The sequence below is a fragment of the Lissotriton helveticus genome, chromosome 10 (genome assembly GCF_964261635.1).
Source record: "Lissotriton helveticus chromosome 10, aLisHel1.1, whole genome shotgun sequence".
NCBI lineage: Eukaryota > Metazoa > Chordata > Amphibia > Caudata > Salamandridae > Lissotriton > Lissotriton helveticus.
Window position 1 is genome coordinate 948,990,884 of NC_136071.1, and position 144,179 is coordinate 949,135,062.

A 144,179-nucleotide genomic window follows, 5' to 3' on the forward strand; every position below is an offset into this window, starting at 1 on the left:
CTGTGCAATTGCATAGTAACGCACACATGGACACTGGAGACAAAGATGGCGCTCGAGTTGCGGCACAAACTCAGGAAAACAATCATCAACACAAAAAAATTTGTGAGCTTCCCACTATGATGGACAGCTCACTCAAGGGACCCCTGCGCACATTTGTGCAGTTGCATAGTAACACACCCATGGTCAATGGAGACAAAGATGGCGCTAGAGTTGCAGCACAAATTCAGGTAACAATCAACAGCCCAAAAACATTTGTGAGCTTCCCACTATGATGGACAGCTCACTCAAGGGACCCCTTCGCACATGGCATAGTAACACACACATGGTCACTGGAGACAAAGCATGTGTTTGAAAAGCAGCACACAAAAAAAAACATTCATCAGGCCAAAAACACTAGTGAGCTTTGCCTAGGCAGCACAGGTGTGTTTTTTAGCCACTTCAGAAACACACATCAGTATAAGTAATGAAGGACAGAGGCACTTGCATCCTTCATTACAATGAGCACTATTATTTTACTTTATAAATGACCCCCATCAGCATTTTTGTAGAAAAAACGGCCTTTCAACAACATTGCAGCCAAGAGAAGACTTCATAGATAATGTTCCCCCAACAAGGGGAGCGACCCTTCCCCAAGGGGCCGCTCCCCGAACTACGAAATTGATCATCAATCAAAAAAAAACCAAAATCCCTAACATTCCTGCTGCACGATCGCACGATCGTGCAGCAGGAAACCTCTAAAATGCCACCGAGGGAAAGGAAAAGCCTTTCCTTTCCCTCCTTAGAAGTAATACTGCAATCTCCCCCGCCCCAGCCGCAAAACTAACCTGTTTGCAATCCGACGCGCAGGAAGCAAATGGCTTCCCTGCGCGTCGGTAAACAAATGGAGCCTCCGGTGACGTCACCGCGCCTCGCGCGCTGACGTCATTGATGACGCGGGCGGGGAGGGCGGGGGGAGGCAGGGGAAGGTCTTCCCCTGCCATCCCCGCAGAAACTAAAAAAATCGGGCTGACTCAGGGGGAGCGCTGGCGCTTCCCCCGAGGGTGGGGCTCATGACGAGCTGGGCTCGTCATGAGCGTGCGAGGAGGCTACGCCATGACGAGCCCAGCTCGTCATCAGCCCCGAAGGGGTTAACATGGGAGGTGGATTCATGTAATACGACCACAGGGTCGTATTATCAAGCATATCACCATTTTACATGGAACATTGCTGAAAAACCAGCAATGTTCCATGGAAAAGGGGCCTATCGCTGAAATATTCTTCGCCATGGCGCTAAACGTTGTTAATACAACGCTAGCCTGGTGAAATATTCCAGCGATAGAAAATAATGAGGTATGCAAGGTCAGCGAGAATTATCGCTGCCTGTTGCAAATATGCCCCATAGCTCTTTAAACACTCGTAGCTGTAATGTTTGTTTAAATGCACAAATGTGAAACACAGTTCTTAGAAGAAAACATATCATGGCTGCATTTTAGAAAAGGTTAAAGTTAAAGAAATCAAATTTTAACTGGGAATATTTTGAACTTTAAAGAAATTGAACAAGATGTTTTTATTGTTTTGAACTGAGTACTGATTCTTGTTACTTAAATACCCTCAAAGGAAGCATGTTGTAAATAATTTCAGATATTGTGTCAGGAATTATCCAGGAGAGAAAGATTAAACAAAAGGTAATGTGTGACAGAAAGGAGACATTCACACTTGTAGGTTGTTTTTAGCTCATTTTACAAGTTATTTATTTGTTTTTATGCAGCAGGAAAATGAGTGTACTTATGGCACAACATGTGCATAGAATCTAAGAAAACTGGTATTTTAGGAAAAGCCTAAAGAAATAAAACATCATAATAACAGGTTATTAAAAAAGAAAAAAAAATTGTTTAGGATTCTAATACAAGGTAGAAAACAAGACAATCTAAAAGGCACTTGTTTGTTTCTATTTAAACAGAAAGAAGTAGACAATTCAGCAAAAACCATCCTGGCAGGTTCTTGATGGCGGAATCAGACAGGATCTCTTCTCTGTGTTTCTTTCTCGTCCCATAACCCCTTCCCTCCTTGTATATTTGCCAGGTTTGCTGTAACACTAATCAGTGAGATCTGAGAAATATACAGCGAGGGTAGAGGTAATTTCATTGCCCCTGTTAACTACCTGGATTTCAGGTGAGTGGTAAGATCAAACCGACATTGGAAAGAGTATTGTTATCTCAGAAGAGATCATCCCAAACAACCTGTACTTTAACTTCTGGCCAAAGTGCAAAAGGATCCTCTCAGACCTCCTGGACGACCTATTGTTTCCTCCAGGGGCAGTGTGGAAGAACATGTGTCCAAATATGTTGATCATTTCTTGAGGGAACATGTCCAGAACCTACCCAGTTATGTTAGGGACACAAAAGACTTCCTTGGTAAGATACATGATGTTGGATGGGATGATGACCTCTTGTTCATCATTTTGGACGTACATTCTTTGTACACCATCATTAACCACCAGCAGGGATTAGATCCCTGTGAACATTTTCTGAAGAGAAGACGTGAGATTCTGGGAGCATAGCCAAATGATCCTAGAGATGACAGAGTATTGTCTCAAGAATAACATATTTCTGTTTGATGGTGACCTATACTTACAGACCACCGGTACAACGATGGGATCGTGCTTCGCTCCCAGTTTTGCCAATCTCTTGATGGATCTCTGGGAGGAAGAGATACCAAAAGATCCAAACATTTCACATGATTTTAAACAGGTCCAGATGTGGCTTCAGTACATCAACGCCCTGTTCATTATCTGAAGGGGGTTCAGAATCGGAAGCCAGTGAGTTTGTAAAAAAACTCAATGTCAATAAACGCAACATTTTGCTCACAGGGACGATCAGCAGGACCAAAGCTGAATATCTTGATGTCAAACTTGACATCAAACAGAAACATATCCACACCACATTGTTCCGGAAAGCAACTGCATCAAACAGTGTCCTGCATGCCCTCAGCAGTCATCCAGAGACTCTGAAGTGGAGTATTCCTTTTGGAGAACTGGTGAGGGCAAAAAGGAACTGCAGTAGCGAAGAAGTGTTTGCCAAAGAAAGCATATGTATGCTTAACAGATTCAGGGAAAGGGGCGTTCCCAATTTGGTCCTTATGAGAGCTAAAGACCAATTTAATGGTGTCTGTTGAGCGGACACACTTACAGATAAAGATATAACTGAGGCTGAATCTGAAGAAATTAACACCAGAATTATTTTATCATACTATTCTGATGTAGACAAAGTCAGACATATTTTGGTCAAGAATTGGGATATCCTCAAAAGTGACAGCATGATTAGGAGATCTCACAAAGACAGACCTAAGATTACCTACAGAAGAGGAAGGAATATCAGAGACATGTTACTTTATAGTGATATTACCAGACACACAACAACAATGAATATGGTCTACAGGGATTTTTTCCCTTTGGACATTGCAAGGTGTGCAGGAACAGTGTATTTCCGAATTAACTCACGCATATAACTCATAGGAAAGTCATCAAACAATTTCTCACATGTAGCACATTTGTGATATATGTCATTGAATGTCTGTGTAAACTCAGATACATTGGCAGCACCACCCTCATGGTCAAAAAAAGAATACTTGAACACATGAGAGCGATCACGAATAGGGATCCTAAATACCCATTTGCACAACACTACCAAGAGAAGCATTTCTCAGATTCCAGTCTTCTCAGTTATCTTACGTTAGATCATATCTCCAGAGACTCAAGACATAGAGATAGGGTTCCTAAATTAAGGAAAAGGGAATCCAAAGGTATCATTGTTTTCCAAACCAAGACTCCGGGTAGTTTGAACCAAGACGAGGAATTAGAAATACATCTGAGGGAAGAATAACCAGGTTCCGTATGTAGTTTACCCCCTCATGAAACCCCCCCCCCCCTTGTGTCTTTACATTTCATCTGTTTGCATATGGCCATGTCTGAACTGGGGTGGCAGAGTGGGCTAAAAAAGAGTGATGGATTAATCCCAGATCTGTTGACTGGGTGTGAGTGTTTGATTGGTTCAGATGCTCCGTCCATCACCACCCCCTTTGGTACCGCTTTGGTCGCCATAATTTGGTAGGGTATGCTCAGACGTGAGTCCCTTGCTCACTTTGCCACTGGATTCAAACAAGCCTGGCTGAAGACGGCTGTAATGCCAGAAACCCCTCCTAGGAAGCTTGAATCCGTTCCAGGGAAGGCATGGCTTGGCAGTTCAGGCTGGACTGTTCTCATGAGGCACAGGGTCAGACTGATTTGCATATGGCCATGTCTGAAGTGGGGTGGCAGAGTGGGGTAAAGAACGGTGATGGATTAAACCCAGATCTGTTGACTGGGTGTGAGTGTTTGATTGGTTCAGATGCTCCGTCCATCACCACCCCCTTTTGTACCGCTTTGGCCGCCATAAGTTGGCAGGGTATGTTGAGACGTGAGTCCCTTGCTCACTTTGCCACTGGATTCAAGCAAGCCTGGCTGAAGCCGGCTGTAATGCCAGAAACTGGTCCTAGAAAGTTTGAATCCGGTCCAGGGAAGGCATAGCTTGGCAGTTCGGGCTGGACTGTTCCAATGAGGCACAGGGTCAGACTGATTTGCATATGGCCATGTCTGAACTGGGGTGGCAGAGTGGGCTAAAGAACGGTGATGGATTAAACCCAGATCTGTTGACTGGGTGTGAGTGTTTGATTGGTTCAGATGCTCCGTCCATCACCACCCCCTTTTGTACCGCTTTGGCCGCCATAAGTTGGCAGGGTATGCTCAGACGTGAGTCCCTTGCTCACTTTGCCACTGGATTCAAGCAAGCCTGGCTGAAGACGGCTGTAATGCCAGAAACCGGTCCTAGGAAGCTTGAATCCGGTCCAGGGAAGGCATGGCTTGGCAGTTTGGGCTGGACTGTTCCCATGAGGCACAGGGTCAGACTGATTTGCATATGGCCATGTCTGAACTGGGGTGGCAGAGTGGGCTAAAGAACGGTGATGGATTAAACCCAGATCTGTTGACTGGGTGTGAGTGATTGATTGGTTTAGATGCTCCATCCATCACCACCCCCTTTTGTACCACTTTGGCCGCCATAAGTGGGCAGGGTATACTCAGACATGAGTCCCTTGCTCACTTTGCCACTGGATTCACGCAAGACTGGCTGAAGACGGCTGTAATGCCAGAAACTGGTCCTAGGAAGCTTGAATCCGGTCAAGGGAAAGCATGGCAGGGTCTTGGAACAGCAGAACAGTGCCTGTGTTCCCCCGTCAGATCCGGGTTGCTCCTGGCAAACACCACAAGCTGGGTTGATTTCCCGAGGCGGTCCAAGGTAAACAGCCCTTCAGCCAACAACATCTTCGCCAGAAATTCCTCGGACTCTTGAGAGTGGGTCCTTTCGCACGCTTACTGGCTTGCGTGTAAAGACATGAAAAAAAACGGCAACTCCTTTACAAGACATCGAAAGGACACAGTGGGGATTCAGTGGAAGATCTTGTTTAATGTAAGTATTTTGGCATGATGCATTTCGACTCTCTGTCTTCTTCAGATGCCATCAACAGTCGGATTTGGGTTTCGACCTTTCTTTAACCTCATTAGCTTCTCCCACTTGACAGAGTACAGCTGGCTCACATTTGACACCTATAATGTCTTTCATTTTGTAGTCCGATGTAAGGGACTACCATTCCCAAAAGTCCACATGTTCATTACCGACTTCGGCGGGCCCTTGTTTCATAGTAATACTGTTCTTGCCTATTTGGGGTTTGTGTTGATAGCCCACCTTTTCCGATACGATGTTGAACAGGTCTCCCCCGGGCCCCCTAACACTTTGCCTCTTCACTGCTCCTAGCAGGGTCTTGGAACAGCAGAACAGTGCCCGTGTTCCCCTGTCAGATCCGGGTTGCTCCTGGCAAACACCACAAGCTGGGTTGGTTTCCTGAGGCGGTCCGAGGTAAACAGCCCTTCAGCAAAAAACAACTTCGCCAGAAATTCCTCGGACTCTTGAGAGTGGGTCCTTTCGCACGCTTACTGGCTTGCATGCAAACCCATGAAAAAAACGGCAACTCCTTTACAAGACACCGAAAGGACATATATATATGTATGCATGATCACCACGGCGGAATGGTTGAGCCAGAATTCCTTGCAATTTAACAGCTCTAAAACCGAGGTGCTGCACTGCTCTATGGATCGTACTCCTAGGCCTCTTCCAGAAGATTTTTGGCCTCCGGATTGTCAGGGTACCAGCTTGCCTGTTGAATCCGTTCGAAACCTGGGGGTGATGTTCAGTTCCAAAAAACTGAAAAAAGTTTGGAGAGGTCCTCTATTTAATCTAATCCGGGACTAGGGGTAGATAAGTCAGAAAAATACACTGTCCCAAAACCATCCACAGTTAAGAAGCAAATAGAACCAATGATAATATATACAACAAACATAATACCACTGCCATACTAAAATGATACACCACTGTGAGCAAGACTATATTATATAGAGAAATAAAGATATGCGTTCCTTACGTCAAAGTACATTTGTTCCTTTTATTCAAAACACAATACGTAAACAATCAATATTGACTTCACAATTAATTTTAAAAAACATGGTTAAAAACAAATGTTGAAATACATCACAAAAGATAAAAATAATTTTTTATGATACAGGTGAAGTTGTGTGAGAAAAAAGTTGTTGACGCAGCGTTTCGGTGTATATACAAATTCTTACACCTTCATCCGGACAATTTCTAAATAACAGAGAACAAATAATTACTTGACAAATCCAATGACAGTTTATAACAATTAACAGATAAAACATATTGTCACTAGTGGTCAGTAGGCAGTATTTACAACAATAAAGAACATCTTTTTAACATAAATAGCAGTTTACCTCTTCTATTAACATTAGAACATTCTAATATGCATTGTCTGTAATTAGTCATTCTAGCGTTATCAGTTCCACTTAGTAAGAACTAAATATAAGAGAACACTCTTGTCGGGCACGTTTTCACTTATGGTCCCTACGATAAAGAATGTGTATTCTCTGTATGAAAGGCATTTATAGCAATCAACTCTATATGGAGTTTATTAGGTTGTTACAAATATCAAACATATACGTTTAAGCACATACCTCAGCTATAGGTTTTAAGTAAGATGAATTTGTTCAATATAACACAAAGGTTTTTTTACACCATGAACCCTTGGTTTCGGATGTGCCAGCTCAATCCTGCTGCTCGCATCAGAGAGAGTTCTTTCCTTAAAGGAACAAAAGGGAATGCCTATTATAATCTCACTCCAAGCTTGGGGAGATCCTTTCGATACACTACAACTCTCAGGTATTATATTACCTTAAGATCCGAATATATTTCCACTTCACGTCTTACAGAGAGGCCACCGATTTCTGTAGTCAGTTTCAAGTTACAATCTAAGAAACAATTTTTTTTTCGAGTATCGTATAATTAGAAACATACTCTCGGCTCCATAGGGAATTTATTTGCCAAAAGTCTTGTCAAGCACTTACCAAAAAAACTGAGGAGTAAACGCGTGTGTCAATTAAAAATTCTGCCGCTGCAGCTTTATTTGCTGATATGCTTATTTTCACGGCAAAGTTTCCTTACATTGGAGTGTGGAGTCGGGATTGGTTAAATTCAATCTGTTGGTGAAAGGATAAGTAAGTATAGAGTATAGTTGAAGTGCCCGTATTCAGATTTTAGGGTATTTTCCAAAAAGCCGGATTAGCTGTATCAGTTTAAACTCCATATGGCAACTGCTGTTATGAGCTATACTCCTGTTATTCAGCGGTATAACGCTATTGTGTTCGAGAGTGAACCAAGCATTATAAAGGCGGGTTTGTTTTTGTAAACGCCGTTAAACTTTTCACAACAGGATGTTTAAGTAATAAAATGTCTCTGCGGACCGATCTTTAATATGTCTGGTCCGTAGGTCTAGGGTTAAACTAAGTCCTAAGTACAACTCACGTTATGGATGAAACTTATCGCAGCAGGATGTTTAAATGATAAAATGTCTCTGCGGGCCTTTCTGTGACCTACAATGTGTCTGGTCTGTAGGTCTAGGTTAAAACTAAATCCTAAATACAATTCACGTTATGCAAAAAAACTACCATGAACATTATAGTCCTGCATTGGGCACGCTCAGCTTAATGATTGCACGGTTATGCCTTAATTAGCGTCTAAAACGGGTCCGCTCAGATAATAAATACTCAGTGATTTAAAACTACAGGCTAAACGCTCCAGCGGGTCGGTTTCACATTGTAACAAATCCTTACCTTGGGTAGAACAAGCGGCCTCCCTGCACCCTCTTGCATCTATATCGGCATTACTATTAACGTTAAACTCTGGCTGTTTAAATAGACCCAAGTCTACCATTGGCTTGTGCCTAACCACCTGATGGGCTGTAAAACGATCTCCTATTCGTTACTGCGACGTATTACGTCACGATGTTATGTTCTTAGTTTTATGAACACTAACTTTATTAACATCCAAACAATGCGTGAGCAGTATGTAATTATTGTTTAATCTGTGTTCGAACAAAACGTTCAAAGGGAATTTTAGTACTCCTACAAAAAATAAAGGTCAATTATATCTTCGAAGTGGTACACATTATAAATCCAAAGAGGGCTATTTGTTAATTTGATTACAGAACCCCACATCTCTACGAAACATTGGGATCACAAGGTTGTCTATTAGTATAATGGATGTTGGCAGCAAATCCATCAAATTATACTACAAACGGATGGTGTGTCTGTAAAACAAACAGGACTAGATTTAATAATTTTGTATGATAGGGAGCCAAAATACCTCATACAATTCGCTCCCAGTCCTCTTTACTATTGAGTCCATGTCTAACGGTGTTTAAGCGGGACATATAGTATTGTTCTCTTTTCTTCCTTTTGCTATTAATGTCACCTCCTCGGCTGTTCATTTCAATTACTTCAAGGCCACACCAAGACAAATTGTCATTTTTATGTCCTGCCTCTTTCCAATGATCTACAAGGGGGGCACCTCTCTTGTGATTTCTGATTGCTGCCGATGTTCATTTAGTCTCACGCGTACCTCCCTAGAGGTCTCTCCTATATATGCCAGATTACACTGACACTTTATCAGATAGATAATGTTCTTTGTGCGATAGTTAATGAAACTCTTGATTTCAGAAGATGTTCCATTGTGTTCAATATTATTGCCTTTCAGAATGCTACTACAATTGAGGCAATTATTACATGCAAATGTACCCATGGGCAGTGGTGCGTGGTCAATGCAGGGTTGGTGATTAAACTTCTCTTCCCTATAGGTATGGACCAAACTATTTTTTATTGTTCGATTTCTCCTATACGACATCATGGGTTTAGGTAATTGTTCTTGACTTGACTTAGGTTCTTTGGGTGTAAAGAACGAGTCTCTGTTAAAATATTTTGCTCTTTTATAGGCATGACGGATCAGTCAAGTAAGCAACCTCTCATCTTTGTGACTAACTTTACCCCCATGAGTAATAAAATAAAAAATATAATAAATAAAAATTGGCACTTATTGATGAATAACAAAAAAGAACACTGACTTTAGAGACTTCACTATAGCGGGACAACAGGCCCCAACAACTCACAGCCCTCTGTGGTTTCCTTGCCTGGGATACCATAGGCATTTCCACGTCGGGGGACATGATGCACAGCGGGGCGTTGTAGTCCTTTCAAAACCTACAGGTAGAATATGACATGAATTGAACACAGTTTTTCTGATACCTCCAGCACCACCACACACTCCTACCAAACATACAGTCAGAAGAGGCCATCCCTGAATACTCTCCAAAGAAAACATAAACTTTTCTTACAAACATTAAAGATCATAAATTGTCTCAGATTTGTAAATGTTATGCAATTTGCCGGACCCAATGGCAGGACTGAGGAGGGCATGGGAAAGGGAGTTGTGACTGATGGATGATGAGTATTGGAGGGAAGCAGTAGTGGCCCCTAGACAGGTGGTAATAGTATCCCAATTGAGACTGATACAGCTTAAGCTACTCCACCGAGTTTACCGCACCAGAACATGGCTGCATTGCATCAGCCTATTAGCCATGGGGCAGTGTCTGAGATGCGGCGATCCACAAGGAAATATACCCCACACTTCTGAAACCGAATTCTGGGACAATTGGAGAGTGTATTGGGCTGGATCGTTCTTTGAAATCCAAACTTATCCTTTTGCACATCACAGATTACTTAGAGGGCAATCAATATCAAAGGGTACGGCTCTGTGTGGGCATGATCATTGCTAACAGGGATATTGCATGAGCCTGAAAGACACGGTGGCTCCCACATACAGACATGTGCTAAGGGTATGGACTACTGTATGGGATTGAATTGCCTGATTTACTTGGGGAGGGGGGTGCCCCCCAGAAACACTAAAAATTGTAGCTGGATTGGGATGGATACGGGGGCATACAGTTGGAACCTTGGACAGCCAGACCTAGGTCCATTTCAGAGATACACACTTACTGCTCTGAAATACAATGTTCTTACACTAGATGAGAGGCTTAGAAGTCGTTATGTAGCCCAGAGCTATTATTCCATACTTTTCTACACTGTTGCTTTGTTGTTCAGTTGTCATGCCATAATTATGATGTGCCTTGTGCCTGTACCACACACTATGTACCACTACTGGGTAATTTTTCTTAAAACCAATAAAAATGTTTGAATAAAAAAGTGGGCACCCGGGCCCAGAGCTTGCTTTGCCTAGGCCTTAAAATGTCTCAGGCCAGGAGAACTCCTATGATGACGCATGTCGTCAATATGTGGGTGAGTTGATTATGTCTTTTAAAAGAAGACTCAATTGTGAGATAGAACCAATGTCACCAAGTAGAGTTAGAGAAGCAGAAAAATAGGTATAGAAAATTTAACAGTAGTGAGCAGGCAAGGTACCTTATGTGATAATGATTTGTTTAGAGAAACTGTACATTCTGCTTTCATACTCCCACTTTCTCTTAGTTACTGGGCAGACCTTTGTCAACTGGATTCTAGTTTGTCCTAATGATTGGGAATCGTAAGTGGTATGAATCTATCATTTATTAGGTCAATTGTACAGATAGAAACAGCTTTCTCCTGCGTTTACTCGAAAGTTGAATTACCATATTTCTGTACACATATCAAGTGCTTCTCCCTAGGGTCAAAAGCACTCACAAGTTCCTGTCAGAAATAATGACGGCAGTTATTGTGCCATTGTTCAAAGCAATTTTCAGTATGTTCTTGCAGGGTAACATGGCAGCTGACATTTTAGATACTGTTCTCAATGACAATGCACATGGTTTCTGTTTATTGCTGCATATTTACGATGAGCGTTTTGATTCGAATGTCAATGAATGATAATGGAAGTAATCTGAGGACACTCAGAGTGACTTAGTTAGAGCTTGCTGGGTGCCACTTTTAGGAAGGTATAATGTGAATGAAGAGTATCTTTAAGGGAAGAGCGATCTCACTGGTGGGAATCGTAAAAAAATAATCCCAATATCCCATAGCATGGTACGTATGTTCTTGGAAATGGTTGAAATGGAGAACCAATAATAAAGGTGGTGGAGCCAGGATTCTTGAATCTTGAACTACAGGTATAATCATCAAATAAACCCCACCACTGGTCATATTGATCTTTATTGATCGACGTGAAGAGGAACTTAGGAGCCAGCATTTATATACATTTGATTAAACAGTGAAACCATTAGGCTCCACATGAAATGACCAGGAGAAATGTAATAAGCTCAAATAATTTATTGATAATTCTTGAGTTAAGCAATAACATTAATCCATTAAGATTTTTCATTCATGTCATCATTAGTTCCAAATTTAAACTGTCTAAGGGTCCATATTTCGGAATACAGAAAAAAAGAAAATGAGTGAGAATTACAAAAAGAATACAACATATGCAGAAAGTCTATTCCATAAAGGAAATCCCTGATATAAATTAGCTAGTATAGTTTGGGAAAAACATAAATGGCAATTTAGTTTAAGCAAATTAGGAAAGGTGTCAGCTTCAGAAAACCAAATAAGAGCTCTGATGGACAGAATAAGAAAGTTTAGGGATATCCTTTGCATTCAGATTGTGGATATCAGCTGAGGTGAATAGAAGTCAGCAAGCGTCTCTCCTCAATAGTCTCAGGAACACACAATAATATTATTCAACAAAAGCATTAATTGCCACACTTCAGCTTGTTCCAACTCTCAGGAACCAATCAGTTCTCTCCAGAATCTAGGGGAAGGTATGCTCCCCATTTTCCCATGCCTAAACAATGATCCATGCATGGCTATGTCCTTGAATTGTTACCCTGGGCCGTATGTCGGCTTCAGTCAGCTCTTCCCACAAGTTGCTCTCCCACACTGACATTTTCTTCTTCTATCATAAGAACATCACTCTCAGCCATCTAATACATACAAATAACTATTCAAGTCAAGTCAAGTCTAAACCACTTTAATTGATTAATTAAAATCATAAAAGGTACACAGTCAAATTACATAACACAATTCATAGTACAATTGAAATATTACAAATATTAAAAGAGCAAACTATTGAAGTCCATAAAATACAATTTTAAAAAAGACGGGGATCATACAATCATATTTAGGCGACTTAATTTTTTCAACTTACCAGCTGCTACAAAATAACTTGCAATAATAAAAATATTCCAGGGGTTGTCCAGCAATTGTAAATACAGTAAAGCAGGTTTAGCCTGTAGAAACCCCTTCCCCTTTAATAGCGGTATAATAAATTTGGCTCTGAATTCACAGTAGTAATCACAAAAAAGTGTAAAGTGCATTGTGTCTTGTATTGAACTACTGTCACAGTTACAGGGTACAGTCAGCTCTTCCCACAAGTTGCTCTCCCACACTAACATTTTCTTCTTCTATCATAAGAACATCACTCTCAGCCATCTAATACATAACAAATAACTATTCACTTACCAGTAAAAGGCATCTGGAAAAACATAACATCTGCAATGGAAAACATATAACGTGCAAAACAAACAAATATAACATGCGCAGGCCTTCCAGCCTTTCATGTCTAAAGTCAACATTCAAAATGGCAATAGAAAAGATTGGATAATATTAACTATTTGTCATATTAACTTGAGTGCAGCTCATAATGGCTAAATAGTCATCTTCTGCAAATTATATGACTAGTATGTACAGGTTAATTTAGAATGTAAATCACATTTTATTTATAAATGCATAAATTATGCAAATGAATTTTGTTCACTCTCCCATGGAAAAAGTTTTTTTTTTAAATATTTTTTATTGAAGTCCTTAATAACAATACAACATTATGAATAATATACAGTCCATCGACATTTCCAAAACTCATTTAGCATAGAAAAACATTTACATAAGTCTGATAGATAAAATATATACCATAGGCCAAGTATTGTAGCAGAGTAATTAGAGTCACAATATGAGCATATAATATGCTGTAGAGCTTATAAAAACTGCTACCTCCCATAAAAACAATAATTCCTCTCGAATTTAATCCAAAAATGTCCCCCAGATCTTATCAAATTTTGTAATACTCCCCACTCGTAACGAGAAGGTCCGCTCACTAGTTTTAACCCGTTTCATCTTATGTAACCGTTCATAAATAGATGGGATCTGCTCTGTACGCCATTGTTGTAACAAAAGAGATCTAGCAACTGCCATAGCGATATATAGCAATTTAGCCATCTTGTCAGGAAAAGAAAGAGCAGGGTCAAAACCGTACAAAATTAATTTCTCATTCACTACGATTTTGATCTGAAAATAGCTGACAATCTCTTCCTAAAATTTTGAAATCTTAGCACAATGAAACATGACATGTGACCAGTTAGCTGGAGAATGATGAATACATCTAAAACAATGTGGAGAATGATTAGGATTCATTTTGGAAATAGCAAAAGCTGTTCGATAACGTAACCACTTACTAAAAAATAACATTCTCCGCCAATTCGCCCCTCGTAATGTGCTAAAATTAAATCTATTGATGACTGACCAAACATTCAAAGGCTTTGCATGATTTTCCTGATCCAGCCATTTTTTAATCGCCTTCTGACTGAGATCCAGCTTCCTGCTTTGGGCAAGATGGCGCTTCCATACCTCCTGGTTTTCTATCGGGCAGGTCAACTAATCATTCATTTATTAATTGACTTTGTTGATCTAAATGAATAATATCCAATTGAGCAAGGAATGTATACACAATGTTGTATGACCCTAATAAAATGAAGTTTCTAGTAATTAATTGAGGCATTTCCACCTGGGTAATCCATTTCCCATTTCTCAGAAAGTCTGAAACTTTCGAAAACCCTGCCGCCGCCCAAATAATTGCGAGATCTAAACATTGTGTAACACCAGTCAGTGGGAGAATGCAGGATAATAAGGTTGTTGAGTTAAGAACGGGGATAGGATATCTTTTAAACAATGCCTGACGTTTTTAAAAAAACCACTCTAGGGACTTATAGCAAACTAATTTGGGAGATTTAAACACCTGCAGAGGAGCATGTATCTGATTTTCTTTGCACATTAGATTAATAAAAGTATTTATGAATAGTTTATTTGTATGAATTTGAAATTTAAATCTGGATAAATACTGTGCAAAATATGCATTATAATAATCCCTGAGATTTGGCCGGGCAATACCTCCCTGATCCAGATCCTCATATAAGGTGCTCAGTGCAATACAAGGTGTTTTCTTTGCCCAAATAAAGGCTGTAAACATAGATTCTACTCCAGTAAAGAAAGAGCCTGGTAAAAAACATGAAATAGTTGAAACCAAAAAATTAAACAAGGGAAGAATGGACATTTTGATCAAAGCCACCCGGTCTAAAATAGATAATGGTAGAGAGGTCCAATGTGAAAACAATGTCTGAACTCTTCGAAGAAGGGGATCAAAATTCAGATCAGATAAATCCCTGACCGATGCCGAAAAAAACTCCCAGATATCTCTTGGGTCTAGTGTTGGTACAAGAAAGAATGTCAGAATGTAACTCCAAAGCTTCACCCCCTCAATGTAGTATTTTCGTTTTCTTTTTATTCATACAATATCCCCCTAAGACTTCAAAGTCCTCAAAAAGCTGAAATACTTTAGCTTGAACTTTTCCGTGGAAAAAGGTTTTGATTTCGATCTAATGAGTTTGATATGCTGAATTTCATAAGAGTTATGCTTAAGAATATTGTTTCTAGCTCACTGGGTGCCATCATGGGGAAGTGAGGTCTGGTTTAAGTTACAAGTTGTATTTTAAGTTATAAAATGGTGTTTAATCTGTGAGCATCATTGTAGGTCCGATTATTGGGTTTCTCTCTGTGTCTCACCTTCCCAATATCAACCATATGGCAGCACTTGAAAGATTTTAATAGATGGAAAAGTGTATCTCCTAATTAGGTGAATCTGCAGTTCTTCCTTTAAGTACAAAAGAGAGGTCTGAAAAATATTTGTTCCAAAATATCACATTAGAAAAAAACAGTTAAAATCCCACTTATAATTTAGTCCCTTGGGGTGAAAAGTGCCTAACCAGGTAAATCAGAATATTTCTCTTTCAGAAAGATAGGTGCTGCTCTGTCCCTGCCCAAATTCATTTTGAAAATTGATTCAAGTACCTGATATTACTGAGCGCAAATGGCTGCTGGCTGCTGCTGTTTGTGTCCTGTTGCATTTAGAGCTATTTTCTCAGAACAAAATGCATCCTACCGATCCATTTTGGATGCATGGGTGCATTTTGCGCTAAGAAAATAGAATTGAATTCTGGGTTACTCTGTTTGCATAATTCCACAACATCTTGTGTTAGTTTGCTGACAGTTTACATAATTACTATTCACAAAACAATAGCACCTTTGATACATGAACACTACAATGTTGTCAATTACGACTTAAATGAATTTATATTTGCTGGTTAGGTGTTCATTACTGCAATTTTTTTGAATTATGTATATGCAGTATTGACTGTTTAAATTATAGTCAATTTCTCTTTTTCACTACTGTGCAATTTCTTTTCTATTTCACTTGCTCACCCCCTTGAATCACACTTTTCCTTTGCACTCTCCTATCTTGGGGCAACCCGTTTGTTTTTATTGACAAAAATGTGCCAAAATTTGAATATATAAAAATTAAATAAGAATATATTTTTTCAAAACCGTGTTGTTAGGTTCTTCTCCCAAAGATTTAGTCTTTATTGTGCAGTTAGCAGACTTATCAAAGGTGCTATTGTTTTGTGAATAATAATTCATTTTCTGATCAGATCCGTGTACCTCAATCTATAGGTCTCGGACCATTGTTTGTTTATATCTCTAGTTACCCAGGTCCATACCTTAAGGGTTACCCCATTCCTGTAATAGTTTACATAATTACGGCACATCAAATTACGCAAGGTGCACCCATTCGTTATTTTCTATTATTTTGCTGCTTATTCTGGACTTAGACTAAATATTTATCAACTTTTTCCTCTTCCTGCATCTAATATAAATGCTGATAGTGCTAATGGAGCTGTATGCTTATCACTGAAATAATGCATGCATCTTGATTGTATTTGAAATTTGTTTTCCATCTGTATTACACTTACAAATTTTAATAAACCTTCATGGTTTCTGAATGACTGCTATGAAGGCTTTTTAAGTAAGTATTGACCTATTTTACTCATTGCTAATGAAATGCTGTTTTGAATCTTATCTTTAGGGACACAAGAACCTTCTTTATCGTTCAATAGTGGAGTCAAGGGACCGGCATGCGTGTTAAATGTCCAACATCTTCTGCATTGTACATTCCTACATTCTGCATCACCTTTCAAGGCACATCTTTAGTTGTTATCAAATTTAATGTACTCATTTCAATGTTGGAAGCTGCAGACCATGGATCTAATTTTCATTATGTGTCCAAAATCACGATTGTGGGGAAATCGTTGCATCTCCATCTACATCAAATTGTAAATTTGTGTCTCATCAAAAGATGAGTAATCTAAAAACTAGCTTAGAATTGTATTTTGATTACTTTTACCGTTTGCTTCTGATTCTGTAATTTAATGCGGTGGGATATGCCCTGGGATTTGCCCTGCAGTATTAGTAAGGCATGGGGTAATTAAATTCACCAATCAGGAGGGCCAAACTACCCTTTTCAACCTCCCCGGGATGAAGACGAGGCACCAACCAGGTGCATTGGGATCCAGAAGAAAATGTGGGCGACAACACCAGGAGCAAGGCTCAACGGGCAGGCCCCAGCAACATGAAAGCTTAGTAACCAATTTGTCATCAGTTACTTTATCACCTGACGAGCAACCAGTACTTGAGAAGGGCCTCGGTTGTATCCCCACGGACCGTCTGGATCGCTTTAAACTACACTGCGAACTTGCCATTTTTTTCCGCAAATTGAAGCTAAAGAGCTTTTTCGAGAAACAGGAAACCTCATTGACACCAGACAAACCAGGCTTTGGTTAAAATCTACGTTTACCCCTCCGCCACATACCATTCCTCCCGAAATTCCCGCTTTTGAACAGGCGGTTTTCATTGACATCAAATCCTTTGAAGAGACAATGACGTTCAAGAACATGAAGGCATGTGAGTTTCAGGCTTTGGAGTCCCCGAGAAATAATCAGGACATTGTTATAAAGCCTGCCAAAAAGGGCGGCGGGATTGTTATACAAGATGCGGAGGCATACGATATGGAGTGCAGACGCCTCCTATCAGACGGAGCCAGCTACACCCGCCTTTGCTTGGACCCTACGCCTTTGCTTCGAGAAACCATCACGACCCTAGTGAATGAGGCTGAATGCCAGGGCCACATCTCAAAACCAGCAAGGGCACTATACCCTATTTCTACACCTTGCCTAAAGGTTGCCACCTCCGGGGAGACCCATTGTATCTGGCTTGGGCTCGCTTTTGGAACCTTTATCGCAGTTTTGCAACTTCTTTCTGAAACCTCTAATCCAGTCAAAAAGCACATATCTTCAAGATACCAAAAGTTTGCTGGCACTCCTTCAAAACATCGAGCTTTCTGATGGCCCTACCTTTTTGGTCACTCTAGATATAGAGAGTCTTTATGCTTGCATCCCGCAGGACTCTACCATCAGAGTGATTGAAGAGACCCTGGCAAGCAGCGAGTGGGACTACATTACCCCCCAGAAATTTGTGGTGGACTGTGCCACCCTGGCACTAAAAGAAAACTATTTTGAATACCAAGGAGTCCTGTATCTTCAATTGTCAGGAACTTCGATGGGCTGTACATTCGCCCCGAGTGAGGCCGGGATGTACGTCCATGATTTTGAATGTCGACATATCTTGTCAGATCTCAATCTGTTTCATTCCTATGTATCCTTCTGGAGTAGGTACATAGATTATGTGCTGATCATCTGGGAAGGCCCTGAAAACATCCTCCTGAATTTTGTCAACTGGATCAACACCTGTGATGCCCACTTGAATTTGACCCATACTTATCATGAGAATGAAATAGTTTTCCTTGACGTAGTGATCAGCAAATCTGGCAACAAACTACAGACCAGGGCCCATCATAAACCTACGGCTAAGAATAACCTGTTACACTTTAACAGTTACCACCCGCGCCCCTCAAGGGAGAATCTCCCCTTTGGCCAATATTTGCGGCTTAGAAGGAATTGCAGTGAAGTTGCAGTCAGTAAACATCAGGCTAATGAACTTACCTTGAAATTCAAAATCGCGGCTACCCTGCAGGAATTCTGAACAAGAGCTGCAAGAGAGCTCGTACTCAAAATCGCGAGTCTCTTTTGGCAACAAACACCCCCCCAACTTCGGACTCACCACTCACCTGTGTCACGACCTTAAACACAGCATTGAACGCAGTGAGCAAGTCCATTCGCAAAAACTGGCGAATCTTAGAGAGCAATAACCACCATTGGGATAAGCCTCTGTTCTCGTACAAACGAGCTCGCAGCTTAAAAGACTCTCTAGTTCACACGCACCCTAAGCCAGATATACCGGCTCATCAACCTACAGTCCTGAATGCGTGGGGTCTCCCCCCGGTGTTGGGACATTTTCCCTGTGGCTCATGCAGCGTGTGTCATCTGACAACTGCTTCCAAACAGCTTGACCTCGAACATGGAAAAGTGTGGTTACAAAAATCGCATACCAACTGCAACTCTACCCACGTGGTTTACCTAACTCGCAATCGGTCTCTGGTCCCCCTCAGCTCTGCCTGGTGGTTTCCAGGCCGTCCCGCTGCGCGGTGATATTTGCTTTTCCCATGGTCGGCACTGACCCTCTGTACTGCTGCGTGCTGAGTATTGTAGCGTCGGTCAGCTATTCCAGCGTCTGTGCTCGCACACCCTCCTCAGGCTCATTGGCAGTTGGGCCAAGTAGACAGGGCAGTCCCAAAAGCTCCAGCACCTCAACCCCATCTGTTGCGGTCTGCTCTATTTGCTTCTGCCGCATTCAAAGAGGCCCTATGACGACGCCCGATCCCGCCCATGGGAGGGGCTATCTGCGGCAGCTTGTCCTCTGCTCCGCACCGCAGCCCGACCCTCTTCCTCCACCACCGTCCGGGTTTCTGGACCTCTCGCTGGCAGCACAAACCCCGGATCTGGACCCCGGCGTCAACACCTCGTAGCTGCGTTTCTATGTCATACCACCCTCGCCACCATCTTAGGTCCCCACAGCTGCTGGATGGACTCTTCGTTAAGCCCGTAGTGTGTGACGGTCCCAGGTCCTCAGGACTCCGCAGTGGCACCAGATCTGGGTTCCAGCGGATGGCGTCCTCTCCCTCAAGCAGTCCTCACTAATCCCTCCAGGACAGTCCGTGTACACTGCCAGCGGCGTCGCGAAGCCCGTATGCCGCCATCTTAGGTTTTAAGCCAGGCTCTGAGTCTAGGCGGCGATTTCCCTGGTCGCATTACTCTGGGTCTCTCCTTCCCGACGGCCGGTGCGTCCAGGCTCCAGCCGCCGCTACCCCAGGGGTTTGGGGGCTTCCTACAGTGTCCCTGCACAGGATAACAGCTGGGGTCAGCGCGGACCTCTGTGCTCACACGTCTTCCCTCATCCACCTCGTGGCCACGCTTCCCTAAACGGACCATCTGATATAATCTAAACAACTTGTTCAGTAGGGGCACTTTCAGTTTTCTTCAAACTTCATTGTGAACAAATCATATACCAGTGATTTTGCCACAGCCATATGCGGGTAGCTGTTGAGTTTCTGTTTCTAATACATTATATTTAATAAAATATCTTCCTTCGGTACAGTAGTTCTTCTCATTCCTAGGACCTTCTCTCTGGAACTCAATGCCACATACATTGCGGTCTGAGTCGAATTACATCAAATTCAGAAAAGCCCTAAAAACATGGCTCTTTAACATCTAGTTTTCTGTAACCGCATTGCTATTGGGATCTGCCGCGCCGGGAAACCCTTTGTTGGGTAGCTGTGCGCATTACAAATGTAAACAAATAAAATAAATAAATAGTTGAATTCAATTTGTTGGTTTCTGCTGTTGCTCTTTGGGGATTTATCAAATACCTCAAATAAATCAAATCTCAGAGTAAATTGATGTAGTCAGTTACTTTTAATGACAAACCATGCCTGGAATAGGGGAGCAACTCAAATGGCGTCACAATTATACAGTCATTGGAATGTTAGTTTTACAGCATCAAAAACTCGATGAGAACATCTTAACTAAAAGTGCAATGCTGACGAATTCGTCTACTGTCTTTCTAAATCTTTGAGATTGTTTTTCAAAGGAAGATGCTGATGGAAGTGCTTTTGTAATGACTCCTCCATCAGCCAGAAGCAATGAAGGACCGCATACTTTCCTAAATCAAAAAGGCCTTTAATACAAGTCTGGAAAGATATAATAGACAAGGACTAAACATTACTCAGTGAGAAGAGTTCGTTAATCTTGTTGTATCAGCCAATGCATTTTTCAACATCCACTCCGTCTAAATTTGAAGAACGGGGTGCAAAAGACAACTCGAGATCTTGTCTGATTTACATCATTAAGGCTAGATTCTCGTTTGCTCTTTTCAGGTTACAAGAATGCTTATGGTTGAGTACACATTCAAAGCCTTATCAATGCATAGAGCACTGCACCTTACACCTTGCACCTTATACTATTGCACAAAGAAAATGTGCTGACTCCATCTGTTACTGATTGACTGACATCTGTTGTGCAAAGAAATTATTTGGTTTTAATATTTTCATTTTTCATCATACAGTTTAACTGTTTTGGTTCATCTCAAGCTTTTGTTAATTCTACATTTGATTATTTGGTACGCTTCAACCTCTGCATTGCTTTATATGCCCATAGTTAAAAGTATACAAACTCTGACATCATTACAGCATTTTCGTGAGCTATTTTCTCAAAATGTGTGCCCTGGCAATTTAATAAAATAAAAAAGCATACAAGCACTTACCTCAAGTTAATTTCCCATTAAAAAGTCCTAAAACTTTAAATATAACATGCACGGCAATTCGGCCTCAGCAACTGACAGTGGCTATTAATTTTTCACATGATGACTGTATAGTGTAATAACGGTCGCTGACAGGAATGGTATTCTGCAGCCCAGCCTTAGCTTCTAATTGAGGCTGGTTATTGCTATACCATGGCAAGTGAACAGCTGGTTTTCTCCACAATCTTTCTGCGAGCCTTCTCTTATTCATTGGCTTTTTGAAACACAAACTAGCTTCAGAAACAGCAAGGTCTCCAGAAAAATTACAATAAGGTATTACTTAAAAGTGTTCACTGCACCTGTCCTCAAATAGACTTCACCGATTCTACAAACTAGAGGTCAACAGGTATATCAACAACATTGAGCAGTTTGGACTGCATGCTGAGAATTAACTAGTTTAGACTTATTTGATTACTAAGCTTGTATGTGAAATATTTATTTGTGATGTTCTTTTATGATACTGACGATCGAAAATAAAGTTTATGATGATTACTAAGCATCACAGCCAAAACCATTTGTGTTGTGTATTTCTGTATTATATCTTGTTTCCCCTGGTGCACGTCCATGAAAAATGAACCTTGCGCAGTCACCCCAAAAAGTCACTGTAGCACCTTCACTCGCTATAATTGATATTACGATCTTGTAAAAGGAATCAATTTATATCTACACACATTATCTATGTTTAAAAAAACAACAACATTGTTATATGATCTTGTACTGTGGATACTATTGCTATAAAAATATTAATTTGGCATCTAACCCCAAGGTGAAACAGCCTTAACCACGCACGCAGCATGAGCTACGTCGGGCTGAACGACCTAAGCGAAGCAAGCACGATTAAACCACAAATATGCCTTAACCACACATGTTCGTGGTTAAGGCAAATGTGCGGTACAGTTGCGGCTGCTGCTGGGCAGAAGAGCAGGAAGAGGTGGGATCTGGGAGAGGAGGAGAGGTTAGACGTACTTTGAGGGGGCGGGGTTATTTTGTAGGGGTTGTGGGGTCGTTAGCAAGGCTGGGAGGGGGTCAGGGTAGTTTTCAGGGCTGGGGGTGAGAGTGGGAGTTTTAGGGCTCAGAGGAGGTGACAGGAAAGGGGCAGTTTTCAGTTGGAGGGGGCAGTTGGGAGTTTTTGGGCTCAGGGCAGGGGACGGGGTGGGGGTAGATTATTTGGGTTAGGGTAGTTTTGGGGGTTGGGGCATCATGTTAGTTTTCAGGACAAGGGTGGGGAGTTTTAGGGCTTAGGGCAGGGGCCTGGAAACGGGCAGTTTTTAGGCTGAGGGGGCTGTTGGGTTGGGGTGGGGGTAGGTGGGGTTAGGTGTTAAATGATGAAGGCTTGTTAGGGCTCAGGGAGGGGGTTGGGGTTGTAGAAGTTTTACCCCTTCGATGCAGGGGATATTCCCCCGCTGTGCTGGGGAGGAGGGGGGCGCGCACAGCGCTCACATGCTCATGACGAGCTCAGCTCGTCATGAGGCACGGCGCTCCTTTGCTCATGACGAGCTCAGCTCGTCACGATCACACCCGTTCCAGTGGAACGCTCAGCACAGCAGGGGAATTATCCCCGCATGCGAGCGTTCCACGGCTCATGACGAGCTGAGCTCGTCATGAGCACAGGAGCGCCGTGGCTCATGACGAGCTCAGCTCGTCATGAGCATTCAAGGGGTTAAGGGGGCTGAGTTGCAGGGCTCATGGTAGGGGACATGAATGGGGCAGTTTTAAGGCTGAGGGGGCAGTTGGGTGGGGTGGGTGTAGGTGGGGTTAGGTTTTAGGGCTTGGGGCTTGTTTTAGGGCTCAGGGTGGGGGCTGGGGTCGGAGTAGTTTTAAGGGGGCTGAGTTGTAGGGCTCAGTGTAGGGGACAGGATAGGGGCAGTTTTCTGGTTGCGGGGGCAGTTGGGCTTCGGTAGGTGGGAAGCAGGGGTTTTAAGTTTAGGGTGTCTTTAGGGTTTTGGGCAGAGGGGCAGGAATGTGATCTTTACCACACATGCCCATTTACCAAACATTTACCAAGAAATGGTGTGGTAAAGGCATGCATAGTAAAGGCATGCATGCTAAAGACTAGGGGCCCTATTAGGAAGGCGGACGGACCTGCATCAGTCCACCACCCCTGAGGAAGAGGGACCGTCCGCATGGGCAGCGGCGGTCTCTCCATGGAAATTAGGATGTGACCGCCACCCTGGCGGTCACATCCCCTACTTTTAACATTGCGGCGGATGCTGCTTCAAGCAGCACCCGCCGCAAGGTTAAAAAGTGCATGTTGACCTTTGCATGCATGAAGCGGCAGGCACCGCGTGGTGCCTGCCGCTTCGTGCACGCAAAGGCAGGGGGGTACCATAGGCAGCCCCCATGTGTAACCCCCCCCTTCACCCCTGGGGGCCCGTAACGGCCCTTCAAAGAAAAGATAGTATGCCTTTCCCTGGCGGAAAAGCCGCTGTGGAAAGGCATAGGACCGCCGCCATCCTAATATGCCTGGCGGTGTCTGATAGATACCGCCAGCCATGTTAGAGCTTTTCCGTCGCGCTCGGAAGGCGACCGCGGCGGAAAAGCTGCGGGCGGAAAAAATATCCCCCAGCCATCCTAATCTGACGGGGGTATTTTTTCAGTTTGCAGCGGTTAATCCGCATCCTCCGGGCCGGCGGTGGCTTCCACCGGCCCGGAGGATGCGGATTAACCGCAATCATAATCGGCCCCTAGGTTGGGGTTTAGACCGAGTGGTTAAGGTATGCTTTGTTAAGGCAAGCATTTTTCCATCACACAACCATCTCCAAGTGCCCACTGTCAATTTCAACTTTAATCATGCTGAATGAACACACTTGCTATTGTATCATCTTGACCAGTTTCCTAAGGATTGTGAACCGCTGCTGACTGTGACTATATGCTGTAGGAAATCTGGGGGGGTACAAAAGGGGGTAGGAAATCTGGGAGCAGATATGGGGTGATAGGAAGTATGCAACTCTTAGTACATGCATGGTAGTGGCAAATGAGATTCTTCACTGGCGCTCAGAGGGCTAAGAGCAGCTCTAAGTGTAGTGGGGAAAATAAATCACTACAGCCTGCTATCCTGCCTTGGAACTTCAGGAAAATAAATCACTACAGCCTGCTACCCTGCCTTGGAATTTCAGGATGCCGATATATGAGTGGGGGATATTGTACTACAAGCCGTTGTCTTGGGTGTGGGGTAATTGCTGCTCCTTTAGGAAGAGGCGAGCTTTGCAACTTGACAGACACAAGTCGGACTGAAAAATCTTTAATTTTCGACTTGACCAACAGGTTGAGTAACCTAACCGTGTTACTATAACCCCCCAAGTTCTCTAGTTCATTCAATCATGTTTTTCAAAGGGGATGTAAAATATACTTTCTAGAAATCATTTCTTCAATCGGCAACTGCATAGATTTGTGTTTGACCCCGTGTTTAGCGGTTTAATTCCCAGCTGCTACTGAAGTTTTCAGCCTTCTTAAGACGATACAATGTGTAGCATAGAGATGGGCAACAAAAACATCAGTTTTCCTCGTCAATACCAAAATAATACTGCTTATGTGATCTGCAATGCACCCGTAAGCTGCTGTTTATTTAAATTGCATCATGTGATGCATTGTCCAGGGGTATAGTCAGTATGGTTTGTGGGTGCATGGGCTGTCCTGTCACATGAATAAATCTTCCCAGCTCTAACCCCCTTTTTTGCACATAACCGAAATATGACTAAAGACTGATTGCTGGCCTTACAAAGGCAATCCTGAATTGAGACTGACTGTGTCCACACAATGTCGAGCTCTATTATTGTCAGACAAGTACTGCCTAACTAAACACAGCATTATTAAAAGTATAAACAAATTATATTTTAAGGATTTCATTTACATGCTTAGGTGCATGGAGTTATTTAATTCCTATTCAACCTTTGAAAAACAAACACTCTAGGTCACTGACAAGTGGCTATTAAAGGTTCAAGGTCTCCCGAATTTTTATACTTTCTAAGACAATCTTTGACTGTAAATAAACTCACCACTTGGGCCCAGCAAAGGAGAAAAATATAAAGTCAAACCACTTGACCTCAGCAAATCGTTGTCATATTTTCAAGCAGGTGAGCAGTTCTCTGCCTTGGCTGTGTGAGGGTGTTAATGTATGAGTGAGGGTAAGGTGTGAGACAAGTAACTACGAAATAATAGGAGCCAGTGATGAAGGGTGACAAAGATGAGCATTAACACTTAACCAGTAGCGGTTTCAATGTATTTTACACATTTCTTTCTGCAGTGGATATTACTAACCAGATCATATATTATTATTTACGTAGTTTGATTTAACAAATATTCATTAGTCATTATTTAACGTTTTTAAAAGGTTTTATAGCATGCCAGCCAGTGATGGTCTTGTGTGAAGGTGATAAGGCATGTGCATCCCAACTTTTTATTTGTATTTTCAGATTCGCACCTGATTCACAGAGTTGTGCAGGTAGCAAGGTTTAAAGATGACAGCACAGAAAGCAAACATTTCACTGACGCCTGATGTCCTGCATGAGACGTTAGGCAGCAGGGTATGTTAAGGTGTATGACTAATGTGTTTGTTCAACATATACCTCATTAAAAAACAAAAACATGCACTGTTACAACGAGAAGAAACGTATGAATTCATTCGTTTTGATTTTTATATGGCACTTTGTAGCGTTCATGAGATACTGAAGTGCACGAGCAGACATGAGTCACACATGGAAAAGCACTTTCAAAGTTGGAACTATATTGCAGGGGCGGCATTCAACAATAATTTTGGCGTAATGTATGAATGACCAGAGTGATGCTTCTAGTCTATATGCATGCAACTAAGCAGGTAATAAGGTAAGAGGCATGAAGGATAGAAGTTGCATGTGATTTTAATTTTAATTACACTAAAGGAGTGTAGCCTATGTGGGAAGTATTTTGGTGTTAGGCGTGATGAGTGATTGTATGTATTATTTTATGTTGTTTTGCATTCTAGCAGAGCCTAAGCGTGATAGAGTTAGCTAGTTCAATGAGTTGGATGGGGGACTAGGAACCGGATCAAGTTGCAATAGGTTGATTGTTCTATATCACAACATTGTGCAGTATATTCAAGGGTTGGCACAATTGACTGTAAAACTATGTAACCCTAAGAAACTGTGCATATAAAAGTCTTGGCCAATAGGTATGTCTCCGGAAAATATAACAGCACCGAGATAAAGTAATTCACATTTTTACCATTACATTTCTGACTTATTCTGATACATTAGACATTACCCTAACTCCTTTCAATGCCCCGTGATCCTAACCCTGCCATTTCTGCCTATGCCCCATGTGCCCCATGTGTTTTTTCTGCCATTTTATAATTCAGAGATAGGAACATGCCTATACCGTCCACAGTTAAACCCATCTGCTGCCCAGTCTTCTCACACAGTCACTTTCACCATCACAAACACTGTGTATTACTTTTACCCTCATCCCCCATAAACCTTACCTAACCTTTCTTAGCTCCATGACTGGCATAATCATAGATTAACTGCTCACCCTGTGCTAACCCTTACTCCAACCCTAACTATATACCTTCTTGAACCCAAGCATCTCTTACTCTAATTCAACCAGTCCCTACAGTAAACCTTCATAACTCTAACTCTGGAACAATGCTAACCATTACAAAAAGTAGCCACTAAATTAGGTCTGAAGAAAACATTAATATTTGGTATCTGGTTTTGGGATGATTAAGGATAGGGTACTTCTGATCCTCCCAGATAGTATGGCTTTACAAAATATGTACTTACTTTGATACGCAATTCTATGCCTTCTTTTCTATCCATGGATACAGGAGACACCGGCAGCAAGTACGACGACAGGCCATAGAGAGGTGATTGTTAAATGACCACTTAGAGGCCATTACCCTAGGGCTATCACTGGCGTGTGGAAGAAAAAGGGAGGTAGTGGAGCAAACTTCGACCAGTGTCTCACTCTAGCCAACATAACAGCTGAAATCTCGGCGTCCGCAGAACCCAAAGATTTTCCTCCTGGGAATTAAATGATTGGATCACCCCCATAGCCCCATCCTTCCAGAGATAAAGACTACCATTGCACACACTCACTGCTGGTTGTTACAATTCTAACCAGATTATCCAGGTCTGCAGACAATCATCTCCCACAGACCTACTTGAGATAAAAGCGCATTCCATCTGTTTATTTCTCAGTCCGGACATTTGTGAATGGCAGGATCATGGTTTACTTCATTGCCTCCAACTTGGAGGAGGTTAAACAGTTTGACTCACAAGCAAGGGCAATATTTTATGGTGTGTTACATGAAGAAGTCTCCCAGATGCCTGGAGGCTATGAGCAAAGGCAAGGATCCCTGGACACAGAAGGTTTAAAGCCTGAGGATCTGGCTTTTTTCTTCACAACTGAGCTAATTTCCCCATTGTGCTATAATTTAATTATTTGTAAGGGTGTGAAGAAATGCTTTTGTTAATGAATGTGCGTTTTTTATGTATACTAGGCTACAACTCTTTGATTACATTTGGGGGTGGATCAGTTGTGGCTGCCGTCTATCTAGGGTGGTAGGGTGGGCAGAGGGGAGGAGGAGGGTGAGTGTTGGGTAATAATATAAAATAAAAAAGACTTAACTGTTGCTCCACTCCGGCTGATGCTCCCGGCTGCCTCATTGCTTCTCTAGTCATACCTGCATGTGGATGAACCTCAGGGCACAGACTCCCCCATCCAGTCCAGATGCTGCTTTCATAACTTGAGAGCAGCACCAGTATTGGTCTGAGCAGCCTTGGAACCTGTGGCTTTTCTCCAACCCGGCTGTGCAACACAGCTGGGTTGGAAAAACATAGGAATGCATGTCTGTTTGGCTGACCGAAAATGGCCGGCTAAACAGCCATGCGCACTTATTAGTGCACAATACTCCTTCTTGCTGCCACGCCCTTCCTGGCCCTATACCAGTTGCAAAGCTTAGACAGCAAAAAATACAATGATAATAACATTTTGTTATTATCATTTTATTAATGATCTGTTGGCTCTTGGCAGAGATACTCCTCCACCATTACTGAAGAGCCCCCCACTGGGTTGGATACTTATTTGGAGGTTGACAGGCAGACCTGGAGCTGGGCTGCACTGATAAAATGGAGTTTGAGAAGCTAACATCCAAAGCCATACTGTCCACGTTACAGACTTTACCATCCAAAGGCCTGTTTTTTTTCCTGCCGCCCTGGTTAACCAAATTGTGTGATCCTGGTAAAGTAAAATAGTCTCCTCATACCTTAAATCCCATGTCCTATTATCAGTGCCTTGGGGCAATTCAATGTGCCACTTGAAAGAATATGCCCTAAGAATGAAGGCATTACAAGGTAGCAGAAAGCATGTGACAGTAACACAGGAAAATGTCCTAAAAGAAAGCTGTCAGCACATATTGAATTATTTTCATAGATTAGGCTTTGCTGTTTTGTCGCTTATCTATTTTGCTTTCCTAGAGGTTCATAATAGTGGAAGGAGTTGTTTATGTGTCTCCTAAATATTGATATTTACCTAAAATGCACATTTGGTTTTGCACATTTGTCAATTCTGCTACAGATTTGTTCGCTGATATTTACATATATTCACCCACACCCATTGGTATTGATTTCTCCACTGTCCCATATGTTACAGGCAGATGTCATACGTAATACCTTGAGAAATGTGTGGCACTTTAGGCTACAAGACTTTGCATTCTGGGATTTTCTCATTAGGTGTATAGGCCACAATGACCTGTCACACTAAGTGCTGTTGAAAAATCTAGGACCCTTTAAAGGTACTTCATAGAAACACATCTATTGCTAAAGTGTGGCACTTTAGATAACTTTTTCCATGTGTGCTTAAGACACCATTCATATACAAAGGCATGGTTCCATGACGTCATTATAGAGGGTTCATAAATTGTTTAAATATTTAATGTTTGTTAATTTTATCTTTACAAATTCAAACTGTTTAAGTTAATTTGGGACTTGATCTCAGGTTACCAAAATGTACCCTTATAAAAAAAATTCTGGAGTCTAGCTTGACCCTAATTGAACCACACAATATCATGAATATTAATGATTATTCTTGTCCCTTATGGCTTAAAACAGTTATACAAATCTGCCATTGCTGGCTGAGGTAAGTCTAATAGTGTCCCAGATTTTGTGACATTTGTTAATGAGTTCGTTCTTATTCCGTACACTGCTATAACGAAACTTCTTGGAATATTATATCTAGGACTGTGCACATGATGATTTTCTGCAGGTAATTTTTATAGCTGCCAAGTTGTCTCCTTCCAAATGTGACTTCTTCTGCCAGTCTTCACTTTTAGCCAAGGGCACTTTGCATGCTTAGTATTTTGAGTCATATCAAAGTGGAAAGATAAACTGAATGCCCCAGAACAATTGGCTACTTCAAATGAGTAGACTAACATGTTATTATCCTGCAATTCCGAGTGGTCTAGGCTACCTCAAACATGTTCACTTGCACGCTATTGGGAAACATATTTTAATGCGTGTGAGGTAATGAGGCTCTTACTTGTAAGTTCTCTTGTGCACTACAGTGGCACAGCCAAAAGCTAATCCTTATTTGGAATAAGCATGCAATGGAATGCTATGCCTGAAGTCTTTGTAAAAGTAGTACAGCTACTTGTTCTGAAATTTATAGAATTGTCCTGCAGTTCAGATGTCGATCCAGCTACACCTACAGGCTGTATTGAGGTATGAAATGTCAGGATCAGTACTGTGGATGCAATGTAAAGAGTATAACATTCAAATGAGTTTAACCAAGTATCATGATGAGGCAAAGAAATCAATTTCTGAATAAAACCTTGTGATAAAGCCTCAGATAGCACAACTGTGCAGTCAGTATATAGCAGATGCCCTGGCTGAGAGTGGTACTTGCACTAGCACTGACAAAGCCACTTAGCTGAGATCTATTGTCATTGACAATCAATGGGTCTAGCTGCAGTTTAACTGTACCTTCCAGAAGAAAGGGCACGAAACCTATACTTACATTTATTGATGAGGTAAAAAATGTATTCAGTAAAAAATAAGAGTTGCTGTCAAAATGGGAAAACTATTAGCCGAAACATCTAGAGACAATGTTGCACACCAAGTCTTTGTCGAAAAAGGCTTTGTAAATTTTAGAAAGGCTAAGGAGAGGTTTAGTAGCAATCAGAAGTAAACTCAGCATTGAGCAGATATTAAAACAACAGCGGTTTTAAAAGGTGGCACTAACATTGTTGCCCTATTATCAGCAGGTCACATGAAGCAGATGAAGAATGCTAGAGGTGCACTTCCGAGGGTATTAACAGTTGTATCGTTTTTGGCTAGGAAAGGACTTGATGTTCGGGGACATGCAGATGAACTTTCAAATCTAATGGAATTGCTGTCATTTTGTGCAGAAGAGTATTTACCACAGCTGCAAGCATTGCTTAATTGAACAGGATTTAGATGGGTTTCTCATGATGTCCTCAGTTAAATATTGTCAATTATGTCACATGCACTGCTTCAGAGGTGGATGAAAGAGATTCATGCAACAGCAATATTTGCCATTATTTTAGACAAAACTACTGAAATGTCAGTAATATAGCAGATATCTATATGTTTCTGCATAGCTCTTGACAATCTAAATTTAAAGTATTTTTTTTTAATTTTTTCTACATGGGTTAGCACTACAGATTTAGCACTATTTCAAATAATAAAATATATTCTTTTATGATTTTTCATTGATATTAAAAGTCCTAGGATCACTGTAATGGTAGTGGTTCTAATGTGTCTGGGCATGAAGTGATTTGGATGTATGACGTTACAACGCATACTTTTACAACGCCTACCTTTACAACGCGGTTTTTACCACACATACCATTACAACGCATAGCGCTTTGGGGTGCTGGATAGTGAATAGTTTAATTTACTATTCCAACTCCAGTCCCCGTGGATAGTAGGGAAGGTTATTGGATAGTAAATTAACCTATTCCCTATCCTAGAGCGCCCCCAGAGCAATGCGTTGTAATAGTTTGCGTGGTAAAAGTTGCATTGTAATGGTAGGTCGTTGTAAAAGTTTTGTTGTAAAGGTTGTATACCAAGTGATTTGCAAGCTTTAGTGCAAGAGTAACAACCCAGGGCTATCTATGTTAACTGCCTTGCACATAATTTGAATTTAGTAGGTCAAGATACAGCTCATGGTGATCTCATGGCGATGAATTTGTAATATAGCAATAAAGATTAATTGTGTTAATTCAAAATTTCTCCCAAATGTCTAGAATGGCTTCAAAGATTGCAAAAAGATAGTTGAGTCTGACTAAGTCCACAGATCATGCTGCATATTTAAAATCTATGGACACCTACTAAGAACAGAAAATGGAATTTATAGAGGCAGTTGCGGCTCGCATAGGGCATGCTGAGGGGGGAGTGGGGCAGAGCGGGGGAGGGGCAATTTACTTTCCTCTGATCCGTCGTGTGTCCGAGTTTTCTTCCCCCACACCCTGCACTTCCACGCCCAGCCTCACCGCCCGCATCATGCCCTGTGTGAGCCCCCACTGTCTAGAGGATGTTTCCACTAATAGTGTAGAGGCAGGAGCTAGAGCCAGAGTGCTCATACTCCAAAAGCAGATATTTCAAATCTTTCATAATCCTTTACTTTTTAATGCTGTTTTCTCATATATAAAGTCAACATAGGAATATACAAAGTAAAGGTAAAATTGCATTAGCATCTATTATGATTCAAAATCCAAAGGAAACAATTGTTCCGCTCCTCGAGAATTTACAAACTTCTATCAGAAAACTCTAGGGGTTGCTTCAGAGTAAAACTTGGAAATAGAAGAACCCAAACGGCAAAGAACACTTCTCTGCCGGTTGGATGACGTGCAGCTCCTCGTGCATTTCAGTCTCAGGAAGGCAGATAAAGACAAAGTTACTATGAACTAATTGCACAGTGGTAGCCTTATCAGAATGGTCAATACATTGAGAAGTTTGTTATGGGAAAAACAAACTCCAAATATGTTGTGGATTTGTGGTATATAAATAAATAATACCGGGACTATTTTTGCATTACATTAACAATAACAGATAGCTCAATAAATAAGAGGCAGGATCCGATGTGTCCGAGTCAGAAGGATTTATTCAGGCAAAAGGGAAGGGACTGGAACGGGACAGCCTGAAATAAAATAGGAAGGAAGGAAGGCAGCTGCACCATTTCATCAACAGTGCAGCATATATATAGTACAACATTACATTATATTACATACAGTAGGCGTAACTTGTGACAAGCGTAAGATAAGAACACATGGGCGGAAGAAGAAGGCATGCACAGGGCGTGCACTGAGACATGTGATATGAAACGTCATAGAAGTGTCATGAATGGGCGGAAACATGGAGGGGGCTACCTGAGAGCAGCTGGGACCTTTAACCTAGTGGTGCGCGCAAACGGGCAATGACGTGTTACTAGGGAGAACTGGGGGCTATGACTTCTGCACTAGAAGAGGAGACTAAAGTCTACGGGGTCAGGACGACATGTACCTATAGCATATCTGGTATCTGGTGTTTGGAGTACATGTTGATAGAATCTAAAAGTTATCAGGGCAAAGGCTACTTGACACTAAGACTGGTGCATGCATTTATTCTACATGTATTGCGTGTGCTATGAATAATATTAATACAGTATTTCTCTTGCATGGAGACAGAAAGACTAGACCATAGCTGAAACTGTTGATGCGGTTCAGTAGCTTAGGAATGTGAAGACGAGAGGCTGGACTGATAACTAGAAGCATAACATACTCTTGGCAGACAGGCAGGCAGAGCCAGGCTGGGCACCGCGCTGCGGGGCAGGAAGTAAGTGAAGGGTCAGGGATGCAGGTGGGGGCTGCATCGCTCCTCGGAGTGGGTTCAGGAAACTGTAGCTTGAATCTGGTGTCCGGGCCCTTTTGAGGCCTAGAAACGGGGACAATGCGGTGAATTAACGTGCACACTGTAAAACGTGGCAACATAGGCCTAATACTCGTTGCTTTCACGAGAACTGGATACTGGCATACTAGAGTTGGACACAACTATAATTGCGTCTTTAATCGATCATAGGGGGATACATGCATATCGATCACGCACATATAACATAGGATGGGGAACACGTAGGCACATATGGCAAGGCAAAATTTACTTTTCCACAGATTTCTATAAGACAGATTCTGGTGAAAGCAATTGGGAGTTCCACTGCGAAGTGTTTCAAAGCATTTCAAAACAAGAAAGAACTAATGTTGTCCATTTTCAACAGGTGTTAAAGCACTGTAGTGTGATCAAGGTCACAGATGTGCTCTCTTCTTTCTGAGATGGCACATATTGTCAGAATGGCAGTGACTGTCCTAGTTTCCTCATGCGCATCCGAGATTTCATTTTCTTCTTGTCTTTGCCATGTAAAGACCGATCTGAGGTCAACCATGGGTCAAACTAGGATTTGCCAGCATAACTGGGCGTGAAAAATAGGGATCTTTAAATTGGATCTTGGGGCAAATGGAGATGAGTTTATTCAACGATCGACAGTTTGTCGGAATTCATTCAACAGCGCATCTATTAGAGAAAATGTGTTTAACATTGAGAAGTGTGATGGAGAAAATGCCAGCTACAATTATGTTGTGGATTTCGGACAGAAATAGATGGAAGCTGCTTCAAGCTTCACCATGATATTTCTGAACTATGACAGAGAAGTATTGTTGTCTAATCATTTCAATGAGTAGCAGGTGCACTTCAAAGTGAACATGGCCAACAGTTGTGTTCTCATCTTCCTAAGTTACTAGACTGAATGATATTGCCACTTACATGAAATAAAAAATGAGGCCTTTAAAGTGATAGCTAAAGCAATTGGAGTTATATTTTTTCAGAAGTTTTAGGTTCTAATACATTTTGTATTTGAATAAAAACAAATAAGCACTACATCTATGTTTTAGCAAATTTCCGACTTAGAAATCTGATGTATGAAATACTATTTATATATATAAATCTTTATTCGGCTTATTCACAATGGAAAAACCATAAAAGAACACAGAATAACATGCATTCATAAAAATACACAAATTACAGACAATTCAGTTAAAAATTCATTTCATATTAAAAGAGAGAAAATTATTCAAAGTGTGCAAGGTGCCGGTTGCGATAGATATGACATGGTTTTTTTTCTTTTTTCTAGAGGTTTTTTCTATGTTTCACGATACACTTTAGGAAGCTGCTGACAAAATAACAGACATTCACTGTTTCTAACATTTGTAGTCTTAAAAGAGCAGGTCGACACTGTCTCAGTCCCCAAGATTTGAGTATCGGTAAAAGCCAGATCTTTCTATGGGCTTGATGGTATTTACAAAGCAGGATCACATGCAAGTTCGACTGCGCTGATATGCCGTCACAGGAACAAGGCGGTAATATAGCGTCCCAACAGTTTTGTGTCGGAAAGGTGACCATTCTAAAAAAGATGTTCAGCCTGAATCTCGTAATTAACATTCTCTCGTAAGTTGTTAACTGTAGTTCAAGATACGGGTGAATGACAAAGGATACTTGGATCATGTTTGCATGGATCACTGCCGTTTTCGAAGAATTGGATGCAAGTCTTAACAGTTCGAGGTGACTTAGTGCTTTCTGTTTCAAATCTTTTTTTGAGATGTCCGTGATGGAAGCCGGATCAAGATAATAATTCTCAAGGCCTAAATCATTGAAAAAATTCCTGACATATAAGAGCCACTTTATTTTCAGAGAGTTATCCAGACTCATTGAGTCTGCGATGATAGCTTGTGACAAGGCATTTTTATTTGACAACCAGATGCGGCGCCACAGCATCAGGGGTTCTATTTTGATTAGATCCTCCAGGTAAGGAATGGCTAATTCTAGGTGCATTGCGTAGATTGAGGTGCCTTTGGGGGTAGCTAACAAAAATCTTAGGAAGGTGTTTTCCACCTTCTGGATAGAGCTGGTGTCTGTATACCCCCAGACTCCTGCACCATATGTTGCAATTGCCTGGCATTTGGCCTTGTATATCTTGAGGAGTTCTCCTGTTGGTCTTTTGCCTAATCTCTGGGAGAAAGATATTAATGCGGCAATTGATCTCCTAAATAAGAGTGCCCTAGTGTTAATTGCTTGCTTCCAACTAAGTTGGTCATCTATCATGACCCCCAAGTAGGGATAGTGGGGGGTTGGTTCTAGCTTTTGGTTGTTCAGCAGGATAGGGTGTGTTCGTTTTCGACCTCTGCCAGCTGTCATGACGAATGTTTTTTTCACGTTCACCTTTAAATCTAAGTTGCCCATAAAGGACGTGTATCTGCTCACTGCTTTCTGGAGTTCTCTGGGGGTTCGTGCTAAAATAACCGCGTCGTCCGCGTAGAGCAGGGCGGGGACCAGGCGGTGATTTATGCGTGGGAGGTCCTGGGCCCCCCTCAACATCTCCCCCTCTAGTCCATTAGTGTAGAGAGAGAAGAGGAAGGGGGCCAGGACACACCCCTGCCTGACCCCACGCTCTACACTAAACGGGGACGTCAGCTCACCATTAACGCCAAAGCGGACTCTGGCTGTGGCCCCGGTGTAGAGCTCTCTGAGGAAATCTAACAGGGGGGGATCTACCCCTAATTGGGCTAAGACCTTCCACAGCTTTGTGTGTGAGACACAGTCGAAAGCTGCGGAAAGGTCTACAAAGGCCATATATATTTTGGTAGGAATGGCCTGTGTGTATTTCCCCATTATTAGGGTGAGGTTGAGGACCTGTTCCAGAGTCCCAAAGCCTTCTCGGAAGCCAAATTGGATATCCGAAATTATGCCCCTGTCCTCAGTCCACTGCTGGAGACGCTCGAGTATCACTCTCCCCACTACCTTTCCGAGCGAGTCCAGCAGTGAAATGGGCCGGTAGCATTTTACATCTTGCCGGTCCCCCTTTTTAAAAATGGGGACCATTATTGACTTTGTCCAGGAGGTTAGAATTCCCTCACTCGCTGCTGCTATACATACTCTAGTTAAAATGGGAGCCCATAGATCTTGGTTGCTTTTGAAAAGGTCCACCGGGACCCCATCGGGACCTGGTGCCTTACCTGCTTTGCTGCTCTGCAAAGCATCTATGAGGTCTGGAATGTCAAAGGGAACCAGAATGGGATAGTTCACATTAGGGGATAGGGATTCTGTTGGAAGGGTATTTTTAAAAATTTCCCCAAAGTGAGAGACCCATGTATTTTCATCGATTGCGACCTCTATTTTCGGGGTATCCTTTTCTGTAAGGTACGGGGATCTGACTGTACGCCAGAACAGGTCGCTGTTTTTTGAAACTGCGCCTTGATGGAGATCGTCCCATAATTTTTGTTTAAGTTGGGCCATTCTCGTCTTTCTTTCCCCTATATATTGGCGCCTCAGGAGCTGGATCTGGACCACATCACGTGGGTTATTTTTAAGCGCAGATTTTAGCTTAGATAGGGCCACTGTGCAATTATGATTGAACCACTTTGGTTTGTTATCACAATTTGACTTAGGTTTTGAAGTAAGTAAGTCCTTTATGACATCTAATATTAAGTTAAAATTTCTAAGGACTTCCTTATGGCTAATTGTAAGATCCAGGCATTTCACTATATTAGGATAGGACCGAGTTATTAATTTTTTCATTATATCTACTGGGTTGATTTTGGCCCATTTAATGGTCAGTCCATTATGTTTACCAACCTGGATCCTATTCTGCTTAAGGGTGATCGCCATCTCCAATTTATGGGAGGCATTAGCCGGCACGGATAGTGTTATTATTATGGCTGCATGGTCGCTGAGGGGGGTAACTGTGACCTCAAATTCCTTCAGCTTCATCATTAGGTTTTGGGAAAGAAATATAAAATCTACTGTGGTCTTGTGTCCTCTACCCACATAAGTCGGAAGAAATTCGTTCGGGTCTGCTTTTGAGTGATTGGCAATCTGAAGATCCAAATCTGATAGGGCGATATTGATTATGTTTCCTAGTTTGGTGTGAACGAAGTGGGATAGTGGAACGTTAAGTTCGTCCACTATCCCACAACACACCAGATTAGGAACTGTGCAGGGGTGGAGATTAAAATCACCTCCCCAAATTATATTGGTTGCCTTATTTGCAGGGCTCCGGTAATGAATTTGTTTCAATTTGTCAGTTAGAGTGGTAAGAAGAATTATAAAATTTTCATCGGACAAATTGTTATATATATTAACCAGAATGATTGTGTCCTTATTGGGAAGGGTTAGTGCTAAGATTTGATGATTGGGGTCCTGGGAGAGTGTGGCCACCTTGTTAAAAGGTAGGGAATTTGAAATGTAGGTGACGAGACCACCTTTTGGTCTACCCATAGTACTGGTTGATGCTGGGACGTTATAGGTTTTGTAGCCTTGTAGATGTAATTCTTCTACAGACCATGTCTCCTGGAGACAAATTATTTGATTTAGGGTTAGAAATTCCTGCGCTGAGCCATCGTTGATTTTATTTCGTAGGCCCGCAATGTTCCAATAGGATACCCTGATATGTAGGGAATCATCGCCAGAATCTGCTTCTAGGGTTATGGAATCTTTATTACCAACAGCTTGTGAAGTGATAGCAGGCTGTGGCGAGGAAGATAGTTGGGTATTAGTAGAAGAAATTTCTGATAATGGTCAATCGACCAATTCTAGGCCACTATACCTATTGTTTAGCGGGATGTTAATCCATGGGTCCCATCGTGATTGTTCTCTATGTGGGGGCCATTGCGTATAGGGTCTTCTGTCATCCCACCTTCCTCCCTGATGGCGATGTCTCACTGTGTGCCAAGAATAATCTGGCTCATAAAGATTGGGAGGACCGTGATATCGGATGTTTGATTGGTCGTTCTGCCTAGGGAAAGGGACGGACCAAGGAGGTTCCTGCTCCTGTATATATCCGTCCACTTGCCTAAAGGGATAAAAGAAGGAGAGTGATTTGATCTTGATTCCTCCATTTGGGGTAATGTCTTCCCAGGCACAGACATAGTCCGCTATTCGAGGATCCTCGAAAGTGACTGTTATGCAGTCCCCAGGAATTGTTTTTCTAGTATTACCCACCCACGGTACCCTGGCTACAGATCTAATTCGTCCGCGCCAAGAAGATGGAATTGGGCGGTTGGTCTGGAGCCAATGCTGGGCCTTATTTTTTAAGGACCAGACCGGTTCTGAGGAAAGATCTGTTAATTCAGGAACTCCAGCCATGACCACCACGTAGGGTGAGGCCTCAGGAGGGAACTCTGCTGGGAGTCTTGGAGGACCAGGATTCCTCGCAGTATTCCTTTTGGACCTATCCACAGGTGTTTTTGGCGGTACGGGTGGAGGGGGTAGGGGTTCCGTTGCTGTTTTATTGGAGTTTGTCACTGGGGTTTTATTGGCTATACTGGTAGGTGCCTTCTGAGTCAAATCGGTGGTCGCGGCCACAGCTGGGGCGGTCGAGGTATTTGTTTGTTGTAGGCTACTAGTGGAACTTTGGGCTGGCGCTGGTTTTGTAATTTTGGTCAAATTAGTGGTGTTTTTATTTATGGGCAGGTTTGGGGTGGTTATTCGGAGGGTCTTTTGTTGTGGATTGAGCATAGATGGATTGACATTAGGTACATTAGTGTTGGTTGGTTTTTCACTATTATTACCAGCCAGTTTTTGAGGACATGACGGAAGGGACTGCTGTTGATTTTTTAATAGTTTGGAAATTTGCAATTCTATGGCTGCTAACCGGTGTTCTAAGGGTAGTAAGGCGTGTTTAACTACATTAGCTATGCTAGGAAGAGTTAATTCCTGGGTCTCAACCAAGTTCAAATCTGCTTCGATTTGATTAGTAGGTTGAGGGTCCAGGATTGTCGGACAAGATGGTTCCTTCTCTACCTGATGGACTAATGCTACAATCTCAATATGTGGCACCCTATCGTTTTGGATTATTGGAATGATTGGTGACATTCTCGGGTTTACTGTTGTATTTGGATTTCCGGGTGCCCTATTTTTGCTAATTGCTCCCTCCCTCCTGCCCCTTTCTATTCTTTTTTCTAGTGAGGAAATTTGCACAGATGTTGTTGGAAACAGTTCTGGGGTTTTCTCTAGGTCATAGCTAAGTTGAGAATCCGCTATTTGAGAGACTGACAGATCTACGGTATTTGGTAGGCTGCGTCTCTCCCTAATCGGCACCAACTCAGCATTTGAGGCTACTAATATTGGAGATCTGGCTTCCGCCAAGGTGCCTAGTGAGGATCTTTTTGCGAATGCTAGATCTAGGGAGACCCTTTCTTCAATTATTGATATGCTTTCGTCGATAAGTGTGTTGGCCTTCGCTAGAAAATCGTCCATGGGGCCGAGCATTTTGCCCGCTGCAGTGAGGGCTTTGGTTTTATTCCCTCTCGTGAGAACCATTACTCTTACTGTTGAGTTATGGATCACAGGGGATGCGTAAAATAGTACAATGGGAAAGGGTCAAATTAAAACATAAATATCAGGGGGGTGGCCCAGTCCAGTCTCTACCAGCCTCTAACGGCCTAAAACGGCCCGGTCTTTGCCCGGGTCTTCGCCCCGGGCTGCGACCCGCGGCGCGACCCGCTGCGCGTTAGAGGCTGCGTAAAAATATAGGGAAGAGGGGGGGCGTGGCCGCCGGGGGAAGAGGCGCCGGCTGCAAGGAGCGGTGGTTTCTGGGCCTCGCAGTCCCCCGGTAGGCTTTTCCAGGGCACAAGCAACGCACTGCAACCTGGGCGGGTCGCGCTGAGAGCGAGGTGAAGAACTGCCGATTGCAGTCGCGCTCCCACCAGCCGACCTCCGCCTCAGGGAATGCGGGTTGGGAGATGGATAAAAAAGCAGTTCCTCAGTTGGACACAGAAAGCAGGTCAGTGAGCGGCACCCGCGCAGCGGGTGGCGCGAAAGGTTTTTAAACAGCGCTCAGTTCAGTGGGCGTGGCCGCCGGGGGAAGAGGCGCCGGCTGCAAGGAGCGGTGGTTTCTGGGCCTCGCAGTCCCCCGGTAGGCTTTTCCAGGGCACAAGCAACGCACTGCAACCTGGGCGGGTCGCGCTGAGAGCGAGGTGAAGAACTGCCGATTGCAGTCGCGCTCCCACCAGCCGACCTCCACCTCAGGGAATGCGGGTTGGGAGATGGATAAAAAAGCAGTTCCTCAGTTGGACACAGAAAGCAGGTCAGTGAGCGGCACCCGCGCAGCGGGTGGCGCGAAAGGTTTTTAAACAGCGCTCAGTTCAGTGGGCGTGGCCGCCGGGGGAAGAGGCGCCGGCTGCAAGGAGCGGTGGTTTCTGGGCCTCGCAGTCCCCCGGTAGGCTTTTCCAAGGCACAAGCAACGCACTGCAACCTGGGCGGGTCGCGCTGAGAGCGAGATGAAGAACTGCCGATTGCAGTCGCGCTCCCACCAGCCGACCTCCGCCTCAGGGAATGCGGGTTGGGAGATGGATAAAAAAGCAGTTCCTCAGTTGGACACAGAAAGCAGGTCAGTGAGCGGCACCCGCGCAGCGGGTGGCGCGAAAGGTTTTTAAACAGCGCTCAGTTCAGTGGGCGTGGCCGCCGGGGGAAGAGGCGCCGGCTGCAAGGAGCGGTGGTTTCTGGGCCTCGCAGTCCCCCGGTAGGCTTTTCCAGGGCACAAGCAACGCACTGCAACCTGGGCGGGTCGCGCTGAGAGCGAGGTGAAGAACTGCCGATTGCAGTCGCGCTCCCACCAGCCGACCTCCGCCTCAGGGAATGCGGGTTGGGAGATGGATAAAAAAGCAGTTCCTCAGTTGGACACAGAAAGCAGGTCAGTGAGCGGCATACTATTTGAAAATATGTTGTGGACTTTCAAGAGACTAGTTAATGGTGAAAGATTAAAGGTTCTGTGACATTTTTCTGAAAAGTGTGGGATGAACTTTCGGTTTTTTGCCCTAAGGATGTTAAACTGATTTTACTATCTGTCCAGTGGCTTCATCCGTGCCATATACTTCCAGTGATGTCACAGAGGTTGTAGTGTAGTTTCTATATTCCTAATAGGCTCTGCGCATTGGAATAATATATCCTATAGATTAGACTCGGACTGAGGTCGACTAGGTCTCTAGCGAATATACTAAACTTAATTGTTAGTGCCAGCTAGCTCAGAGGTCACTAGAAACGTTCTCAAATTCACAAGAAGGGATTCATTTCTGACAACCGCATAAACATGACAACTTTGTTTCCCAAGAATAAGAAATATATCTCTAGAGTCGCAGGAACAATAGATAAGTATTTCACTCAGTCAATCATGAATGCTTCGTTTCAACAGAGTTTGCAGAGAAATAGAGAGACGGGCGTTTCCAATGAAAAGGTTTATTGAACAGCCTTCTTTCTCATGCAAGAGAAGTGAACTGCTACAATTGTTAAGCAGACTGCAAAGTATAATGCGTACAGCGAGAATAGTATTATAAAATATTACTGTAAAAGCATTGTATGGTTTCTAAGCCATATACAAATACATACATAAATAACATTGACTAAATTACTCAACTGGTGCTTCTAAATACGCCTACCCCAATGTACCTAACCTAAGTCTAGTACGCGGGAAGAAGTAAGTATTGTGAAGCATAGATTTAGTTGTTTTTGCCAAGAATCTACCAAACGTTTCTCTAGGTTCTAATCAGATCCATACCTTGGTTTAGAATGAAGGAGGTCTGGTGTCTCTGTCTCAGGACTCGATGTCCCAACACCCCGCAAGGGGAGCTTGGAAACACTGGAGCTGGATTCTCAGCGAGAGAGAGACAGCCTCTTGATCAGTGCGTCAGCTGGAGGGTCGGCTTCTTTCGGCACTTGCTGTAGTGAGCTGCGTCGGGCAGGTAGATAGTCGAACTGCTCCAAACGACCGTAGTTTGCCATAGCAAGTAAAGGTATATTTATACCTTGAAGGTGTCTAGGTATGCCATAGATTGACGTACAGTCAGGCATTATACTGTCAGGAAAGAACCCCAAGGGAATAGTTGTTCTTTGCAAAGTACATGAGTTCTTGGACAAATCAATATTCAAGCAAGGCGAAGTTCCCTAACAGCTTAATCCGATTTTCCAAGAAATCTTTGTGACGTTTGGTACGGGTGGAAGTAGCCATGCCTGTATTTGGTCTGCATGGGCTATGCCTAAATAAGGGATTGATTTCTATGCATATATAAGGGCAATGTGAATTGTACCTATATAAGGGCATGAATTGGGACAATTCACTCAGAGCCTAAAACGCCACACAAGACCCACTCCACTTTATTATGTATGACATTACTAAGTTCTAAACACATTAAAACAAATCTAAACATGAAGTGGTAAAACCCACCCAAATACATAAAAATGCATTGGTATTGTTTGTACACAAAAAGTATTTGTGCTGTACGCATTTAAAGAATTGTTTCATTCAAAGCATATAGATGAGATTTGAAAATGCTATCCGAATGAATCATGAAAATGCATTTATGAAATGGCTCTTAAGTAAAGAAGAAAAAGTTGCGACCATTCCATGGCAGATTATATAAACTGTTTGAATGTGGACAAGGTCAAATATTGTCTCTTGGAAGTTTTTCAATGAATTCTAGTTCTCTATGAATAGTTCTACTATGAGCAGATTACTTTGTGCCAAAAAATTAAAAATACAAATTTGGAAAAACAAAAGTTTGATCATAGAAAAAAAATACAGTTCCAAAGTTAGAAACTTTGTTTTGACAAATGAAGGTCGAATTGTGCCTGTAATTGTTCATTTACATTGCCCCCTGAATTGTGCCTGTAATTGTTCATTTTCATCGTCAACTGTTGTACCCCTGTTCCCCTGTGCCCCTGATCTTGCTCCCAGTGTTGCGCCAGTATTGTTTCTGCCCCCTGCCCCCTGACCTCAGTATTGTGCCTGTATATGTTTTGTTATCATTTGCATCGTTGTGCCCCTGATCGTTCTGTGCCTCCACCGCCGTTTTCTGCCGCTGCTCCCCCGCGGCCCCACCCCCGCTCCCTCCAGCATCACCGCTCCCCTCCCCACTCGCCACCCCGCTCCCGCCTCCCAGCTGCTCCTCCCTCGCTCCGCCCCTCCAATCTCTATTTATGGCAGAGTCCGCACGTACGCGCAGCGGGCACGCCAAAGGCAAGCCCATCTACGCCTGTCTGCGCCTGGACCGCGCCCAGCGCCAGACCCCCTGGCCCCCGCAGATGCCATCCCACACGCCGGACGTACGATGCCGCCACCCTCAGCGCACTCAACTCCGGTCGACTCCCCGGCTGCCACCGAACCGCCCCAGGACGCACCCACGGACCCTTCACCTGCCGATCCTGCAAGTTCTCCTGCATCCGGACCTGCACTGCTCCCGCCCCCGCCAAGCCGAGCACCAACAACAACCACCTGAAGTGCATCCTGCTCAACACCCGCTCTGTCCACAGACATGCCGTGGAACTATGGAACCTGCTCGACACCACATCTCCGGACGTCGCCTTCCTCACGGAAACCTGGATGAACGCCTCCTCAGCGCCCGACATCGCCATAGCCATCCCCGACGTATACAAGATCACCCAAAGGGACCGCGTCAACCAGACAGGAGGAGGCATCGCCATCGTCCACAAGAACACCATCCGCATCACGACCAGCTCCGACGACACCCTCACAACCGCCGAACTCCTTCACTTCCAGATACACACCGACCCTAAGACCATCCTACTGACCCCCAGGACCACGCACACAATTCAGCGAAGACATCGCAGACTTCATCAGCCCACACGCCCTTCCCTCTGCTGACTACATTCTCCTAGGGGACCTCAACTTCCACCTGGAGAACAACAACGACAACAACACCACCACCCTGCTGGACAACCTCGCCAACCTTGGACTCAAGCAACTGGTGAACACCCCCACCCACTACGCCGGACACACGCTCGAGCCAATCTTCTCCTCCAGAAAGTACATCTCCTTCAGCCACTCCACCGGACTACACTTGACAGACCACTGCTGCGTCCACTTCAGCTTCAGAAAGACCACGACTCACCACCACCCACAACAGGTTCCCCTCAGGAGCTGGAACAAGATCACCACCGACCAGCTCACCACATCACTGAACCAGAACCCTCCCACCAGATCCACGGACCCCAACCAAGCAGCCAACAACCTCACACAGTGGATCACCAACTGCGCTGATGACCTCGCACCCCTGAAAAACCATCCCAGCAGGCCCGGAAGCAAGAAAGCCCCCTGGTTCAACGACAACCTCAATAACTTCCAGAAGAACTGCCGTACCCTCGAGAAATCCTGAAAAAACCCGACCACAGACAACATGACCGCCCTCAAGCACGCCACCCGCAACCACGGCCAGCTGATCCACACCACCAAGAAGTCAGCATTCAAGGACCGACTAGACAATAACGTACACAACAGCAAGGAACTCTTCAGCATCATGAAAGAGCTCTCCAACCCCAGCGCCGGTAACAATGACATCACTCCCTCACAAGACCTCTGCGACTCTCTCGCCTCGTTCTTCCACAGCAAGATCGCCGACATACACAACAGCTTCGGCGAACAGACCACGCACCCAACCACAGAACCAACGCCCCCCACCACCACCTTCCGCGCCTGGACCCCTGTCAACACCGAAGACACCATCCGCACGATGAACACCATCCACTCCGGATCGCCAACCGACCCATGCCCCCACTACGTCTTCAACAAGGCCGACTCCGTCATCGCACCCCAAATCCGGGACATCATCAACTGCTGCTTCAACACCACCACCTTTCCGGAAAGCTGGAAGCATGCCGAACTCAGCGCCCTCTTGAAGAAAACCTCAGCAGACCCCACCGACCTCAAGAACTACCGCCCCATCTCGCTCCTCCCATTCCCCGCCAAAGTCATCGAGAAGACAGTCAACAGTCAGCTTTCCGCCTTCCTCAAGACAAACGGATCCCTCGACCACTCACAGTCCGGCTTCCGAGCCAACCACAGCACCGAGACCAGCATCATCGCAGCCACTGACGACATCCGAACCTTGCTCGACAACGGGGAAACAGCGGCCCTCATCCTCCTGGACCTCTCCGCAGCGTTCGATACTGTCTGCCACTGCACCCTAGTACAACGCCTCAGCAACATCGGAATCCAAGAGAAGGCACTGGAGTGGATCATCTCGCTCCTCGCCGGAAGAACCCAAAGAGTCCGCCTCCCCCGTTCAGATCCAAGGCCACCGAAGTCATCTGCGGTGTACCACAAGGGTCATCACTCAGCCCCACCCTCTTCAACGTCTACATGAGCCCCCTCGCAGCCATCGCACGCCAACACAACCTCAACATCATCTCCTATGCAGACGACACCCAGCTGATCCTCTCCCTCACCAACGACCCTGCCACCGCCAGAACCAACCTACACGAAGGGATGAAAGAAGTAACCGAGTGGATGAAGAACAACCCCCTGAAACTGAACTCAGACAAGATGGAAGTCCTCATCCTTGGATCATCACCCTCTGCCTGGGACGACTCCTGGTGGCCCCCGGACCTAGGCAGCGCACCCAAACCAACGGACCATGCACGCAACCTGGGCTTCATCCTGGACTCCTCCATCTCGATGACCAGACAAGTCAACGCCGTCTCATCATCGTGTTTCAACATCCTACGCATGCTCTGAAATATTTTCCGATGGATCCCCACCGAAACCAGGAAGATGGTCACCCAAGCACTCGTCACCAGTCGACTGGACTACGGAAACACCCTCTACACCAGAACCACAACCAAACTGCAGAAAAGACTCCAACGCATCCAGAACGCCTCCGCACGACTCATCCTGGACATCCCCGACACAGCCACATCTCCGGACACCTGAGAGACCTGCACTGGCTCCCCGTCAGCAAGAGAATCACGTTCCGTCTCCTTACCCACGCACACAAGGTCCTCCACGACCTGGGCCCCAGGTACCTCAATAACCGCCTGACCTTCTACACTCCCACCCGCCAGCTACGATCGACCAACCACGCCCTCGCCGTAGTTCCACGCATCTGAAAAGCCACCATGGGAGGAAGATCCTTCTCCTACCTGGCAGCCAAGACTTGGAACTCCCTCCCCATCCACCTCTGTCGTACCCAAGACCACCTCTCCTTCAGGAAGCAACTCAAGACCTGGCTGTTCGAGCAGTAGCGGACCCCCCTCCCCCAAGCGCCTTGAGACCCTCTGGGTGAGTAGCGCGCTATACAAATTTCTTGATTGATTGATTGATTGAATTCAGAGTCTCTCATAACACTGTGTGCCAATTCAAAAGTCGGTGTTAGTGTTTGGAGAAAACATCAAATCTTCTAAGTCTGAAAAGAATTAATCCACTATTGTAGGTGAAAGTTGGATTACCTCGTTAAGAAGATGGATTGCACAAAGATGCGAAACATCGCCGTCAGCGTTGGTTGTGTTCGAATTTGATGGTACCTGTGTGCCGCTTTCCTCTCGTACCTCACCGCCAGCATTTTGTGTCTGTGAGATCTCAATGAATGCCGTCATCAGAATAGGTAGCCGCTGGGGACAACACTGCGCATGGTCCTTTACCGGGTCCAGCAAAGCATCAACATCCGTTGGCATGACTGATGGGAGTGTGAAACAGATGTCTAACACGCATTCTTCTCCACATAGCAGGCATAGTAGAACAGGTAAGATGCAATCTTGCCACATTGGTTTAAATAACATAAACCATGTGGTATTTAATTCTCTTAAACAAATTAATCCCAAAATTTGGACTATGCGCTCTCGACACTTCGTCGCCAGAAGAGTGTTCTCCATGGTGAACTGGGTATCGCTAGTGATTTGGCTTGCCATATCGGAGCAAATGGAGCAAAAATAGTATACCTGCTGCGAGTCCCAAAACGAGAGGCAATCTGCCAAACTCAGGGGCCGATTCACAGAACTAACTTAAGACAAAATCCTAAACTTATTACTATTGGTATTCACAGAAGTTAGGATTTTGTCTTAAGTTTGTTTTAAGACAGACTTAAGACAGACTTAAGTTAGGATTTTGTCTTAAATCTATCTTAAGTCTGTCTTAAGACAAACGTAAGAAAAAATCCTAACTTCTGTGAATACCAAAAGTAGTAAGTTTAGGGTTTTGTCTTAAGTTAGTTCTGTGAATCGGGCCCAGCGAGTGCACGAAGTTAGGAAATATTCCTAGGACTGCTTCAAAAGGGGCTAACAGTCCCGAAAAAATCATCTCAAATACATGTACAATACCACTCGTATCAGACATGTTTAAGATACAACCTAACATTTCTGAGAAATGTACCGGGCAGTTTGTAATTAATAGGGTGTGTATCTCTGCAGAAGTCCTTGCGACTTGCAGATCATGGGTTTCTTTTGCTGAGGTCAATGGCACAGTTTTTTGTAAAAAAAATGGCTTTCATTCTGCTCAAAGTATCCATTCGTATGGAAGAGATGTTCAGTAAAGGCCATAACAGTGACGCCCGGTCTGTCTTGGTTTTTGTAAACAATACTTGCATACAGCAAGTGACCCTGGCTGACACAGTTACTAGATAGGCTAAACCTGGCAACATGCCACAGCAGCTGTGATAATTCAACATAATGTAACTTCCATTAGAAACTTGCCTAAAAATTGGATCAATCACTGCAGCTAGTGAACCTTGCAGGTGGCAGGATAAGTTGTTCGAGGAATCATCGCAGGCCCCGTGTAAGTTTGTACCCCGACATAGGAGAGAACCGCTTAGTATGTTTTCACAATTATTGCCACTAAAAAACACTTCTTTCCCCCCGATCCAACATCTGTTTGTGTAAGATAATTCCCAGGATGTCTTGATGTATTCTTTACCCAACCTTTCATATAGGCCTGCTGGTATACGTTTTAAGCAATACTGAAAATGGAAAATTGTAACAGGCAGAGTGATTGTACCGTGCATTATCCATTCAATGGCTGGTTTTTCAGCGACTGTAAATGGCAACCTTTCCAGTTTTTCAATGCTCAGCACCGTATAGTCTGCTCCCCTCTGTGCCAATTTGATTTGTTTATCTGTGAGATTAAATTCAGAAAACAGTGAGGTTGTGTTGATTAAACGCCAAGGCACATAGCCTGAATAAAGGTTTTGTAACATCCAGCCGAATAGCGTGATAGAACGTAATTGCGACTGACCATGTTGCAGCCGGACCAAGTCCTGTTCCATTATGTCTATGGCAGAGGATACTATGTTGTCCGAAGAATATATCCTGGATGACAGCGTAATTAACCCATTGTCAACTACAGAGAGAGATTTCTCTAAATTAATACGATCAATTTCTCGTATTCGTTCTGCAGTCTCTACTTGCGTAATCTTCCACGCTTCATTATATAGAGCATGGGTACCGGTGCATATAAAACGTTTATGCCGCTTTTTTTAGGTCCTTGTAAGAAGTCCCTCAGGTCAGCACCATCTTTAAGTAAAGATAAGTGTTGTTTTACTTCCTTCAGTGTAGAATTATGTAGCCATTCAATGCACAGTTTCCCTACACTGTATGATGTTACTATCCCTGGATGCTGTCTTTAAACATATCTTGGTTCTGACCTAGTCTATGTGAACCCTTGTGTCTTTTTCAGGAATCTATCTTGACAGGTTTTGTGTCTGTGGCCAAGATTAACCATTTTTTCCAATAAGGATATGTTCTTTCTTGAAGCAAAATAGTATGTATGTCGACCTCCCCTCTGAAGTGGTATTACTATATGGTGTAGGTGTAGGTATGGATGGTTTGTTTAAATCTTTTATCTTGGCTAACCCAAGACAAGATGTCTGCTGAACAGTGTCATTCAAAAACATTATTTGCCCTGGGATGATGCAGGCTCTATATAAAGCTTCTAATCCCTGCACTTGCCAGTCTTTTGGGTCCCAGACAGTTTTTGTCCCAATGGTGTCTTTCCAAAAGTCAAAACCTAATGTGGACAGCTGAGCATAAAAGGCCGCAGAATAAATTTGCTTTGTATTTGTCAACATACTTTTCATTCCTGTCTTATTAATATTTTTAAAGTAAAATGATTCTGTATTTGAAACAGTATACCCTAAAAAGTATGGAAATTTGCCAAAAAATGTATTTGAGCTACCCTTTGGTGGAGTTTTATTTATGCAAGAAATGATGACCATAGTGATTATAACAGTACATCTGTTCATAATCTGATGAACCCTCAAAGTATTCATGATTTGTAAATTTTGCAGACATTTCTAAGTCTGACATCATATTATTAACAGTCTCGAAGTCCCAATCATCAGAAAAGGTACTAGATGAAACAAAGTCACTCGAGGAAATCTTGAATTGGTGTGGTATTTTCAACAGCTCCGCCAGACCAAGAATTTCATATTCAGTTCTGTCCCAAGCTATACCATCAGGTATAGGAACCGCTGTGATGTTCACTGATGACATGTCTCTTTGTTCACGATAAGACGATTTGTGTGGCTTGAGGAGTAAGTTGATGTTCTTACTTGCTGTGTCCTTTTTAACATATCTTCCATTTATCAGCATACCCACAGTAAATACAAGAGTCAACCAAAGTAGTAGAATAAGTACGCCCAACACAATCCAAAGTTCAATCCATGGTGAAACCAGATAAGTCTTTTCCTGTTGATGAAAAAGTTCTGTCGCTTGTTCTCTGAAAGTTCTTTTTACTGGCGTTGTTTCAGATTCGCTGGAATCCTCGGAAAACGTATCAAAGTTAATGAAATAGCCAGAGGCAGTTCTGTCAATTATGGGGATTGCATCAGGATTTGGTGAAATCGCTGGAACCACTTGATCACTTGTTACATTTGTATAGTCAGTTGCTGTTTCATTGTAGACAGGCATTTCTTGAAAAAACTGTTATTTGGGTCTCAAGAGGTACAAGTTCCATGGCTTTGTTGCATAGTCCTTCTTTTCTCACTGTTGATTCTTCAATCGTGATGAGTCTCTCAGTTTGAACCTCTTGTATAGTAGCCAGATTTGAGCGTCTGCTACATCGTTGGAGTCCACTTGGAAAACTACTAATGATCAGCCACATGATGTGGTTTGACCAGGTCGATGGACAGGGACCTGTTCTCTTTTTTAACAGCAAGGGGCTGCAGTAATACTGTTCTTGATCTGTGTATGGCTAGGACAGGTACTGGTTGTCTGTAAGAAGGCCCAAATTCCTTCTAGTCCGCGATCTTTTCTCTGACTAGATCCACAATCTTTGGAATCCAGACAGGTCTTGCTGGGACAGATGGTTTCTCTTCAGTGGTAGTTGGCTTCAAGAGTAAGTTACTTTGTCAGGATCTTATTTAATTTACGTCCTGTAAAACAGCCAAACGATCTTTGATATCAAAGGGTTTTTGTGCTACCACTGAAGTGTGACAATCGAGGTCCTGCCCAATCAGTCTAGTTTCAAAAAGTATTTCATATGGAGTGATACACCCTAGAAAACTTCTTGGCAGACTGTTCAGACTATATTGGACACTTATAAGATGTTTGGGTCACCCGAGCCTAGTACCCTAGCTGTTATAGATTGCTTTATGTCCTGTTTTTTTCTCTCCACTTCCGAATTTCCCTCAGGATGGAATGGACTAGAGTACCGCAATGCAATGCCCATAATGGCCATGGCCTCCTTGTAAGCTCAAGAGCTAAACGCAGGACCCTGGTCAGAATGTAGCGTGCCGACTGCGTATGTGCCCATAAAGACTTGTCAATCTGATATAACAGTTTGAGCGTCAACGGAGCGCTGAGGCCACATCCAAATGTATCTTGACCACAAATCCACTGCGACCATGATATATTTATAGTTACCATCCCTCTATAAGGGACCGCAGTAATCCAGGTATCGTTTGTCTGAAATCAATAGGGGCATCTGCACAGGACGTTTCACTGTAGACACTTTCATCTTTTGGCAGATTTCGCATTCCAAAACATAGTTTCTGGTTTGATTACTCATGCGTGGCCACCAGTATCTCTGTTTTAATAATGACACTGTGGTGGAGACACCTGCATGTGCGGAGGCGAGCCCCTCATGTGCTGCTAAAATTAGTCCTAATCTAGTCCTAATCTATGTTCGATGTTTGGTATTACTCTATTTCCCACTCCAGGGATTCGAGCAAATGGAACATTATTTGCATCAGTTATATATGAGTATTTGAGTGGAAAGCCTTTTGGTAATGTTTTACCACTGTCTTTGCTTAAAGCATTGACAGCTTGCATTATTTCGCTGTCTATTTTCGTTTTTGAATGAGTGATTGCAGCTACAGAAGCCATTTGCACAGCTGCCTTCACGGCTTCATCGGCCAATAAATTCCCTGCAACGTGAACGCCATCACGTTGATGACTCAGTGTATGTATCACGTGAGCTTTTTGTAGTTCTTATTATAACTGAACTACTTGTTCCCAAAGCAATTTATGCTTGATTGTGCCACCTTTTGTATCTTTGAAACCGTTTTCAATCCAGTTCTGCAAGTATTCATTGTAAGATTGAACTCAATAATATGAATCGCACACCATAAGTGTGGGTAATTCGCGATCAGTATTTTCAAGCGCAATCTTGAATGCTTTTAGTTCAGCTCTCTGAGCTGTACAATATCCTAGATATTGTGTTTTAGTGACCATTGGTCGGAATTTGCCATCTCACCAGAGAACTTTAACAATCGTGCACGCAGCACTATAAGCTTAATTACCCCCAATAGTGGGCTGTGCTTATCCGTCAGTATACATGATATATTCATACTGTTCTAGAGGGTCAATTTCAGTAGGCAGAGGACATTCTTGTTCATATTGTAGAAATTCTTGTGTTTTCAAATAAGGGTCGAAAACGTATTCAACGTCTGTTGCAGCAAGAGAATTAACCCATTGTTTCCATCTTGGATGTAAAACCTTAGTATTTGGAATGCTGGCTTTCGTCACTGCCTCTTAGGCTGGTACAGGAGTAACGACCAATATACGCTTACCCTGTGAGAGGGCTCTCTCGTTTGCTACTGCAGTTTGAACTGCTGTCAGAATTTTTTCTGTTGAAGTAAATTTCCTTTCTGCTTGTGTGTACAAGTGTGATTTGTAAGCTATTGGTACTTTTCTCCTTCATTAAAGTTTAAGCACGTGAATCCGCATCATCCCGGGATGATTCGGATCACTAAGTTGCGTACGTTTACGCGTGTTTGCAAATGTTTTATTGCCAACCTGTCCGTTTGGACTGACCAAAAAATCTCTGTGGGTTCGAAATCTGGTTTGACTAATTCCTAGAGAGGTTTAACCCTTTCTGCGTAATTTAGAATGTAAGTTCTTCCAAAATTTAGAAAACCTAGAATTGACTGTAAGTTTGTCAGTGTTTTGGAGGTTGGAGCAGCACATATTTCTCTAGAAAGTTTGCTGCCTTCACTCAAAAGTTCATATCCTAGAAAAAGGACGTTTAAATGGACAATTCATGATTTCTTAAAATTGAATTTGTACCCTTCAGAGGCGAATCCAAGTATGATGGTATTCACCCTGTTCAAGTGCTTATACAAGTCATCATCTGTTAAATAGATGTCATCGACATATGATAATGCCTCATCACCATAGATTTGTAGTAACTCTGTTACTCTGGCTGAAAATACCCCTGGGCTATTCTTGAATCCCTGGGGGAGATGACAGAATTGACGATGTGTCCCCATGATTGAGAAAGCGGTCAAATACCTACTTTCATGTGCAATGTTTTGACAGAAGAAACCGTTAGAAATATCTAATGTGGTTTTGTATTTTTTACGCACAATGTTATTCAACAGTGCTGCACTGTGTGCATTTTGTACTGCAAAAGTTTTGCAACAGGAGTTTAAATGTCTGTAATCCAAAAAGTAGACGATATATATTGTCCGGTTTGGAGACAGGAAACAAAGGATTGTTCATGGACGAGGCGCATGTTTTAATCACCCCTTGATATCCAAGTTGATCTAATATCTCCCTGACCTGTTTTTTAGCTTCTGGCTTAACTGGGTACTGCCGCTGTGCAGGTGGTTGAGTTTTTAACTGGATTTTATGTTGAGGAGAATCCTCATCCCGTCCTACATGATTGTTACATAATGCAGGTGCCTGGGCTACTGCCCATTTCCTGGCATAGGTATATTTTTTATGAATTGGAATATGATTGGAGAAAGCTGGCATAATTATGTTTTCGCCATGTGGGCACTCCCTGACAAATTCAGGTGGCCAGTCTTGTTCAGCTAAAAGGATGTCATAACCCTCAGAGAGCTTCCCCCAAAAGAGTGCTCTCATTTTTCTAGTTATGTCCCCCTCCATCCATAGTGTTACTTCATATAACTTATGTGGGACACTAACCTTGGTATCTGCAGTTTCAACTTGGATGTACTCATTCAAGTCCACTGTCTCCAGATGATCCTTCAAGTTCTTGCAAGCTATGGTGACTTCTGCTGCGCTGTCCAACATCGTTTGAGCCCATTCCCCGTTCTTGAGTTGTGTCCTCAAGATCCTCGGCGTGTCAGATCTTTACACCTGCTACCTTTTTTTTGTTGAATTAAGTTTTCTTATTTTTTTAAATGTGTTGATCGTCTTTGGACTTCACACATTCTTCTTTTTGTTCTGATCACTCTCTTCTTTACGATTTCTGTGAGGAAGACTGAAAGGTACGAGAGGAACGTGTATCATTATCTTGATAACTATCAGGTTTTCTCAAATTATCCCTATTCCTGAGGTAATACCTCCTTTCAGAGGGCTCCTTTTGAGGAGACCTTCCTTAGTATTGAGAATGCTTCTCTTTAGAAGTTTGTTTAGTGTTCTTCCACTTCTTTTTGGGAGGAGTAGGAGTGTTTTTAATAAAGACCTTTTCAGGACTTTCAGTCAGTTGGGGTTTCACTGGTTTACCACCCCAATTGTCTCTTCCTAGTTTTTCATAGGATTTTTCAATTATTCTGGCCAGTTCATATGGTTGCTCAGTCACATCAAATTCTCTTAACTTTTGGCGGATCGCCACGGATGCTGCTTCACCTTTAATATTAGCTAATAATATTGTTGAGACCTGTTTGAAATCTTTCAGTAATTTCATACCTAAATTTAAAGCAGGCTGTGCCCCGCATTCATTTTGAATCTGTTTCAGGACGTCTAGTATTACGGCCATAGACACCATGTGTTTTGGTGTAGATTGTAGCAAAGACTGTACCCCAAGTGTTGAAGTCCTCCTGGTGTGGTGCGATCCCCATTGGTAAACAGATTGTTAGAATCCTGTGTTTTTCATGAGGGGTAGTATCAGGAAATACTGCCTCGATTTGAGTAATTTTTTGAGCTATCCAAAATGGAATTTGTTACCGTTTTGAGGGTAATTTACCAATGAGTGATTGTATAGTCTGTGGTGTAATTTTATTTGTGTTTCCCTGGTAAGGGGTGTGTTGCGGAATCCTTATTGCTGTTTGGACAGTAAAGGTCCACATGACATATTAAACCAATTGTTTGTGAATTTTAATTAGCTCTTTTATCTGAACTAATAGTTCCGCATCTGTCATATTTTCAAAGGCAGGATGTGGTGTTTAGCTGGCTAATACCGGCCATGTGTCTCCTGGTCTACCCAGTGGACCCAGCCTGGTAATGTGATGTGTATGTTTTAGGGTGCCTTTAACCCAGAGCGCATGCTCTTGGTATGTTAGTGGAATTTCAACATCCTCGAAAGGAATCTATTCCTCTGGAGCTTCATCTTCTTTGTAGAAGTGAAACACTTTTGGTACTCGATTTGCTTCAGGGAAGACTATCCATGAATAGAATACCTCTGTCTGATAATATTCATGTGCCTCTATCACAAAAAAAACCCTACCACCTCTAGATGATAGGCCATTTCTTATAAGTTTCATAGTGATGGCTTTCCTTAAAGTTTCTGGAATGGTTATCGCATCATCGTCAGTCTCTTGGAAACCTGTGAAGTTTAAAGCTTGTATGGCATTGCTGCCTGTAGCTCGGTGTTGTCCTAGAGTGAAATTTTTGTTAATTGAAAGTTTGTAGAGCAAGTTTCAAGGAAACAAAGATAAGGTGCACAATATTTTGGAACACTGTATCCTTCAATGTTGAACAAACCAAAAACTAATACATAGGATTTTTGTCCTAACCAGCTATGGCGGATATTTTATCCCTTTACCCACTCCAGACGTCTATTGGAGTATTTTACGGGAAAAGGGTTCTCTGAGTAAAGCACGACTGAGTTACTTTAGTATCTGGCTTCAAATTAGTGCCTTACCAAACGTTGGGCGCGATGTAGTGTAGTTCCTATATTCCCAATAGGCTCTGCGCATTGGAATAATATATCCTATAGATTAGACGTAGGACTGAGGTCAACTAGGTCTCTATCGAATATACTAAACTTAATTGTGAGTGCCAGCAAGCTCAGAGGTCACTAGAAACTTTCTCGAATTCACAAGAAGGGATTAGTTTCTGACAACCGCATTAACATGATGACTTTGTTTCCCAAGAATAAGAAATATATCTCTAGAGTTGCGGAAACAATAGATAAGTATTTCACTCTGTCAGTCGTGCATGCTTCGTTTCAACAGAGTTTGCAGAGAAATAGAGAGACGGGCGTTTTCAATAAAAAGGTTTATTGAACAGTCTTCTTTCTCATGCAAGAGAAGTGAACTGTTACAATCGTAAAGCAGACTGCAAAGTATAATGCGTACAGCAAGAATAGTATTATAAAATAATCCTGTAAAAGCATGTATGGTTTCTAAGCCATAGAAAAATACATTCTAGTACGCGGGAAGAAGTAAGTATTGTGTAGCATAGGTTTAGTTGTTTTTGCCAAGAATCTACCAAAGGTTTCTCTAGGTTCTAATCAGCTCCATACCTTGGTTTAGAATGAAGTAGGTCTGGTTTCTCTGTCTCAGGACTCGATTTCCCAACACCCCGCAAGGTGAGCTTGGAAACACTGGAGCTGGATTCTCGGCAAGAGAGAGACAGCCTCTTGATCAGTGCATCAGCTGGAGGGTTGGCTTCCTTCGGCACTTGCTGTAGCGAGCTGCGTCGGGCAAGTAGGTAGTCGAACTGCTCCGAACCACCGTAGTTTGCCTTAGCAAGTGAAGGTATATTTATACCTTGAAGGTGTTTAGGAATGCCATAGATTGACGTAAAGTCGGGCATAATAACTACAGGAAAGAACCCCTAGGGAATAGTTGTTCTTTGCAAAGTACATGAGTTCTTGGACAAATCAATATTCAAGCAAGGGGAAGTTCTCTAACTGCTTAAGCCGATTTTCCTACATAAGGGCAATGTGAATTGTAGCTATATAAGGGCATGAATCTGTAAAATTCACTCGGAGCCTAAAACGCCATACAAGGTCAAATGTCATATCTTCTATGACAGCCCCCTCCTGGAAAATTCAGAAGTTGTCTGCCCTTGCTGAAATTAAAAGTAGTGACGACTGGGATTTCTACAAATTTTTCTCTTTCCAGGGTTTTCTGGATGCAAATTTCGTCTGTGCACCTTCCTGAAATTTTCTTAGGGAAACAAATCACAGGTCTGAAAAAAAACTGCCACAGCACTGAGAATGTGAGGATTTGTTGCAAGCACTGTTTTTGCCGATCCCAGAATTGGTCTCTAGCTCAAAAAGATGAGCATATTAGAAAACCTCACTTAACCCTTTCTTTTACACAGATGGATATTTGAATATAATCTATTTTTAAGCAGTAGCAACATCCAAAGATTTGTGAAATCTGCTTTTATGTCAGACTGTGATTAAGTGTCAAAGTAACTGCTTAATATTCTGTGGCGTAATTATGCAAAATTACAGCACATTATGCAAGATTACACTGAATTCCGAGAGTAGCACAAACCAGCCATTAGTGTTATTTTATTAGCACAAAATGCACTCTCTATCCTAAATGGACCTTAGGATGTATTTTTTGCCAAAAAATAGTACTAAATGCAACAAAACACAAACTGCAAAAGCTATCAGCTACTCACACTCCTACGGTAAGTGTTTTGTGACTAATGACTCATAATTACTCCAACTATTGTAGTCACATACTTTTCAGAAATGTTGCATCAAATAGTAATGCCGGATTGTTAAACCATGTCTGTGAGAAAGTGTATTTCTTTTTGGGGAGGATGGAATCCCACCACATATAAAAATGTCACTATTCTTGTTAGGTCCATTATTGGTTTCAATAATTTAAACCTGTGCTCAACCCCTTGTGGATATGGCACAGAGCAGAGGGGCTTAACTTAATAAAATATGCAAAGCAGTTACAAGAACAAAAATTGCTAAAAAATGAACACACTACACAATAAAAATCCCACTGGAGTTTATAAAAATAGAGAATACTTTAATCAACAAAATGACACCAGAGCAACAGCATTCAAGAAAAGGAAACTAGACATAGAATTTTTAAAATTTGAAATGAAAATAGCACCAAAAAGCGTTATGCAACAACCCCCGTAATCTAGTTAGCCTTGACCAAGGCATGGTTTAAGGTCGACCACGATAAAGCTTTAGTCATATTCAATCCCCCGCTGGAAATTTTGCTAAGGTCTTTGGAGCCAGAAAGTTTCTAAGTCCTACATTTTTCAGGATGCTAGGATGAGTACACTTTGACACAGCCAAGGGTTCCATGATCTCAGGAAGAGCACTTATTGGCCAATACTCACTCCAACGAAAGCACTCTGAAGGGTCCAAAGCAGGTCCAGTTGGATCTGGTCAACTCGGATCTTCAGGAAAAGGGTTTCTAGCAGCTGATTGTGCTGATTGTGATTTCACAGGGGGTCATCCAGCTCACCGTTGGAGTCCATTTATTTGTGGTAGGTATAAATGGGAGAAGGCCTCGCATTTTATGTCTACTCACAGGTCTCAACAGCAGGTGCAGTCCAAAACTTAGATCCAGTTGTGTTAAGAAGAAGGTGTCCAGGTGTGCCACATTTATGCCTGGCACTAGCCTGTGTGTGGGGGTGACTCCTGGCTCATTCTTAACTAAAGGGGAATGATTTTTCAAGGGTAATCCTAAGCACTTTGCAGCAGTTCCTGGGCACCCAGTATGTGTAGCCAAGGAAATGATGTACCCCTCCTCAGTGGTCACTCAAAACTGGTACTGGAGGCAGCACCTCATCAAGGGGCCTATTCAGCTCCTGGGTCAACAGTTGGAAGCTCATGCAAAAAGACTTCCAGTGAATTTAAGCAGGGAAGAGGTGCCTTTATGAAAACACATTTTGCAAAATATTAATTACAAATCCGACTTCACCAGTCAATTGGGCTTATAATAAATATTTGAAAGAACAAAGAATGAACTTTGTAGTTGTTTTCTCGGTAGAGATAACTTTGTTAATGTTAATATAGTGCCTCAGATGCTTTCATATGGAACAGCTAAGCCAGATACAGTGAAACATTTGGGGCCTTGTTTAACATTAAACGTTCACATATCCTTCTTTTAGATACCATGCACCCTGCCTTATTGGCAATGAGGACTACTTAGGGGGGCCTTATTGATATGTAAGCTAGGTGTTTAGGTCGGTCCTGGAATTTCAGTTTTAAAACTGCACAGTGAAAGAATGAGCAGAAATTTGAGAACACCCACTTAATCTTTCACTGCAGGAAGAACAGCTTCCATTTTGATAGTGGTCAAAATCACTCTACATGAATTCTGTGAATGTACCAGCGAACTGTGCACTTCCTCATGTGTGGTACAAAATTTGTTGACTGGGTGTAAGTGTTTGATTGGTTCAGATGCTCTGTCCATCACCGCCCCCTTTTGTATCGCTTTGTTCGACATTTGTTGGCAGGGTATGCTCAGACGTGAGTCCCTTGCTCACTTTGCCACTGGATTCAAGCAAGCCTGGCTGAAGATGGCTGAAATGCCAGAAACCGGTCCTAGGAAGCTTGTTTACGGTCCAGGGAAGGCATGGCTTGGCAGTTCGGACTGGACTGTTCCCATGAGGCACAGAGTCAGACTGATTTGCATATGGCCATGTCTCAACTGGGGTGGCAGAGTGGGCTAAAGAACGGTGATGGATTAAACCCAGATCTGTTGACTGGGTGTGAGTGTTTGATTGGTTCAGATGCTCCGTCCATCACCAACCCCAATTGTATCGCTTTGTTCGCCATAAGTTGGCAGGGTATGCTCAGACGTGAGTCCCTAGCTCACTTTGCCACTGGATTCAAGCAAGCCTGGCTGAAGATGGCTGAAATGCCAGAAACCGGTCCTAGGAAGCTTGTTTCCGGTCCAGGGAAGGCATGGCTTGGCAGTTTGGGCTGGACTGATCCCATGAGGCACAGGTTCAGACTGATTGGCATATGGCCATGTCTGAACTGGGGTGGCAGAGTGGGCTAAAGAACGGTGATGGATTAAACCCAGATCTGTTGACTGGGTGTGAGTGTTTGATTGGTTCCGATGCTCCGTCCATCACCACCCCCTTTTGTATCGCTTTGTTCGCCATAAGTTGGCAGGGTCTGCTCAGATGTGAGTCCCTTGCTCACTTTGCCACTGAAATCAAGCAAGCCTGGCTGAAGATGGCTGAAATGCCAGAAACCGGTCCTAGGAAGCTTGTTTCCTGTCCAGGGAAGGCATGGCTTGGCAGTTCGGGCTGGACAGTTCCCATGAGGCACAGGGTCAGGCTCATTTGCATATGGCCATGTCTGAACCGGGGTGGCAGAGTGGGCTAAAGAACGGTGATGGATTAAACCCAGATCTGTTGACTGGGTGTGAGTGTTTGATTGGTTCAGATGCTCCGTCCATCACCACCCCCTTTTGTATCGCTTTGTTCACCATAAGTTGGCAGGGTATTCTCAGACGTGAGTCCCTTGCTCACTTTGCCACTGGATTCAAGCAAGCCTGGCTGAAGACGGCTGAAATGCCAGAAACCAGTCCTAGGAAGCTTGTTTCCGGTCCAGGGAAGGCATGGCTTGGCAGTTCAGGCTGGACTGTTCCCATGAGGCACAGGGTCAGACTGATTTGCATATGGCCATGTCTGAACTGGGGTGGCAGAGTGGGCTAAAGAACGGTGATGGATTAAACCCAGATCTGTTGACTGGGTGTGAGTGTTTGATTGGTTCAGATGCTCCGTCCATCACCACTCCCTTTTGCATCGCTTTGTTCGCCATAAGTTGGCAGGGTATGCTCAGACGTGAGTCCATTGCTTACTTTGCCACTGGATTCAAGCAAGCCTGGCTGAAGACGGCTGAAATGCCAGAAACCGGTCCTAGTAAGCTTGTTTCCGGTCCAGGGAAGGCATGGCTTGGCAGTTCAGACTGGACTGTTCCCATGAGGCACAGAGTCAGACTGATTTGCATATGGCCATGTCTCAACTGGGGTGGCAGAGTGGGCTAAAGAACGGTGATGGATTAAACCCAGATCTGTTGACTGGGTGTGAGTGTTTGATTGGTTCAGATGCTCCGTCCATCACCACCCCCTTTTGTATCGCTTTGTTCACCATAAGTTGGCAGGGTATGCTCAGACGTGAGTCCCTAGCTCACTTTGCCACTGGATTCAAGCAAGCCTGGCTGAAGACGGCTGAAATGGCAGAAACCGGTCCTAGGAAGCTTTTTTCTGGTCCAGGGAAGGCATGGCTTGGCCGTTTGGGCTGGACTGATCCCATGAGGCACAGGTTCAGACTGATTGGCATATGGCCATGTCTGAACTGGGGTGGCAGAGTGGGCTAAAGAACGGTGATGGATTAAACCCAGATCTGTTGACTGGGTGTGAGTGTTTGATTGGTTCCGATGCTCCGTCGATCACCACCCCTTTTTGTATCGCTTTGTTCACCATAAGTTGGCAGGGTATGCTCAGATGTGAGTCCCTTGCTCACTTTGCCACTGAAATCAAGCAAGCCTGGCTGAAGATGGCTGAAATGCCAGAAACCGGTCCTAGGAAGCTTGTTTCCTGTCCAGGGACTGGCAGTTCGGGCTGGACTGTTCCCATGAGGCACAGGGTCAGGCTCATTTGCATATGGCCATGTCTGAACTGGGGCGGCAGAGTGGGCTAAAGAACGGTGATGGATTAAACGCAGATCTGTTGACTGGGTGTGATTGTTTGATTGGTTCAGATGCTCTGTCCATCACCACCCCCTTTTGTATCGCTTCCTCATGTGTGGCAAGAGGTTGTTGCATCTGCCAAGGGTCAGCATGCTGCTGTGATCACCTTGATAAGATGCATGGACCCACACCCATTCAAATAAGTGATCACTCCTACTACAATGCATGGATAAAAAATTTGCATTATCACGATTGATATTACAAGACCCATAGTTTCTGCAGCCCATTCTGGGATACAAAAGCTCATTGCAAATGCAAAGCGTTTTCACAAACAAGCAGTGGACACCACAGGAACTTCTTTAATTCTGTCCCTGATTTTCTGAGGCTACTTGAAGTTCCTTGAAGGCATTCAACTCTGGTAAAGTGCATTATTTGTATCTCACCAGAAATATGTGCAGAAGTCTATCCTCTACAACTCCTGAGAAAATACATTTTCTGTCCTATTTACAGTCAAACGCCAATCCTTTTTTCCACAGTAAATAAACTGTGCACAGAACATATGAAATGAACTATGGGAGTGCTTTTTTAATGAGTGGTCTATGAAGTAGCTTTAAGCTAATGGGTGTTGATGGAAATCGGCTTACTGGTTGGGAGGTGAGGGTGAAACACAAGAAAACCTCAAATTACCCTATGCTTAACCCCCTGTTAGCTTTGAACAAACACAGTTGGGCTTAATTCATAAGCAATTTACAAAGTATTATTGCCTCACTTCATACAACAGTAAACTGAAAATACAACACAAGAAAAATCCCACACCAATTTACATACATGGTGTAAATTGTAATAAATTAGTTGCCACCAAAATCACAAAAAATCAACAGAACTACATATATTCATTCTGGTTGTGCCAAACTGGACAGAATCTCAAGTTCCAGCCGAACATGATGAACCAAGTTAGGCAAATTGAATAAGGGTATCGGAAATCCTGGTTACAGACCATTGCAAGATCCTTCATCGAGAATGTGTTGCGCAGCAGCAGTTCCCAGGAGCTGGAAGTTTGTGATGTGAGGTCCTGCATTACAATTGACAAGGACATCAAAGAGAGGCTTGGGATGCGAAATTATGCTATGAAGATGTGTCACCCACCAGCGGATCAGAAGAAGTTTTGGGGCAGCGATGAGGAGTCCTGCATCATTGTCGCGGATATCACTGATGAGGGGCTTGTGATGCGAAGGCCTGCATCGAGGATCAGTCACACAGCAGCAGTTCCTAGGAAACTGTGGGGTGCGATGCGAAGTCCTGTATCGGGGCTTCGTATAGCAGCAGTAGTTCTAAAATGGAGCTGTTAGGAGATAAATCTTGCAACAGTAATTTCATGGTGGAGCTTCAAGGAGATGCATTGCATCTGTTCTGTCCACAGGACCCCATCTGGGCTGGCAGATCAACTGCAGGTCGACATCTAAGGGTCCAGGACTTGGGTAGCACGACTTTGGGGCAAGACTCAAGGGAGACTTAGACCAGGTGCTGTGTTCAAGGTAGTTCAAGACTGAGCAGTCCCTTGAGCTTCTGATCAGGATGTCAGCCATCTGGCATTTGGAGTCTCTCTGGTGGTCCTGGCTACACCTAGTCATGTGACACAGTAAATGGACTGCAGGCTTCAAAGGGTTAGGACAAGAAAATACTAACTTTCTAAAGTGTTGTTTTCAGAATTGTGACTTAAAATCTACATTCACCATTAAAAAGGATTTTAAATTACAATTTTTTAGACACCAAACTTAATTTACCCACCAGCTCCCAATTAAAGTTTATTACTTAATAAATGTAATATGCTAACCAAATGTTATCCTACAGGAAAAGTAGCCCTCACAGTAGTGAAAAACAAATGCAGAGGTTTTTCACTATCAGGAAATGCAAACTTAAAAGTTCATGTCCAACATTTTAAATACAATGCATCTAGTCCTGTCGGCAATTTAAGGAGTGACATATAAAATAAGAAGGGAGGTTTGACCATGGCAAGATGTTTATTCTGCCAGCTTGAAATGGCAGTTTAAAACTGCACGCATAGGCTACAGGAGGAAGCCTGAGACATGTGCATGGGTTCCTGAAGTGGGAGGGACAGTGAGTGTTGCAGGCTCGCTAGAATCATTTACATTATATGCCCTAGGTACGTGTAGTACCACTTTACTAGGGATTTATGAAGTAAATTAAATGTGCCAATTGAGTGTAAGCACATTTAACACAAGCACTTTAGCACTGGTTAGCAGGGTTAAGAAAACAGGAGGGTGAAAGCAAAATGTTTTGGTGTTGACCATGCAGAATCGACCAATTCCAACAGTGTTCTAAAAAGTAGAAGTTATGTTTTACCAAGTTTGACAGTTGTAAATGTTTATTTTTCACTGCATCTCTAATTGCATGTGTGATTTTTATGTGGAAAAAACCATGATCATTGTATTAAATGATTTAAATATATTAACAATAACAGATCATAAAATGAAAGCAAATAAAATAGAAACAGAAAATAGCAGACAACAACAGAAAGAAAACAAGACCAAATACAGAAAATGTAACAAGTGAAAAGCAATACGGCACAATAGTAGCATACAAAAGATTGCGATGCAAAAAACAGCCACTACAAAACAAAACAACACAACTAAAACACACCTTGAAGCATAAAAATAAAACAGTACCAAATCAACTCAACTGTACATTGCAAAACCACATATTCTAATAATAAAGCAGAATGCCACAACATAATTACACAACGTCTGTAAACAACAAGATAAAAAAGAACAATAGCAACCCAAAACATTATCACACTAAAACAACATTTCAGAAAACACAATGCAACAATACAGGAACACAACAGCATAACAACATGATATTGATGTGTTGTTCTTTAAGAGTATTACTTTTTGCTTTTTTCGTTTTAATTTGCTATTGCTCTTTGTGTTGGTGTGTTGTGGTATGTTGCATTTTTTGTGGTCATTTTGTGTTATGTTGTGTTTCTGTGTTATTTTTTTTGGTGTTTTTTTATTAATGTGTTATATTACATTTTTGTTGATTTGTGCTTGTACATGTAACTATTTAGATTTCTTGTTGAGGTGTTGATTGTATGTTATGTTGTTGACTTTTGTGGGTATACTTTTTATGTTGTTAACTTGTACGGTTATATTGGTGTCTTTTGCCACTCTTTTTGTACATTGCCATGCTGGTGAATTGAAGTACCTAAACTGCAGTCTGTCTTATTTTGTTTTTCATACAACTTTGTATTGGTGTCTATAGAAATAAACAGAAACAAACAAAAATTGAATTTGTAATCAAGTGTGACACTTTAGTGCACCCTAAACACATAAAATACCACACAGTTGCCACCCAGGTTCCCCAAACTGCATCACAACCATGTCTGACTCCTTTATTCCACCAATCTAAATATGTTACCAGGCCCTAGTGTACTGAGAAAGGACATAGCTCCTTAGCCATTGACCAGGATAGCTGAGGACAGGGTTCAACCAGAATCGACCAGTATTGGCCCCCATCGCTCCATGTATTGCCATGCTTCTGGGGGCATCCCAGAGCTTTGTATATGGGTATTTCCATGTTCAAACAATGGCCCAATTGCTTCCTACTTACCTCAACCAAGGGACTGCTCAGCCACTTTCCAGGTTTAGGTGATGTCTCATTTTGCCAAGACCAAGTCAACCCATAGAAAGGCCCGCTTATATCTGCTGCTATCTATATTGTCCGAGATGTGCAGCAGCACCAGTCGCGGGACCCTGTGTAGTCTTCATCCCCCTCCTACAATTGGGCCAGCCCCCACAGGAACAGAAAGTATTCAGAAAATCAACTCTTTGCGTGTTAATGTAAAGGCAATGTCCAGAGCCTATTCTCATCTTCCACAACTTATGTTGTGTGAGATAAACTGGATGTAGATACTTTAATTGTATGGCTCGGTCAGCAATGGAGGAGTTTTGAGGAGAAGCCAGGGCCTCCCACCAATCATCATTTGTGAGAGGGCCTAGATCTTAAACCCAAAGAGCAGCGTTTGCGACAAAAAAATCGGAAAATGCCATGTATCATTGAAATTGCATCGCAAAATTAAGGAATCGCAAAATTTGCGATTCCTTAACTTTGCGTCAGCGTTTAAGGAATCGCAGATTGCGATTCCTTAAATGCCATGTATGAAGCACCCAAGTTGTGCGATTCCTAATTAAGAAATCGCAAGTTACCACCAACTTGAGGTTGGTGGTAATTTGTGATTTCTTTCACAAATGCACTTTTGACATTTGTGAAGGTGCCATGTGGCGCACATACATGCCCCTAGGGCATGTATGTGCGCCATATGCGCACACATGTACATTTCAGGGGTGCATCAGGGTGTCCTTATGACACCCTTACACCCTTGAAATTATTCTCAATTTGCGATTCTCAAATTGCGAATGGCAAATTGAGTCTAAGGCTAGAGCGGGTGGCACCAGGTTTTCCACTCTGGCCCCTCGCTTTTGGAACAGTCTCCCTCCCATCATCAGATCTATCACTGTCTACCTGCACTTCCGCAGGGCACTTAAGACCCATCTCTTTGCTCAAGCATTTTCCACTCACTGATCACTGCTGCCTTCCCCCCTCACCTGTAATCACCCAGCGCCAGGAAACCGCTTGGTCACAGTGCGCTATATAAGCTTTTTCAACTTCAACTTCAACTTCATAACTTCACATTCATTCCTATGGGCCTCCTGGTCCATAGAAACGAATGGGAAATTATTCCTTAATTGCGATTAGCAATTTGCTAATCGCAATTAAGGAATTTTAAGAAATCGCAAAAAAATTGCGATTTTTTTTATACATACCATTTTGCAATTCTCAAATAGCAATTCTCAAAAAATCGCTATTTGAGAATCGCAAATAGGTATTTCGAGACATCTGCCCCCTAGTGAATTGGCACCGCTGAAGGTAATATTCCTCCTGTAGTTTAGAAAATGAATTAAGATTGCTCCCCATCATCAAGTCACCAAAATGTCAAATTTCGATAAGGTCCCAGCCTCTAAAACATTTTATTTTTGTCACATCTGGGAGCTGGCTACCACTCCACAATGGGATAACTCCTATTTGGCATCCTGTCTACCCCAGCGCCCTGAGCTTCTTATGCCCGGTCAGCAACACAACTGTTAGCTCTGGTGGAAGAGTATGTGGGGTGTTGATGTCCAAAATAATACATCAGGGACCTGAGTTCTCTACATTGCCCAAATCTCGGAGGCTGAGGCCAGGTAAGTGGCCCCACCAAACCACCAATCATTGAGAGCCATCAATTGGGAGGCCCTGTTATACAAACGTATATCCAGGGTTGCCTTGACACCCTTAAAGGTGGACTTAAAATATTTGTCTACTGCGATTCTGGGAAGTCGATGACTCCATATAAAGCCCCGCAGGATTGTGTGTTATGATGGGTGAAGAAGGTTTTGGAGAGGGAGTAATGAAAATCTTGGAGTTTGATTCAAAGAGGCGGTTGCCCAGCCATTTAAAAAATGGCTGACCTGCCCATAAATGAGAAGGGGAGGGTGGACCAGAGCCCAAAGTCCCTTATCAGTTTATCTAACAGGGGTTGTACATTCTGGTCTTAGGAGCACTGTCTGTCCTCTGTGACATACACCCCTAAATTGTGCATTCCTCTCACAGGACATAGATCTCTCCTGCCCAGGCCATATCAAGGGTCAAGACTCTATTGCATATATATAGAAGACTATGCAGGATGTATATGGAGTCTGGATGCACCTCAAACACTCACAGAGTTTGAAGTGTGAGCCATTAAGGCTCGTCCAAAAAATGAGGAAACTATCTGCATATAGCGAGACTCTATCTGCCACCCCATATGTCTACCCAAAGCCCCTCACTAGAGCATCCACCCTAAGCCACTTTGCCTAGGGCTCAACAGCCCTGCCAAGTGTCCTGTCAAGTACCTTGACGCACTAGGAAAACCTTGAACACCTCATTTCCCAGTCTAATATGTCATTCATATCTGTACAGAGTAATTTGATATAGCTAATGCAGACGAGGTGAAAGTTCACTTTCCTTAGCAGGGCAAAGAGATAATCCCAACACACCATATCAAATTACTTGTGGGTCTGGTGTGGTTCTAACTGTGTCAGATCTTTGGCCACATCCTCCACAGTAATCTCCTCCTTGAAGAGTGCGCTTTGATCTTGGGAAAGTTTGTCCATGGGAATGTCAGCAAAAAAAGCAGCTAGTCCCGGGTGTGTTTGCAGGATAGACTGTGCAGAAAGTTTATAATAATAGGCCACAAATCTATTAGCAATATGAGGTCATCACTGTTTTTTTCCCGTTTCTTGTATGTAGGAAATTAGACTTTGAAAAATGATTTTTGAGCAAAACCATGGTAGAGTCTGGTTCAGTATCACACACCCTTACCCCTACTGGTAAGTTTGACCTTGGGTGGCAAGCCACATGATCTTTACTTAATTGAACAGGGGTTTGGTGAAGGACGGATTGTGTATGTTTTGCATCGTGAATAGTAGTTGGGTCCTAGGATAACAATTATTTTGATTTCAACGTTAGTCTCAAGATCAGAAATTTCCCAACTGTCTATTTTTTTGGGTTGTCTGGTAGCTAATAATCTCGCCACTCAGTGTGGCCTTAAGTGCCTCCCAAATTATCCCCAGGGAGGTGACAGACTCTTTATTGAATTTAACATAATTATCAACAGCTCAAATAAGAAACCCTCTAAACCCAGGGCCTGTCATCAACCAACCTTCCGAGTGCTAGGAGGTCTGCATCACTCATCTTGGGTCCATCTTAATTCCAAGCTGCAAAGCAATGTGGTCTGACAAAACCCTTGCTAGGATACAGGCTTCAACCACTCTGAAAACCTCAAACTTAGACAGAAGAAAATAGTCAAGCTGGGACAACATGGTGTGTGTCCTGTAAAAAAAGTGAAACCCCTTTCTTCTGGGTATGAACATCGTCTCTCATCCACCAAGCACATGGATGACAGTAATTGGGCCAAGATTGTTGGACTCAGTAGCGGCCCCAATTACATCAAGCGACAAGTCAGCCACACCATTGAGATCACTCCTTAGCAGCCAGGGTTCAATGGGAAGTTGCAGCAACAACTCAGTATTGGAATTCAAAAACTTGGTTGGGGGAGGGGTATAATTGCTGACTTGGTATAGGGGTTGGCATTGTAGAAGGCATGTTATCGCAACTTATTTTCCCACTTTGTCATACCATGATTGGGTGATCCTGAAGAGAACAAGGGATCAGATCAAATAACCTAACTCTCATCATCCTCTCGTGAAGCCAATGTGGATAACCTGTGCAAAACCCATCCTGGCCAGAAAGGGGAACCTATTTTACACCAAGTAGATCTCCTGAAGGAGAAGTATACCTGGTTTCATTTGGCGGGTGACCCTCAAAACCACTCTCCTTTTAACTTAATCTAGCAAGCAATTCCTGTTCCAAGTAAGAAACCTCATTTGGCCCTGTATTTTAGCATCTTTTTGTTTGGCCATTGTGGCCAATTATGAAGCAACAGGTCCGGAAATATGAGAGTATTCTATGGCTTAGGTGCATTGCTGATATTGTTATGAGAGTGTCTGGTTTGCTCCAGACATTAATGTGGAAAAAATGCATTCCACCTTCCCCTACACAGATAGTATGGATAACAGCTAACATAAGCATTGTTAGTATCTGTGTAACGACGCAGAGATCTGTGGCCCCTCCCCTTTTGATGATGGACATTGATATCTGGGGCTCTTCCTCTCTGGCTCCGCTAACAACATGTTTTCATCTGTTTCTGGTATTTGTTTTCTGTGAGTCTTTTTGGTCGTCTTTGCCTTGTTTGTTGAAGGGTGAGGACCTCAGATTCAGAGAACCAGCCGCCGCTCTTCTCAGTCCCAGGTGCCCTCAGGTGTGTCATAGAAGAAAGTTTTTTCTTCGAAAAAACCTTGAGATGAGACAGGAAGAACATATATTTGATTTGTATCACCCTCAGGTTTTGCTTGGTATCTAAGAACAAACAATGTGGCTGTTGTACCTTCAATGTTTAGTCAGGAAAGAGCATGTTATGTGCAACACCATATGTCAAGGTTTCAATGCTGGAGGAGGACCGTAGAAATGCATATTGATTGGTGAAATTAAACATGTGGTCAAAAAAGGGTTGCAAGGTAGTGCTCAGCAGAGACCCAGAGGCTAAGGACTTATGGGCCTCCTCAACAAGAAAGTACAAAGCGACTTGGGCTACTGGTACCCATCATTTCAGCCATTTGGTGACAGATCCCCCGAGCCCTCCAGAATACCTTAAATCCCATGTTATTACGCTGCAAGAGGACTACTGGATCTTCTGCACAGTCTTCCAACTGGCAGATAATTTTTTGAAGTGCAAAAACTTGAGACTGAAATCCATGCAGCAAATCTCCTGTGATTGAAGTTTGTTCCTCGGTCTCCGTGACTCTGTCCACTTTGTTTCATAAATCCTGATAAAGAAAAGAGAGGTCTATGCTGAGCTCTCCAATTTAAGCTTCTAGTAAAGATTTTGATTCCTTGGTCACCTGTAAGATGGAGGAGGTGTGTTCTGAGGTTGTGCCCTTGATTCCCGGGGGGCTTCAAGATATATCACCCTCATTGACTCAGGTTGGATGGTGAATTTAGCAATCTTGCCCTGTACTGTAGGGGCCAGCTGTTTATCTCTCCCTATGATGAGTGAGCTAATGTTCTCGCACCACCCCTCTTGCAAGCAATCCTTTGACTTCTGAAGGCACCGCTAAGACCCACAGCAAGTCCAAGGGTTTTGAGAGAGTCCAGATCAACAGTGTATGGCAGTACCTAGGTTCAGAGCAGGGGGCTGCTGGAGAGAGGCTGTTATTCAACGGATCCTTGCAACACAGCAGCTTCTCTGCATCACACACCATGCTCTCAGGGATGTTGAAAGGGGCTCAAGAGGGCAGGAATAATGTTCACTTCAGGTCACAGGACAATATGCAAACTCTGCCGGGGCATCAGGAGCAAGCAAATGGCCTCTCACCTGGGAAAGGAAAACAACCCTCGTCTGTGAGGCTGAGCTGCCCACAGCCGATCCTCACTCCAGTCAGGAAGCTCCTCTCAGCATGGCCCACCCAGTTAATTAGGACGCCTCACCAGGGGAAGCACAGGATACAGATTACTGCAACTAAAAATGATTTTGCATTTAAGAATCTGTTTACGTAGACGGCTAGAACATATGCCACATAAATGTTCTGTTTTTGCCAAAGAGGATTACATTCAATGATGTCTTTAAATATAAGATGCATTTGTTCTTGCTCGAGCTATAACCATGAGGCTCTATTTTTCATCTTTCTGCCTAAAACCATTTAGTTGTTGAAGTGCTCTTCTCATTTTGAAGAGAGCGCTCCGGCGCGGAATTTCATTTCTAAAAAAGAATATTTAGCATTCCAAAGTTGGTTATTTCGTTGCCTTAAAGCTGTATAAATCTGTTTGTTCTGGGAAAGCATTCTTGATTTTATAAATAATGTCTTTCAAACAATGTTTTTCTCAGAAAAAGCTAACATTTTTGATGATGTGAAATTTGTTGATGACTCATGGTATTTGCTACTCGTGATTACCTATTCATTTAGTTTTTTCATATACAATTTAATTACAATACATTTAAAATAATCTAAACCAACTTTAATTTGGTCACAACAGGGGCTAGAGAAACAGATGGCATACCTAAATGAGTTCAATAAGAGATAGAAGCGCTCAGTAAATGGAGGAGGAATAAAATACGAATACGGGGAGTTCATTTAGCCAAATTAGACAACTGGGAAATAACATTGTAAGTTGGAGGGGAAAAACAATCCAATACTTCATTGTGGACGAGGCAATCTAAACGCCAGGTAAGATAGCCCACAACATTCATACACCTCTAAAATCATCTCAGATTTATTTTAGTGAAAAACAAGACATCGCACATGTTAATGCTCACAAAAGGGAAGGCAGCAAGGCAAGCTGTAGCCGAGAGTAAAACAAAATACCAAACATTGAATCAAGAGTGGAAATCCGGTATGGAAGACATCTTTAACAACATCATTTTTTTGTTCTTTAACAGTTTTGAAAATTACATAAAGTTGCGAAGTTCAGTTTTTAGTAATAGAAAATATTGTAGCAAAATGTTCATGGTGCTGCCTAAAGCATAGATTTGTTTACCCAAGCGTAATTGTGCACAACTTTGCTTCACAGGTGTCAAAGACGCATTCAGAGAAACGTTATGCGAAATGTACGCATATGGAGATGTAGAAAAGTATATGTGACGTCAGCAACTTGCGTACATGTTTTTGTATACATTTGTTTAACATTTTTTTCAGCTAGTGTGACTTGACCAGGACTAGCCAAAAGATTTACACAGAGGCGGGGTCCAGAGCATAATTTAACATGCATAAATAAGCACATTTCAGAGTTGCTATTGGCCTGTGGTTGACAGAGTGCCGAATGTGGTTTGGCACATAGGTGAATGCACATAGGTGAATACTGTAGCCTACAAGGGGGAAGTGACAAATTGTCTTTAATTTCTATTTAACCCGGGTTAGTTGACATGGCACTTTTTGTTGAGCACAGTACTGCTGTTGATAGTGCAAAATGTTGAAGCTACCAATTTTTCAAATCTGCACCTTTCATTAACGTTCACACTTTTGATGGCAAGGTGTAAAAGAAAAGACAACACAAAAAGAGCCATATATGACAGAGTTAACATTACCACTGCAGCTCACTAATTCAAACATGGTGCTCAGAAGCCCTATTTAAGGTTTACAGGTAGGAACAAGTGAGCTGTGCACTTCTCTGGTTCGTCTAGCGATGGGGAATGAGAAGTATATGACCCCGAATATAGGGGAACGTGTGTGGCCCCTCTGCCACGCATGCCTAAGAAAATTATTTTCTAGCAGAGATATTACCTGTTCCTTGCGGCACATTATCCCGTAGGGCTTCAGGCTGCGCCTAAATGGTTGGGGCGACATGAAACATTGATCCGCTGAAAAACTTCTATCCTTTTAGGAACTCCTCTCCATCAGACTATGATAAAAAGTGCCCCGTGTAAATATATTCCCTAGCTTTCCATTTTTTAAATGGACCATTGAATGATTGCAGTTTTAGTTTATTTACTTGCTGAACATGGTCTTGATAGTGCTCATTGTTCTCACCAATGCCACAATTGACCTATATGAATGTCTGGTGCCTCAACGCATATAACAAGGGCTGCAGTGCTTTTAGTAGGTGGAGGTTGCTGATTTAGACATGCTACTGGTGGAAGGTCATGATATCCTCCTTAAATCAGAATGCCCAGCCGTGCCATCTTTGTACAATCCTCATTTCTATTGGGCACTGTACATTGAGAATCACAGGAAACTGAGAAAAACATATTTGGTACTCCAGTATTTTCAAGATACCTAGAATCCAATAGACAAACTGGAAAGAAATGCTTACAAATGGTGGAAAATATCTGAGAGCATGTCAGTACTCGGAGTACAACCCATTTCCCAGCAGATACGCTTAGAAACATAGAAAAACACCTAGAAAATATCTGTGGGTAAAACAAGACCCCTAGCATTCCCCATGCCCAAACCTATTTCCTACTAAAATTGCAATATGTTGAAAGAAAAAAATAAAGAAGCTTTAGGAAACGATCATCATTTGCATGGTGTACCCCCAGATGTTTGCTCTCTCTGTCATTGCTGGGTGTTAAACTCTGTGAACTTTACATCTTTTAGCCAATAGTAAAGTGTCTGTTGAACTGGAATACTCTATACTATTATATAGTTCATAGTGTACTCAGGGCCTGGCAGTTAAATGCCACTAGTGGACTGTTGCACCTATTGAGTCATCCACAACAGTGGCAGTAACAACATGGTTTCAAGCCTACCCTTGTGGCCTGACTAGAACAGTTTAAATACTGCAATTCAACCAGTCAAATCCTTTTGACAAGTAGAAATATTCCTTTTAAATATTAATAAGTCACCCCTAGGAAGGCACTGTATACAACAAGTCAGGGTGCATGGTTTTTAAAAGTAGCGCATGTAGAAATTTAACTTTAGCTATTTTCACTGTAGGCTTGCCCATAGAAACGCACTGGGATGCAATATTACATATTAATTCTGCTATTTCAGGGCAAGAAACCATTAGCAACATGATTCAAAAACTCATATTAATATTTAATAAAAGCCCAACTCAATGGTGAAGTATGACTTTTAATAAATATTAAGTAAACTTTTATTTTCTGACTGTTACCCCGCCCTTTCCTTCACTAAGTCTCTGGATGCGATTGTGCATTAACCTAACACTGTAGTCTTCTGAGTGCTTGACCCTGAATGAGGTTTGAAACTAATCCCAGAGAAGAGATTAGGGCCTAGATACGGGAATGTGTTTTTGTTCCTTTGGTAGGGTGACCAGATGGACTGTGCCATGAATGTATTTCATTTCAAAGAAGGCTTCCGGGTAAGCATCTATTCTTGTCCTCCTAGGCAGGCAGTCACCAAACCCAGTGGGAGAATTACTTCCCCCAGAACTAGTTTGCAGTGACCACAGAAGAGGGACTGCTTATTTCCCCGGCCACACCCCTGTTTTGGAACACAGGCTCTGCACAAGGGGAGAAGGGTTTCCCTATTTTGGATGTTAGTGGGGAGTGACACTATGTGATCATACAAGGCAGACAGAGACTGCTGCAATAATGGATAGAGATCCCTGAGAACCTTTACTCCATTGATTATGGAGGGGCTAGGACTCATCCCCTCACACACACAAGTGACATGCATAAATGCAGCTTCCCTGGCACCCTCTTTAGAACATTACTGAACCCGAGGAAGATCAGAAGAGGACTGAACCTTGGTTCTGTGCCCTGAGAGGAACCATGGAGGACAAGACCTGCTTTCTCTTACACCCAAGACAAAGAAATACAGCCTTTCCTGCAACTGCCCAGCTGACCATTTCCAACTGGACTTTCCCTGGACCCTGACGGTGGCCTCTACTGGAAGGAGTCCTGACCACAAATGGTGTTCCTGAGGTCCTGGAACCTTTAGCTGTGCCTGTCTGGGCAATTACCACCCCTTAAAACATGGGACTTAGAAAAGTTTTTAACCGCAAGGCCTCCGGAGGACCACCCACTGTTCATACTTTATGGGCTGAAGATTCAGGTTTCTCTCAGCTCGGAGCTTCTCCAGAGCAGCAAATCCAGTACTGGTGGAGAAGGTATCTGGCCTCATGGAGCCTTCTTCAGGTACAGCCTGCAGACTTGCACTGTTGAAGGGTTAGGGGTGCAGAAAAAGTGACTTCGTTCAAACATAGAAATCTTGACCAATGAAGATGACAAAAGTATTTGACTGGGGAAAGAATTCTACAACTCAGCTTTTCCGACCAAAACCAGCAGCTTTACTGAGACCAGCCAAGCTGGCAGTCATATATAATTCATTGGCAGGAAGGAGCATTATGGCGGGTCCTGTTAATGCATTTTTCTCTTTAGTGCAGGGTACCATCAGCAGGACGGTGCTCTGCAGTAAACAATTTACTTTTTTATTTTCAAAATCAAAGTCCTGTTTCAGGGCATTTATTCACAGTTATTTGCAGCATTGTGCTGCTGCTCTAATACTAAAAGAATTATTATACTTGCTATGTAATTGTGTTTAATTTAAAGAAATTTGAGAAAATGTAATTTGCTCCACTTTTCAGTGTGAAAGATTGAAGAATCCGAGAATGAGATATCAGGTTAGTTTCAGTATAATTACAATGCTGGCATAAACTATATTAAATCAGTTTGCTTCATTTCATTTAAAAGAAAGATACTCATGATCTAGTATTATTTAGTTAAAATCCAAATTATTCATGATGAATTATTTAAAAACAAAACAGTTGACATTGCTCTTGTCACACTGGCAGCAAAATAGATTGCAATGTGTATATTGTTTTGTTTGCATCAGTAAAAATGTTCTGGAAAGCAGTTAACAATGCAGGTATGGGATGAGTCTAAGCTGTTACGATGCAGTATGCATTTTATATGTTGGATGTGTTTGTGTGTCTGTGTATGTGTAAACATGTGTGTACTGTGGATGGTTGTAGGAATGATTGTATTGTGTAGATGATATTTGGTAAAGTGGATAGCACCTTGCCATGTGTTATGTTGCTGCGTGCTTCCTTATGGAGTGTACTGCTTACTGTTTGTATAACAAGATATTGAGTACAAAAACATTGTGGTGCACAGTTATCATGACTAAAGGATTGATATTCATAATATTGATTAAACTTAAACCCGTATGTAATTTATAAAAATATCAACTCAATTCAAAACATCAGAAAACCAATATAGAAACAAATCTATAGAGAACACATTAAAACAAATGAAAAACAACCTCAGTGTGGTTAACTAGTATATTCACTTCTATATTACTATACATTTGAAAAAGTAAAAACCACTTACAATAACATACAATAACACAAACTGTAAAGTAAATGTACAAAACATATATGATAAATACAGCAAAAAAGTAAGAATTAATTTAGCCTCTTTCAAACATGGTAATACCTAAAAAAGTAATACCTAAAAAAAATCCAAAAATAAAATGGCCAAAACATAGGTAAGCAAAACTAATTTATAAAGAGCATAAATATAGAACATGTCATACACACAATCTGCTGCACAGCTTGCCTGCAGCAAAGGAGACAGTCACTCTCCCCAATAGCAAACCATACAGCACCATGGAATGTCTCTCCTCAGAAGACAAATAACAGCATCCTGAAAGAAAGGCTTGCTTAACCACTTGGGAGCTAGTAAACAAACCTCCCCAGTGCTGCGCTGTCCATTATCCGGTGCTGAACTGGACGTCCAGCGGTCGCACGCAGCACTGGGGAGGTAGTGCCCGTGACGACCGTTGGCCGACGGCAGCACTTAAGGGGTTAATGCGGGCTGTAGACAGCGGGCTACCATTGGCACAGGTCAGGGTCCAAGTTTCTCGGTCAGCAAGCTGTCTGAATCCAGCCACAGCAAGCAGCTCACTCTGTCCACAATTCTTGATAGCTTTTGCCTGATTGATTGCTCGATGTGCTCACTCTGAGGCTCCTACCGTCTCAGCCAATTCTATGGAGAAAAGTAACGGAGAAATATTTGTTTCCCGAGTGCCGGCAATCTGGGAAAATCAGCTTCAACTTTAATCTTTAATCTGAATCACTGACCTGACAACCGACCCGGACGGGGGTCAGTGGGCCTGCCTCTGTATCTGGCTTGTTGCGAAGTGGTCTGCGAGGTGGTCTGCTGAAGCTACGGGGCAACTTCCTCTCATTTTTACTCCGGGTTATCGTAGAGGGGCGGAGGCGACGAATGCTGTGGCTCTGTCTCGCTAGCAGCTCCCTGCACTCTGTCAGGCACACGATCCCGCGGTTGGTTCGCGGTTCAGCGCTCAGCTGGTCAGGTCTGTCATCACAGCGAGGGCGGCTCTCCCCGGCCCAGGAGCTCAGGAAGGAGAGAATGGCTCCAAAAAACCTCCTGAGAGCCACCCGCACGGCTAAAGCAGCCGCCATGGAGCCTGCAACAGCCCCTCAAATCCCCTCGGCGCCTTTAGCCGCGGCTCCCGCCTCGGCTACTTCGGCTGTCTCGGTGGTTCCACCTCCTCGTGTCACGGCGGATACAACGAATCTGCCCGTGGAGACAGCAGGAACCGGTAAGCAACTACGCCCACCGGTTTTTGTTATAGCGGACACTTTGTTGCCTAACAGCGAAGACACTGATAGTAACAATTTAGGCACTGGCTGTAACAAAGTTACCCCTCCCTCGGAGCAGGCGATATCTGGAATTGCTTCCCCCTCCACTCTAAAGGTTGGACCTCCAACCGTGCAACTGTCGGAATAAGATATGAATACTACTATCTCATCTGTCTCAATTGGGGGCCCACTGGAGGCTTCATCCGTTGGGGGTAAGACTCTCGGCGCTTTTCAAGAGGCAGAGGGAGAGGGGGAGGGAGATATTGTTTTGGAGGTCACCCTGGAAGAGGAAACGAGTCCTGGGTCAGTAAATACAATAAATATACAGGCCAGCAGAGATATTTCTCCCTCTCCCCTCCCTTATGTGGGGGCCGAGGATGGTGAAGGAGCGGGCTCTAATGAGGACTACGAGGAGGTGGATGACGAAGCTGAGGATGGTGAACTTGTTAATTCTACAGCTTGCTTCTCCCGAGATACTGTAAAATTTTTGACTGGCTGAAGGGAAAAAGCTAAAACCAAGGCCAAATCAAAGAAAAAGAAAGGGAGAACACCTTCGTCTGAGGGTCCACCGATCATCATTACTGCCCCTACTTCGAAAAAGACTTTTCTTGCTGAAAAAAGCCCTCTTAGAAAGTGGATACAGGCTAAAGGGCTTGTCAAAAATATGACTTTGCAGCTGTCTGGCACAAGCCCACCGATTCCTGAGTCTCCGAAAAGGCATCCTGTGGCATCAAGGGGTCCCTCTCCTATAGATACCGACAGTGAGAATGGAAACACAAATCCTTCTCCAACAAACAACAGTGCCCCGCTAGCTTCGGTAACTGCACTACACGTTGCCCCCTTCGACCCCAAACTGGTTCCTAGCCACCCTTCGACCACCATCATAGGATCCTTACCAAGCCATATTACTCCTTCTCCTATAGTAGCCTCAAATTCCCAGGACCACCCCTATCTAAACCTCAACAAACTGAGTCAATCTCCGATGCAGATAATACAACCCCACTGCCGTCCATCTTCGGAGAACCTGGATCTGCTATCTCTCCCCTTGATATTATCTTGCAAACCTTAACAAATCAACGTTTGGAAGCTCAAGAACATTTTCTACAGTTGTGGGAGGACAATAATAAATTACAGAAATCATTATCAGAGGTGACTTCTAAATTAGGGGGGTGTCACATGACATCGAGGAGTTACAACAGAGAGTGGTACACATAGAGGAGGACCGTGCTCACACTGAGTCTTCCCTGAGTCAACATGATGCTCAGATCACATCTTTCCAGTTGAAAGTGGAAGACCTAGAAAATCGCCAACGGCGATCGGACTTGAGACTTTTTGGTATCCCGGAAGGGGTTGAAGGGTCAGATTCGAGGGCGTATCTTGTTATGTTATAATCTAAGGCTTTCCCTGATCCAGCGGACTGGGATCAGGATTCTCAGGTCCAGAGAGCTCATCGCCTCCCTTTAGTCCAAAGGAATAAAGAAAGTAAATTCCCTAGGCCCTTTCTTATTTATTTTGGCAATTTTCTTTTGAGGCAAGCAGTCTCTCTGAAGGCACGCCCCAATTCTCCAGTCACTATTGAGAACTTGTCCCTTTTCATACGGTCAGATCTGAGTAAAACTACCATGGATAGGAGGTGGAAGCTAAGGAAACTTATAGATCCTTTTAAATCGAAATGGGCGCAAGTGCTCTTTCAAGAGTCGGCCCGTCTCATGGTTATTAAGGGAGGCCACACTTATTTTTTCATGGATGAGTAGGAATCAGAGATTCTGTTATCTAAATTGGGTTAATGCCCGATTTTTTTTTGTAGTGTAGTATACAGACCTTTATATCAGACTTCATGGAGTTTGGTCTAGAATTTTCTATGACTTATTCCATTCTCTCAGTTTTTTTCTCTTTCTTTTTTTTCTCTCTCTTTCTCTAATAAGTGCATTTTTTTCTCTTTCATTGCTTATCTTCATGAAAAGTAGTTAGGCGGTAGGTAGTCCTCACGCTGCTGCTCTCTTTAGCTGCCACTTCAGCGGCAGCAGGTTCAGGGGAGGGTACCCGCTCCAGATGGAGAGAAGGATCAGGGGGAGGGTGGGGGGGTCTGGAATCTTTGGGGGGGGTTCTGGGGGGTAAAACTATAAAAAGAACAACATGACATGGTGTACTATGGAATATGATGGGAAGGAGACATGTATGTTTATGCAATGGGCAGATTGTTAGAATAAATTCAACCTATGTTTTGAGATGTATAAATTAAAATGCCTGGCTTGGAATGTTGCGGGGTTTAACAGTAAGAACAAAAGACGACTTGTCACGGAGGAGCTTAGATTATATGACCCACACTTTATTTTTTTATCCGAGACACATATTCCCTTTAAGGATAGGAAGTTACTTAGCCAACTTGGATATGATGTCATAATCAGCTCTATGCTACAAGTATCAAATAGTGGAGTCGCCATTCTTAAAGATAGACAAATTAGAACTGAAACTCTTAAACCTACTTCAGATAAAAACGGCCGTTGGGCCATTGCTCAAGTATCCACAGGAAACTACAAATATGTACTTTGTGTAATCTATGGGTCAAATAGCGATGAAGACTATGTCTTTGACCAATTAAATACGGAGCTCCTGGGGTGGGAAGGGGAATTAATCTTGATGGGGGATTTTAATTGTATTATGGAATACCGGCTAGACACCACCAGACAGGGCGCCTTTCAGCGTATGCGCAAAGTACGTGCAGCAATTCTGAAAATTGGTCGGTTACATAATATTAGGGATATCTGGCGCTCTATCCATCCTAAAATCCCCGGCTATACTTATTATTCAGCACCACACAAATGATGTTCCCGTACTGACATGGCTTGGGCCTCTACTAATATATTATCTACAAGCTCCATGGAGATCTGTCCTCGGGTCACCTCGGACCACAACCCAATCTTACTGACTTTCAATAATCTACAAGCTCCGCCAGACCCAAGAATGTTTTCGTTTCCCCGCTATTTATTATTGGATGTAGGATATATAACACAACTTAAGCAACATATCTCTGAATTTATTCAACTTAATCTTAACTCAACTTCATGTATAATTTTTTGGGATGCCTGTAAGGCCAGCATTAGAGGGTTCACCCAACAATTTGTTTTCAGGCAAAATTCGGAGTGCCGGAAGGCCAATACTAAACTGATTTCTAACATTTCGGCACAAGAATCGCTTTTAGCAGACGCTCTATGTACTGGTTTTCCTAATGTATATGAGCTTGGGTTAATATTGGGGCGTTTAAAAGCTAATCTGAAAACAACTCTCATTGAAAAAAGTAGTGCTAAACTGCATAAATTAAGAATTTCTCATTACGAAGGAGGAGATAAAATAGGGAAAATATTGGCTCATAAAGTGGCGGACGATAGGGCTCATACTATGTTCGAAAGTATTAGGGGCTCTAATAATATTATACATGATCAGCCAGCACAGATACTGGCACAATTTGTGGAATTCTATAATCTCTTATACACTCCGGAGAATCAACTTAATGTAGGAAAGATCCAAGATTATCTGGATAGCAACATCAAAGAGAAACATAATTTATCAGGGCTAGATCAATTATCGGAGGAGATTACTATTTTAGAGATTAGACAGGCTATCTCCTCACTACCATTGGAGAAAGCAGCCGGTGAAGATACCATCCCAGTGGAGGTTTATAAATTGTGTACTGAAGAATTGATTCCTCTTTTTTCTCAGGTTATTCAATCTATAGGGGAAAATGGGAAGGCCCCTAGCTCCTGGAATATCGCAAAAATGGTTTTCTTTCTTAAAAAAGATAAACCGGCTGACGAATGTGGTTCCTACAGACCCATTTCTCTGATTAATACCGATGCCAAGGTTTTTGCCAAAATCCTTGCTAACCGATTGGCGCCATATATCCCTAAAATAGTAAACATACAACAACACGGATTTGTAATAGGTAGGGACACCACGGTTCATATAAACACAGCCATAACCGCTTTTGATATAGCCGAGACGGAGTCCATCCCACTCGGTATGATTTCACTTGACGCCGAGAAGGCTTTCGACCGAGTGGGATGGGACTATCTCTGGTCAGTTTTGTCTTTTATGGAATTTAGGGGTCATTTCGTTAGCTGGATTAGAGCACTATATGATAGACCCACGGCGAGTATTAGTTATGCTGGGCTGACTTCTCCTATTTTTTCCATCTCTCGGGGCACTCGGCAGGGGTACCCATTATCACCCCTTCTCTTTGCCCTATCACTGGAACCCTTTTTATCTGCCCTTCAGCTCCAATCTCGAATCACACCGTTTAGACATGGCCCTCACTCCTTGAAAATCACCGCGTATGCGGACGATATTGCCATTTATTCCACGGATGTATTTCAGGCACTAGAGGGTATCACTATGGAAGCCAGCAGATTTGGAGTTGTCTCAGGATACAAATTAAACATTAATAAAACACAAATAGTTGTGAATTATAAACCGCAGGTTACTGTCACCGGAATATGTAAGGTTGCTAATTATTTGGGGGTTAAAATCTCATCTAAAATTAGTAACTCCTATAAACTACGATGCTCTATTAAAATCTACAGCCTCGTCACTTAAAAAATGGCACAAACTCCCCTTAAATATTATAAGCAGAATTAATTTGATCAAAATGAAAGTGGTTCCCGAATTCCTTTATTTATTTTGTTCTATACCTCTAGCACTCAATAATTCCTTTTTTAAGAAGCTAGATGGGTTATTCAGTAGTTTTATTTGGGGATATAGGAAGGGCCGCAGATCTTCGACGCTACTAAAGGGTACAGCAGAGACAGGGGGACTTAATTTCCCGGATTTTAAATTATACTATTGGTCCACCCTTATAGGCCGTTTGCGTTCTTTGTTGAATTCTGACACTCAATTCTTTTTTCATATTTTTATGCTCAACTCAGACTCTAGAATGTTTTCGTTAAGATTAAACGATCCAAACTACTATAAAAGGGTCAAATTTAAGACAGCCAGAGATTCTGCTAAAATTTGGTTTAACATTATGACTTTCTGTAACACTTCATTTTTTCATTCCAGACTGCAACTTTGGGGAAATCCCGGTCTTCCCTGGATTTTTAACCCCTTCCACGCTCATGACGAGCTGGGCTCGTCATGAGGTAGCCTCCTCGCACGCTCATGACGAGCCCAGCTCGTCATGTAAAGTGCGGTTTTGAAAATCTCAGCGTGCGAGCGGAATTCCGCCCGCACGCATGCGGTTAATGATGGCAGGGCAAACAAATGGTCTGCTCATGGAATCACAACATTGGGGGATCTCTATGTCTCTCAAGGTTTCTTAAACTTCGGGGCACTTAAAAATGTATTTAAACTAACCGACTCAATGAGGTTTCAGTATATCCAAATCCACAACTTTTTGATACGCAAGATGAACATTTTAGAAACTCTGGATTCTGATATCTGGGACTGTTTCTACTCATTGAAGACGAAGTTTTTAATAAGCAAAAGCTATAAATGTTTAAACACCTATAAAACAGGGGATTGTTCTAAATTATCTGAGAAATGGAGCTCAAAGATGGGGTGCAATATAACATCTAACCAGATTGCTAACTCTCTTTCTAACTTGAACAACCTTGTTCGTTCCTCAAGCTTAAGGTTGCAACAGTTTAAAACCACCTGCTTGCTCTATTACACTCCCGAAGTAATCTCCAAATGGACTACTAACGTTGTTTATAGCGATCGTACCAAATGCCCCAAGTGCGACTTAGACAGTGTTGATTTAGAACATATGTTTTTTCTTGCCCCTTGTTAAAAGAGTTTTGGTCATCATTAGATAAGGTTTTGAAAATGAAACTGAGTAAGCCACCTGCATTGTCGGCTCCATTGATATTATTAGATATTCATTCTTCTTCTTTTCCTCAGCAGAATTTAGTCACTATACTAATGTATTGCGCCAAATTAACTATTGCTCGTGCATGGATTTCCCCTCAACCCCCTCACATCTTGGAATGGTGGTCTTTGGTCAATGAAATACACTCCATGGAGGCCGCCCTGACTAAGTTCAGGGGGGTACAGTCATTAAGGAAATTTGAAAAAATATGGGTAAACTTCATGTAAAATGTAAAACCAAATTTATTCCATTGATATTTCTTTCTATGGACTGTTATTTCTGCTCCCCAGTTATTCTGCTTGCTTTCCTTCTCCCCTTTTTTATTGGATTGATTACTTACTCACCGATTCATTCTACCATAATATTGTTAATGTTTTCTTCCCTCCGGAAGTATGTTCCGTATTTGTGTTTGCCTCCACTGTTGTGTTGTCAATAAAAAATAAAATAAAAAAAAAATAAACAAAATTGCTCGATGTGCGTGTTTAACCCTCCTGTGTTTTCTCCTGAAAGAAAGTACGTTTAGTAACTGTATAACTAAAAAGAATACTCCTACCCACTGCATATAACACAAATCACATTTAAGTATAACAGAAAATGTACAGGCATTACTCTTTTTACTATGTGTACAATTCAGTACTAAATGTGTGAAGTCTAAAAAACAAGAAAAACATTAAAGTACTGCTCAGACCAAGAGCAGGCCAGAAAGGAAAAACAGTGCATGGGATACAACATGTAAATTATTAACTGTTAACATCATAACATTATAAACAATAATTAATAAACAAAATTACATTTATATTTCTCAAATGTATATCATTCACAGATTTCAACATGTCAAATATAGCTACATACACAACTTCAGAGAAAAAGAAATCTTCACTAACCTGATACACAAAAGAGAATGCTACTAACGAAAACATCAGTGCAATATACTACACTTTTGTTAGAGCAACAAACATAAATTACATTGCTGAGAAAGTTAAAGAACATAATTTTTCACTTATACAGCTATAGTACAAATTGTTACTATAATTCAAGACCTGAAACTAGAAAGCACTAGCTCCTCAGTATCAAAAGGAACAATGTTAACAGACTATGGGCCAGCTATATAAAATATTTTATGGTTGCAAAAGCTCCCATTCAGAGTTCGTCACTTAAAAAAATATTTGTCAAATGTACAAAACCAAATTTAGGAATCTGTGAACTTTTATCGACTCCTAAATTGATGTTCCAACCTCACACTGATTCTGTATTTTAAAGTAATGTGTTGCATTCATCCCTTCTAAATACCAAATCAGCATCACATGTTTCAATGTTTTGCAACCAAAATATGGTTACACATCATTCAAAGTTTACCAACTTCTGAGTTGAGGTGGTAAGACATTCACAAAAGAAAAGAGGTCCTCCTGGAACCCCTTTGCTTTTGTGACTGTTAAAACAAAATATGTTGGGCAGTAGGCAGTGGTCAAAATGACCACTGTGAATTCTCAAACACATGTAAAAAAAGAAACCTTTTATTTTGATAAATGCAGCCAGTTTCCTTTCTGGCAAAGAGCAGCATTTAAAAAAATTACTTTTTTAAAAAGCAATCAAATTCATTTTTTTAGTGACCCTACAGACTCTCATTCCTGTAAAGTGGAACCAGTTAAAGTGAGTCACAATTTGCAACTTAACTAATCAATAGTCACCAGGATGGTTGATTGGCAACCCACTTCAATTTTGCAAAACAATCCTATTAGTACAGAGGTTGGATCAAAACATTCTTTAATGCTCGAAAAAATGATGGTCACAAACAGCAACTAATTTTTGGGACAAGATCTTCTTACATCTGGCACTATATTTTAATGTGTCAGAGGAAGTAATAGAATAGTTACCCTCAATACCAAATTCAAAGAGACTAATTTGTAGAAGCAAAAGAACCGAAAGGCAATCCACAATAGCTTTGAAAATATTGGAAATATTTAAAAATATTTGAAAATATAGATATTCATGCCCACCTAGAATAAAGATTAAATAATTATTAATTTCAGTACAACTATCATAGACGAAGCTGAACAGAGTGCACCAACAAATGGATAGCTCTTTTTAACCTTGTCTACCATTCTTTTACAAATGTATTTGCTACCTACGGAAAGGACCAAAACACTAACACACTAATAGTTAATGCTCTCTTGCCCAATAAACAAAGCACCGCTTATGAAAAATCGTTAACAATTATAAAAAGACAAGACTAATAGTTACTACCTACAAAAATAGATATGGATTCTGAACAGTACTTCAACTATCTACCCACACATCAATACAGAATAATGGCAACACCTCAAAAAATCCACATTATGTGGTCGATTAGGATGGCGGACGGACTTGCGTTCGTCCGCCACTCCGTAGCAATTAGGATGTGACCGCCACCCTGGCGGTCACACACCGTATATTTTACATTGCGGCGGGTGCTGCTTTGAGCAGCACCTACCGCAGTGTAAAATATGCATGTTTCACTTTGGCATGCACAACTTGGCAGGTACCGCGTGGTGCCTGCCACCTTGTGCATGCCAAAGCAGGAGGGTACCATAGGTACCCCCCATGTGCACCCCCCACCCCCAACACCCTGGGGGCCCGCAACGGGCCCCCAAACACAAAAGACCACATGCTTTTCCACGGCGGAAAAGACGCCATGGAAAAGCATGTTTCCGCCTGCAACCTAATATGGCTGGCGGTGTCTTGCAGACACCGCCACCATATTTGCGTGCATACACCGTGGATCAGTGGCGGATGGACTTGCCGTCCGCCGCTGATCCCACCGGCATCTTAATGCCGCGGTGGGTGTTTGCAATGTCTGTGGCGGTGAATCCGCATCCTCCGGGCCGGCGGTGGCTTCCACCGGCCCGGAGGATGCGGATCACCGCCAACATAATCGACCCCTAAATCTGTAGACTATCATTAAAATACTTTTTTTGCCTTCAAATTAAATACAAGATATTACCATAATGACCTGACATCCTTGGCATGGCATGGCATGGCATGGTATTTCCCTAAACATTTTTCTTCACTTTTTGATTTTTGCAGAACATGTATCTGTTATCATTAGGACTCTGTGCACTTTACACCTGCTAATCAGTGCTAAAGTGCTTGTGCTCACTCTTTCAAACATGGTAAAATAGGAATGTATCTGCTTGACACATTTAGGGACCTATAACTCCCTAGTAAATGGTACAACATGTCCCCAGGGCCTCTAAATTAAAAGCTGATTGAGGGCAGCAGCACTCTTTGTGCCACCCACTAAAATAACTTTTTGAAACATGTCTCAAGCCCCCGACTGCAGCATGTAGTTCAGTTATAAACCATTATTTCTGCCTGGCAAAATAATTATTTTGTCAGGCCTAAATCTTCGTATTTAGTCATCTCCTAATGTAACCTCTGAAGGCTCATAGCCCAGAGTGCATTGTATTTGAAACAAGGACCAACCTACTTAAGTTTTACATGTCCTGGCAATGAAAAAACTACTAAAGTCATTTTCCCTGCTGTAAGCCCTAACTCTGTCATTTAATAACACTGGGTCACCCTGATGCATCTAATGAGTGCTACCTTCAGATTGGGAGCAGATAGAAGTATGCTGTTTGCGGTCAAATTACCAGTAATTTAAAATCCTATTTAATGTACAAGTCGAATTTTAAGGTATAATTCTAAAAATGCTACCTTTGGATTGTTCAGAAAAGGGGGTGGTGATGAACAGAGTGTCTGAATTAAGCAGACCACTCTTACCCAGTCCAAAGATCAGGGCTTGATCCATCACCGTTATTTAGCTCACTTCCCCATCCAAGCTCAGAACCTGGCTATAGGCAAATTAGTCTGTCCCTAGCCCAGTGCATCATGGGAACAGGGCAGACCAAACTACCAAGCCAATTCTTCGCCAGAAAGGATACAAGCTACCGGGGACCGGTTTCTGGCATTTCAGCCTCGTCGGCCCGGCTTGCTTGAATCCTGATGGAGCAGTGAGCAAGGGACTCATGTCTGAGTATACCCTGCCACACCTGTAGTGGCCAAAAACGATTCAGAAAAGGGGGTGGTGATGAACAGAGTGTCTGAATTAAGCAGAACACTGAGCTAAAAAACGGTGATGGATCAAGCCCAGATCTTTGGACTGGGTAAGAGTGGTCTGCTTAATTCAGGCACTCTGTTCATCACCACCCCATTTTCTGAATCATTTTGTCCACCATAAGCGTGGAAGGGTATACTCAGATGTGATTCCCTTGCTCATTGCACCATCAGGATTCAAGCAAGCCGGGCCGACGACGTCTGAAATGGCAGAAACCGGTCCCCGGAAGCTTGTTTCCTTCCCAGTATAAGAATTGGCTTGGTAGTTTGGTTTGCCCTGTTCCCATCATGCACTGGGACAGGAACAGACTAATTTGCATATAGCCAAGTTCTGAGCTGGGATGGTGCAGTGAGCTAAAAAATGGTGATGGATCAAGCCCTGATCTTTGGACTGGGTAAGAGTGGTCTGCTTAATTCAGGCACACTGTTCATCACCACCCCCCTTTTCTGAATCACCTTTGGATTGTTGGCATTTTTCTGTCCCAACCTACTTTGCCTTTCTGCCAGTACCCTGGGTCACATGACTGTGAATAATTCTGCTGTTGCAGTTAGTGTATTGCTTCCAGACAGTAAGCTAAAGAGGGCTTAGGCATGGATGAAATGGGCCATCCTGTCAGGACGACTTGTGAGGTATTTAAGCCAACCTCAATTATATGTCAAAGGTATTTGCCCATAGCACACACAAAGGAACCTGACACCAGGCCTCCCTTGCTGTTCGTAAACTTGGACAGTTTGGAGCCCAGACCAGTGGAAAGAGAAGAACTGATTAGAAATAGTTTTGGGGGGGAATGCCAGGGAATTCCCCCACACAAAGTCTGGCAACAGGTATAAAAATAGACCTTCAGAACGATTCAGCAGAACACTTCTGGACCTCTGAGAGATTCAGAAAAAGTACTGTTCTGCTGCCAGAAAAAGTACCATGCTGCATGAAGGACTGATTTGCTGTATGGAGGAGAAAGTTTGGGCCTGCTTGCCTTTATCTTGGGTTACCCAAAGTGACTTCAATGGTCAGTTAACTGATCTTCTGTATGAGATACAGGGAGAAAACAAACTTACAGAATCATCCATGCAATTTCCCAGCTGAGCAGCTGCAAATGGATTTGCCTGAGCCCTGTCGCTGGCCTCTCATGGAGTGAATTTAGATCCCTATGAGGTGTCTTCCAGGTCCTGGACCCTTGGCTGGCATCAGTGACAGCTCCTCATAAAACAAAAAAAGGTGAAGATCCTGAGGTTTGGGGCTCCAAATAGCAAATGGGCAAATTTCACCTCAACACTCTGCAACCCACGATGCCCACCGATGTGAAGCTCCGGTGAGACCTGCTCTTCATACTAACAGCGACCATTCTTGATGACTGCCCACACAAGACTTGCACTTCGTGCTACAGCACAAACAACCCATGATGAACGTGAAGCTAAAGATGACTGGCTCTTTGAACTACAGTAAGGACTGCCTGTGAAGCTCGACCTGCTCTTCTTGTCAAACACCGCCTTCTGGTGGCCTCCTCCAATGTAAATGGAACTCTACGCACCGGACTTGAGAAGGTAACTCTTGATTGGACTAACCTGGTCTCTTTACCCAACCCAGGCCCCATCTCAGTTAGTGTGAACTTGTGACTTTCTCACCAGTCCAGCAGGACCAGATAACCACGAGTTGCGCTTTCTGCTTCTAGGTGATATTTTCACAAAAAACATTAAAAATCAATCTCTGGTTCTACTGATAGGATTTTGATAGTTTTGGTGTCATTTTATTTATAAAATGTTACTATAATTTATACATTTGGTTGAGATTCTCTTGTGCTGTGTTTTCACTTTATTGCTGTTTATGTGGTGCATAACTACTTTCCACATTGCCTCTAAGTTAAGCCTGACTGCTTTCTGCCAAGGTACCAAAGGGTTAAGCACAGGTTAACTTAGTGAATTTTTGTGGTTCACCTCGAAAGGATTGTGGTTGTTGCTTGAGTGGACTTCCACCCCTATTACCAATAATCTAATATTGTACACCTGGCATATGTATCACCAACAGAGTTACAAAATATTACAGCTAAATATTAAAATCACAAATCCATCAAGCTCCTGTCTTTTTGAAAACAAGGGATAGACAAATGCAACATTCAGGGCACAGTTGCTATCCAAATTCCATATACTCTGTTGAAATGTGTTCAACAGTAAACTATCCCAGAAATCCCAGGCTAACATGCAGAAGAAAAGTGAAAAAACTCCTTACAAGGCACTCTTGGAAGCAGCCACCCTACCCGTTACCAGCTAATAGAAATTAAAAAAAATAACATAGGTCTCATGAATTAAGCAAGAGGTAAGGCCTAAGCCAACAATAATGACCTAAACCCACCAAAATACCTCACCAAATGCATTGCATGATAGCTACCAAAGTGCTTTTTCCAAACAACAACACTACCTCGGACCAATGGCTCATACATTAAGATTTTTTAATCTATCATGTACTCGCACAAACATCATACTCAAAAAATTAACAAAATAATCTGACAAACATTTGGGGCATGGCTGGGGGAGCTTACCCCATATCTCCCTGGGGTCAGAAAGACCAGTAGGCACCAGGGAAAATGGTGAGCAAAATGTATGTGCAACTCATTTTCATTATTTCTTAGTTTCTTTGGTAAAACCATGAACAATACAGAAATGTATAGTTTTCTGGGTTCACTAATGGGTTTCACACCTATTTCCACTGCAATTGGGAAGAAGACATAAAAGTATGAAAAACATACCACCAATTAGAAAGATGCACACATTGTGGAAATAAGTGTTCCTAAAAATTGGGTAGGAGGAGAATTTAGAACAGCAAACCTTTTTTTATCCCTTTATAGTGAAAAGAAATCACCTTTCATGCACAACACTTTTTCCCATTTTTATGAAAAAAAAGATTATATTTTGTCTATTTTCTTGATTCCCTCCAAAGGAATTCACAAATTCTGGATTTAATAGAATCCCTAACAGAAGGGTTAAGAACACACATTTGGTCTGGATATGTTATGTGGAAAAAAGTAATGAAAGTTTAAGCTGGAAGTGCCCTAAACATCAAAAATAGGGATCTAGTGAGGGGGACAGAGAGTGGAATCCCCAGCATCTTGTAAGTTTTAAAAGTAGGCAAGTGTTTCTGAAACTCAATAAGAAGCATTTCCATTAAAAAGCTATTTATTCACCAAAACATTTTTGAGTATTTAAAGTATGACCTGAATAGTGCTACTTTGCATTTTGAAAAAATGCTGTTCACCAGATCAATGCTAAAACAACAATTGAAGGACGGAATGTTGCACAATGGCAAAACATTCACCCCAAGTCACAGATCTCGGCTTGATCCATCGTTATTTTTCTCACCACACCACCCCAGTTCAGACATGGCCATATGCAAATCAGTCTTGACCCTGTGCCTCATAGGAACAGTCCAGCCGGAACTACCAAACCATGTCTTCCCTGGACCGGAATCAAGCATCCTAGGACCGGTTTCTGGCTATCAGCCGTCATCAGCCAGGATAGCTTGACTCCACTGGCATGGAGAGCATGGGACTCACGTCTGAGCATACCCGTCCCACTCGGGGTGACGAATTCAAAAACAACAGTTGATGGACAGAATGCAGGACAATGTCATACATTCACGCCAGTACAGAGATCAGGGCCTAAATCCATCATTTTTGTTGTTCGCCCTAAGTTGGCAGGGTATGCCCAGACGTGGGTCCCTTGCTCACTCTACCACTGGATTCAAGATAGCCTGGCTGATGAGGATTATGAATCCGAACCCGGTTCCAGGATGCTTTGTTTTCGGTCCAGGGAAGATGTGGCTGGGCAGTTCGGGCTGGACTGTTCCCATGAGGCACAGGGTCAGACTGATTTGCATATGGCCATGTCTGAACTGGGGTGGTGGAGTGAGCTAAAGAATGGTGATGGATTAAATCCAGATCAGTTGACTAGGGGTGAGTGTTTGATTTGCTCAAATGCTCCATCCATCATCGTCTTTGGTATCTCTTTGTTCGCCCTAAGTTGGCAGGGTATGCCCAGATGTGGGTCCCTTGCTCACTCTACCACTGGACTCAAGATAGCCTGGCTGATGAGGAGTATGAATCCTAAACCGGTCCCAGGAGGCTTGTTTCCGGTCTAGGGAAGATATAGCTGGGCAGTTCGGGCTGGACTGTTCCCATAAGACACAGAGTCAGACTAATTTGCATATGGCCATGTCTGAACTGGGGTGGTGGAGTGAGCTAAAGAATGGTGATGGATTAAACCCAGATCAGTTGACTGGGGGTGAGTGTTTGATTTGCTCAAACGCTCCACCCATCATCGCCTTTGGTATCGCTTTGTTCGCCCTAAGTTGGCAGGGTACGCCCAGATGTGAGTCCCTTGAACACTCTATCACTGGATTCAAGCTAGCCTGTCTGATGAGGATTATGAATCCGAAACCGGTCCCAGGATGCTTGTTTCTGGTCCTGGGAAGATATGGCTTGGCAGTTCGGGCTCGACTGTTCCCATGAGGCACAGGGTCAGACTGATTTACATATGGCCATGTCTGAACTGGGGTGGTGTTGTGAGCTAAAGAATGGAGTGTTTGATTTGCTCAAACGCTCCGTCCATCATCCCCTTAGGTTTCGCTTTGTTCACCAAGATCAAGGCAGAGATCCTCTCTTCTTTAATCCCTTTTGGTTGGAGTTCCCTACAGATAGTGGGCCTACTCTCATAATTAAATTCATCTGTGAATGAATATATTTGTTGACATTCACAAACCAGTCACGTTCCCCATTTGCAGCCTGGAAACAGTAAGAGGAATTTTACTCCAGTCAAGTGATGGAGTCAATCCCTTTCAGGGTGGGAAGAAATTACCTGGAAATGTCATGGGAGTCAAGGGGAAGGGGTTTCTCCCCTGGAAAAAACATTTTCCCCCAGGGAGAAGTATGACATATAAAAATATGTATTTGCACTAGGAATTATGGCCACTCCACATTACTCTTTAACGGGAAGTTCTAGCCAAATTCCACCAATTAACCCGTGGCCGCATTTTTCTCCTGCGAGGCACCACAATATGCAGGCTGGTGAGTGCAAGCAAGATTTGGCGTCTCCTAGTGAGAGATTGTAACTCGGACGATTGCTGGTGTTCACAAGCAGTTATGGTCAGAGGGCTGCAGTTCGAGGAGATTTGCTGCTGCTCAAGTAGATTTTCTATTTGAGAGGCAGGAAAATCAACTCAAATGTACCCGTGCTCTTTCGCAATGCATGGTGCTCTTTGCACTGATTTTCAGTGCTGCTCATTCTGAATATATTCTGCCTGTAGGCAGAATTCTGCGGAATCTTGCAGAGTTTTTCTGTAACTCTGTAGAATTTCGTGGAGTGAAACACCATGAGTTTTTCCCACCTCTGATTCGTAGAGGGGAATCCTGTCCAATTGTGAATAATTCTCTGACACTGAGAACTCCCTACAGCGGGAATGGATTCCAAATTTGGAAATCATGCAATTTCATAAGATTTCTATTAATAAAAATGTATCAGGTGAAGCTTTCCATGGCAATTGCAATCGGAGTTCGAGAATTCTGAAAAGTAATTAAACTACATTAGGATGCAGATTTTAAAATTTAGTGCAGGGACATCAATATTCCTGCATGAATAGGGCCTACAGTCTCTTGCAACTCCCTATATCATATATAAGGGGACTCGATCACCTATAAAACAAGCATTTGCACTGCAATGACAATGACTTTTATTTATGTTTTGGTTTTTAAAACATAAATAAAACGAATTGGTATTTACAATGCCAATAGCTTAAAAAACTTGGGGAAATGTGAGACCAATTGGATTGCAAATGCTTGTTAATCTAGACATGTTACAGGGTGCAGTGCCATATGTGGCCAACAGGGGTTCCAGGGGACCTCTTTTGGCCACATGTGGTACTGAACCGTGCAGAAGATATGGTCAATCCAAGCAACCCATAATGCATTACATGCAAGACAGTACAACAAGTACATTTTACCAGCTATGTCCATATATAAAATTAGTAGCTTTGAAATGTGACAAAATAATGAATATATCAATTCCGGATTAGGTTCTACTCTGTGTGGAGCTGATGTAGGGAGAGTAATAGAAGGTTTCATATCAATGTGCTAGTGAGTAAAGTAACCACCACCATCTTTACAGAGGACAAAGCTTGTGCCCTGTCTGTAAATCCTTTAGGAAAGCAGAGCTTTGAGGCTGTAATTAAAACGTTGGGAGTAACAACACATGTATCAGGAAGTGTTCTTATGGGAGGTTACAAGAAGAGATAAGGTGGTACTAAAGAATGAATCCTAAGCCTATTGATCAATGAAAAGCCACTATTTACAAAGGACAGGAGCCAATTAAAAAGATGGGGCAGAAAGTTCGGTTTCTGTCCTTCTGCCTTGTTCTGATGCTCCCAGGAGAGCTTTCTCCAAGAATGCCCTCGCTGCTCTTCACTGGCTCCCGGTGAGGGAGAGAATCCTTTTTAAAGCCCTATGTGTCAGTCAACGCATCCTGCAGGGAAAAGGACCTAGATATCTACATAGTCAAATGACCCCCTACACTCCTACCCGGGCCCTAAGGTCCCGGGGGATGGGACAGGTTACGGTCCCAGTAATCAAAAGAGTGAGAATTGGGTGGCCGATCCCTCCGCTACCTAGCCGCTAAACACTGGAATGCCCTCCCTCTCACTCTCCGGATGGAACCATCAGAAAGGCTCTTCCGAAAAAAACTAAAGACCTGGCTCTTCCACATATACGTTTTCCACTTAGTCTTCTTAGAGTTACTGCTGCAGACAGGATGATCGGCTACATCGCAGGGACACATTAGTGAGTGTAACCATGCGCTTTACAAGCTTACTTATTATTAATATTATTATTATTATTATTATTATTATTATTATTATTTGCAGTGGAGTTATTTTATTTGCTATACACTATTGTCAATGGTATCCAAAAGTAAAAAGCATTGTCATTTTCAATACGCACAGCTCAAACTTTAACAAATTCGGGACCTATTGCATTGGAAATGCAATTGGTCTTGCATTTGTTGGAGTTGAAGTTACTGGCATTATAAATGCCATTTTTTTTTTTTTTTATCTAGACATGTTACAGGGTGCAGCACCTTACGTGGCCAAAAGAGGTCCCCGGAAGAAGATATGATAAATCCACCCTACCCATAATGCACTGCATGCAAGACAGTGCCATGAGTACATTCAACTAGCTATGTCCATATATAAAATTAGTAGCTTTGAAATGTGACAAAAGAATTATTATATTAACTCCGGATTAGGTTCTATTCTGTGTGGAGCAGATCAAGGGAAATTAATAGAAGGTCTCATAAAAATGTGAGATGTGCTGGTGAGTAAAGTAACCACTGCCAGCCTTACAGAGGACATGGCTCAACAGACGGCTCTTCTTCTACACCCCCAACCACCAGATATGCTCCGCCGACCTCTCACTCGCCACCGTCCCGTGCATCCGAAGAACAACCACCGGCAGGAGACCCTTCTCCCACCTCGCCGCCAAGACATGGAACACCCTCCCACTGAGCCTACGACAGACCCAAGACCTGGCTGTTCGAGCAGTAGCGGACCCCCCCCCCCTTCCCCCAGCGCCTTGAGACCCTCCGGGTGAGTAGCGCGCTTTATAAATGCTTTGATTGATTGATTGATAAAGACCTGGCTATTCGATCAGTAGCGTCCCCCACCTCCCCCCCTAGCGCCTTGAAACCATTGCGGATATGTAGTGTGCTTAACAAATGACTGATTGATTGGCTTGTGCTCTGTCTGTACTAAGCCTATTGACCAATGAAAAGCCACCATTTACAAATGACAGAGACAGGAACCAATTAAAAAAATGGGCCAGAATGTTTAGTTTTGTTTTTATTTGCAATGGAATTATTATATTTGCTTTGGACCATTGCCAATGGTATAAAAAAGCAAAAGTAAACAACATTGTCATTTTCAATACCAACAGCTCTAACTTTAACACATTCGAGACCTATTGCATTGGAAATGCAGTTGGTCTTGAATTTTTGGCCACATACTGTACTGCACCCTAAAAAAGATATGGTAAATCCAACCTACCCATAATGCATTGCATGAAAGACAGTACCACAAGTACATTCAACTAGCTATGTCCATATATAAAATTAGTAGCTTTGAAATATGACAAAATAATTATTTCCGGTTTAGGTTCTACTCTGTGTGGAGCCGATGAAGGGAAATTCATAGACTGTCTTATCTAAATGTGAGATGTTCTTGTGAGTTAAGTAAGGATTGCAAGCCTAGCTTAGGACCAACTGTGTGTCCTGTCTGAAGCCTTTTAAGAAAATAGTCCCTTGAGCCTGTAATTAAGGTCTAGGGAGTAACAACACATATAACAAGGGGGGTTCTCATGGGAGGTTACAAGAAGAGTTGATAGAAATGATATCCCAGTATCAGACAAACGCTTAATGCTCCAGACAAAAATAACATAGTAAAAGGAAAAAATTAGATGATACTATTTTTTTTTATTTAAAACATCATATAGTGTAATAAATGAGCCGCCTCGCTCAAAAATAAGGTATGAAGATTTTTAAAGCGCAATTGGCAAGCTTCTTATAGTAAAATAATAATGCAGCACTATTTTTGAATGTTGTAGGACAGCCGAGAGCCACTTCATTCATATGCTTCTCCACTTTAGTCACAATAGAAAGAAACACAATCAGTTTCTGGTGTCTAAAAATAGAATACATTTTCATAGAATGTAGCTTTGCAGCAAGGCACAGAGCTTGTGCTTAAATGACCAGCCATTCAATTTATGAGCATTCACAGCAATAAAATTCACCCTGAACTTAATATTAGCACATTTTATGTAACAATGATGACAATTATAATCTACAGTTACTATGGTCGCCCTTTGATCCCACAAAAAGATGACAGAATTAATTATACACACTTGCCATTTATCAAGTCTAACTTGGCAGGCGATTGAGCTCAAAAGCCATCTTTAACTTGACTTTTGCGTTAGCCATTTTCTAATACGCACACATTAAGATAATTATTAATCGTCCTTTGTTGTAAAATGGGGTGGTTTTCTGATGTATACCTGGAACATACATGCAGTTTATGTATTATACAAGAAACATTCAACATAGTACACATTCTACTAATATTGCCACATTTAAAATTTGTGTAGGATGTCGTAGAAATGTTTTTACTTTGTTCCTTTGCTGGCCTGTCAAATATAGAGATTAAAACAAGGAAATATAGATGCATACACATCAAACTTTACTTTTGTGACTCGCAATTTGTGACATATAAAAAATCACAAAAATTTAGCAATTCTGTAAAAATCGCAATCGCAATTTGCAAGAATGAAATTGCGACTCGCAAAAATTGTGAACTCGCAATTTGCGAGTCGCAAATACTGATTCCCAGAATACTATTCACCATGATAATGTCAGAACTAGGAAGTGGCCATACCCATGGAGTTACCTGTGTGGTGAGAGTGAGGAGGAGGAGGAAAAACACTGAAGCACAGCAATTAGGAGGAATTTGTGTTTTTGAAACTGTTGCAGACAGCAGCATGGCTAAGGAAACACCCTTGAGGAGGGAAAAAGGCAGAAGAAGTTCTCTGTGACGGAATTGGAGTTGCTAATCAAATAGGTGGTGAGGAGCCATGACAAATTGTTTGGGAAACTTTCATTGCAAGTCCCTGAATCAGAAAACAAAATTGTGGCTGGCAATGCAAACTAAAATTAATGCAGTGGGAGTTGCACATTGCAGCATTCGAGATTCGCACGAAAGGTAGTACGACCTGCGCAGTCATGCAAAAGAAAGGCTTGCTGAAGCAAAAGAAGCTGTAGGTGGCCCATCAACCCAAGCCAGCCCCACAGCCATGGAGGACCTTGTGGAATCCACCCTGAAGCCGGAGGCAGTAGTTGGAGTCACAACAATAGACTCCTCTGCACCACCCAGTACCTCTCAAGGTAAGATGCATGCAACTTCATTTCCACAATTCAGTGTTAGCTAACAACCAGTGTAAATCAGATCAGGCTTGTGCCGGAAATAGTATTCCAGTCCATGTTTTACTTCTGACACACCAGCGTATTATGGAAATTGTAGTCAGCAAAAGCACAAGGGAAGGCTGGTGTCTAACCAACAAGATGAGTTAAAAAACATTGCAACAAGGAGGTCAGTCTACACACAGTGTAATTCAAAATACCGTTATTGAGTAATACATTGTGCAAAAACAGGAAACATGTCGTAAATGCCAACTAATCATGCACTGTTCCACATCACAGATGCACGTGACCAAGACTCTGAGGACAGTGATGGACATGCACAACCAGAGAGTGAGTCCAAGTCAGAAAAGGACATAGCAGTCTCACCAACACCCACCGCACCAGCACCCGAAAAACGCAGGACCTTTGTGACCCTGTTGCCAGCATAGGGTAGTGAGGATGAGAGAAAACATGAGCCCACAATAGCAGAAGCAGTGGTTACACCCACATCCAGACCACGCAAACAGCTGCGACGTGGGAACATGCGAGCTCAGAGAAGCAGGGCAGCAGCACTGTTGAGATCTGGTGCCGCTGTGCCTAAAGGTGTAGGAACCATGTGTACTACCTGGGTATCTTGCCACAATGTCCGTAATTATGTACTTCGCATTGCATATCACCTGTATGTTTAGTGAATGAAATGACTTTCTATTCCTGAATAAATACTCATTCACTGAAGGAGGACATATTGCTACATGAGTCCCATCGATGCAACCTATTACTTTGGGGATGTTGGCTATCTGATAAAAGTCCATTTTTGTTTCAAACAATTCCTGTGGGGTGGTTGGGAATCTTATGTGTTGGTGCACCCGCAGCAGCATAGCTTCCAGAAACGCATTGAAGGAACGTGAAAGTGAACTTTTTACACTCTGCCAGCTGTAGCTATTACCCCCTGGAAGCTACCAGATGCTAGGAGGCTGCAGTAGTGTGTCTAAATCAGGAATTAGATCATGTATCATTGCTGCATTCATTCTATACTTCTCATAGATTTCCCCATCTGTCTGCCCCAACAGAGTAATGCACTCCTGTATCCTCCTTCTCCCCGGTGCTTCTGCTCTGAGCCTCCTCCTCCTCGCCATGATGTAGAGCGCTGCCATTGTGAAACATTCTGAGTCCTTCTGGGCCTGTTTAAATACTTTCCTGATGTTCCCCACCGGTTCTGAGTGTTTTCACCTGGTTACCACCTAGTTTGATTCGGTGGTATTTTACGAATGCAAAATAACAATTTGCTATTTTTTCACCTATTTGTGACACTTCATGCATTGCTTTGCGACTTCGCAATGGCTTATCGCAAATAAGAATTTGCTGTACTTGGTGATCGCTATTTGGTAATCGCTAAATTTAGCAAATACTTGGGATATTCTGCTATTTTGGTTGACGCATTGCTTGATGCTATTTTGCGATTGCAATCAATCAATCAATCCGGCACATTTATAGAGCGCGCTACTCACCCGCAAGGGTCTCAAGGTGCTGGGAGTGGGGGGGGGGTGCTGCTACTGCTCGAAACGCAAACGCTCATTTTTTGTGATTCGCACTGTTTGCAATCACAAAATAGCTTGCTGTATCTGACCCATAATGTATAAGAAGTTTCAAAGGCTAACTAATTCGCAGAAATGTAATTCCATAATAATTTAAAATAAAGCTAGAATACGCGAGAAGGTAAAATACCCGGGATCTAACAAACATAAATTTCCTTTGCAAAACAAAAGTTGTTTATTATGTCTTTCTTGCTATGACCCAGCTTCAGCTATATATGGTCATGGAATTTTCCATTGATAAGTGTTCTTTATTGCATTGTTTATGTTTTATTGTGGAATAATTTAAGTTAATTGTCCCCAACGCAAGGTGTACCGTCCTCCGTACCTTGGCGCTGCTAATGAAGGGATGTGAACAATACAACCTGCTCCGGAATCCTGCTGTGCAGCTTGTCTTTCGCCACCACAATTGGCGACGAGTTTCAGAGTCCATTATGAAAAGGATAACCGCCACGATCCTGTGCTCTATTCTTTCTCACCTCTGATCACAAAAGACCTGCATCCAGGAGTGCATACTTTCAAATACACTGTTCATTCAAATGAGCTCTCAAGAAATAATCTGCACAGGAATTCCTTCAGGGTGAAGTGCGCAGCAATATCTTTAGCCATGTGTACAGCTCCACAATTGAGCTCACTTGCTTTCCATCGTCTTCAATACAGAGGTGGGGTGTGTATTTCAAGTCCTGGAGAGACATGTTCGATGGAATTTGAGGGGCAGGGTGGATCTTAAGCATATGTGTACATGTACATGACAGAGCAATCTTGGAACAGGCACGAAGACTTTCTGCTGGTCCATTTGATGGTAATAGCTGTGCACAGGTGCATGTTTTTGAGGTTTGCATATATCACAGAGGCACCAGGCAGCAAGATGCTTTGCACAGTCATCCTCGGTTCCTTCTCTCCGATTTGTGACAAACACTAAGATTGAGAAGAAGAAACCAAGGTGAGGGGGAATTGAAAGGGATACGTTGTCGCCGTAGCAACAAGAGACAAATCACGCCATCTTCTCTATTTTCTTTCTCTTTGACTAGTGGTCTGTAGTTAGAACCTGGAAGACAGGACCTGCCATTCTACAAAAACACAAATATGCAATATACTTCCTCTCAAGTGTAACTGTATCTATGTGTTCTCGGTGTCACTGTATACCTTCCCTTGCCTGTGCTGTACTTCGACTTCCTTATCTCCAAATATCTGCTACCGACAGTGCTTAATTTGTCAACAAATAAGAGCCAGGGCCCCCCTCAAGAGGCCACAACAGCTTGCAGCACTCATTGCCCCTGCCCGTGCTGACAACGACAGTACCTACACAAATATTAACAAGCACACTCCTATAAGTGTGACAATTCACACTGTTTCAGGCTGCCAAAGCTAGAAGAATTGCTTGGGTGGAAAGTATTCGTCGTTTTTAATGTATATTGAAATAGGCTGTTGTTCTGCTCATCTCTAAATTACCCAAACAGCACCACCATGTGGCAGTCTGTCATAAGTGCTGGTGTTGACAATTAAGTGTCGATGCAGAGCACCAGAAACCACCGGCTCAGAATAAGCTCTGGCTACTGATGTATGAGTCCCTTATCCAAACCTCTTGTTTTAGACTATGCTGGTTTGCTCTCTTCCCATTAGCACATGCTTGTCACAGAGTGGTGTCTCACATAATGCTTTTCTTTCTGTTTCACCGGATGCATGAAATGTTCGTTTCTCAACTGCAATACCGTACCTTTCTTCTCTCTCACCACATTTTTCAAACTGTTTCAGTGTTCACCTTCATAATGCTATCTTTTTACTGTCCTTTTCTTTCAACACAATGTTCTGAAAAATATAATGTTCACCTTCAAACTCTTGTAGTGCAATTGTCTTTTTCTGTCACAAGACTTCACGATAGTTCGATCTTATACAGCATTTGTTTGGTGCATTCCTTCTGCACTCACCTTTTACAAAACGTCTAACCTGAATGTCTCTAGGAAAGTATGAGGATATATGTGAGTTCATCATTGTTTGGATACTGAAGCAGCTTCTTGTGTTGAGCATCCAGATTACACAATCTAAAGAAAATCTAAAGTCCCTACTGCAGCATCAAAATAGTTGTGTATGCCCTGCAGCAGAATTAGAAGATGGCACGATTTGCCATCATCCATCTGCACAGGAAGAGACATAGCTGATTTCCCAGCAAAACCGTCTTTAAAAGAAGAAGGCATGCAAGCGTACTTAATTTCCCATTATCCATCTGCACAAGAAGTACATCACTGGATTTCACATCATTCATCTGCACCGGAAGTGTTATTACTGGATTTCCCATAATTCATTTGCACAGGAAGCGACATCACTGGCTTCCCAACAGACCCATCTTTAAGAGAAAAAGCCAAGAAAAAGATGTAATTTCTCATCACCAATCTGCACAGGAAGCAATGCCATTGGATTACCCACCTTCCATCTGCACAGCAAGTGAAATTTCTTGCTTCCCATGAAATAGTCTTTAAAAGAAGAAGCCAGGTAAGATCACTTCTCTTCCCATCACCCATCTGCACAAGAAGTGACATTACTGGATTTCCCATCATTCATCTGAACAGGAAGTGACATCACTGAATTTTCCCATCATGCATTTGGACATGTAGTGACAGACCAGAAGGAGTGTTCACATGCACCGGCTGCACGAAAAGCACTCTCCCGCACCCTGCAGCCACCACTCCCGAACCAACAGCATTCAGCACCCCACCTACTCACACTTACACAAACCAGCCACCAACTCACACAGACAAAACACCACTCAAGCAACACACCCTTCTCACATGTATGCTCCTCAACACTATCTTGCTTAAGACACATGCCTCAGACATATGGGACATACTGCTTGACCTTGCTCACAGCCTGCTATTCCTCACAGAAACATGGCTAAACCCACCCTCAACACTGGACATTACTACAGCCATCCCATCTGGCTATAAGATTGCCAAATGTAAAAACAACAGATGATGGACAGAATGCAGAACAATGTCATGCATTCACCCCAGTACAGAGATCTGGGCCTAAATCCATAATTTTTTTGCTCACCATGCAATTCCAGTTTGAACCCAGCCATATGCAAATCAGCCTTGACCCTGTGCCCATGAAAACAGTCCAGCCCAAACTGCCAAGCCAGGTCCTCTCTGGACTGCAAACAAGCATCCTAGGACCGGTTTCGGGCTTTCAACCCTTATCAGCCAGGATAGCTTGATTCTAGTGGCATGGAGAGCACGGGACTCACGTCTGAGCATACCCCTACCACTCGGGGTGACAAATGCAAAAACAACAGTTGATCGACAGAATGCAGAACAATGTCATACATTCCCGCCAGTACAGAGATCTGGGCCTAAATCCATCATTTGTTTTGCTCACCATGCCATTCCCGTTTGGACATACATTCACCCCAGTACAGAGATGGTCAGCACAAGCATCGAGATGTAGTCAACATCATATTTAAAGATACCATCAGTTGTACCACCTACCAGCTACATGGAATACCTCATGTTCAAGATACGCTTCACAGCCAACTTCTCTATGGACAGAAGCCTGATATACAGACCACCAGTACCCCGCATCCATTTCTCCAGCAACATCACAGACTTTGCTGCACCCCCTCAACATCAACTCCAGCACCTTCGGTGTCCTGGAAGACCTTAACTTTCACCTAGAGTGCACTGACCCAAACACCCCTGGCCCTGTAGAAAAAAGCTCAAACCCTTGGTTTCAACCATCAAATTACCAAACCCACCAACAACACTGGACACATATAGGACTCATTTTCTCCTCGAATGAGCAACATCGTAGTCAACAAACCAGCAACAGTAACCTGGACAGGCCATGTCCTAGTCAGTTTCAGCATACCAATACCGCACCACTACAGACCTACCATCACCAGAATCACCTTGCTACAGCAGGAAGAGCATTACAGAAGAGGAGTGGGCTTTTGACCTTTCTTACCACTGACATGAGCACATCAGTCACTTCCAGAAAGCCATCAAGAACCCCAACAGTTGAATCCCCATATGCGGAGACACCCTGGCTCTCAAGTGCAACCCAAAGGCAAGACCACATCCATAAGCCAGACTGTACCCAGTGGTACTGACGCTGATGAAACGTCACTGCAAGCAACTAGAATGTAAATGGAGAACATGGCAAGACATTGCAGATACAGAAATCAGCCTTAAGATGCTATCATCAGCAGATATGGAACACCAAGAGCAAAGCCCTTGTAGATTGCATCAACATTATCCCTAACAGCAGCAAATAAATCTTTGCCATCTTCAAATATTTCACTGTGCTGCCTACAGCAAAAGCACCCCCTCAAAAGACATTTGCAACAAGCACAAAATCACCATCATGTACGGCAACTGCGAACCTCAACCACATCCTGTCACCATTGCAAATCAATTTCTGATCACCTGCTGATGAAAGAACCTTGACCTTGTTGGCTGCTGCCACCACTGTTGAAATTGCTGCTACCATGGAGACCACATGGGGTTGGAACCTCTCTGTTTCCTGTCAAAGGTGTAGTTTGATAACTGTGTGTGAAGGTATGACATTTTGCCAAAGTATGTCAAAGACAGAAACAGAAAATTGGTAGAAAAGAGGAGTAGGTTGAAGAAGATGCAACTATTTGAACAAATATTTTAGTTTAGTTGTTAGTAAAATCATGAAGGACCGTGTAGATCCATACATAGGCATTACGAGTGATGGTTGTATTATGATTTTCTTAGTTGATTCAATTGCATGGTCTAATAAAGATCACAAGGGAACAGTATGAAGTGAACTGACACAGCAGAGTTTGGTGATTTCTGTTATGGCACCTGAATCATTAGAGGGTTGAAGAAATTAGCTAGTAAGATACTTTGAAATCGCGTTACAGGTCAAATATAGCGACTGATTTTGATGTCAATGGGTCTGCCATCGACAGGCTGTCGATGGTGGTCCCACAGACAGACAGCCCTTCGGTCCAACTGCAACATCAAAAAGAAAGATGGTATTTTTCATAAAAACACATTTTATCATGTTGTTGAAAAAGTTAAGAGTTCTGTTTGGAGTAAATATTAATTTTAGCAACTAACCAGAAACCTTTGGTTAACATTCTAAATAGGGATGTTGTAAAAGATAAAATTGGATTTTGTGTCTTTTAGCATGAAAAATCAATTATCAGATGACTTTATGAATTGTTAAATTTGGGTAAAATGAGTAAAGAACAATTTAAATCCTAGGAGGTAAAAATGTAAGAACAGGTTAACTGTCAAGATCACCCTTGATATGCTTATATGAAGAAAAAGAGTGCTGGATTGTGGTGATGAATGTTGTGAGGTCTTGTGGACAACATAAGAAGATTGTCTCAAAGTAATGCAGTGTGAAAGAAAAATCTAGAGAAGGTCATGAAGCGTGTGGTGGAATTAGGGCCATGGGAGAGTATGGTATAAGGAGAGGTTTAACCCAACCCTGAAGTGATTGATGATCTTTCTTATTATGAGAGTTATTGATGCTTGGAAATAAATTAATCTACCCCCCACAAATTAAAAAGCAGAAATATGGAACTATATCATGATTTACTTTTAGGTAAGACTGTGATGAAACATAGAATTAATGTAGGTTTCTGCAGAACCAGAATAAGCTGCCAAAACAACATCCGTATCTTGAAGTAGATGTGAGAGAAAAATCAGTGGAATGAAATGCACATGCAATTCAAAGAAGTACCTGTATGTGCAGGACAACAAGGAGATTGGTAATAGAGTAAATTCTCCATTTTATTTTGGCGGAGTAAGTGTTTCCAGTGCAAACGTAAAAAAGATTTTTATCATTTAGTTCTGATATTCTAAGCTCTATTTGTTTTTTTCTAAAGAATGATTTTTTCTTTCCTTAACCTATGTAACTTTTTTTATTCAGAAGCAGGAATATGTTGTTCCTTACTTCACCAGTACTAGGAATCAAGCATTGACAAGGATTCTTTATTTATTTTTTATGATCTAGTGTAAAATTATTTCTTTTGAAGGTCTCTAACAGTCTATGAGTTGTCTTTCCTATCTGACTCTACTAATGATGGGCTGTGCATAATAAAACTGATGATTCCTGGTTCCTGCCATATGTATCTGATATCGCCACAATGTTCCTGGGTATATGTGATTAGGATTTTTCGGAAAGGCCTTACATTCATTGTGCAAGGCTTGTAAAGATGTACGGCAATTGTTTGTTTTTATTTCGAAAAATTTATAGTGACAATCATGCAATTCAAAAACACAACAACATAAACAATCTGCATCCATATAAATTTGATTTAAATGTACACCAGAAGAGAAATAGTCTTGACTGTAGGGATACTATTTTTACCAATCTAGGGAGCTGTGGGATTGCAAGATTGTAGAAAGGATGTATCGTATTTCATTATTATTTTAAAGTCCTAGTATTAATCCATGTGCAAAAAGGCAATTTTTGAAAAACCTCAAACTAATAAAGTTGTTTGTTAAGTATATTGTTGACAAAGATATCATTTTCACAAATATTAGTTATTAAATATTGTTAAAGGTTAATGTTAATATTAATGTTAATGTTAATGCCATTTGTAAAGCGCACTGTTTCCCAACGGGTGTCCTGGCTCTGAAGGATCGGATGTCCAACATAGGCCTAAACAAGAAGAGAATGCAGATTAATTAGATTGGAACAGCCACGCCTTGAGGGCTTTCCTAAACTCCAGATGATTAATTATGACTGTAAGCTTAAATGGCAGGTCATTCCATGCCTTAGCTGCTCCGACCATGAAACGTCTACCTCCCCAGTTAACTTTCCTAACCAAGGGCACCAGAACCTGTTTCGCTTTAGACGAGCGAAGGGTTCTCCTAGGCACATACCACTGGAGGTTCTGTCTGAGATGAAGGGGTCCAAGTCCATAGAGGGATTTATGGACCACGCACAAAGCCTTAAAGCTAACCTGCTTCTTAACGGGCAACAAGTTAAGCTTTTTTACCTCCGCTGATATTGAAGCATGTTTATGTGTTTTAGTAAGCAACCTAGCTGATGCGTTCTGCAAAAGTTGGAGCCTTTTCATAAGTTCTTCCTGGATGTTTAAGTATAAACTGTTGCAATAGTCCAGTTTAGACTGGATGTAGACCTCTAACATTGGAGCTTTGATTTATACGCGGCCTCCCAGCCGCTGGAGATACACCACCAGGAAATTTGGGGCCACGGAGCTCTGAATCACGGAGTCTCAATGTGGAGGCATCCATGGAGGATTGACAAACCAGATGTGCGAGTGGAGGCCCATTGATGGGCTTGCAGCATCTCAAAGAGCGGCACATAACTGAAGCTCACACTACAAGACCCACAAACCAACACAGACTCATTTGAGTCACCCATTGGAGGGCTCATATTTTTAAGTGGGAGGTGTGGCCTCTATGCCAAAATGACTGTCGCACCGTTGAAGAGTGCAATAAGCATGAAATGCGCCCGGCGTGAATCGACAGACATGCTGTAAACTGGATCCGCCCGCTGCCCGGCTTTTACCTCATGAAGGTTGCTGCAGTGGATGTCAGAGTGCGTCTCCAACAGGTGGGAACCTTGGAGCTTTGATTTATACGCGGCCTCCCAGCCGCGGGAGATGCACCACCGGGAAATGTGGAGCCACGGAGCTCTGAATCACGTACCCTCAATGTGTAGGCAACCATGGAGGATTGACGAACCGGATGTCCGTGTGGAGGCCCATTGGTTGTCTTGAAACATCTCAGACAGCGGCACATAACTGAAGCACACACTACAAGACCCACAAACCAACGCGGACTCATTCAAGCCGCCCGTCGGAGGGCTCATATTTTTAAGTGGGAGGTGTAGCCTCTATGCCAAAATGACTGTTGCGCTGCTGAAGAGGGCAATGAGCATGAAATGCATCCGGCGTGAATCGACAGGCATGCTGTAAACTGAATCCGCCCGCCGTCCGGCTTTTACCTCATGAAGGTTGCTGCAGTGGATGTCAGGGTGCGCCTCCAACAGGTGGGAACCTTGGAGCTTTGGTTTATAAGCGGCCTCCCAGCCGCGGGAGATGCACCACCCGGAAATTTGGAGCCACGGAGATCCGAATCACGAAGTCTAAATGTGGAGGCATCCATGAAAGATTGACAAGCTGGTTATGCGAGTGGATGCCCATTGGTGGGCTTGAAACATCTCAGACAGCGGCACATAACTGAAGCACACACTACAAGACCCACAAACCAACACAGACTCATTCTAGTCACCCACTGGAGGGCTCATATTTTAAGTGGGAGGTGTGGCTTCTATGCCAAAATGACTGTCGTGCCGCTGAAGAGTGCAATGAGCAAAAAACGTGTCCGGCATGAATCGACAGGCATGCTGTAAACTGGTTCCGCCTGCCGTCCGGCTTTTACCTCATGAAGGTTGCTGCAGTGGATGTCAGAGTGCGTCTTCAACAGGTGGGAACCTTGGAGCTTTTATATATATATATATATATATATATATATATATATATATATATATATATATATATATATATGTTTACAACAAAGTTCTTCAAAGAAGACGCCGCACTCTACCTCGATTTTCTGTAGGTTCCCCACCAAGAGGATTGTCCTTGATCACGGTTAACACCAGCCGTTGCTGCTCCTCTCATCTCGGGACGCCTTGTCTAACGAAAAAAAAAAAAATAATATATATATATATATATATATATATATATATATATATATATATATATATATATATATATATATATATATATATATATATATATTGCAGCTCCAATAATCTCCCATTCCAAAGAAAGAAAATTCGGCACTCGCAGGGGGAAGTGTTCACGTTAGTTTTAATGTCAAACACTCAGCAGACAGACAAACGCGTTTCGGTTTTCCTTCGTCAGTGTCTACCATTGACACGGAAGGAAGCAGATTTAAAAACATTTCCTCGCATTTTGGCATGTGTGTAGAAAGAGGACTGACATTAAGCCCCGTTTGAATTACGAGGAGCAGAAGAGGAGTGAAATGGTAGAGAATAAGGACAATCTAACAATTATAAACCTAACGAACAGGACTCTCTCACCATTAGAAGAAAAAACTTTGAAACTAGGTTTATCGTATTGCCCCAATGAAAAACTCGAATTCACACAAACTAGAATTGACCTTTTTACCTTTGTGCGAAAGATGAAATTACACAAATATTTCAAACTAAAACCGACAACGAAAGAAAACAGACAATTAAAAACGAGAGAAACTGACATCCTTACAACAGATGATATCTCAACCTGGGAAATTTAGGAGGAATTGAGAACTGAGGAAAATGCCAATGAAGAAGAACTAGAATCTATCACGCAAAAAACCAGAAGGATAGGTGTCGAACAAGAAGCGCAGACGACACACTTCAAACCTCCGTCATTATTCGTACCGATAATGCCCTATGATGCGATCGACGCCTTCTCAGACGCTGTGATAAAGGACTTGGTGAAATTCAGAACACGACAAAATAAAATGAAGAAAAAAATACCGAACATGACAAAGGAACAAAGAAAGATTCTGAAAACTCTAGATGATGACCAAGACATCATCTGCAAGCCATCAGATAAAGGTGGTAATATCGTGGTGATGTCTAGAGAACAATACTGTCAAGAAGCACACAGACAGTTGGAGGATCAAACATCATATGAGAAAACAACCAGACAGACATACGATGAAAGCATTATAAAGTTCCAAACACTCATAAATAAATGGTACAATAATGATATGCTGGATACTGATGAATTCACAAAGACAATAAAAATCATTGTAATATGTAATGTAATATGTGACATCATCAGCAGTGCATTACACGCGCAACTTATAGTGAGTCCAACTAACTATAACGTGGAATTTCATTGGTTTTATATCAGTAAAATTTCCAGCTAACTATAACTGGTGTCAAACCTATGGTTTTTTCAGTGAATTTCATAGGTTTTGTAAATGCTACTTCCTAACTATAACGTGTGTAAAACCTATGGTTTTTTCAGTGAATTTCATTGGTTTTTAAAATGCTAATTCAGAAATATCTCGTGTATACAACCTATACTTTTGTCAATAAAGTTCTGGCAATATTTTTTTCGGAAACAAGCCGTTTTCTTCACTGTTCAAGTTGCATAGAGACTCCTAGTAAAGCGATACAGAATTAGAAAGTCTGTACCTTACCTTTTTTTCAACGCATTAAAATTTGTCTGTAAATAAAAATAGCCTTTCTAAACTTTCGTGCACGACCCGGTGTGCGCACTCTCGGCAACAGTTCTCAATAAAATGGATAGCGCATTTCCAGGCTTTCGTGCGCGACCGTGTGCGCGCACCCACCTACATATTTCGTGAAAACTTTGCAATCTGAACTTATTGAATTTCTTCATAGACCCATCAAAGAACTTATACTACGTCAAAGACACTAAACCTAGGCTTCTTTTTTATTATTATGAAAATTTTCATTAAATGGAGCCGAATGTCTTTTTAAACTTTCGTGTGTGACCGAATGTACACACCTTGCTATTTTCAAAAAAATATATAAAAGGTTTTATACTTTAACAATTGTATGCTTGAATCGAGCTCAAAAGATATATTAAATCCGGATATGTTTGAATTTACTTCTTTTCACGTTTTGAAACTTCGTTGAATTAGACCGCTACTTCCAAATGGCGTACGTGACTAGATACTATTACCGCGTACACGTCCTGAGACGCGCATGTGAAGTCATGTGACTTCAAAACAACACTTCCAATTGGTTCTTAGTAGTTTCTATGCTGCGTCAATACCTACGCCTGCTTCAAGCACATGCACAGTTTTGAAACAGCATGGGCCTGAAGGGAAACGACCACTACAACGAGGCCGTTTCAACGAAAACTTTAACCAAGCATGCATTACAACGCATGCGTGGTTACAACGACAGCCTTTACCACGCATACTTTTACTACGAGGTACGTAGTAAAGGCATGTATGGTAAAGGGTACATATAAAAAAGGGGGGTTTGGGGGGGGGCTTCCCCCCCCAAAAAAAAACACTCACCATTAGACGTGATGTGCAGGCAATCGACATCTGAGAGGAAGGAAAAGGCCGTTTTTTTTTTTTACTAATGACGTCACCACACTAAAATACGGGGAAAAAGATAGGCGTGTAAATAGCATTCCGTTGTAACGCATGCGTGGTAAAGGCATGCGTTACAACGGAGTTCGTTGAAAAAACATACAACCCTTACCGTTTATTAGAGGTAGATCGTCCGACTCCACCGGAGGACACCCCTAATAAAAAAGACATATATATAAAATGCGGACTAGCCGCTGTATCGTACTAGCAAACTTTAACTTAAAAATCGTTAGAGAAAACAAAAAGAATAGAGCAAAATCAGTAGGCCACTGATAGGATCTCTTTTTGACCTCGCTAAAATAGAAACATTAGGAACAACCCCTCATGAGAAATATGAAACTAGTGAGAGAAACCGAGCTCGACGCCATAATGGCTGCAACATAGCTCGGCGCCGCCGCCCACCCCGCCCAAAATAACGACAAACCCTATGCAAATATTATAAATAAATACAACACACCAGCAAAGTAACAGAGTAAAACGTTTTATTAAATAACTATTTACATGCCAGCCTGCTGCAACATGAAAACAACACTTCCAAAATGATCGACTACCTTTAAGAAGAAAAAAAGAATCTTTCATCTGGCAATTTTTCACTTATCCTGAAGATCAAAAGAAAGTAAATGCACCAAAAGTAACCTGCACGATATGTGACTCGTTTCTCTCAAGAGGAAATCCAACAAAAAATATTCCTTTTCCATACATACCATGGTGCGGCATGTCAAACAAGTGCACCCTGTGCAATTTGCAGAGGCATCGACAAAAGCCCTGGCCACGCTATTACCATTAGAGGTGGCCAGCACATTTTCTGATCGACGACCTGTATCTCCATCGAGTGCACAGAAGGACTTGAGATATTTAACTATATATGGTCTATAACCTATGGTTTTTTCAGTGAATTTGCTCCGCCGCCCACCCCGCCCAAAATAACGAGAAACCCTATGCAAATATTATAAATATATACAACACACCAACAAAGTAACATGGTAAAACGTTTGATTAAATAACTATTTACATGGCAGCCTGCTGCAACATCTCCACCAGGAGACGGCGTGGGGTGCACTGGAAGGGAGAGGCGGCGCGAACGAGCCTCCCCCACCTCCCCAGGTGGAGGTTTCTCAGCTACACCCCAGCGTTTCACTGATCTCCTTGTCCTCAGTCAAGCATCAATAGTAAGATTTTCATAGGTGAGTGTAGGTTCATAGTTTGCCATCCACAGACTAAAAGCCTGGAGTGGCAGTGAAAAAACCATAACTAGGTAAGAAGGAACGCAGAGGCTGTAGAAAGGACTCTGCATATGCTTGGTCCCTGAGATGCTTCGATGTCACAGCCTTCCACAAATGTCATAAGTCCTGGATGTTGGGTGCCATAGTTGAGGGTTTGACCTAAAGACACGTCCTGCGGTGCCCTGGTCCAACTATCACATATACCTGCGCCAGGAGACGGCGTGGAGTGCACTGGAAGGGAGAGGCGGCACGAATGAGCCTCCCCCACCTCCCCAGGTGGAGGTTTCTCAGCTACACCCCTAAAGACACGTCCTGCGGTGCCCTGGTCCAACCATCACATATACCTGCGCCAGGAGACGGCGTGGGGTGCACTGGAAGGGAGAGGCGGCGCGAACAAACCTCCCCCACCTCCCCAGGTGGAGGTTTCTCAGCTGCACCCCAGCACTTCACTCGACATAGGCGGCCGGCTCCCGGGGTCCGGCGGAACTTTTAGCCTTTTGGTGACTTTTCCATTCTGGACCTTGTCCCACAATCCGTTTGACCTGAAGACACGTCCTGCGGTGCCCTGGTCCAACCATCACATATACCTGCACCAGGAGACGGTGTGGGGTGCACTGGAAGGGAGAGGCGGCGCGAACGAGCCTCCCCCACCTCCCCAGGTGGAGGTTTCTCAGCTGCACCCCAGCGCTTCACTCGACAAGCTGAGTTGCGCCCGCTCCTGCGGCACATTGCCTCGCTCGGCCAGCTCAATTACGCCTGCTCTTGCTATTACAGCGTCTCACCCGCCATCCGGCTGAATTGCACCCACTCTTGCAGTACAGCGACAGGCGGCTGCCACGGAGCTCAGGAAATGGCGGTCGGCTCCACAGACTTAGGCCTGGCCTGCAAGGATGGCTCTGGACAACCCTGGAACTCGAACGCTTCACTGCTACGGCATGGGCCCCATTCCCAAAAGCGTCCCATCAGCCTTGAAGATTCTACAAGAGTCACCGGGGCCCCCGACTCCCGCAGAGTTCCGGTGGGAAGCTTCTGCCATGATTGCTCGCAGAATGGCCATGACGTAGCCACGGGGTGCTCTCATGCTAACGCCAGCTTCAGTCTGAAACATCTAGAAACACTGTAGACTACCAATTCAACCAGTTCCGGTGGAGCCCCAACGACGTATCGCGTTGTTGCATAATGCGTCATATGACACGCCGCGTTAGCGCACCCGGAAGTCCTCCGGTGCGCGAGGCGCGAAGCGCAGCTTCCCGGAAGCAATCCGGGGCGCGGCGCGGAGCACGTAACGTAAGCATAACAGGTCATGTGACTTGTTAATAAAGCTTTTCATTGGTTTAGAAATATTTTTATGAGCATATTTGACTATTTTATTAAAGACACTACACATAACCTGTTTTTCAAGTTATGTTTAATTTTAAATGAAACGGTTTACATTTTCATTTTTTATTTCCAATAAATTTTAAAAATAAATGTTTATAGTTCCATAGGCTGAAGCACGTCAGCTTCCCACCCTATGTCATACAATTCTGACAAATCGGCATCCTCATCATGTTCTTCATCATCCTCAGGATTTAAATCATCTAAGGGATCCACTTCCACTGACGTTTCAATGACAAGTTCAACGATAAGATCGAGATCAACGGATTGCTCATTATCACTCATGGTTAATGTTGTCGTTATCTTTAAAGAAAGAGAACAACAATGAGATGTTGCAGAGTAAGAGACAAATCTCAGAGACTATAATAGTAAACAGGACTCATCTCTTTTTAACCTTGGATAAGCCTCACCAACTCTGTGTCCCCTGCTCATACTTAAATGTAAAGGGGCAGATTTATGTTAGCTGGCGCATCCCCAGAGATGCACCAGTTAATGTGCACCGCTGCTCTGCCACCCATGGTGTGCCGCATTTACAATGTGGAGCACCATTGAGCAAAAACAACACAGATGCGTCACGCATCTGTGCCGCAAAAGCAGCACATTGCAGGAATCACGTCGTAAGCGCAACATGTCTACTGCAATGCACAGGGGCAAGCCACACATTGCATGGTGCATCACTCCTTATGCCTGTTTCAAACAGGCGTAAGGATTTGATTCAGCAATGCCATAAAGCTGACTCAGTGAAATTTTCTAAATTTCACCGTGTTAGTTTTACAGGGCTTTCATGCAAATTAATGCATACCTTGCAACAAAACACCTATATGAAAACTGACGCAGGTTTCATGTGGCACAGGACTTTACAGCATGACACATCTGCCTAGATGCATCAAGTTGTAAATATGTCGCCACATAGCAAATCTTTTGCACCGCCACTTCTGTGAATTTACAAAAAACTAAATAATTTAATGGGAAGATTGGTGCTGCATCCCAGTGACAAACCTTTACATGGCTGGTTTTATTTTGCTGTTCGAGGCTCCTGCTCCTGCAAGAGCCAGTCTGGAAACCAAAAGCAGCCCTAGAAAATGTTTTCAGACCAGTCCCCATACGGTGCATACCAAGTGCAATGAGTGAGCCTGACCACTACAGAGGGTGCTTTGGAATGCTCTCCCCCAAAGGTTTTTGGGAAACAATGGTGCAGTCTACAACACAGTTATCATTACAGATTGAATTTTATTAGCTTTCAAAGAATAGTAAATGAAGACCTTATTATGCACAAGGATACGACAATCTGGGAAGAAAAATAAGTTACTTACAAAAGCAGTAAGTAACCCACTGACCTATGCATATAACATTTTTTAAATTAAATACATGGTACATATTCTTTGCAGTAACCCTCTGTGCTACATTAGATAAGTTGAAGTTGCCACTGGACAAAACTCTCCTCTCTCCAGCAGGTACATTAATCACTGGTGTTATCTTGACACTTTTATTGTTGCTCCAAAACTGATAATTCTGCAAGGAACTTTGAAGTGCTTTTAAAACTGCTGCCTGCGGACCCCCTGAGAATGGGTCAAGGACCCCTGGGGGTCCGCGGACCACAGTTTGGGAAACACTGGTCTAACCACTAGCATTTTCATGTATCGTTCCTAAACTGAAAAGCCAGAGACCTTCATCCATTTATTAACATATAATGAGCCTTATTTATGTTAAAAGTAACGCACCGGCGGCGCAAGGCCTTCATAAATCTGCCCCAATATACTTCCTCATAAGAGTGTATAATTAATTTTGCTAAACCATATTCATTTTTCATCAACTATACCGTTTGTATTTTATGTACTAGTGGCTATACCGATTACTTTGTTTTTTACAATGTCTGCACTCGTATTAGATAAGAAACTTGCCTTGAAAACAGTGCATTTCTGAATAAACATTTCAAATATACACGTTCTCTCTTTTAATCCATAATCTCAACTAAATTGATTGTATATTGAAACAGTATTCATGAGTTCCACGTAACTTCAGCTGTACTAACTTAATATTTTCTTTTGTCGACCTGATTTACTCATACTAGAACCCACATGCCTATAACAGCCCGTGAACCCTTTCTTTTACAGTACATGACAAAACAAACAGTTACAGACTTACCTTTACCAATGCTTTGTACGATGTACAACAGTGACAGTCACAAAATAGATATTCGTTTGACGGAAGTCTCAATTATGCTGCTATCATTGCAACCAAAATTCAATGGCACAGATATCCAGTCAATACAGACTCATATATGTCTCTTCAGCCAATCATATTTCCTCCCGCAAAATTTTGTATTCAAATTCACATTTCAGTTGGTTGTCCCTCACAATATTTTCAATGTCACATAAAAGTCACCAATCACCCACTGCCATCTCTGGCTGTTTCCATGGTAACACCTCATTCTGCACCTGGCTGAAGGCACAGGTCAAAAGTTCATATCTCAACGTTCTACAGCAAACTAACAACACTGTTTTCCCTCCAGAAACACCTGCCTATCCACAGCTCTGTTACATGTCATTTTTTTACACCCAATACTACTTTTTCTTTTACATAACATTAACATGCAACGTAGTCTTCAATCTTCACGTATTAGAATCAACCAATCATCTTTTGTTTTTCAACCACACCAAGCCTCATCCATTTTTTTTATCCTGAATTTCAGCTTCTAACTGCCATTCCACTTCCACAACCCATCGGAGCACGACTGCATCTGCCTTGAAAATGAAGGTTTGGCTTTTAGGACACAGCTATATTCACTGGAGTGGAAAATATGCAGCAAGCAGACGAATTTCCAACCTTGATTTACCAAATGTGCAGATAACGTGGATTGGGCAAAGAGGATTAAGATGTCACCAATTAATACCATTGGTGAAAACTTTTATGCACCTCCCAGAACCAGACCTTATAATTGTGCACTGTGGTGGGAACGATCTAGGCACATTGACTGGGGTAGGTCTGGAGATGCTTCTAAAAGACACCTTTAGACAATTGATGACACTTTTTCCTCGAACTGCCTTGGTATATTCCAATATATGCCAAAGACAGAAATGGAATTGGTCCAATCAACATTGTGCACAAATTGAGAAAGCAAGGAGACATGTTAATAAATCTGTTTCTGCTTTCCTCAGAGATTATAGCATGGGTTCTATTTACCAAAACAACTTGCGTTACCACATGCAAGACATCTATAGGACAGATGGTGTTCATTTCACGGATGAGGGAAACAGAATCTTCCTCTGCAACATCAGACTCTGCATCGGTACTTACTTATAAATGCAGAAAAAACTCAATAAACACAAGGGCTCTTTTCAGAGCCACCTTATATCAAAGCACTCAAACTTCTGATTTATCTCCATTTTCACACTCTTGTAAATAGGTGTGCACGCACCCCGCCATTTTTTCAAAAATGAAAAATTATATATTTTCGCCTTTAAGGACCTTACTGCACACCCTGAGAAAACCTACGCAGCAAAACAACCTCTACCTTCTCCCCTTTCCATGTTCCAATGCTTTGAAATGACAATATATTTACTCGCAGTGGCAAAATGGCGGTCAACACTTCCTGATTTCCTTCGAATCGAACGTTAACAGACGTCACGCAGCAAAATAAAATTCCGCGCGCGCGCAGCCGCTTGAGTGCGCGCACCCGTCCGCGCTTATAGATATATAATTGACTTTAACTTTAATTTTCTCAGCAACTACTGAACGGATTTACACCATTCCACAAAAAGCGTAATTTGCGAGCCGGACTCTACAGTTTTGCCAAATTTCTTATAAATCCATTCAGCTGTTCGACCTGTAGCCGTGTCTAAACGTCCTATGGAAAATAACATGGAGAAAACACGTTTTGGGACCCCCCTTTTATCTCAGCACCCACTTCACCAATCCCCCCCAAATTTTCAGGGAAGGAGCGCAGCGGACCGAGCCATCTTCTTTGAGAAATTCGCAAAGATTCATCCACCAGGGCCAAAGTTAATCCAAATAGAATGTTGACGATTTCCTATGGAAACTAGGTCCTAACTATAACTACCTACTGGCAACCGCCAGTAGGTAATATATATATATATATATATATATATATATATATATATATATATATATATATATATATATATATATATATATATATATATATATATATATATATTCACTGAAAAAACCATAGGTTATAGACCATATATAGTTAGGAATTAGCATTTACAAAACCTTGAAAATTCACTGAAAAAACCATAGGTTATAGACCATATATAGTTAGGAATTAGCATTTAAAAAACCTTATTTTACTCACACAAAACCATTGAAATTCCATATATAGTTAGTTGCACTAACTATATATCGCGCACCCGCAATCCACTGCTGATGATGTCACATATTACATCATTCATGACATGGTCAGTGACATCACTGATGACATCACTGATGACATCATCTAGTGTCTGTGTGTTTTTGTAAAGTTTAAATACGTTTTACATATTGAAGAATGAGTGGATGTATGGAAGACTGAGTGTGTGTGTGGCTGGCTTGGAGGTGTGTGACTCTGTGCATATCAATGTGTACTTGTATCAGTGATTGTATAAGAGAGTAAGTATGTGTTAGTATATGTGTGAAAAGTATGGTGTTCTGTGTTTAACTATAGATGAGGAAATCGAAGTGTGATTGATTCTTCACAGGACTGACTAGGTGTATGAGTGCATATGATAGTGTTGTAATAATGAGTGACTGTATGTATGAGTGATTGTATGGGTGAATGAGTGAATGTGTGTGTAGACGTAGGAATCAGTGAGTGCGTATGTAGTAACTGGTATTGGTGTGTCATGATGTCATCAGTGATGTCATTTGAGATGTCATCAGTGATGTCATTTGAGATGTCATCAGTGATGTCATCAGTGATGTCACTGAAGTATGGTGTTCTGTGTTTAACTGTATAGATGAGGAAATGGAAGTGTGATTGATTCTTTACAGGACTGACTTGGTGTGTGAGTAACTCCATGGATGAGTGGCAGTGTGTGACTGTCTGCATAGGTGTATGAGTGCATATGATAGTGTTGTAATAATGAGTGACTGTATGTATGAGTGATTGTATGGGTGAATGAGTGAATGTGTGTGTAGACGTAGGAATCAGTGAGTGCGTATGTAGTAACTGGTATTGGTGTGTCATGATGTCATCAGTGATGTCATTTGAGATGTCATCAGTGATGTCATCAGTGATGTCATTTGAGATGTCATCAGTGATGTCATCAGTGATGTCACTGACCATGTCATGAATGATGTAATATGTGACATCATCAGCAGTGGATTGCGGGTGCGCGATATATAGTTAGTGCAACTAACTATATATGGAATTTCAATGGTTTTGTGTGAGTAAAATAAGGTTTTTTAAATGCTAATTCCTAACTATATATGGTCTATAACCTATGGTTTTTTCAGTGAATTTTCAAGGTTTTGTAAATGCTAATTCCTAACTATGTATGGTCTATAACCTATGGTTTTTTCAGTGAATTTCATTGGTTTTTTAACAGCTAATATCTGTAGCTGTAAAATGTATTCTTCTTTAAATCCAAAAAGATATTTTATATGTTTATTAATAAAAAAAAAAATTTATATTTTTTTTTCTTCGTTCCCGCTTCGCGAATCGGGAAGCTTCCCGTTAGCTGACCTTGATGCCCGTGAGCTGGTAAACGTTCCTTTACCGCCACTGCCGCGTTAGAAAACAACATCATGACGCCTCCCGTCCGCATGACGTTTCGCGTTGTCGCGTCATACGTCATATGACGTGCTACGTTAGCGAACTGGTACGCTTACCGAGGCGCAAAGCGCAGGTTTCTGGAAGCAAACCGGGAGGCGGTGCAAAGCGCGTAACGTAAACACAGCAGGTCATGTGACTTGGTAATAACACTTTTCATTGGTTCATTTCACTTTTGGTTTCCTAATGATGTAAGACTAGGTCATATAATCTAAAATGAACACTTTTCATTGGTTGAGAACTATTGTTTTTCCCAAATGATGAAAATCCCTCCTTCTTTCCTCACTCTGACTTTCATCAATGTGAGAGAAAGACCCTTTGTTACCAGTGAGCAATGGCTTCTTTAGTAGCTTCAGCTGGTGCTTCCCCACCACCTCCACCACATCCAAGGAAGACTGGACCACCTGCTGAAGTTATAATTCAGCAAGAAGAGGAAGAAGAGGAACAGGAGAAAGAGCACGAAGAGAGGCAGTTTTTGCCTGAGGAGCCCAGGACGTCTCACCGGAAAGAAAACTTCATTTGGCAATTTTTTAAAATTCCCAAAGGTCAGAAAAAAGTAAATGCAAGATACGTAACTTGCCTTATATGTCAAGATAGACTGTCCAGAGGGACCGACAAAAAATACAGTTTCGGAAACTACACAATGCATCGCCATATGACTAGGTGGCATCCTAACAACTACAGTGCTGCACAGTTTCGTAACGACCTAGATAATCTCCCTATTATGGCCAGAAGATCTGTTGTACCGGAAGTAACGGGACCAGAGGGCAGGGAGATGGTGCCAAATATACAAATGAGATTTGGTGAAGTAAAACAAGTCTGCGTACATTGCAGTGGATTCATTTGCTACAGAGAAAGTAGCATCACTCTGATCAACAGAGCTATTGACTATCATATGCAAGTTTGTACGAAACGCCCCAAATAATAAATTCTTTTTTTTTTTTGTTGCTCCTGTTGAGCCCTTTACAATGAATCGTTTTCGTTGCCCCCTCCGAAAAAAAACCCAAAAAAATATAAAACTGTTCAGAAAAATTCAAAAAAAGTAAAAAAAGGTTCAGAAAAATAATAAAAAAAATATAAAACAACAAAAACAATAAAAAAAAAAAGTTCTTTTCAGAACTACCTCCCCGTTATTAAAAAATTGGTACAATATTTGGAACTGTTCCAACCTCTATTTCTCTTAGTTCGCTTCCCAGTTCGCTCGCCGGTACGCGAATCGGAAGCGAACCCAAAAATTTTTTTTTAAAAAAAGAACAGTAAGTATAAGGGAAGGAAACAGACAGTTATGTTAAAAGAAAGACAGCTATAGGGGAGTAAACTAGAGATACTATTACCCGTAATCCACTGCTGATGATGTCACATATTACATCATTCATGACATGCTCAGTGACATCATCAGCAGAGGATTGCGGGTAACAGTATCCCTAGTTTATTCCCTATAGCTGTCTTTCTTTTAACATAACTGTCTGTTTCCTTCCCTTATACTTACTGTTCGTTTTTTAAAAAAAATTTTAGATCAGTCAGAAACAGTGAAAGTAATGAAATATAAAAGACTACGTAGAATATAAGCACTGTATGCAACAACTTTGACACTTACAGAAGCCTCACCTTCTCCATGCCTCCTACACAGTTCTACATGTACATCATAAATGCAAACAGAACAGAATTAATTATACATGTTAAATGGTTTATTTTTGCTGTTCTCAGAATGTATCAAATTTCATTAAAACAGTGACTTGAAGGTATTCATCATATAACAGCGGGGAAAAAAAACCACAATCAAAATGATTGTGTTTAAAAAACCCATACAACATAACAAATCAGAATTCAGAACTCCTTAAAGTTAACTTACTTTCCATGACGGCCAAGGATGTCCTATAAACAGCTTACACTCTGTTGTGCTGTTATTACTTTCAACCCGCCACTTTCTGAAAGAAAACCTCCATCGTTTTCAAAAACATGTTCAAAAACATGTTACATACAATAAATGACTTCTCGCTCTCTACCACACGTTTCCACAAGGCCAAATCGTGTCTGAGCCATTTATAACTCTTAGAATTCTTTTAAGCCAATCCCGTCATGTTGTATTTCCGCAACTTTCACAATTAAAATGTTGAAGATCATTTTCACAATCCTGGACTAGTAATATCTTCCCCTTCTTGCTCAATCATGTTCTACATTTCCTATCACACTGATACTGCTTACTATGAAGCAGACTTACACTACCTTTATGACTAGTACAATTATTTAATTCTCTACATCACTTTTAATCACAAAGCAATGTAAAACAGTAGACAGCATTGCAGACTTACATTCCCTCTACTCCATGTTTTGATTGGCTGCTTCAATTAGCTTATAAAAAGAAACAGTTTTTCTGAACTCATTCAAAGTGCACGTATTTCTCCATGACGTCCAGTGTTATGGTAAGAAGTTATGTCTCTGTACTACACTTATCCTCAAGGCCAAATCGTGTAGGAGCCATTAGAACTTCTTGAAATTCCTCAGAGCACATCCCGATATTCTTTCCCTAAAATTTTGGTTTTAAAAACACCAGGTAAGAGTTTTTAAGGTCATACGGCAATTTTTTTTTTGGGAAATTAAAACAGAATCATTGCAGAATGACCAGCCATTTCTACACTTTAAATAAGCTGTGTAATGTCCTGATGTTATTGAAGGACCATCATGATATATAATTGCTACAGTTACAAAAGTCTTTCCTGATATTGACAACTGTGAAGCCACAACATTTTTAATTAAAGTTGTCAATTTTGTTCCATCAGGCCTACATCGTTGGAACATTAAAATGACATACTGGCCATATGTTCGTATAAATAATGTGGACATCATTTCAGATTTACATTGGCTACACTCCATGTTGTGATCAGCTGCTTTTACTAGCTTATTAAAAGAGACTGATTTACTGTCTGGCAAAGTTAAATATATAAATCTTTCTGAGTCTACACTAGTAGTACTTGATACCCTACAGTTCTCGCAGTCATGCTGCCATTGATAAGAAAGCCCAAACAGGTGATCTACATCTACACCTTCATCATGCAATACATCAAGCATATACATTAAAAACTCCTGACAATCTTGCTGACTATTTTGAGAGAATTGTGTTTGGCCTGAACATCTGTCTAACAGATTTCGAATTTCAGACACACTTTCTATGTTTGTTCTATCAGTGCTACATTTCTCTAACACAGAATTTAACAAACTGCAAAATCTTTGATCAGAATTGACCACAATCTCTTCTTTTACATTTTCTAGAGAAAACAAAACATTAACCACTACATTAGCATAGCAGTTGACACCAGAACTGTTTTCAAATTGAAAACCAACAACATCTTCAACAGAATCCTTTTTGTTTCTGCTTATAATTTCAGGTTCATCGACTTTTCGTCTTTTTGCTACAACCTCCCCAGTATTGGTCACATTTCTTTGTTTCCGGCCTACCACACGTTTCTCAAACAAAGGATACTGAGGCAAATGTGGCGCATACTCTCTTCTTAACCTATTGTATTCCTTAACACAATCTAGATCCGCACAAATGTTTGTGACATCACACTCAATCAAGTACAAACCCGTAAAGTTCTAACTCGTGACAATGCCACATATGCCATACCCTCCTTGAACACAGAACTGCCAATATTCACCAATGCACAGTCTACACTTAAATCTTGCGATTTATGGATTGTCACCGCATATGCCAAGCAAACAGGAAACTGCTTACGACGAACATATAAGTCTTTTACAAGCAAAAATATAGCAGAACAACGACCAATTAGCTGTACTTCCTCAATGCCATCAAATTTAATTTTTAAAAATTCAATTCCATCTCTATTTCTGTATTTCACAAAATCAACAACAATACCCATTGTTCCATTTACCAGACCTCTTTCAACATGTAAATTCCTTCTTAAAATTATACGGCAGTTCAAGCACACATTCAGAGTCTTTTCAAAACCTGCAGTTTTAGATATACTCTTCTCTAATGAATCCACTTTTGTTTTCAGATTCTCAGACAAAATAATTGTTGATCCCATATGCTCTACTCTGTCAATAGCTTCCAGTTTCACAATCTCTTGCTTTTCTAAATGCAACATTTTGTTGTTGAATTTGGCACATTCTGCAAGAGTTGGCATCAAACATATTCCAGATTTTTTCTCAGTAATTTTCTGAAAAATATTCTCAGGCACAACATCTTCGTCTGGATATAAATTTGTCAGTAATCGTGCATGTAAAGCTTCTTTCCCATGCTCGGTCACTTTTCCAATTCTAACATCTTGTAGAATAGTCTTGTAAACTTCATCCTTTGCCTGATGCATATTTTCATGCAGTTCAGCATAATTGAAGTTTAACCATATATTGACGTTGCCAATGCTCCCTAAGCACTTCCTAGTATCTTCATGCGTGAGCATTTTGAACACAGGTTGCCCTTTCACTGGTGTCAGCTGCAGAAGATCTCCGAAAACAATGATGTGTTTGCCACCAAATAACACATCATACTCTGTTTTGAGAACTTCTTGCATTCTCAAATGCACAAAGGCAAGCATGACATTGGAAACCATGCTTACTTCGTCAATGATAAGAAGTTTCATTTTCCTCAAGACTCTTGAAACTTCAAAACAAGCATCTCCAGATAGCTTGTGATATTCTAATTTGTTGTCATGCTCCACTGGCAGCATCAGTAAACGATGTAAAGTAATCCCTTTAATGTTATGTGCTGCCAGTCCAGTTGGAGCGGTGACAACACAAGACAGCGATGACTCTGTCCTTTCCTGCAAATAACATGAAATTGCTTTAATAAGGAAACTTTTTCCAGTTCCCGCTTCTCCACTCACGTACAGTCGGACAGGCTTCAACGACGTAAATGAGCACTCTTTCTTGTCATGACTTAATCCATGATCAATTTGCATGGTAAGTTCGTCATATATTTTCCTCTGCTCAACGTTGAGTTGTCTTTCCAACTCTTCTAAGTTAACCGCATCCTCCTGAGCATGTGCCATGGCTCTTTTCACTTCATTCATAGCAGTGGCAGCTTCATTTTCGATAAGAGGTCCTCCTAGTGGATCCTGACTCAATGAAGCAGAACTCTGACTGTCCTGAGAACTGTCTCTGGCAATCTCGGCTGCAATCGTTGCTTCCTGCTCAATTTCCACATTCAACATTTCTACATATTTGGGAAAAGCAGGACATTCTATGGTCTCCTTGGCAGCATTGAAAGAGTCTTCGTAACAAAGGAAATCTCCAAGCAGTTCCTCTTCTGCACGCCAAGGCTTAAAAAGTTGCAAAAGTGCTAAATAGAAAAACTCCTTTTTTTGAGGAGATTCGCCACTCAATTTTCGATGGTTTATCAAGTGGCATTTTCTTTGCTTGACCAGACATCCCTCACTTCCTATTACAGCATACACTCCTTTCTCAGTATCTTCTTTGATGTTCCTCTTGAATATGTAATTTTGCAAACCTCATACAGACAAACATTCTCGAGGTGACTGCTTCGATTTGGATAATATGTATCCAACATGTTGGTCTTCAAAATGTCGGTACTGTTTGGCTCCTTTTCCGCCAAATACTCAATTTCCCGCACAGGTTTGAGAACTCGATTACGCGTTGCAGCAAGACCAACACTCGCCCAAACGATACTCCTGGACTTGGCATAGAGACTTGCTGAAGACAACCGGTCAGAACATTCGTAAGCTCCGATTTCTCGATGCGACAACATCTTCAGACTGAAACTGTACAACTTCTTGCTGAGGCTCTTTTCATGGGAAATGTCCTCCCACATATCCTTCAATTCTGTCTTCTCTTTTTTGGTGATGTAAGATGTCACATACCGAGCCACAGCCATACAGTTATCAGCCACAAACTGTATATCCATGTTAGCATTCCACATGGACAAAATCACCGAGTTGTAGTCGTTGATGTACTTAGACTCTTCGTTCCTCTTCAAATTGTATGTGTTTTTAGGTGATTTCTTCATCACATTATGTCGCAGCGAAGACATCAAACTGTTCACTCTTCCTTTAGAAATCACCGGTCGTGGAAAGCCGAAACGACATTTGGTGTAGAACTTGTCTTTGTTCCGGAATTTACGACGACAGTACTTTCCACATCGATTGCTTTGGAAACGTAGAACTTTTTCTCTTAGGCTTTTTTTCTCCTTTGCGTTTGGAACAGCACACGTAGAATCCTGTTCTATGAAACTCATCACTGAGTCTTCTGCATCCGTTCCAAATTTAGGTGCATCCTTGATCCACAGCAACATATGTATATGAGGAGCACCTCTTGCTTGGTACTCCTTCCTCCAGAAGAAATCCAACACCTCTCCAAGAGGTGGATTCTTCTTATTCATGATGAAAGACATCATACCTTCAAATCTATGATTGAAGTACCTACATACATTGACTGGATCCAAAGAGCACAGTTCTCCGGGTGTCTTGAATTCGATGTTTTCTACGTTAGCATTTGCCTCTCGTAGAAATTCAAGTAAGTCTTCCCAGCCATACTCAGCACAGCTCAAAGTGAGGAACCATGTGGGAGTTCCTAAGTTTCGCAGCATACATTTTAAATCACCATGACGACGGTACCAGTACTCATTAGTACCACGCTGACACGCCATGAGATTAATCAGGTGAGAATCCAAAATACTGTCTTTGACATTGACTTTATCCATAAAGTCACTTGCCGAGATGTTTTGCATGTGTATACCACTTTTCAAGATGTGGTTCACTGCATATGACAGTCCAGACAGATCGCTTTCAAACAGGAGATGAAACAAATAAGGAATGCATTGTCGAAACCTAGGATCTCCTGCATACAATCGCAAAGTCCGGTATTCAGAAGCAGGAATTTGATGAGGTCGCTCATCATATCTTCCTCCCTGACCTGTTGGAAAAAGCTGTGGGAAACACCGAGCTTCCAAACTTTCCTCCCAAACACTAATGGGACTCCCTTTCGCTTGTTTCATTTGAAACAACTCAATAGCATTCCCCATGACTTCCTTGGAATGCAAAGGATGAACACTATAATGTTCATATATTTCTTCACTAGTACAGGGTTCTACTTTCTCAATTTGACCAGCACACAAATCGCTATCCTCTTCCTCACTTACTTCCTCTTCTGCAACATATACATTTTTATAGTATTTATTATATTTTTTCAAATACAATGTTGCCCTTTTGACTTTCCTAACATCTACTAAATCTTGCCATATTTTCTTATTCTTTGTCGGAACCCCATTAACTAAGATAACAAGAGGTTCCTCTTCTACTTTTTCTACTCCAATTGTGTTAATGTTTTTCTTCAAATCTAGAGGCAAATAAACAACTCTTCCCTTTAATCCTCTCTGTAAATCTGATGGAGGCAATTTCCCTGTCTTTGGCTCCATTCTTACAATAGCCTGAAAGGGATGGATACTTTGAATCAAAATAGATTCATAAGTATTTAAATCCTTCAATTCAGAAGGAATCTCAACCGATTCCAGATTATTATGAACTGCTCTAGCAGGCATCTGGTTTTGATTTAATTTGTTACAACAATAAGTACACACACGTTGATCCAATCCCAAATCAAAACAATTTTCTACCATCAAGTATGTTGTAAAATCCTTCCATTCACTATTATTTTCCCTTTTTCCATATAAATCCACTAACTTAGTCTGATTCTTATAATAAGTGCGTCGACAACACACACAAGTGAAATTTGGCCTCTCACTTGATTTCACCTCAAACGTCGCAATTTCCCTCTGGAAATTATCTGTACTGGAAACCTGTACACTATCTTCCACATTACTCTCTTCTTCTTGGTCAATTTCAACATTCTCCTCTTTACTTCCAAAGTAACAAAACTCAATTTCTTCACATATATTCTTCACATCTATTTCAGAACCATGCAAAAGAGCAGCGCATAATTGTTTAAGCATAATTGCTGGACTCTTAGCATAATACAACATTCTAACTAATTTCCTCACTTTATTATGATGCACTGCTAGCATCCTGAAATGATGAAAAACACTCTGACATACTCTCCTGGAAAGACAAGCCACTGAATGACCATGCAAACCTATCACTTCTCTCACTCTGCAAGGATCTAATTCTTGCAACAACTTCATTTTCTGCTTCAAACTTTTCTTATTAAATGACCGTATAAAATCACAAAGCAAATTGATGGAATCCTGTCGTACACTGCAAATACTACTACACTTCCAGGTGTACACAGGACCCTTAGGACGTCTCCCTAAAACCTCATTACCTAACACCTCTTCTATCTCTGTTGTCACAAGTTTTTCTTTTTCAACTGGACAACCATCTTTCACTTCATAGGCTCGACCACTGGTGTCAACTGCATGCACCAAATCATTATCCTGGAAATAACTCTCCTCATTAAAAAATGCCTCAGAGCTTGAACTATGCATCCATTCTCCAGAAAAAACTTCACAAAAATTACTACGATTAACTATTCTCTTCCATCTACTATTTCTTTTGAAATCATAAATTGCCTTGTTTAGCTTCCTAATTCTATTGATTGTCAAAATAAATAACTTACGTTTAATTTCAAATGCCTGATCAATAACTTTCTCAACTATTTTTTTTCTCTTATAAAAAACCACTTTCTGTTGACCTTTCTTAATATTTTTTAACAAATTGCCAATTATCCTGTTGCGGAACATTCGTTTACGAATGTCCCTAAACTGTTGTTTCCTTCTACTTTCATGCATAGAGTTATCTCTTACTCTAGCAGTAACATTTTTCATTGGCCTTTCCTTACCGTTTGAATTGCTTCTCCTTTTCTGGACTGAAACATTTTCTGTAGTAATATTTTTTTTACTACAGATATTTCTTATGAATGTTTTTGTACTCTTACCCGGTGCTTTCTTGGTGACTTGACAAATCTTTTTGTTAGAGGACTGCTGCTTTTTTTCATTCACCTGCTGTCTTTGACGTTTTGCAGCCTTTCTCACTCTTTCTTTGGTTGGCATGCTGAAATCTTAAAATGATCTGCAGTTGAATCTGTGGTAAAATATAATAAAAAATGTTATTAACCACTATTACCCAACAGTAAATTAATAACAGTCATCAAAAACTTAACACATTACTTAACATTTTTACATAGAACATTTTTTTGTACATGGCAAATTTAGAATACAGAAATAGCAGAAAAGAAATGGAATTTATATTCATTTTACCTGTGCTGTTTTATATATGAATCTGATCTAATTTTATGACCATATTTTAATATTTTATTGAAGACACTACACATAACCTGTTTTTGAAGGTGTCTTTATTTTTAAATTAAACGGTTTAAATATTTACTTTTTATTTATTATAAATTTATAAAATAAATGTTTATAGTTCCATAGGCTCAAGCACGTCAGCTTCCCATCCTATGTCATACAATTCTGACAAATCTGCATCCTCATCACGTTCTTCTTCATCCTCAGGATTGAAATCATCCAAGGGATCAACATCCACTGATGTTTCAATTACGAGTTCAATGATGAGGTCGAAATCAACTGATTGCTGATTGTCGCTCATGTTGATGTTGTCTTTATCTTTAAAGAAAGATAACAACAATGAGATGTTGCAGAGTAAGAGACAAATCTCAGAGATTATAATAGTAAAATTGTTTAACAAGAGTAACATTTTGCAGCTATTATTTAACCATGTCCAACGATGCTGAGGAGGCAGCCGCGGGCCGTGGAGGGAGTTACGGTGGAGCAGGGAGGCGGATAGGGGGAGGGGCAGGATGGAGGGACCTAAAAACTGGCATATGAATAATTGCAGGTAAGTACACAATTTAATTATTCAAACGAATTTCGTAGCGCGCACAGCATCGCAAAATGCGATGCTGTGCGCGCTACGAATTTCGTTTAAATAATTAAATTATGTACTTACCTGCAATTATCCATATGCCAGTTTTTAGGTCCCTCCACCCTGCCCCTCCCCCTCCCCGCCTCCCTGCCCCACCGTAACTCCCTCCACGGCCCGCGGCTGTGAGGAGGTGAAGCCTATCTCCAATTTTTCACTGAACAGGACTCATCTCTTCTTAACCTTGGATAAACCTCACCGACTCTGTGTCCCCTGCACATAATTAAATGTAAAGGGGCAGATTTATATTAACTAGCACATCCCCAGGGATGCACCAGTTAACGTGCACCGCTGCTCTGCCACCCACGGTGTGCCGCATTTACAATCAGATAGGACAAAGCTGCATCAAAACCCTGCGCCTGCTTGAAGCAGGCATAGATCTTGACGCAGGTAGGCTGAAAGCTAAAGCAACAACTAAGTGTCGTGTGCAGAAGTTGCAAAAAAGGAAAAATGGTGTTTAAACCAGTAATGAGCCCATGCTAACTTAACACAGTGTAAAGATATCCAGGATCTACATCAGTTTGGGGTTCACGAACCTGGCAGGTACAAGGCACTGAGGCTTTGCACCGTGCATGTCTCATCCCAAATCATATGTTGTTTGTGAATGAAACAATTTCCCAGACCAAATGCTTTGGATTGGCTACTTCTAAAAAATTAAACACCCCTACTATCCCGGAGTTAGAGGAATATGATTGTTGGAGTAATTTTACTCGGTTGTCCATTAAAGATTTACAGGCCCTACTCCGTAATTCTTCCTTTAACATTTCCAGTATAAATCCAAAAGGTTGGCTGCTTTGGCAACGTGCCTTATCCACGGTTTAATAACGCTGCCTTTTGCTTTATATAAGTTTTCAAATTGTATGAAATATATACCAATAGGTCGTTATGAACCTTTAGGTAGTGGTTTTCTTCATGAGGTCTGGTCGCTTCCATACACATACAGATGTTTCAAAGATGATCAAGAAGTTTATCTGAATGGAGAGGAATGCACTGAGACGCCAGATCATTCACTAATGTGTAGGCACATACAGTTACACGGTTCATGCAACAAAGACCGACCAAATATGGCTTGCGTGTTGCAAGGCACGCTAGTTCCTGCTATCATCCCCACGTTCAAGTTGTTGGAAAATGGTAGTGATTTGATGCTCAATAATGAAGATTGTTCTGGGTTAATTAAAAGTATTCCTTTTATCGTAACAGTAAGTGAACGGGTTATTTGCTGCAGAAATGTTCTATTTCCTCCCACACATGAACATAGGGAGTTTTCAATCTGGCCACAAATACCAACCTTGGGAGCACATTTCAACGGCATGGCAAGAATAAGAGCTCTTTTGTCTCAGAGAGAGGTGGCCTTGAGTTCGGCCCGTGAAACTTTCGTGCTTCATATAGCGAACACCCGTACAGAGGTGCAGACCCTTTTAAATACTGATTCGCCTTTGCATTTCAGCGAGATGGTTCGGACTATCTTTAACGCGTCCTCCACAAAGTGCCTGGCGCACTTTTTTAAAGTTGTTACCAGTGGTCTCGTGACTTCATTTGAGAAAATCTTTGGAGTCATCCCTGCTTTCTTTCATTCTATTTTTTCCACTGTGCTTGGTGGATTCCCATTTTTACTTGCATTAGCAGCGGACGCTCTTGTGCTTTTTTACATTTTTAAATATGGATGTCCCTCCTGTGCAAGCTCCCGCCCTGCAGCTGCTGACGCTGTTCCGCAATCGCATGCTTGAATATTATGGCACAATGCCGTTGGCGATATTAAGCACGGCATATGGATTATCTTTTCGATTCTCCTACTTCACCTGTGTCCAGCCTGTATTTCACTGCCTGACCTGTGATTTCGATTGGGCCATTGATTTGTGTCTCTGCGGACCGGTTTCTCCTGACGTCGACTTTAATCAGCTGATGAGTCCTATCATTACTCACGAGTTGGTATGTCCTGGCGAAAGGATTATGGCTGTGGCATTGATGCATGGACTAATTGGTCCCTGGAATTTACTGGCGGCAACACAGTCTTTCTTGGAATAGAGCTTTCTTGAAAACCCACCGAGCTGTCCTCTGATGGTGATAGAGGATCCGGTGCTGGGAGAGCACGTATGTTCTTTTCCGCTTTTAAATTGGATGGCTGAACTCTTTTCGGATGAAGACGGTGACTTCCTATTGGAGGCTGCTGCAGCTTATTTTGCATACACAGTTATGTCATAGACCTTTTTCATGTTTGATATGCTGAGTACTAGCATTTCATTGACAATTCATTGACTTATTTGTCAAGTTTTTATTATTTAGCTTGCCTATTGGCTTAAGCCTCGATAAAGTAGTTGGCTGTTTTATTTTTCTTTAGCATTAAATTTTCCTAGTTTTTAATGTTTTACCTTGCGGACCGTCCACATATAAAGTTGCAATCTGCTCTCATGAGATGGCACTTCTATTATCTTATTCAGTTCGTTTCCGGATCATGGGGAGGTGTCATCTAGATCCTGGATATCTTTACACCGTGTTAAGTTAGCATGGGCTCATTACCGGTTTAAACGCCATTTTTCCTTTTTTGCAACTTCTGCACACGACACTTAGTTGTTGCTTTAGCTTTCAACCTAGTAGTTCATCGTGGTTTACATGAGAATAATATGTTATTGCTCTACTATCTGCTTTGCTTGTTAAACTATATCTGTACAGCGAGTGCTGAAGTTTCAAGAACAACACGATACAGAATTGTTATGAGGTCTGATCTCCACGACTTCATACTCATAACATAAGTGCAGCTTCTGCCAATTCTGGGCATGAGGCAGGTTTTATATTGCTTTGCCGAACACACATACACAACACTTGATGCGGTTCACATGAAGAGAGAGCTGGTGTATGCTGATGTGATTCCTTCAAATCTAAGACACTAAAGTATGGGCACGCCCTAAAGCAACACAAAGAGACCTTCTTAGCAAATAATATAATATGTGTATTAGGGAGGGTGAGATATAAGCAGCCGCGGGCCGTGGAGTGAGTTACGGTGGGGCAGGGAGGCGGGGAGGGGGAGGGGCAGGGTGGAGCCCTCTCCACCCTGCCCCTCCCCCTCCCCGCCTCCCTGCCCCACCGTAACTCCCTCCACGGCCCGCGGCTGCTTATAAGTGTTGCTAACTCTTATTCATTTACAGCATGTTAACATACTGTCACCATTCGCTTTTTATGTACTAGTAACTATGCTGGTAATTTTGCTACTGATAATATGTGTACTTGTATTATCTAAGATACTACGCCTGAGAAGACGGCATTAGTAAATAAACATTTCAAATACACATGTGTTCTTCTTAACTCCATGTTCTGGTTTCTAAGAAATATATAACGACCGAGTGTTCATGAGTTCCACGTATCCTGAGGTACTATAAGTTCATATTCTGGATTGTCTAAACATTGAGAGTTTGTTATATCCAATGTGACACTGTACCTAGCTTGCTAAGGGGTTTTTGATTACTAAGGTGAGTTTTGGAACACCCTAATTCGCAGAGGTTCCAATCCTCTGTGCACAGTTCTGTGTGAGAACAGAAACCCTGCGACAGGGGCACCCCTGAGCCTTGCTGGAGCTTCATCACACTTGCGATACAACTCCAGCAATGCGCCACCTTTACGGCACAGATACGTCACGCATCTGTGCTGTTTTTGCCCCATGATGCGCCGCATTGTAAATGCAGCACACCATAGGTGGCGGAACAGCGGCACAGGATGACTAACACATCCCTGGTGATGCGCCAGTCATCATAAATCTATCCCTATGCTTCTTATCTTGTTAGAGATGAACCGCCATATGTATCATCAAAGTTTTTTGCATTTCCTAAATAGCGAACTTTAAGGAATAAATAGCGATTCTTTACCATTCCTAGTTTGCGATGAGCTATTTGCTAATTACAAATTACCCATACATTTCCATGGAGCAGGAGGCCCATACGAATGAAGGTGCAATTTGCGATTAGCAATTACCTCATCGCAAATTACGAATTTTTCCGAGGGTGCAGGGGTGTCTCAAGATCACCCTGCTGCACCCCTGAAAAAGAAATTTGGGGGCATATGGCGCACATAAATTTTGAAAACATTCCTTTACCTCAAAAACGATTTTCAACTCATAATTTGAAAACACTCCACATGGGGAAATGACTTAAAATGTCCTTAAGACACATGAAAGCGTTTTTTGATTGCCTTTGCAGCATGTTTCGGTCACCTTTAACATGCCTATGTAACGCAAACATTCAAAATCTAAATTTGCCATGCACAGGTGGGAGCATATTTACAAGCAATTTGCTCCACATGGAAACGTCTTACATTAAAATGGGAAAAATAACATCAGAGACACTCAATTGCCTTATAAAGAAGCATACACCATTATGTCCTTGTCATAAGTATTAAAACCATTCCTTTTCCTCAAAAACGATTTACAAATCATAATTTGAAAACACTCCACAGCTCCTATGCACATAAAAACCCTGTCAGTACTAATACTTTACATTTTCTCCAATTACAATTTCTCAAAGAAACAAAATCTATTTGTAAAACACTTGAGACAAAGCAACATTTGAAAAACACAACTTTCTTCATAATTTTCTCCTTAAAGCACACTATTTTCTATCTAAATTAATGAAATCTTTTCTCACCTTAGCAAATACTTTGAGTTTCAAAACAGTCTCAGAAACACACCAATTTGTCTTCAGCAGAGCAAAAGGTATGCACTCCAGAGTCTGCAGCTATCAAAAGCACAGAAATGCTGTAATTCTTCACACATATCTCTCATGTCACCCAATCAAAACTCTTCCCTCACTTTTTTTCAAATCAAAACCCTTCCCCCCTCTGCCCTCTCTGCTTTTTTGCATAGCAACCACCTCTTGCAAGACCTCTAGTGTTTGCAAGTTCACACAACAATGTTGCAATTGAACTCTGAACTCTCAGTGCACCTGCATATCCAGTGCATTCTTCAATTTAATGATTTTTTCTTCGCCACTCAAAATACATCTTTCAACGAACTCATCCATGCACCCTAACTTTCTGTTTTCAGCAATCAAAATCCACCAATCACTGTTACTGCTTCATTAACACAGAAACTCCACAGTTTTTTTCACTTTAAACTCTTATTTTTTCAACTGCCATTTCATTGCCACACTTCATCTGACTGCAGCAGAACCTTCTCTCGCCATGTTTTCTGTCTGGATTGTTGGACATAGTTACATCTATTGGGCTCAGAGGTACGCTGAAAACAGGAATTTACCTAACCTCAATTTACAAGATGTGGAAATTAAGTGGTTTGGCCACAGAGGATTAAAATGTCACCAATTGATACCATTGGTGAAAACCTTTATGCATTTGCCAAACCCTGACCTGTTAATTGTGCACTGTGGAGGTAATGACTTGGGCACTTTGACTGGGGTAGGTCTGGAAATGCTTTTAAAGGACACCTTTGAGCAATTGATAGCACTTTTTCCTCAGACTGCCTTGGTATATTCAAATATATGCCAAAGACAGAAATGGAGGTGGTCGAACCAATTTTGTCCACAAATTGAGAAGTCGAGGAAGCATGTAAACAAATCTGTTTCAGCTTACATGAGAGACCATGGAATGGGCTCCCTGTACAACAATAACTTGCGTTACTACATGCAAGATATCTACAGAGGAGATGGAGTTCACTTCTCAGATGAGGGCAACAGAATTTTCATTCTGAATTTAAGACTGTGCATTGGTACCTACTTATAAGTACCTAAATGTACCATAAACCCAAAAGCTCTTCTCAGAGCTACCCTACATCTGATCACTCACAATTATTATTTTACTCTAACTTTTTTCACTAATTTTCAAGAAAGTACGCTCCCCAGAATGCTTCCCGGTTCGCGAACCGGGCGCTCCCCACGCAAAAGAACTAAAAAAACGATATTTTTTTTTTTTGCCCTGCGAGGCCCTTTTAAAGCCTCCACATCAAACCTAGGGGGTCAGGGAGGATCTACTATGCCCCCTTATGGTCATTTGCCCCTTCGCTTTGGCCTCCTCTGGTCTCTCGATCCTACCGAGAGACAAGATGGCGGCCGCTACGGACTGTTTGGAATGTTTACAGACGCCGGAGAACCAATCAGCTTCGCTTCACAAAGCTCCGTAACGCGAAAAGTCCGCGAACCGGAGCGCTGTTACAGATATATATCTTTTTTTGAACGTTAATTTCTCAAAATCCACTGGAGCACATATATTGAGACCTAGCAAAGGCACATCGGGCTACCAGTACCTACAATTTCCCCAAGTTTCGTGCAAATCCATTCAGCCGTTCGATTATTATTATTTTTATTTTTTTTTGCCCCGCGGGGCCCTTTTAATACCTCCACATCAAACCTAGGGGGTCAGGGAGGATCTACTATGCCCCCTTATGGTCATTTGCCCCTTCGCTTTGGCCTCCTCTTGTCTCTCGATCCTACCGAGAGACAAGATGGCGGCCGCTACGGACTGTTTGGAATGTTTACAGACGCCGGAGAACCAATCAGCTTCGCTTCACAAAGCTCCGTAACACGAAAAGTCCGCGAACCGGAGCGCTGCCCGGTCCGCTGTTACAGATATATATCTTTTTTTGAACGTTAATTTCTCAAAATCCACTGGAGCACATATATTGAGACCTACAAAAGGCACATCGGGCTACCAGTCCCTACAATTTTGCCAAGTTTCGTGCAAATCCATTCAGCCGTTCGGGCTAAAAGTGAGGCCAACCGCCCTATGGAAAACTCAATGTTAAAAACACGTTTTGGGACCCCCCTTTTTTCTCGGCCCCCCCTTGACGAACCCCCCCCAAATTTTCAAGGGCTGCCCAGAAACAAAATGTGCCATTTTCCTGAAAATTTCAGCCAATTCCGTCCACAAACGCCAAAGTTATTAGACATAGAATTTTCAAAAATCCCATAGAGAAAAAATCCTAACTATATATACCTACTGGCGACCGCCAGTAGGTAATATATATATATATATATACACATACATAGATACATATATAAATAAATATATGCTTGTATGCATGCCTTGTGTTGCATACTAGCACATGTATCATGAGGGATGCATGATCATGAAGTTATTCTAAGACGAACCCTAATCAGTATATGTAAGAACTCGGGTATTAGTTGAGGGGGTGAGTACTACCTCAAGTAATAACTAAAACCCATGTCAGGGTGAACCCTCAAATTCACTAAATTAACCTGAGGTTAACCCTCTGGTAGATATGTAACATGTAGATGGATTGTGTCAAGTATTTAAGCAGTACCAAAATAGTAATAAAGTCAAAATACAATCAAAGAAAAATTTCAAACCAATTTAGAAAAACAGAGTCAATTTTGATAAATAAAACGACACCACAATGACAAAAACCAATAGGGAAAACCAGAGTTATGAATTTTGAAAGCTTAATGTAAAAAATAGAGGCATAAAGTATTAAGTGCCAAATGCGATCATCTGTTTGCACTTGACTGGTACCTACATGCAAAATCAGACCGACCACAATGGAGCATAGGTCGGATATAGAAACTAGAGTTGACACAGTTGAAAGTTTTACTTTTTGACTTGTTCTCAAAAATGTGTAAAAAATCCTCAGTGGGGCATGGCAGTAGTCCATGGCCAAAGGGGGGCTTTTTGTGTTGTCGGATAGCTGGTGAACAAGGTCTCAGTCAAGCTGTTGACTTTAGGTGGAAAAGCTTGGAGTGGGGGAAATTTTAATTTCTCCCCCAGTGAAGGTTTCTTACCAGCTGCATTGTTTTTGCACCCTCGCAAGGTGAACATTTCTACCTTTCGACGTGGGACTGATTTATAATTAGGCAGTCGTGCCGTCCTCCAACAGGGTGACAAAGTAAATTACTCCATTGCCCTGATGGAGGTCCCGACCGCTAAACTTTAAAATAGCCGTAAAGCATGGACTCGAGCTGCCATCAAAGTGGATCCTGCCAATGTATTGTCACTTTGCAGCACATCACCATGAAACATGCCAGAGCCATACTGGGAAGATACCATTTTTACCATGAAAAATGCCAGATCCATACTGGGAAGATACCATTTTTTTATTTAAAAAAAGGAAAATACTAAAGCTGGATTTCTTTTTGAAAAACAAAAAAAACAAAGCACCTATTGCCATGAGAATTCCCCCTCTATTTTGTGTGGGGCACTGAGCACTTTTACTGCCCTGGCTCCTCTTTAAGCAATAGGGTAAACATGTCCATGGGCAACCAAACCAGTTTTGCAGCACTATTTGTATGCCCTACTGCACACAATACCACAGTGCCACTATGTGGCTAAATATAAGATGGAGAAACCCTTCTCCCCATGTGCATGGTCTGGGTGCCCATTCCAGAGCTGTGACCAGGGAAATGAGGAGCCTCTCCTCTATGGTCACTCTTAAACCAGTTCAAGGGCAGCTCCACTTCCTGGCTTGGGGGACAAAAGAAGGTTTGTCCCAAGTGTCAGCTAACATTTGCCTGTGACAGGGTATGCTTAGTGAAGTTAAGGAAGTTCTTAATCACATTCCAGATAGTCATACCGCCAGAGTGTTTGTGTTGGGAGAAAGTTTAAACTTCATCAATGGAGCTATTTGGCAGCTGAATGACACTTGCGCTCATACAAATGGGCACCCAGTGGCTTTAGTTTGGGAAATGTTATTTTTTTTAAAGCACCATTCAAGTCGTATATTTGTCCCTTTGTAACCACTAATTACTCCTATACACAAGGTCTACATGCAGACTCCACCCTCCAATATTCATATGCCATGCACTCATAACCCCAATCCTGAATGAGTGCCATGCTACAAAGTTTAAGTTTATTAATATTTTAATGAAAAATATCAATCAATATGTTGTTACAAAGATATCTGTAGGGAACCTTTAACAGGCTATAATCCTATCACATAAAAAGGGTAAACAGAAATGTTTCTTTAAAATGCACAGCAAATATACAAAATCAATAATTAAGAACAAGACAAAATGGTGAGAGAGAGGACATAGAAGACAATTATATGTGTCATTGATTTGAGCTAGTTTGTAGAAATTAAACACAACAGCACATGATTGGTAAAGAACATCTTTTCAAATGGGTTTATCTGTTCCACAAACTTAGCACAATATAAGTGTTAACGCGTTTTGGTGGATAATATGGTTTACAATCATGTTCTTCAAGACAACACTTTTTTCCCTTCATACGAATGCAAATTTTATAAAATTCCAGCAGAAAGCACTCGTCTTTCTTATATTAAGGGTTCCGCTGTAATCCAAACCCACCACCAGCAGATGTGTACCTTAGGAAAGAAAACATGTGCAAAACAAGCGCATCACAGTAGAGTCCTTGTCTTATTTATTTGAGTGAAGAGTACTATTTAGTCAGACCATGTGCCGTCGGTGGCTATCATATTTGGAAGCCTCCCTCTGCCTCCAATACGCCGGAAGTCGGAACATTCACGAGTGCCCCACTCCACGTCACTTGTGGTGTTCCCCAGGGCTCCTCACTTTCTCCTTTACTCTTCAACCTATACATTTCTCCTTTAATCTTTGCTCTCCAGCAGCTGGAGGTCACCGTATATAACTATGCGGATGACCTCCAGCTCATTTTTAGTCTCTCCTCTTCTCCCCACTCTATTTCCAATTTCCAGTTTATTATGATTTTCATCAGGGACTGGATGAACCACAACCATCTCAAATTGAACCCGGACAAAACCAAGTTGGTTCTCACAGGTGGTTCTTCCAGTCCCTGGAACTCTCTCTTTTGGCCCCCCTCGCTTGGCCCTTCCCCCACTCCTTCCTCCACAGTTAAAACCCTGGGTGTTAGGGTGAATAACCAACTCACCTTACACTCACAAATTAGTTCTGTTGTCTCCTCCTGTTTTCTCACTCTCCGCACCATTCGCACTGTCTCCCGTTTCTTTTCTCCTCTGGCACTTAAACTGATCATGTCCGCTCTGGTGATTTCGCAGGCTGGACTACGCCAACGCCCTTTACAATGGCATCCCTGCGTACAGCCTGCGGAAGCTCCAGCTGGTTCAGAACCAAGCGGCATGATTGGTGTATGGTCTTTCGCGCTCTCATCACTCTACACCCCTCCTTAGGGAGCTTCATTGGCTCCCTGTCAAGGAGCCTTCCCTTTTTAAAACTGGTTGTATGATTTTCCAGGCTCGCCAGCGGTCTGCTCCCGCTTTTATTTCCTCTTTGATTAATGAATATGCTCCTGCCAGAGAGCTACGATCATCGTCCAAATCTCTCCTCCAAATTCCGCGCTACAAACGAAAGAAGTGGGGAGGTGCCAATTTTTCAACTCTGGCTCCCACTTTTTGGAATTCCCTCCCCGACCATTTACGATTTGCCTCCCATTATCCTTCCTTCCGCAAAGATCTTAAAACTTTTTTTGTTTAAACAAGCATTTTCTCTGTAAACTGTGCTTTATGCTATTTCTTGGGCCAGTCATCCACAGCTCCGTTTTTGCCTAACCTTGTCTATACAGCACCAAGAAACCGCAGGGTGTATGCCGCGCTCTACAAATGTTTTAAATACAAATACAAATGTTTTCTGACACATGGTGACCAGCGAGGATGGAGATAGAAGGGGACAGAGAGTGGATGTATGGCTCTAGGCAGTGGGAGGCATTAGATGATGGCAGCCCCCAACAGATATAAGTACAACGAGAAAAAAATTCAGTTCCAATGGGTGTTTATGTCCCATATTGGTTTCAGACTTCACCCATATCGCAGGCGGAGGGAGGTTCCAAAATATGATATCCCCGATGTCAAATAGGGTGACAAAATACGTCTCCCAAGCTTCATTCTTTCTTCTGACTCAAATAAATAAGACAATGGAGTACACCATGCAAAAGAGGGTCATATCCAACAGTATACATGCACGTGCATGCTACATGATGCATCGTTGTCCATTTTGGTGTTTTTCATTTACTTTTCAAGCATGGATGACAGCTATTTTGGAACAGTAAATTTGAAAGCAAAAAAGAAAATGTACTTCTTCACTAAAGAGAAAGCAAGCAGATATGTAGCAAATTGCATCTGCCATACCCTCAGAAACATTTTTTTCTTTTTAAATGGGAGCATGGTGGACAACATTGGGTATTATTGGATGCATAAGGAGAATAGTAGATAAAGAGCTACCTTTCACTGGCTATCAAGTGATTGGAAGAGACACCAAGTAAACCCCGATGGACTACTGAAAAAGAAAGAAAAAAGGGTCCTCTGAAGTCATCTGTGGAAGTATACACCTAACCAATCACTTCGTCATGACAAAAATGTCCCAGAATGGGGCAATCAAGAATAGGGAGGAAAGCGTTCAAATCAGGAGCAAAACACTGACATTAAAAAACATTGCCACGCAATAATGAACAAGGAGCTAACCCAAAGTCCACTCTAAGGGGCCTATTATGATTGCGTTTTTTCCGCATCCTCCGGGCCGGCGGAAGCCACCGCCGGCCCAGAGGATGCGGAAAAACCGCAGCGGACCCACCAAGGACCCACCGCCACATTAGGATGGCTGGTGGGTCCTGGTTTCCGTCCGCAGCTTTTCCGCCGCGGTTGGCTTACAACCGCGGCGGAAAAGCTCTAATATGGTGGCAGTGTCTCTCAGACACCGTCCACCATATTAGGAAGTGCTTGAAAAGATGCTTTTCCGCGGCAGATTTTCCGCCGTGGAAAAGCATGTGGAACTTCACTGCGGGGGCCCGTTGCGGGCCCCCTAGGTGAAGGGGGGTGGGGGGTGCACATGGGGGGTACCTATGGTACCCCCCTGCATTTGTATGCAGAGATCGGCAGGCACCGCGCGGTGCCTGCCGCTTTCTGCATACAAATGCAATGTATGCATTTTTAACATTGCGGCGGGTGCAGCTTGAAGCTGCACCTGCCGCAATGTTAAGGATAGAGGATGTGACCGCCACCCTGGCGGTCACATCCTAATCTTCACGGGGGGAACGCCGCTGCCCATGCGGACGTTCCCCCCTATGCTATGGTGGTGGACGGACTCAGGTCCGTCCGCCATCATAATCGGCCCCTGAATGTAGTTTGTGCATTAGTATTCAGTACGCCTGCAATAGATAGGTATTGAGGTCGAAATCCGAGAACTAAGAAAAGGAACGCCACATAAAGAATGACAAAACCCAGCAACAATGGAAATGATGCATCTTTTCCTTGTATGCTTGGAGACGTTCCCTCTTTGAAAAACAGTTTAGCATTGAGGCTCTCAGTAGTTACATACTTTTTGTAAGAACTGGGACCACCAGTTCTCCGGGGGGTAGCATGGCTCGAGCAGGAAGGCAGCCAGGGGCTTACGTGTAAAGCAGCCACTTAACACACTCATCCAATGAAACACACAGTGGCGCAATAATGGAGACCACACCAGTAGTTGTATTTGAAAAATCAAGATCTTTTATATAGTCTTTCAATTAGAGCATTGCATTGGTAATTTCATTAGCTTTTCAGGTGAGCATTTCATTAAACAGTTGCAGTAGACTTTTCATTAAAATAATAACCAGCTCATCTAATCAATGAAGCATTATCTAACCCCGCCTGTCGCATCAGACTCTTTGACAGGCAAAGGGGTAATTGTATAAACCTGGAGGATCCTACAAGAAGCGACTATAGTATTGCGTGTAAGTAACACATCAAACCTCTCATGGACGCTCTTCCTAGAAAGTAATAAAGCATATCAGCAAGTATTTATCAGTCTAACAAGGAACTTCAAAGAACACAGCCTTTAGTCAGCAACGACAAACCCTTCTTCTTGTGAATACAGATCGGTTTGCGACCCAGATGAGATCATCAGAATATTGTGGAAGTCCACCTCTGCCAGAAAATTCAGTACAGTGAAGTGACTCTCCCTCTCATTAACAGGCTTGTCAATATGGTACACTTTGAACATATCAGGCTTGTACATATGGTGCACGTTGAACATATCAGGCTTGTAAATATGGTGCACTACGATCTAATGAGGAAAGTGTCTGACCCTCCAGCCTCCAAATACTTGAGGCACATTCAAAAGGGGGCAAACAGGGCCCAGTCACAGTTAACCCCGGGGGAGGGGCGACCTCGGGCCTCACTCGGCGCTACCGCCCTCCTTCCCAGGGGGTTACCTCTCTGCTTCGGCCCTTCGAGGCCCTTGTGAAGGCGGGAGTTGGCGGGGGAAGCTTCCGCCGGTTGGGGACCTCTCACGGCCTGACGCGGTGCTAAACGCTGCTACAGCGCACCGGCGCCAGGGGCGAGAAACACACACTGCGGGACCAAGCGGAGGGGCGTTTCCAGCTTCGGGCCCCCTCCGCGATGAATCGCGGCCTGTTCCGGGTGCTGGCCTTGAAAGAAGTGCTGGATCGGGGCAGCCAATGGCTGCGCGGCGTGGCAGGGGGCGTGGCCGATGACGAGGCTGGAGTTCCCCCGTCACGTGCTGCAGGTAGGCGAAGGCCTCGGGCCTAGCGGCCTAGTGATTACGTTGCGGCAGCCCTCTCCGGACACTGGGGGCCGCCGAGGGGAGATCAATGGCGCGCCCCTTAACCGGAGCAACGGGGAGACGAAGGAGGATACTTCAGGGCCCAGCGCGGCCTCTCAGGGTTTCCGGCGTCCCTCTCCTGGCATACGGGGGCCGCCGAGGGGGGATACACGCTCCCTCTGAGGAGATTCCACGATGCCCCGGGAGGGCGTGGACAGCTCTTGGCCGTGGCGGTGAGTTGGCCTGGCAATTAGCGCTTCTGGGCACAGCGCTCGGGGACAGCAGGTGAGTGCTTGGGGGCCAGCGCAGCGCCTCGCAGGCAGGATGTTCCCTGAAGGGAAAAACGCCTTGGAATTCCAGTGCCTCACAGGGGACTTCAGCGCTAGAGTCACGAGGGCACAGGTAGCTCAGGGCAGGCAGGATGGGAGCAAATAATAGCACTTGTCATACAGTTCAGTCAGGGAGAGACAGGTAGGCCCAGTTGTAGGCAGGGGATGCGCAGGGCAGCACAGTCCAGTACCTGGTCTCAGGAAGCAGTTTTCTTGGTGCTTGGATGGTTCTGCGCCCTTAGTTGCTTGTTTCTTGAAGTGGAAGAGGGGGGGGGTGATGAGTTGAAGGTTTGAAGAATTTCTCCTCAGTCACTGCAGATGGGCCCTGGGGTTCCCTACCACTGGGCCAGATCAGGGGGCTAGCTTTGGACACCTCGCCCAGCTTAAGAGGCAGCACCTAGATCCTGTCACTCCCAGTAGCATAGGTTCCTCACTAGGGCCTCCTGCCTAAAACTCCTGCGTGGGTTCCCCAGGTCAGTGATGCCCCAACTGACTAGAAAAAGTTCCCTCCCTTGCTTATATATGCCCAGGTCAGGTGACCACTGTCTAAGGCGGGAAAAGTCAGGTCCGCCCTCCTTCTGGAAGGTTCCAGGAGCTTCCCCACTCTAACTATGGACAGGGGCTGGGTGACTGGCATTGCAACATTGTATGGAGACCCAGCCTGCTCCTGGCAACTAGGGTGCTACACTAAAAAGACCACTCTGCAGTAGCAGGGGCCAGTGGCAGCCATGTTGGAAGTAGAGAGCACCTGCACCCTTACACAGATTAGCTATGAAAAGGTGCCCGAAGACCTAAGGGCCAACAAAAAGAAGGTGGAAAAAATGAGGCAAGGGCAAAAAATCACAGGGAGAGACCACCCTAGGGCTGACAGGTCTAACACTATACCACATGTGCTAGCAATGAGTAAGGTTCAGACAGTTATATCAATATCTAACTGCTAGTATATGTGGATTACCTCAACATTCTTGGTAACAGTTTGAATTCTTACTTGGTTACAAAGCTGAGACTGTGTTGACATATATGGCACTTTTGTATGCTTGATAAGGGTGCTGTGACATTGTTTATTTTATGTTAGCCCTGTGAGTACGTGCATCTTTTGAGTGATCCTCAGAATGGGTTTTGCTGCTATATTAACTCGAAATGCCTTTCTGCACCACAGTGCATGTCTCCTATTCATGGCTACATTAGCACGTTTGCATTTAAGTAAACTCAAAGTATGTTGGTACAGTAAGCGTACCAGTTGCATAAAATATGAATGTCATACAAGCTGCTGTGTACATTTACACTACAAATGTCTGAAAAAGTTATGGCAAGGGTCCGTAAATTTTGTGGCAAGAGATGACCAAATTATGCAGCATGGTTGACTAAATTATGCGACAAGAAAATGCAAAGTATGAAGTGTAAGAAACTAGATTATTGCTAACAACCACAATCCTTTTCAGGGTGAGCCACAAAAGTTACTAAATTAACTTGTGCTTAACCCTCTGGTAGCCTGGAGCAAAAGCAGTCAGGCTAAACTTAGAGCCCATATGTAAATGGAACTCACAAACAGTAAGAAAGTGGAAACACCACACATGAAAAATTCCAAACCAGTTTAGAAAACTAGAGTAGGTTCTAATACCTGTTAAGGAACCCCTTGGGGATCAGGGACTCATTCTTGCAAAGGCCTGCAGGGGACATGCAGTCCAGCTGCAGGTCCCAGCATGTCCAGTGGCAGTAGGTTAATTGGCCAGTTGCAGGGAGGTCTCTGAAGCTTGTAGTGCCCCTGTAGCTCACACAGAAGGTCAGCCAGTTGACCCTGAGTCACTCTGGTTAGCCTGGGATGAAGGCAAGCAGATCCAATGTTGCTTCTCAGACAAAAGGGCAGTCCTTCAAGCAGCAACAGGTCAGACTTCAGTCCACAGGGCTCTGAGGTCCAATATTTATAATGTATTCCAGCCTTTGAGGGGGCTACTCCCTGTCCTACCCCCATATCTATTTCTGGGATGTTCTTTACCGTCACCTGCCCAGGTTCCAAACGGTGACTGCCAAAAGGTAGGGTAGGCTTGGTGGCAGGCACCTTTGTGTGGGTAGGAGGCAAAGCCCTTTGAAGTGTGAGTTGGGCTGGGAACAGCCCTTCACCAGTCATCCTACCAGGATAACCTATGCTCCCCATACCTAAACCTACTTTGTATCACTGTCTGGAAGGAATACACCAAACCCAACAGCAGAGCCAATCACAGACAAGTAACCCAGGACACTGACAAAAGGCACACATGATTGTTATAAGAAAATGCCAACTTTCTAAAAGTAGAGTTTTCAGAATTGTGACATAAAATCTGACTTCAACACTAAAAAGGAATATACATTACAATTCAGTTGAATCTAAATAGCATATATCTACCTGCTCCCAATCCATAGTTATCACTTATTAAATGTAATAAGGTAGTCCAGTGTCAATGGTGGAAGTGAAAAATGACTTAGGAGTTTATCACGACATTGAGATGTACAGCATAAATACAATTGTCCTACTTTTTAAATAAAAAACACCCTTCTCCATGAGCTCAAAGGGCCTACCTTAGACTTGTGAGTACTAAAAAGAATAGTTTTAGGCCTGTCAAAAGGTTTAATATTTATCAAACAACAGGAGAGTCAGGGTACTTAGGTCACTCCTCTACCCCAGAAAATTATTTTACAAC